This window comes from Triplophysa rosa, linkage group LG23 (assembly GCF_024868665.1).
Source record: "Triplophysa rosa linkage group LG23, Trosa_1v2, whole genome shotgun sequence".
In the NCBI taxonomy this organism is placed as follows: Eukaryota; Metazoa; Chordata; class Actinopteri; order Cypriniformes; family Nemacheilidae; genus Triplophysa; species Triplophysa rosa.
The window spans coordinates 12,298,302-12,432,776 of record NC_079912.1 but is presented as its reverse complement, the minus strand read 5'-3'; the positions used below and the strand labels follow the sequence as shown (position 1 = coordinate 12,432,776).

At 37.6% G+C, this 134,475-nt stretch overlaps 12 protein-coding genes and 1 non-coding gene across 16 annotated transcripts; 9 read left to right on the top strand and 4 right to left on the bottom strand.

The window, feature by feature from the left end:
* The first annotated feature begins 1,684 nt into the window (after nt 1-1,684).
* On the top strand, nt 1,685-7,854 carry skida1 (SKI/DACH domain containing 1). The gene has a single exon (XM_057323324.1). The coding sequence runs from the start codon at nt 3,408-3,410 to the stop codon at nt 5,781-5,783; it is 2,376 nt and encodes a 791-aa protein (XP_057179307.1). The 5' UTR covers nt 1,685-3,407; the 3' UTR covers nt 5,784-7,854.
* A 10,991-nt stretch (nt 7,855-18,845) lies between these two features.
* Nucleotides 18,846-45,366, bottom strand: pip4k2aa (phosphatidylinositol-5-phosphate 4-kinase, type II, alpha a). The gene is made up of 10 exons (XM_057322491.1): nt 44,492-45,366; nt 33,701-33,798; nt 33,447-33,543; nt 28,208-28,360; nt 27,923-28,069; nt 27,782-27,820; nt 23,719-23,832; nt 23,350-23,590; nt 23,129-23,232; nt 18,846-21,731 (listed from the first exon to the last, which is right to left on the bottom strand). Exons 1-10 carry the CDS (start codon nt 44,630-44,632, stop codon nt 21,651-21,653), a joined length of 1,215 nt encoding a protein of 404 aa, XP_057178474.1. The 5' UTR covers nt 44,633-45,366; the 3' UTR covers nt 18,846-21,650.
* Nucleotides 45,367-46,189: 823 nt separating this feature from the next.
* armc3 (armadillo repeat containing 3) lies at nt 46,190-53,875 on the top strand. The gene is made up of 17 exons (XM_057322501.1): nt 46,190-46,277; nt 46,367-46,484; nt 46,603-46,728; nt 46,819-46,887; nt 46,991-47,166; nt 47,406-47,600; nt 47,823-48,006; nt 48,514-48,666; nt 48,823-48,931; nt 49,391-49,640; nt 49,824-49,960; nt 50,925-51,093; nt 51,207-51,307; nt 52,342-52,440; nt 52,684-52,869; nt 52,960-53,122; nt 53,339-53,875. The coding sequence occupies exons 1-17, from the start codon at nt 46,230-46,232 to the stop codon at nt 53,540-53,542; spliced, it is 2,487 nt and encodes an 828-aa protein (XP_057178484.1). The 5' UTR covers nt 46,190-46,229; the 3' UTR covers nt 53,543-53,875.
* Nucleotides 53,876-53,917: 42 nt separating this feature from the next.
* msrb2 (methionine sulfoxide reductase B2) lies at nt 53,918-57,664 on the top strand. The gene is made up of 5 exons (XM_057322503.1): nt 53,918-56,047; nt 56,564-56,664; nt 56,746-56,822; nt 57,011-57,158; nt 57,311-57,664. The coding sequence occupies exons 1-5, from the start codon at nt 55,921-55,923 to the stop codon at nt 57,413-57,415; spliced, it is 558 nt and encodes a 185-aa protein (XP_057178486.1). The 5' UTR covers nt 53,918-55,920; the 3' UTR covers nt 57,416-57,664.
* A 170-nt stretch (nt 57,665-57,834) lies between these two features.
* On the top strand, nt 57,835-62,557 carry c8g (complement component 8, gamma polypeptide). The gene is made up of 7 exons (XM_057322502.1): nt 57,835-58,036; nt 58,362-58,498; nt 59,105-59,175; nt 59,455-59,562; nt 60,925-61,026; nt 61,113-61,142; nt 62,418-62,557. The coding sequence occupies exons 1-7, from the start codon at nt 57,863-57,865 to the stop codon at nt 62,426-62,428; spliced, it is 633 nt and encodes a 210-aa protein (XP_057178485.1). The 5' UTR covers nt 57,835-57,862; the 3' UTR covers nt 62,429-62,557.
* Nucleotides 62,558-63,075: 518 nt separating this feature from the next.
* Nucleotides 63,076-66,886, top strand: LOC130546946 (lipocalin-like). Of its 3 annotated transcripts, none has more exons than XM_057322506.1 (6): nt 63,076-63,291; nt 65,683-65,822; nt 65,952-66,010; nt 66,110-66,226; nt 66,317-66,418; nt 66,512-66,872. In XM_057322506.1, exons 1-6 carry the CDS (start codon nt 63,199-63,201, stop codon nt 66,526-66,528), a joined length of 528 nt encoding a protein of 175 aa, XP_057178489.1. In that variant the 5' UTR covers nt 63,076-63,198; the 3' UTR covers nt 66,529-66,872. The 3 variants fall into 3 exon arrangements, with proteins under 3 accessions (XP_057178489.1, XP_057178487.1, XP_057178488.1); XM_057322504.1 differs by lacking the exons at nt 65,683-65,822; nt 65,952-66,010; nt 66,110-66,226; nt 66,317-66,418; nt 66,512-66,872 and adding exons at nt 63,506-63,645; nt 63,762-63,841; nt 63,969-64,082; nt 64,169-64,270; nt 64,375-64,817 and having other exon boundaries at nt 63,125-63,291; XM_057322505.1 differs by lacking the exon at nt 63,076-63,291 and adding an exon at nt 65,347-65,529 and having other exon boundaries at nt 66,512-66,886.
* Nucleotides 66,887-67,365: 479 nt separating this feature from the next.
* Nucleotides 67,366-68,910, top strand: LOC130546983 (lipocalin-like). The gene is made up of 6 exons (XM_057322581.1): nt 67,366-67,587; nt 67,783-67,922; nt 68,023-68,102; nt 68,198-68,311; nt 68,402-68,503; nt 68,588-68,910. Exons 1-6 carry the CDS (start codon nt 67,381-67,383, stop codon nt 68,605-68,607), a joined length of 663 nt encoding a protein of 220 aa, XP_057178564.1. The 5' UTR covers nt 67,366-67,380; the 3' UTR covers nt 68,608-68,910.
* A 60-nt stretch (nt 68,911-68,970) lies between these two features.
* On the bottom strand, nt 68,971-75,193 carry zfx (zinc finger protein X-linked). 2 transcript variants are annotated; one of them, XM_057322579.1, is made up of 8 exons: nt 73,927-74,110; nt 73,202-73,300; nt 72,793-73,107; nt 72,403-72,570; nt 72,159-72,293; nt 71,941-72,075; nt 71,443-71,592; nt 68,971-71,361 (listed from the first exon to the last, which is right to left on the bottom strand). In XM_057322579.1, exons 2-8 carry the CDS (start codon nt 73,266-73,268, stop codon nt 70,136-70,138), a joined length of 2,196 nt encoding a protein of 731 aa, XP_057178562.1. In that variant the 5' UTR covers nt 73,269-73,300; nt 73,927-74,110; the 3' UTR covers nt 68,971-70,135. The 2 variants fall into 2 exon arrangements, with proteins under 2 accessions (XP_057178562.1, XP_057178561.1); XM_057322578.1 differs by lacking the exon at nt 73,927-74,110 and adding an exon at nt 74,148-75,193 and having other exon boundaries at nt 68,972-71,361.
* A 273-nt stretch (nt 75,194-75,466) lies between these two features.
* eif2s3 (eukaryotic translation initiation factor 2, subunit 3 gamma) lies at nt 75,467-79,019 on the bottom strand. The gene is made up of 12 exons (XM_057322580.1): nt 78,894-79,019; nt 78,390-78,453; nt 78,132-78,259; nt 77,763-77,884; nt 77,493-77,587; nt 77,232-77,390; nt 76,922-77,056; nt 76,739-76,833; nt 76,497-76,641; nt 76,233-76,402; nt 75,954-76,126; nt 75,467-75,814 (listed from the first exon to the last, which is right to left on the bottom strand). Exons 1-12 carry the CDS (start codon nt 78,960-78,962, stop codon nt 75,751-75,753), a joined length of 1,419 nt encoding a protein of 472 aa, XP_057178563.1. The 5' UTR covers nt 78,963-79,019; the 3' UTR covers nt 75,467-75,750.
* A 1,257-nt stretch (nt 79,020-80,276) lies between these two features.
* klhl15 (kelch-like family member 15) lies at nt 80,277-94,199 on the top strand. Its single transcript, XM_057322721.1, is given in 10 exon segments — nt 80,277-80,515; nt 81,478-81,559; nt 82,408-83,119; nt 83,235-84,326; nt 92,954-93,062; nt 93,065-93,164; nt 93,257-93,364; nt 93,441-93,583; nt 93,676-93,767; nt 93,992-94,199. Coding segments are annotated over 10 exon segments (2,679 nt in total). The 5' UTR covers nt 80,277-80,454; the 3' UTR covers nt 94,172-94,199.
* On the top strand, nt 87,505-87,578 carry trnat-agu (transfer RNA threonine (anticodon AGU)). The gene has a single exon. It is a non-coding gene; the product is annotated as a tRNA-Thr (tRNA).
* A 125-nt stretch (nt 94,200-94,324) lies between the features above and the next one.
* cct5 (chaperonin containing TCP1, subunit 5 (epsilon)) lies at nt 94,325-97,904 on the bottom strand. The gene is made up of 11 exons (XM_057322720.1): nt 97,671-97,904; nt 97,103-97,163; nt 96,865-97,029; nt 96,415-96,613; nt 96,134-96,326; nt 95,874-96,023; nt 95,664-95,783; nt 95,361-95,546; nt 95,109-95,246; nt 94,836-95,016; nt 94,325-94,590 (listed from the first exon to the last, which is right to left on the bottom strand). Exons 1-9 carry the CDS (start codon nt 97,773-97,775, stop codon nt 95,205-95,207), a joined length of 1,221 nt encoding a protein of 406 aa, XP_057178703.1. The 5' UTR covers nt 97,776-97,904; the 3' UTR covers nt 94,325-94,590; nt 94,836-95,016; nt 95,109-95,204.
* A 294-nt stretch (nt 97,905-98,198) lies between these two features.
* Nucleotides 98,199-117,410, top strand: mtrr (5-methyltetrahydrofolate-homocysteine methyltransferase reductase). The gene is made up of 15 exons (XM_057323234.1): nt 98,199-98,312; nt 98,531-98,684; nt 98,798-98,951; nt 99,040-99,157; nt 99,269-99,629; nt 99,825-99,935; nt 101,691-101,844; nt 101,960-102,048; nt 102,238-102,418; nt 104,189-104,231; nt 104,719-104,905; nt 105,206-105,324; nt 111,648-111,740; nt 116,006-116,191; nt 116,989-117,410. The coding sequence occupies exons 2-15, from the start codon at nt 98,541-98,543 to the stop codon at nt 117,131-117,133; spliced, it is 2,085 nt and encodes a 694-aa protein (XP_057179217.1). The 5' UTR covers nt 98,199-98,312; nt 98,531-98,540; the 3' UTR covers nt 117,134-117,410.
* Nucleotides 117,411-134,475: the final 17,065 nt, after the last annotated feature.

Below are 134,475 nucleotides of genomic sequence, written 5' to 3'. Positions count from 1 at the left end.
AAATTAAATGATAGTTTTCAATTGAATGTTAGGAAAAGTAAGATAGGCTAAATTCTCAAACATGGCAAACGTTTCTGTAGGCAGAACTTTCAACTCTTCACCCAAGACTATGCACACTGGGTCGAAGATCAATCATTATCACTCATGTCACAATTGAGGGCTGTTCAAGCTGTGAGGTTTCAGAATCAAAGGACCAGGACCTGCATGTTGTCTTTCAAATGATGTGTGCCCCTTGAATAAAAGTTATGGAGAGTTCAGCGGAGGTTGGAATAAAATGGATTATTAACAGTGCTATAACGCAGAAAATTTACGAGAAAACAACTGTGCTACATATTCCTACGTTAAAAATTAAGATAAATATTTAGTTTGATTACTTTATAGCTACACTTTGAGTAAAAATCTATATGAAAACGAGAGTAGGCCTATTTATGCACCAGGAAAAATTTGGATTTAAATTCGTACAATTGTTTTATCTAAATAAAACATATGACACATATGCTGTATTTATGTAAGACATTTACACTTTTAACATGCGAGATGAGGTTGTTTAAATATTAATAAACATGTTTATCACTTTTGGAAGCAGCCAGTGGCATACGGTTTAACACTCAAGGCTTCACACCAGACCGAGCCCTCTGAATCATCAGGACTCACTTGTAGGTAGCCTATTGTGTAGCACTGATTATTTCCCTTTAAGATGTTTATGACCTACAGCAAGTATATTACCACGCTTATAAAGAAGCTCATGCATGACAAATACAGATGCCGATTTTGGCAACAAATGGACTGTGGTGGTGATTAACACATATCATTGCTCCATATACACCTCAGCTTCTCTGCAAACCATCATTAGATAAACGTATATCATACGTTGCAACGGTTGGATGTAACATACTTGCTTTTTTATTATCAATATCAGATGCAATGGTGGGTTTAATAGATCTTAAAACGTGTGTGTGTTCTGAAAAAGTGTGAACAATGTTCCATCAGTATCGCTGTCAATTAGGATATTGTATTGTCTTAAACCATATTTAATCTCATCGTGTTATATAGGCCTAATTTTCTTATTTCATAATTTGTTTATCGTATGGCTGTTCTTAAAAATATGACGGATATCTGGAACTGCACTGTCGACGTTAAAATGCCAAAACATTGGCATTTTAACAAAACAAAGTAAACTTTGCACCGTTTGTAGGCGTCAGTTCAAATCCATGACAGGCTTAATCATCGTGAATCTTTACTATTATAAGGTAACAGGGGCAGGTCATCTGCATTTAAATGTTGTGAATTGTAACTGAATGTGTTCATCAAGAAACAATAAAACTTTAATCCACTGTACAATAGCAAAGAGATATGAACAGCAAAGGGGTAATGGTGTGTCTTAAAAGCCACCTTAAAAGCAAGGACTCGCATAGGCCTATCTGTACTTAGTATATAATTTTATAAAACTACATAATACATAATATGCAGTTCAGTTTATATTGTCTGACGCATTCTCTGTAATTAATTGTTGTGTGGACAATCTGCAATGTTGGTTATGTCCTATGACATAACTTTTCTTTATCGGAACATTCTCATTCCTTGCCATTGTAAAAAACGGCAAATGTCTATACGCAAACGGGGGGAGGGGGTAGTCTTTGCTCGTAAAGACCTGTTATTTTTTCTTTCGCGTTGGTATAGGAAGTGGGATGGAGGTTTGCATGATCTGACAAAAACGGACTATGTTCGACCGCACCAAAGCATAGGCTAATACTTTTTACGCAAACATAATGCAAAACTGAACAACTGAACAATGAAACAAAAAGCAGCTAATTTTTATTGATAGATTTTATTAAAACATACATTTTAACATTAGAGACAATTACATTATTTTCCAAATAATTATTTATGACATCACATAAAAAACTATAGGAGCATTCTTTTAGGTATTTGTTTTCTTTTAAGTCTTCCTTAAATTCTTGCCCCCGTATACAAATTATTTAAATTACCACCTCTGACGTAAGATATGTATATTGATTCCAACACATGGCATCTTGTGGCAATTTCTCAAACTATAGGGCAATCTAGTTAGTCTTTATTGCACTCACACATCGGTACCATAACGCGCGTGCACACAAACGCAAACTCGCAGACATACACACGTCACACTCGAGAAATAGCAAAAAGCATAGGCCCTACGCCGAATAAAGATAATGATGTCTTTGCTTTTAAACATAGCCTACACGGTAATATAAATTAACATAAATAAATTGATCGACATATTATATACACCAAAACACACACATGCACGATTATTTTTTATCTCAATTCAAAACAGCTTTTGGTTAATTGCAACAATCGATTTTTCCTTAGCTCTAAACTTCAATTTCACAATTTTTGCTTTCTGTCTGTGTATAAAAACTCGCCACAAAATTAGACAAATTACAAATAATAAGTAAGAATTTAGCTGAGTGCAACGCGATTCGAAAATGTAAAAATCGCATGTAAACAAAAAAGATTAATAATGTTTTATTCCATAACAACTACGATAGCGTGAAATTGTGCTGTGCTTCAGCTTGTGCAGCTAAACATATAAATCTTTAGCATTATTTGTTTAAACAACCACAACACAGAGATATAGTAGCCTAATTGCAGTTACAAATGACTAATATTAAATGTGAACTTGTCACTAGCGAATTATTTGCTCTATTTAAGAGAGGTGGGATTACAGCAGTATGGTAATTAACTGGGGGTGGGGGTGGCCATGGGTGGAATATCCATTTTTATTGCATCACCTGTCAGTAACGTCCAATCAGCGTCGACTTCGGGGGCATTAATTGATGAAGGTGTCTCCGGCCTTTCTCAGTTCCCACTGTCATTTTATTTGTGACTAAACCAGCAACGGGAATAGCAGCTGCATTTTGGGCTCTATTTCTCTCTCTCTCTCTCTCTCTCACACACACACACTCTCTCTCTTGCTCTCTCTCTCTCTCTCTTGCATGCTCTCTCTCTCTGTCGCTCACCCTTCTCTCCCTGCCCTACTCTCTTTGCTTCTATCATTCTCACTGGCAGTGCTGTTCACCTTCCTCTTTTCCTCATGGCCAAATGGGAAGGGAGCTGAGAGAGCGCAGGTATACAGGAGCTCAGACAGGCAGCAGCCAGCCTGTCGGCAACATCACACACATTCCATCGATCATGCAGTGCTCAGGTCAATGGATTGATTGTTTTAATTCAAGCAGACCATTTCATTTTTGTTTTTCTATGTAAAACTTTTTGTTCATCACGCAGTGTGGACATGTCACAGCCTATGCTGGACTGGCCAGCAGAATGCCTTGAAATAAAGCAGCAGCAGCAGCAGCACCAGCACCAGCACCAGCAGTAAAGCTACTTTAAGGACGTCCGTCGCGCTAAATGTTGGAATTAATGCAATGGAGAAAATGGGAGACTTGGAATCCGGTTTTGAGGAAATGCAGGGTGTTAAGCTTGGCTATTTGGTTATCAAAGGCAAACAAATGTTTGCCCTTTCTCAAGTCTTCACCGACCTCTTGAAAAATATCCCGCGGACTACTGTACACAAACGAATGGACCATTTAAACGTGAAGAAGCATCACTGTGATTTAGAGGAATTGCGAAAGCTGAAAGCAATAAATTCTATAGCGTTCCACGCAGCTAAATGTACTCTGATTTCAAGAGAGGACGTTGAGGCACTGTATTTTTCATGCAAAACCGAGCGCGTTTTGAAATCAAACAAAAGAAGAGAAAAGACAAAGAAAAAATCTGAAAAAGCGTGCGAGGACAAAAACCACACCGATGCCAGAAGTGACTTTTGGAGAGAGAAAGTTTGGTTCAGTTTGCATAGCGTCCCACAGACTTTCTCATTCAAAAAGAAAGCTGTTCGACAGGACTCTGTCCCTCGCACCCACTCAAATCTACCTCAAATTTACAGCAAATCCTTTGCCCGTGATTTTCAGCCGGTGACCAAGTCGGCACCTACACCCTTTAAAAACTACGAAACAGCTCAGATACACGACAACTGCGTGGCTTTTAATCAGAAACATGCGTTTATTCGACACGTTGTGAACCGACAGCCGCTGCTCTATCAGTCCGCCATTGCAGCGCAGTCAAAGCACCAAGGCAACGCAGACCTACTTTACAAAAGGAAGAGGAAGCGTGAGAGCAGCGCGAGGCAGTATTGGTCGAGGAGCAGACGCAGCCACCCGGTTCTGGTCGTCCCAAAGTGCTGTAAACCAAATGTTTCCAACGGATCTTTAAGCCAGTTTCACCATCTCGAGCATGGATTGTACGTCGACCCACGGCACACTGGACATTTTCAGGAAAGCTGCAGCAGTGATACGGAATCTAGTTCCATCTCAGAACGGATAAACAACGATTCGGATTTCGGATCCAGTTTCTCTACCACCAGCAACTCCGGAACTTCAGACGAAGAGGATGATGACTCATTCTCGGATTCTTCGGATGTTAGTACCGATGAAGAGAGCTCCTCTGAGTCTGACTCGAGCTCTGTGTCCAGTCAAGTTTCGGTGCAGAGTATTCGGTTCAGGCGTGCAAGGTTCTCAAGTCTCAACACAAAAGCACCTCTGGTCTTACAGCCTACTTTTCACTACAGGCCTGATTTTCAGAACATACCTGCCAACCAAGGAGGATCGACTATTTTGGATTGTCACCGAGTTGGCAAAACGCAGAAAGCGGACTGTAGTGCATCGTTCACGGATAGATGCAGGGATGGTGACGCCGCAAATGTCCAAAAGTTCTGCGTGGTGGGGGCCTGGTTCCCAGATGTAAACGGGGGCTGTGAACGTGTGTCACGCCTTGAATTTTCAAGTGATCCACAGACTTCCGACTCTAACAAAATTAAAGAGATTGGCCTTACACATATTGCAAATGGAAATAAGGCGTTTCCCCAACAAAGAACACCAGGATCTGCAAACAAATGTCCGCAAGCCTTGGTATCACACTGTGTTCCGGACAAAGGAATAACGGTTTGTAATTCATCTGACAGCAATCTTTTATTAGCAGCAAATTTCAAGAGGGAATCAAAAACTTCCCTCAAACTGCCCTCACCTCTAAAACACATCAAAACAGAGGCAGATGAGCCCGTCTGTAATAATGAGGGGAACACGGGTTTTAAAACGTCACCCGTTGCCATCAGTAACGTGAAAATTAAAGTTGAGGATACCTTTGACGAATATGAATATGTAAATTATTTTAAGGATAGCGATGCTGATGGAAAGGCCATCGGCTACCATTTTAGGGAAACCGATCACTGCAAAGACACGATTAAAACCACGGAAAGCTCTGTGCAAAACCCCCCTGCCTGTAACGAGGAATCAAGAAGCACTTTACACACTCATTGTTCCGAGGAAGGAGAATGCAAAATTGCAGCAAGGGTCAGGAGAAACCACAGGACAGTGCTTCTGGGTAAAAAAGCCGAAAGGACGTCATCTAAACAAAGTGCAAAAGTTGACAGGAGCCCCCGTTCTGCAGAAAAATTTGCAACGAGCGATGGGTCAGTTGAAGACTGTGTTGGCGCGAGCAAACGAAAGCGGGCGAGCAACAATATAACGTCTCAGAAAAAGCCCTTCAGTTTCATGGCGAATTTTACCTCTCCGCCGTCACTTATCATTGGCAGCGATGGAGATTTGAGTCCCGCTTACTCGCTGAACTCTTTAAAAAGTAACCAGCTGCCTCATCGTTCTCACCCGGTGTGGAGATGGCAGCTTGGTAGTGCAGTTGTTCCTCCCCATCCAAGCCACAAATTTCGGAAAGCCTCTGTTATTCACTGAACTGTTATTTTGAGCTCGATGGAAATGTTTTCAAACTGTGACCAGCACTGTATTTTTTTGTTTTGTTTTTTAAATCCTGGCCTGTTGTTATGTAGCACACCGCGTCCTTAAATTTAGTCTGTCGAGGTTGGGACTCTAGAATATACAGAGGTATTTATTACACGCTGATCTGTCAAGAAACAGATATTTTCGAAATGTTTTTATTTACATTGTGATGTTGTTGCCGCTGTTGTTTTGGGTTATACTCTCATGGAGCAAATGTTGGTTCATTTTGCAGGCAGGGTTAACAGTCTCTCATTCTGGCATAATTGTCAGATCTGTGTCAACAAAATGGTAAGTTTTGTTATTGAGACAACTGACTTTGTATATTTTAGGCCAGTCATTTCCTTTTAGGTTTCATATGCTATTCCCAAAATACTGTCTTTCTCAATTACTGTTGGCCTATGATCTACACTCGTCTTATTTATTCATTTTAAGTTTGTTCCCCACATGTTGGCGCATGGCTGTGTTCACTCACATGCAGCACACAATAACGGTAGGCTTCAAACAATAGCCCTCTAACTGACAATCAGGAGCTTTTTGATTTGCACGAAGTAATAGAGGGAAAAACACCGATCCAAGTCCTTCTATAGCACATATAGTTAGGCTACAGAACAGCTAGAGCACAAATCTACCATGCATTGCACTTTGCTAATGCCCAATAAGGTGAATTATTTCTTTTTTATTTTACGAAAAATAGCCATCACAGGTAACCCAAAAACCTTTTTAACGAGTTAATTCAGTTGGTGCTATTTCTACAATGTTTGCCTTTGAACGAAAGATTTGTTAGTCTTCTTATTTGTAAATGTTTGAGATTTAAACGCAGCGACCTACAGGCATACCGCAAACAACGGTGTTTTGCATACGTGACGACATACGTGACGACAAAAAAGAAAAAAGACGTCGGTGCTAGTAGAATACACACACACACACATTCTGGTCAGGGTATATTTAGTAAATGTTTATTTCTCTTCGATTCAAGTAGCTTTGTCTTTTTGTATGGTGTTTTGATTGTATTTTCCTCAAGGACTGTTTCCATGGAATATATTGAGTACCTAAAATCGTTACCTCAAAAATCGGGGAGATAACATTCAAGTATTAACCTGATGTTCTGCTAGAGAACCCTGTCCCTTAGAAATGCCTTGTGATGAATGTACTGTGACGTACCATATTTGTTTACTTCAGCAAAAGCAGACTGCCTTCGAAACAGGCCTTTACAAGTAAATTGTTTCTGTGATTAGATCCCCCAAGTAGGCCTAATACATTTGTACATCGTATTGCCAAGAGCCTAAAAGCAGATAGCCAACTGCTTCCGTGATCCAAAAACTCAATTGCATCCCGATTTCCTGCACAAATAAATACAAAGAATTTGAGTCAAATGAACAGGCATAGACTATGCAGACTTGGAAAAAGCGAGGCTACTGAATTAACATGATTCTCATCGAAAAAACTTCATTTAACGCATTGAGGCATGGACCAGTAATGTGTATTGTGTGAAGTGAAATTATCACTTTGTGAATGTTAAAATATGCGACATATTGTGAATATCAGACAGGTGAATGATTAAAATATAATAGTTTTGTATTTTTGTATTTAATGTCCGCTCCCTTGAGCCTACGAAACGGCTTGTTTTGTTCGTTTCTGTGTCAAAGTGCACTGCAAACTGGCAAAATAATATGTCGACTCAACCTTAGAAGGATTGATTCAAAACTAGCCAAATTAAACACAATGTAGCGACGTCCACAATGAACAGAAATGGGAAAATGGGCGGTGACTTACATGGCAATGATACACCTGGTCAAGACTGACTGTTTTTAATCCTTCTGCTTTTGTTACAATACTTGAGGTCAAATTTTGACATGGATTTTTTAAAAGCTGAAGTCACTGGTTGTTTATAAAATGCATATTTATTTTTGTGATTTTCTCGGTTTTTGTATACCATTGTTGTGTAGGATAAATGCACTCGAAATGAAAACTTGAATAATGGATTTTGAAGCACTTTTCCTTTTCTGGTCAAACTGTTCATTAAATACTGAGTGTGATGTGCGATTATCTTCATTTTTAGCTTTTATCTCCTTAATGTCTGTTGGGATTGGTATATTTGCAGTATTTTATTTAATTGTTAATTTGACAATGACTTTACAAAATAGTCTTTAAATAACATGCAAATAGGAATTTAACCCTGAGTTGATTTTATGTTGTAAATAAACAGTATAGGTGTGGGGGAGGGGTTTGGAGACGATGGTCTCGTGCCCTGCTATACAAGAGCTCGAGCACAATATAAGCAACTTCGCGCGTAGCCTACTCTAACCAGGCAACGGAAACAGGAAACTCCAGTATACTTCTATCATAGAAAGAGCCTATTTCAAATCTCGATATATCAAATATATCGTGTTCAAAAGACATGATGTAGCCTACACTGCATGTTAGGCTATAGTTTTATAATCGTTTAATTCATGCGCGCGTGTGTGTTTCTGTGTGTGTGCGTGTGTGTGTGTGTGTGTGTGTGTGTGTGTGTGTGTGTGTGTGTGTGTGTGTGTGTGTGTGTGTGTGTGTGTGTGTGAGAGAGAGAGACAGAGAGAGAGAGAAACTGAGAAGAGTCAGAATAATCCATTTTTCAATTTCAAAGTACTTCATTGGCACGATTTCTAAAAACAATAATGCAAAAGCACCCCCACACACGAATCTCTCAGAAATAGAGTTGTTTTTATATATGTTATTACGCTCTGTAATACGGTTAAAGGTAAGCTTTTCCACCGGACTCTCTCGACTGAAAAATACGAGAAGGAAGAAAAACTAAAGAAAAGAAAAGAAAAAAATGTCTCAGTATAAAGACGCGGAGTTAGCCACACCAGAAATGTATCATGACTTAATATTTCCTTAATAACTTTAGCTTCTCAGACACAAGGGGCGAAATAAACAGTTGACTTGATCAGTTATGAATAGTAAATCAAGTGCCAGGTCAGCAGTAGCGATCGGTTGTTTTACACAGAGATAATTTTAAAGATCAATGCAAATAAAGGACATTTCAAAGGATCCATCTATATAACATTTTTATAAGGTGATATTAAAATCACCACATTGAACTATCACTGACTAAATAAAAAAAATTGTAAATTGGAATAGTAAAATGGAAGTAAAAATAAATAAATAAAATTGAAATGTATATTGTCAATATGTCATAAAATAATATACATATTAGCACTCAATTGAAGAGAATGAAAAGATTTAATATCAAAGCTTTGGTATAATATTTATAAGACAAAATGCATTAGGAACACTACCAGTCTGAACACAGGCATTAAAAAAGGGTTCCAGACATATTAGAAACTAAAATGTTTGTAAATTATAGTATAGCCAACACACCGCAACACAGCGAGACTTAGGCTATTTTGCAGAGTTAAACAGACTGGCTGCTTAATTTCGAGGCCTTACTTCTTGGAAGCCTGACTTCATCGAAGGAACTCGAGGCTTAATCATTCACAGAACTCAACAGGCCACCATTAGGCTGTTCCGTTGAAAAATATATTTCAATCTCCTAACATGTTTGTGCTCAACCTGTCGTTGATCTTATAGCTCGAAGGACTAACCTGTGAAGAACATAGCCCTAAGGATGTTTATGAATATAGACATGTTTGATTCAATTCTTATTGATTATTGCAAGCCTGTCTGTCATGCGACTAGTCTGTAGACAAGTTTTTCGAATTGCCAGGCATAGTACTATCCAATGTTGAGGAATAGTATAGCGAGGCTGTTAAGCGTCTGTAAATATATTATCAAATATTTGGTAAGCCTTCACTAAAAACCTCGTATTTACTGACACATAAGATCCGCTGGCTTTATTTGTGGACACGTGGTTCAACCAACAGGATAAGTGGCCTCATGGAAGCTTCTTTTGTAATGGGATCAGGACTGTTACGAGGAAAATGCTGTTACGTGATCGACAAAAAAAAAACAAAAAAAACTCATCACAGTTTTAAACCAGCAGAAACACCATCTTGAGTGGTGGAGTTTTCTAATGCTTCTAACCACGATGAAGTTTTATGAACGTCAAAACATAAAAATGTCAATATATTGACATGTATTGTTGCTATTGAAGCATTGTGGATTTGAAAGTATAGTTTGTATAATAAATTGTAAATTAAATTTAGAACTTTCTAAAACAATTGAACGGAACAATCAGTATATATTATAAAAGTAAAGAAAATGTGTGGGCCTATATGGAATAAAGTTTTGCCATAATTAGAATCATCAGCAGTTATCTTAGTGAAGTAAATGTTGGTCAATGAGGTAACATGACACTGTCATTGTGATATTATTTTATTTCTCATTTATTTCCAATACAACCAGCACATTATGATATTGAAAATTAATCCATATGAAAGCAAACTCCGGTCATAATTAAAGAACACAAATCCAAGAGCTAGATGGGCTCTTAGATTAAAACGATACCAGTATCACTGAATACAAGTCAATTATATATAATATCTCTAAGATTAATAGAGAACCATACAACAGCTTAAAGAAGAGAAAAGGTAAAGGTTTACTCTGACCGAGGTCTTCATCAACCTCAAAAAGCATAAACTCAATGCGCATGCAGAGACCTACTCCCTACAAAATCACAATCACAATCACTTAAAAATATACTGGCTCAAAAAAAAAAGATTTTTCAGCTGCGTTAATTGATGTTTTATCAACAATTAAATGCAATGGTTATAAGATTGTCTCTGCGTCTTTACAAATTTCGAACAAATTGACCCTGCCGGTGCCGTGAATTATTAGAAATGTGAAATTACACATTTCTTTAATTTAGAGATAAAATCTATTTCATATTTTCAGTACTTTCCATTTGAAGAAAACATCTTGAAGATTTAAACAAAGGGTTGGAACAAACTCATTATAAATGATGAAATATGAAGTCGCACACAAAATACTTAGGCTATAGACAGAGAGAACAGCACAACAGGTGGAACGCTTGCAACAAAATTCCTTTCAAACGTATCGTTTTTTGTCAATCATCAGTAAGTTTTGGCAAGGTATTCGAGGTGCAAATAAAATGTCTCAAACTATCTCAAATTAAGTCTTTAGATTCGTTTTAGGTGAAATAGATCAAAATTTACCGTTTCACATTGCAAATGGGTTTATAAAGTTATTTGTAAAAAGGGCGTCACTGCAGTAAAACAAATTGGTACGTTAATTAACAAGTAAGAACAAGCCTAAATAGGATTATCTTCTGTAGCCTATTCAAATAATCCTGAACCCTTCTTCATTTCAAAAACAGTTGCTTGGTTTATTTCTTTTTTAAGATCTTTGAAACCGTGCTATTATTAGACATAAGGAATTTTAACACAAGTCATATTTATTAATTCACGCCAAATTATTTGTCACTCAGTCAGTCTGCATTCAAACCCATCAGTAACCCTAATTCTATCACAAGTTACGTTTATTACAGAAACACTTGTAAAAATAGTTCACTGATCCACAACAACGAGCTCATCTGAAAGTAACTGCAGATGAAATACGCCTTTCATATCACTCATGAAAAATGTGCTGTGGGTCAGTGATGGATTTCTGCATGGTTAGTCCGGCAAATAGTTCCTTTAGAGTTAGACCTTTCTGAGCAAGACACACAATTAACCCCGTAAGGCTTTAACAAAGAGATTTAAAGCACAGTGGCATACATTCAACGCACACTTACATAACCATTTAACACCTCCAGTATAATTTTACGTGGATTAACAAAATCTGTTCAAACAATCTCTCTGGATTATAGGCTACTATTGAATAATTTAACCAATGCAGCTAAATGCTGCAGGATTTATCCTGTTTTTGAGTTTATTTGAAAGAACTGATTTTAGGGTAAAGACAGAATTTAGTCACTTGTCCACTTAAATAAATTTGGCAATTAAACAGTCGGATTTAGGTTAGTGTTGATGCCGTACGTAATAAGAGATTTCAAGCCTGCATTGGCAGCCACAGAATCGATGCGTTTACTGCACAGCTACAGCGGAATAGCTCACAGTCCGATTTATTGATTGGTCCAGATGTATCTTGGGGGAAATAATTATTTGCAAAATGTTAAACTGTGATACTGTTGTAGGCTTGATTTAAATTTAAACCCTACATTTCGTCGTTTTAAAGCGACAGTTGATGTGCGGTATTGATTCGTTTTATTAGCATTTTTATGGAAGCTAATGTTAAACCAACCCACTAATATAATAAATCCTGACACAGATTCTTTTAAGCACGCGAGAGTAGAAAGGAACGAAAAAGATCGCAGCGCATAGGTTTGGGGGTTTCTTCTCGGTTAGGAATTTGTGACTACGTGCCATGTATAAACGTACTCTTCGATAAGATATGTCCAGCTGTTGTTTAGCTTTTCCATACGGGTTAACTAAACTAGGTTACAATTTTTGAGTAAACAGGTAAGCACAAGATCGAGTTAATATGAACTCGAAGAGGAAAAAATGAAGGTGGTAGAAATGAGTTGGTAGAAATGGGCAAATGCAGCAAATTCGCACGCATTCAAACTCGGAGTTTTTAACAGCTGCTTTGCATGTCATACGACATAACGACGTACGGCATAAAGAATAGAATTTTGTCAAATTCTCGACGCGTTTGAGTAAGAACAGAAACGTTAAGTGACAGCTCGTAGATAAAAATGTGGCGCACAAACGTACCGTCATTACACGTGCTGTTAGCGCCCCCGCTCGGACGAGAACGTTTAGAGAATTTTCTCTTAAAGGGGAGGACGGAAGGATTTAAGGTGGAATGAACAAATTACGATCAGCGATCTTGGCACAAAAAAACCCTAATTAACAAAACAATGACTGTACGTTTGTTGGAAGCAGAATATGGGTAAAAAGGTATTTTGAAAAGGAACAGGTAAATTACCGGTTACCCGAAAAGTTAATGTGATTCTTTCCACCGTTTGGAAAACAACGACTCTATTTTATATAAAGAATGAGTAATCTTCATTTGTATTTTATTATCATAATCATTATAATTTATGACTGATTGAAAAGTTGCTTAATATGTGCCATTAGGACACCCTAAATGCAAACGGTAAAACACATAGCCTAAAAGCTAAATTAGGTAGGCTATTATTTCTGGATTATGAAATATTTTTGCTCTATAGAGATGAAATAGTAAACAGTGAAGTCTGCATTTATAAACGAAAGTTTCTGTGCAAAATGATCTAATCTGTTTTTGAAAGAACAATACACTTTAAACAAATTGAAAAAGACGCAGCACCCGTGTCATCAGTGTGACTCTACAGGAGCAGTTAAATGCGGTTCTGCCATCACGTGCAGAGAAACAAGCTCTGTTGAAGGTTGTAGTCTGTTTTCGCCGAAACGTAACAGTCTTTCCAATAGCCAATAACAGAAAAACTTGTATGCAGGAGACCCCATGCGAGCACACACCAAAAGAAAAAGTTACAACCTGGTCTGCATGCTCCAGAGTGAGATTTAGCATAGCCTATTGTACCAACACAATGGAGAATTTTGTGTGTTATCTAAATATAATATTTAAATCTGAATAAAAAGGTTAACTTTACCATTTATAATTTTCCCTCATGTGGCAACTGTGTGCATAGCCTACTCAGAACTTTTCACGTCTGACGAGGAAGAAGCCACCAAAAATAATCTGACACAATCAAAGACATTATTAACGGAATGCTTTTTATTGCCTTTTTCTTTTCTCACCCTACTAGTAGCACTAATGACTTAATCGAGGTATCTCCCGGAAAGTCATAAAATGAATGCAAATAAACCCTGGAGTTGTCTGGCCCTGTAACAAGAGAACACTCGGAACATGTTCCTACAAGGCACAAACAATGACATTTAAATCTTAAAATGTTGAGTACAGTAAGCATAACTTTATTAAAAGAAAATATGATCCTCAATGGTATAAATGGTTATTCTCAGCAATTGTATCGGAGAACCATTATAAACCTAATATTATTTTCATGTAAACAGTTTAGTCATAGCGAGGTTCTTAAAAGAACCATTTCATTCTTATCTTGTTATAGACTGTAGAATACACGCAACAGAAAGCTTCTGTGGATGTTCAAGACTCTTGAACCATATACAGCCTAAGAAAACATTTTAGAAACCTTAATTTTTAATAGTGTATCTGCTCGTCAGAACGTATAAGCAAAAATGTCTGTTGTGATTCTTTTAGCAATTAACTTAAAATCCTAAATTAAAGTAAAACATATTTAAGGTTAAATCTGTTTATATGATTAAATTATTAATTTTAGATGATTTCATATTTTTTTATACATTTAACAGTATACTGGCTATTATTTTTCGTCAGTTTTATGTGTGCTAAATTAAGTGAAAAAGTTACAGTTGCACTTTGGTACAGATTTACATGCGCCCTACACTCAACCTTTAAGAAGAAAAGGTTCAAAAATGAACCTTTTGAGGTTCCTGGAGAATGCAACTTTGGGGGAACCTTAAAGGTTCATTTTTGAACCTTTTTAAAAAGGTTCCAATTGGAACCCTGTCTTAAAGGTGCATTAAAGAACCAGCAGAGTTCCTTTTGGAACCCTTTTAGTCACCATTTCAGTAGTATTATTATTACTATTGTTATTATTATATTACATATTATACTATAACATTTAATAACATGGACACAACACCATGATTCTTCATTAAATATTTATTGCGTGCATGTAAAAATTTCAGACAAAACACAAAATTACAATACATTTTATTTAACACCTGATTGTGATGTGTATGACATTAACAAAGTAAAATAATTATGAAATAAAGCAACACCACCTCACTGCATACATTTATTTAAACAAACAAAAATGCCCATTTTTATCTGTAATATGTGATCATCTACTCAACATCATATTCCAAACCCTCCTGACTCTCTTTCCTTAGCAGAGCACAAGAGAAAAATGTTTGCTTTTTGACTAGCGTTGTGTGTAAGTGAATGGTGACTCCGTAACATTCTTCCTAACATCAGCCATAAACAGAGAGAAAGTCCATAAAGTAATGTATGCAGTGAAGAGCTGTGTATATCCCAGTTGTATGATCCTTCAGTACTGCAGGGTGCCAGTTTCAGGTCTGTTTTTTTAAAAGTGCAACAATAAGTCATAAAAATACAACACAAAAAAAAAACAATTTAAAAAACATTTACAATTACCTTTTGCCCATCAGCTGCCACATTGCACTGATGTAGGCTTCACTGACACCTGAGAGAAATAAAAACAGATAAATTAATAAAATAACAATTAACTTTATCATCGTCAACTCTGTAGTTTTAGATTTAGAGCTTAATGACATCCCACACAGTAGATCACAGTAGAGGGATATGTATCATCAGTAAACATCAAGATGCCACAGCCTGAGGTAATGATAAGGATCATTCATTCATGTTCATATTGCTGTTATTGTGTATTGTTCAAAGATTTAAACAAATTTTATTTTGATGTTTTAGCATCATTGTTTCAAGAAACTATAATAAATAGATCCCCTTAAAACTGACCAGAAATATTGAATGGAGAGAGAGGCAAGAAACCTGAATATAAATAATATTATTTACCTGCGGTGCAACCAGATCATTGAGGAAAACTTGCTCAAATTCTGCAGCACAGCCAAACCATATAGTGTATGATGGCCTACTAAATAAAAAATGTTAATTTAAATATACCTTTATACTAATACAGAATAGCATACCACTTTACTCAGATCTCTACATAAGTTCACCATCGTAGACTTGATGTTTACATACCGTACAGTGGGCTTTAAAAGTGCAGAGCAGGACAAGAAGGCGCAAATGCATAACATGGGTGGACACAGCTCTGGAAACAGAACACCACAGATCAGTGAAACTCATTTGTGTTATGTTGTGTCCTCTGCAGTACTCCTTCAGGCCATAAGGCTGTCTCAATAAAATGTATTATTATGCATTTATCAATTTAGATGAGACATTACCTGTAGCATGTTCCTTGTGGTTAGGCATAAATGGAGATCAAGGATTATCCACTCATTAAAATTATGTAGGCTTTTGACTCTTTGTACAGGTTGTGGGTCAGGTAATGGCAACATGACAGTAGAGAGACACCTTTGGAAAACCACAAATTCAACAGAAAACACATGGAATGATTAAAAGCTATACAGTAATATAACAGTAAATTTGAACAAGAAATCAATAGATTGGTTTCAGTTAAATATTTAGTCTTGTCATGTAAATAATCTTAACTTTCACACTTAAAGGAATACAGTACTTCACCCAAAAATGAAACCTCTGTCATCATTTCCTCACCCTCTGATTCTTCCAAACCTGTATACATTTCTTTGTTCTGCTGGAAGATATTTGGAAGAATGTCAGATCTCATCCCCTACTGACTCCCATAGTATTTATTTTCCCTATGGCAGTAAATGGGAGATGAGATCTGACATTCTTCCAAATATCTTCCTGTGTGTTCAGCAAAACAAAGAAATGTATACATGTTTGGAACAATCTGAGGGTGAGTAAATGATGACAGAATATTCATTTTTCAAAGTATCCCTTTAAGACAATAGACTACTGCTCACTTAAAGCAGCTGACCGACACATAATGTATTAACATGTTAATATGTTGTGAAGTTTAGTTCATGTACTGGACAGAATAAATTATAATAATCACTAAATCAGCACATACATAGTTTACGTTAATAAACAGACTGTTTATTTCTGCTGAACCGTTTGTTGTGCCGCCTTGAAGATGACAGTTACTGTGGCTGTTCAATAAGAGAGCACAATGTTTTTAACGTTAAACACAAATATTAATTTCTTTTAGCATCTTTCCCTTTTCAGTGATATATGTTTATCGTTTTCTCTAAAGTGAGTGGTGAAATAATTAACACAAATGTTGCCTTTGCAGCCCTAAACATCTCTCTTAATAACTTTTTCACTTTCCTAAATAGAAAAAAGGTCACTTTGACATAGCCTAGGTGAACTAACAGAGCTTCAGTCTGTATTTTAATGTACATTAACCACGTCTAAACTTTAATCTTGCATTTCATTTGTTTTATTTTCATGTTTTCATAAAGGTCATAGTGATTTTGTTAAGTCTTACCTCAGATATGGTATCTGCGCTCGCGCAGCAAAGCTTGTAACTGTTTTGAGTTGCGCCACGGGCGCGATAGACATTTGAACGCAAAACTTCGTTCGAGACGAAGTCGAGGTGAAATTTCCCACTTCCGACTCACAGCGTTCCAGTCAAATACTTTACAGTTTCTTAACGTTTCGCATAAATTAGCTCACTGCATAAATCTCACTGCATGACTGCAAGCATTTTGGATGTGACGTCTCCCTGCGCTCGGGCTTGATTGATCTGCCCTGAGTTCATAGGTCGTATGTCCGACTATGAGCGCAGTTTCCGATGTTATTTTCAAGTAGTATATGGGAAGAAGCATTCCGAATTTGCTTGAACGTTGCACTGGCTCTTGAAATCATAAGTCTTTGTCATTTTAGATGTTTGAAATAAGTTAAAACGACTGGAGATGTTTTTCTCTGTTTTTCATGGGGAAGTGAAATGTTTATTGTTTGATATGGTGGTGTCCTCTCAAATTGTTTGTGCATTTTTTTAAATATATTAATCTATAAATATGTAAATGTAACTAAAGTAGGCTAAAATTATGATAATAAAAAATGATATTAATAAGAATTATAATAACAGCAACAACAAAACAGCAGAAAATAGTCCATATAGCCTAGTCCATCTTAGAAAAGGTTCAAAAAGGAACCTTGGTAACAGGCCAGGTTCTAATTCGAACCCTCTTGCCACAAAAGAGGTTCTAAAAAATAACTTCTAACAGTATACCAAATAACAAAGTTAAGTTCTTATAAGTAACTCTAAAGGTTCAATCTCTTCTAAGAGTGTATTTACTCGTTTTAACTTGTCACTTAAAAACCGGGGGTTTCAAAAATAGGCCGCATAGGTAACAGGATAACAGGACACACAGGACCTTGTTTTAAACTTTGAAACAGCAAAGAAATGTAAGCAGAATTTTTAGCAGTTTAGCAGTTTTAACGTATACAATCTGATATTCATGAACTATCTCATAATAAAAATGATTGACTTTATGTGACCTTTGACCTAGGGCCTTAATAATGTTAACATAGATGATAATGTAAAAACCACATTATTTGCATAAATAGTTTTAAGGATTGCAACATTTCGCCTGTTTATTAATGAATTTGTGGTGGTGTTGCGTGATCACCTGTCGCTCACTGTGACAGATTATCCATACGATTATCGCACGCTAGCAACGTTATTTTAATTACATTTATTTAATAGACCTGTTGAGGAGAACCGTTCAGCTGACGGGAAGCTAACTGATTTCGTTTAAGTTAATATTAGCCCGGATTTCTACATTTAAACATGAAACAGGCTTTAGAAGACGTATGTTGTCAATCGTCAGGGGAGTTGCAAAATATATTTAGGCTATGTTAGAATCAATAGCTAACATTTAAATCAAAGCAACCCATAGAAAGTTATAATAAAAAGGCCTGTCCACTTTGTCAAAAAGGACTGTTATTAAATACACTGCATGAATAATAATAGTCCTCGCAAACATTCAGTACGTGCTAAAAAGACATCATTACTGTAATGTAATAAATGTAATTTTAATTTCCAGGACATCTTTACGAAATTTCTGGTAGTTTTAGCCCTGATTTCACAGACAATTTTGAGCTGTCTCAACTGGAAATAACTTGCCTTATCTTAAAATATGCCAGTGCCATTGTTTTGTCTCAAGATGCACATCAGTAATATTTTTTCTAAGACATTTTAATAAAAGCTGCGTAAATAGCCTAAATTGACTTTAGTCCTGGCTTAAGCTAAGCCTTTTCTATGAAACCGGGCCTAGTGTAGTTTTTAAGAATTAAGTAAACTATATTTAGTATAACGCAAAATTACTTGATATCTCATAAAATGATCCTGCATAATAACACAGAGACTGCGTTTGCATAAAAAAGGCATTCAAAACGAGCACAAAACAGGACGAAACGTTGCACTGTGAATTGCAGACAAAGTGCTTTATTGTTTTGAGCAATGCTTATGGAATGGAGTGTATTATATCGGTTTACATCATAACACATGAGACAGTCGCTTTTGGTTATTCTCAAAGCAGATTTTAGACTCGTATCTTTGAGTGTGATGCACATTTTAACCAGAGATTACCCATCGCTGCTATTTCCTTCACTATCTAGATTAGAAAACGACATGAACAGTCACGAACTACGTTTGATTTTCTTTCATTAAGCGTGTAAACCTGCAGATAAAACTCATCCGTTCGCGGCGTCCAGAAAATAATTACATTACATTACAGTTTTGTGATGAGTTGCCCATAAATAAACACATTGAGCAATAATGCTTTTGGCAAATGAAGAACATTGTGAATGGATGCTGCATCAAGAAGGCGCGGAGTTAAGCTGTATCTCACAGTAGCACGTTTCACACTTTGTGAAATCACATATCGCTGCGTGTATCCAGAAGCTGAAGCGATGCACTGATAATACAATCAAAGTCTGCTGCTAAGAAAGCCTCTTTTGTCATGCCCATGTTGTACGTCAATATTATTACATCCAAGACCAGGGTTTGTTTTCTTTCCCAAAGAGAGCACAATAAAAACAAATCTTTTCCCGAAGCGCAATGGTTTCCCAAGTGCACAAGCAGCGCTCAGTTTATTAAGAAAATGAAACACAAACCAAAGACGCTGTAACAAGGGTGCCGGGTAATACTTCCAGATAAAATGTTTGAGAAAGCCTGAACACAATTTACAGTTAACACTATAACAAGAGCCACACCTACTCATATCAACAAATTCACAATGCACACTCTTGTCCAAAAGGCTTGCACATAGAATTAGCCGGTCAAGGAGAAACGGTGACCTCTTCATTGTCGTGGTGTTGAGAACAGAACATAACATCCCGTATCTGTTTGTGAGTAACAGAATGTTATGAAATATCCCCCCTCACATAAAACAGGAAAATAAAATAAACACTGAAAATATGTCAGGAGTTTTTCAACAACCACCCTAAGAAAATAACATTTGACTTCGGTTTGGGGAAATAGATAGATTAAAAACACAGAATTAAATAACTTGTAAAAAGGCACGACTCTTGCACAGTGTATACATCGAAAACACAAAGCAGATATGGGACAATCTTAAAAATAATAGACCTGGGGTGTCAGGGCACAGGAGAAAAAATATATATGCATGAAATATACAACTCTGGACTAATCCAGATCAAACATGAAAAATATTGCAACACGCATCTCTTTTTTCCTTTCTTTTTTTTAGACAGTACTCACAATTTAAAACGGTAACTCTTCATGAATCAGAACACTTTTACCAAATCACTTTAAAATTCTGACATTTACATGTCTGGATTAAAACTGAATGTAAAAATAATGTGCAAGTGTTCAAAAAATCTAAACCAACATAAAATGAGGAGGCCTTTTTGAACTAGATAAAAAAGTTAATCTCTAAATCACATTACCTGTTTCTAATCCAATGCCGTTTACAAACGCATTCACATCTGTTAACAGGTATTATGTTTCCCTTGTAAATACCACTGCTGAACCAACAGGATTATGTCAACATTTTGGTTCCGTTCATTGTGTGCAAAATATACAACATTTTGCTGCCAATTTGAACGTTCTGAGAATTTACAACAAAACTCACGAGATACACAAACACACAAAAAAAGATTTTTTTACAAAGCACCCCTTCCCCAAACCTCCATGGAATACTGAAACACAACACAAATGGGTGTGTCCTGGTACGATGCGAGAGGTAAACTATGTTTTGTCTGCTGAGAACAAGCATATGCGAGAACACGTGAACCTGCAAGGCTGCATTTAACAGTGCCTCATAGTGCTATCATTGCAGCTTGTAACAGACCAAGTGATCCTAATAAAAAGTGCAACAGTTTAAGGTGCTGATGGCAACTGAATCACTAATGTAACAGAATTCACTGATGACTGAAGAGAAACCACTGATCCTGCTGTTTCAGTGTCTTCATTCTCTCTCCCGTCAAGTTGCTGCAAAATTGAAAATGACAACAAAAAAAAGTCCAGAACCTTTGCCTCCATCTCAGAGTAACTACACGAATGTGCCTCAGAACACTGAAGGAACATGCAAGACAGATTCGGCTGTTTGTCCATACAAGGCAAGTGGGGCAATGGGTTCTCCTTTTGTAAATGGCTAAAAGGGCATTTCTGGCTAGTCTCTGTCCAGAGCAAGAAGTGGACTGTGCGGAGAATTTGCAAACAGGTGCTGTGGTGTCAAGTGCTTTGTGAGTCTTTGCGGAGCTTAAAAGAAGCTGTAGACCTTGGTGGACATATAGCAGAATGGGCAGCCTTAATGTGACTTGAAATGGGACTTGAAAGCCAGGTGTGTGGTAAATGGTTTCGATTGAGAAGATCTTCTGTTCCGATGTGTCCTCGATTCCCAGTGACCTCATTCTACACATCCATTAACTGAACCACAGACCATCACGCAAGCTCTCCTTCCTCTCTGTCCTCTTCCGTGTTAAAAGGCAGGAAAAATAACAAATGGAACAAACAAGAATAAGGGACATGCATTTAGAAAGCAGTAAAAAGCCCCCCCCCCCCCCCCAATTCGGCTATAACTGTTGTCCTTTTATCACTCTCATGGTCCCACAAAACAAAGAACAAGTAACTGAAAATGTAAACGAATGGTGGTTGTAGCTGCTGTAAGGGTGCCCCCCGTGGCAGAGCAGGTGAGAGAGTGTTCTACACCCCTCTGCTGGCGTCCCTCTTTATCCCACTGATCTCAACTCAGTTGCCTTGAACTAGGGCAGAATGGTAGTGATGAACTCGTAGAATCTTTTCGAGTACTGCTCCGGGTTCACGGTGGAAATCTCCGCCCCAGCCTAAGACAAAACAAAGCACATGTCGAGATATATCCAGCTGCGGAACCGCAGCAACAGATTCTGAACAGCAGTTTCTGAACAGCAGCCACAGAAAGGAGGGGCGGAGCTTGTGTTCTTAGACGAAGTCGCGCCACCTAGAGTCTTGGAGTGTGATTTGCTATTGTTACACGCGAAAACGTCATATTCTTAAATAAGGCTACTTTTCAGGTCTTACGTGTAAGTTATAATAATACATTAAGGTATAGTACAAAAATCCATTTAAAACATCAATCTTGTGTAGAATTATTGTATAATGAATGTGTTTCATTGTATTAGCTTATTGTGTTCTTGTTGATGGTGTAAGAAATAATGTTTCACAGGAAAGAGGCCCTCAACAATCTGATGAAAGGACTAGAAGCTTCCAGAGAGCCCTATACAATTAATTTTATGTTCGGGCACGACATGGATTTGCTTTTGCAGTAATGTCATGACAAAATGGGCCTAAGAGTGAATTGTTCATTTCTTCAATTGTAATTTAATAATTTGTTTTACACTATGTTTGATTGTTTCGTTTAAAATAATGCTGATGTTTATTTTTATTTTTTATTAAAATGTCTGTTTTCATGTAGAACAATGCATCCTGCAGAAAACCATAAAACAACAAAACCAATACATTCATACAAAATGCCCACAAGTTTGAAACATTATTTCTAACACCATCAACAAGAACACAATAAGCTAATACAATGAAATACATTCATTATACAATAGTTCTACACAAGATTGATGTTTTAAATGGATTTTGTACTATACCTTAATGTATTATTATAACTTACATATGTAAGACCTGAAAAGTAGCCTTATTTAAGAATATGACGTTTTCGCGTGTAACAATAGCACACTCCAAGACTCTAGGTGGCGCGACTTCGTCTAAGAACACAAGCTCCGCCCCTCCTTTCTGTGGCTGCTGTTTAGAACCGGTTGCTGCGGTTCCGCAGCTGGATATTATTGCACATGTCTCAGGTCGAACCTTTTACAGAGGCGTCAAGTCATGCATACACTTCAGAACATAAATGAAATAAAAGATAATCGGGAGCAATGCTTAAAATAGTCGTTTCGTTTGTAGGCTAAAGTTTAAAGAAGATGCTAAACTACACTCAAAATGTAACCAAAATATATTTAAAGTGATAGTTCACCCCAAAGAATTGTCCTCATTTATCATGACAGGATTTTCATTTTTGGGTGAACTATCACTTCAATGTACCAACATTGATCTGTTATACTATTTTAAAGTCTGAGACTTATAAAAATGTACTTCTTTTCATGCTTACCCTTTGAATATTAAGTTAAAAGGAAACCGAATACTAAAAATAGATGTTCAAATAAAAAAAGGTTTATTTTTAATCAAAAGAACTCACCCCATGCTTTACTGTTTTGGCTGCATGGGCTGCTTTTTTCTTGGCATCGTAATGCTGCAGGATATCAATAACTGCCATAAAATAGACCTCCTTTCTAGGGGAACCTGAGGAAAAAAAGTCCACGGGTAAAACCTCATTCCAGAGGCACATGTTCTGGTACATCTGCACAAGGTCCATTTCAAAACGACAGCACAAAATCTAACATTTCCTTCACCACTCACTCTCATGGCTTTTGATGGCGTAGACGTCAATGCTGGGGTCAAAGTCTCCCGGCGACAGGGGTTTAGCGCTGTCCAGGGTGTTACTGGGACTGTCAGGGGGAGTGCCAACAATCCCTCCGTCGCTTTCTCCTTCCTCTTCTCCCTCATTATCCTCACTCTCCACGTCCTCTTGTTCTGCCCTCTCCACATCATGGATCCCAACCAGAAGACTGTAGTCCATCAACTTCAGTAAAGCAAGAAACTTGATGGAGAAAACAGACAACAAAACGATAAAAAAATGATAAAAGTAGAATAAGAGTGAAAGCGGCAAAGTCATTGCACATGAAAATGAATAATTGTATGCTTTTTACCACAGAGATGAATACGTACCTCCACATCCTTCCGAAGCTTATCAAGGAAGGTTTTCTTACTCTCCTCATCGATGTAAATTTTCTGCCCATCGTTGATAAAATCATTATCTTTGTATGTGGGGAGTTCTTTAGCCTGCCATAACAGAGCAAAGGTGACAATGTGCTTAAAAATGAGAGTGACATGCCAAAATCACTTGCAACATTAAAAATAATTTCACATCCTGACACTCTTGTAATGTCATGAGATATTTTGTAGCACAGCAGGGGGAGCTGTAGACGCATTTAAAAGCAGTCGTGAGATGAATTCTGATGTCTGTAGTGTCTAGCCTCACTATGATAAGCAAATGTGACCCTGGACAACAAAACCAGTCTTATGGGTCAATTTTTCGAAATTGAGGTTTTTACATAATCTGAAAGCTGAATAAATAAACTTTCTATAGATATATGAGTTGTTAGAATAGGACAATATCTGGCTGAGATACAACCGTTTAAAACTCAGGAATCCGAGAGCGCAAAAAAATCAAAATATTGAGAAAATCGCCTTTGAAGTTGTTAATCAGGGGCACTGTGGCAGACCATCCACTCACAAAAATAAAGTTTTTATATATTTAAGGTAGGAAATTTACAAAATATCTTCATGGAACATGATCTTTACTTAATATCCTAATGATTTTTGGCATAAAAGAAAAATCGATAATTTTGACCCACACAATGTATTTTTGTCTTTTACTAAAAATGTTCCCGTGCTACTTAAGACTGGTTTTGTGATCCAGGGTCACAAATGACTTCAGATGATGTGCGTTTGTGTTCATAGTGCATGGGGATAATTTGGGATGACATAACTGAAATGAGCTTTTAAACACAGGTTAAGACCTGCTCAATGCATCACGACAGTGACAATAAAACCTACACAAGCCAATGCAAAAACCAGCAACAACACACCACGAATCAACATTGCAATGTTATGCATTAGCTTGGCTGTAAGCAAAGAATATCTCTTAACAATTAGGTAAGAATCATTCATACCTAGTTCAAACTATAGAAATTAATGCTAACAAAAAGATTTCCACCTGGGTGATTTAAGTCTACAAAAAGATTCTACCCCAGCAATTCTTCATTTGCAATACATTTGGGAAGCTTTACTCTAGACTCCAGGGAAAACATTAATGGACTTTAACAGCCTGTACCATTTGCTCATTTCCCAACATGCTAAAGCAAATATATAGTATCTATCATATTGTTGTGAAATCTTAGGTCACTGACGACCTCAGCTGGTGGGTCAGAAAAGTATGTTAAACCCTCATCAGATAAAACTACAAGTGAACAGACATCCATCTGAGAGCACTGATGAAACAGTTAGCATCCATTAGAGAAACATCATCACCTAATTGAGACCGTGTTTACAGAGCTCTTTTACTGACTGAGCACATTAAAGTGCTTAACTCTCTCATGAAGACCCTTTTCAGGATTCAATCAATTCCCAGTAGATACAATCACATCCCGTTCTATGTTTTCTAAGAGAATGTTCTGACTCCAAGAACGTGCAGATCATCAAACGCACTGAATCATTTTTTCAATAACAACATAACAAAAATCCATATTGTGATAAGATTGTAGAAAGCAAACAGTGAAAAGAAACATGTTCCAAAAAGCTGCAAGACTGATTCACACAGTATATGCCAACACAGCTTGGCCTGAGAAGAAACCTCTTAACCCAAGACAGGATAATCTGATGTGTTATTAGGAAGAAACGACCCAAGCCTGTTTCACAAGAGTGTTTCGCCTTAACTTTTAACATGGGAAAAAACTGTATGGCCAGTACACAAAAGTGAATCCAAGTATCTGATCCAAATAACTGTGTGAATCATAAAAACATACATTTGAGCAAAACCAGAACACAAACATGGACTTCGAAATATTTCGAAGAACGCTGCTTCAAAGTCCACATTTGCACGAATGAGTACAAGTGCAATTTAAAAGAAAAGCTGTTCTCAGAAAACAAACAAACCCTGTGAGGAAAATGGACCATTTCTACACTTCTTCATGACCTGCTCAACCAACAAGCAGCTTAATGGCTGATAAAACAGTGATTTCAAGTCTTATATCCATTTGTGAACCATAGACAGACGGTCGGTATCCCTGTTAAGCGGTAACCTTAAATTGGCATGCTTTCAACAGCCGTCTATAAAGCTGCCTTTGGCCAAAAATAGCACAGCAGCAGGTTTGGCATGAGACAATCAAGAATTTCAGATAAAAACTGTATAAAATATACTGTTTGTTGCTTATGTCCGCCAAATGCATAAATAAAAACTAGTATAAATCAGTCTAATTTATGAGAGCAATGAGAGAGCATATTTCAACTTGGTCATCAAAAAAAGGGATTCACAGAAGATCTGCACATAAAATACCATAGGAGCAGTTCAGAGCTAGTGTCACATTTCTCATTCTGTGTGCAGCTGTGAATGGGGGATTTTTTTGTCTCCTTTTATCTCCCTCCAAAACTGATTTCGGAAACAGGGAGGACTTCGCACACCCTAGGAAGTATCCAAAAAAATGTGGGGGATTACAGTGTACACTGCGACAGAATAAAAGGATTAAACTATGGATCGAGTAACTTCATGCTATCACTGACCACCAGTGAACCATCCTGACCTAAAACGACGAATAAAGAGCTAAAGATACTCTATACAAAACACTAAAGTATATTATAATTTATATTTGAGGAAAATCAGAACAGATTTAACTCTTAGCCCTCGGCTAGTAATACCATAAAAAAACAGACGTGTCAAGCAGAAAGCCATTCCTAATCCATCTAATCTAAAATGTTTCTTCATTGTGAAATACTAGTTTACCGTACGATGACAAAAACAGCTCAAGCTTGGTAAATAAAGCTGCATTTTTATTTACAGCACCAGTGTTGATACTACTGCAGTTTACAGCCTCTTGGTTTAAGCTCCACAGTTTAAAAAGGCACCATGGACTCTGCTTTACCTCGACACTCTAAGTATAGGATAGATCTACATCTGTGCTCCAATAATCACACAGACGCTCACTCACTCTCATACGTGCTCTCTTGGTTGCCACGAATTAATGCTCAAAGTGACAAATGAACTAACGTTTTTACATTTACATTTAGTCATTTAGCAGACGCTTTTATCCAAAGCGACTTACAGATGAGGGAAACAATGGAAGCAATTGGAACAACATAAGGACAACAAAAAGCACAAGTGCAATAAAAGAAAACTCATATAGCCCACCACAGTATACAGAGCTAAGTTTTTTTTTTTTTTAAAGAGTAGAAAAGAGATAGAAGTCAGAACTGATCAGTCAGGTGTTGACGGAAGAGATGTTTTTAGACGGTTCTTAAAGATGGCCACAGAATCTGCTGATCTTGTAGCAGCGGGCTGATCATTCCATAAATGTGGAACCGATCCCGAGAAGGTACGTGAGAGAGATTTTTTACCTTTTTGGGATGGCACCACAAGACTTCGTGCGTTTGCAGAGAGTAGGTTTTTATTACAAGGCAATAAAACGGATAAAACAGTGTTATCATTTCAAGTTAAATACTTAAAATAAATGATCTAAAAAGTAAAAATTATTTACCGCACTTAAAACCGAATTAAGAAAGATGTATGTTATTGCCGAATAAGCATTTTCCCCCTCATGACTGATAAAAAATAAGAAAATAATAATAGTGATGTTATAAAACTAAAAGTGATAGTTCACCAAAAAATGAAAATTCTGTCATCATTTAATCACCCTCTTGTCATTTCAAACCTGTATGACTTCCTTTCTTCCGCAGAACAAAAAATAAGATATTTTCAAGAAAGTTGGTAACCGAACAGCACTGAATAGCACTTCTAGTGTATGGACATAAAACCACTGCATGTGAATGGGGTCCAGTTTACAACATTTTTCAAAATATCTTTTGTGTTCTGCAGAAGAAAGAAAGTTGTTCAGGTTTGAAATGACAAGAGGGTGAGTAAATGATGACAGAATTTTTATTTTTGGGCGAATTAATTATTTCCTGCACCTTTCATCAAATTTTCACTCAAGAGATTGTGCTTGAGGATAAAACTGACCTTTTCTTTGTCACTTGCCTCTCTGGCAACTGTAGACCCCTTCAGGAAAGAAAAGATGAACCTTGTCAACTCGTGTCATAATCATGATCCGATACGGACAACTGTAAATTGACTTTGGCAGCCATTTCTCATAATCCTCACCTTCAGGTCATACTTCTTAAACACAGACAACCGGTGGCTGAACACGTTGCGTGTGACTATCATATAAGTCTCGTCTCCATCGACAGTGAGGCGGTACATGCCGAGAAACTGCGGTAGCAGTGTGGTGCCGTGACATTCCACGATATACTGCAGCACAAAAGATCATAGGATCAAACAGTTTTTGAAAATTTATTAGAAATCATATTACATTCGTAGGCTGCCTGCAAAGATGACCAGAGTTCTTAAAGAATACATAAATGAAACATTGTAGCGTAGTAGTCACACCTGATGGTACTTCTTGAGGATGTTGTGCATCTCAGCCACGTCCTCACTGCTGATGGTCTTGATGACGTACCTCTTGTCATATGAGGTGTGAAAGCGAGCGCCACTCCGGCCCTGAGCTTCACTCACAAGGGGCGCGCTTCGGGTCAAAGAGTTCTGCCAACACACGAGGGACAAAGACCTTATAACACACAATATAAATATCAAGAGATTTTTTACACTATTTTATACTCAAAAGCCCTATTCGGACAGTAATTGCCGTCCGAATCCAAAAGATTCCGTTGTGTAAGTCCGTTCTGACCACTTAAAAGCACGGTAGAGTGTTGCTCTTTAGGAGGTTCAGGGATTATAGTGTATGTTGCATTAAAAATACCTTAAATGGCAGCATAAAAAGTACAACACGACTCACATAACGTCATATCACACGTGCACCTGAATCGCTTCTGCGAACGGAGAGAACCAGTTCACAGATTGCAGAAAGTGCATCCTTTTGGCTTTCTTTATTTTGCAAAAGCAGGTTATCGTGGATCTACGCAAATAAATGTAAACCCTTCATAGCTTCAAATTATATCATACGTGTCTGTATGATGACCAGAGTTGAATAAGTTTCGGCTGTTAACATGATCGCGTAGATGCATCACGGGAGCACACACAACATATACGCACAAACAAGTTCACGTAAATTCTAGCTAACTTGACCGAAAGATCAGGATCGCTGCTTCACTACACAGAGAGGGAGATGATAAGAACAGAAAGAAGACAAGAAAAAAACATGAAAACATTCGATATTGGCATTTTAGAATATCAAATTTTTTCCATTATAATTATTAAATACGTTCGAATTGTCATGTGACTGAGCAGTGAGCACGTGAGAAAAGCAATTTCCGGGTTCGCGGGATTACAAACTCACACCTACACCGTGAATTTATGTTTGTCCGAATGCATGACTTTTATCACCAAGGAGCCATGCAGATTTATTTTTACAGGCGTCCTTTTGAGAAACATTTACCATCCGAATAGGGTGAGAGACTTTTTGAATCAAAATTTCCCCATGTTTTACTCACCCTCAAGGCATCCTGGCTCAATATGACTTTCTTCTTGAAGAATAATGCAGTCGAAGTTATAATACCACGTGTCATTTTACTTCCAAGTGGTAGAATGGCTCCAAAAAGTGCATCCATCGATCAGAGAACTGTTCAAAGAACTGCTTCCATTATCCCTCGACTGCACGTGAACCTGAGGCTTGTTTTTCCGGCAAATGACACAGGCTTCCAGTGATGAAGGCAGCATTTTTCGTTTTGTTCCAATAGGATGCCACCTCCTCCGCTTTCGTCACCGTCATTTGCCAGAAAAACAAGCCTCAGTTTCACGTGGAGTCGAGGGATAACGGAAGCTAGACATTAACGTTAATAGTGCTGTCAATATGGATATTTCTCTTAAACAAACACATCGATTCGCTTCAGAAGACCTTTGATAAGACCACAGAGCCGTGTCGAGCAGTTCTTTGATCGATGGATGCACTTTTTGGAGCTTCAAAATTCACTCCCATTCTACCGCTTGGAAGTAAAATGATACGTGGTATTATAACTTCGACTGCATTATTCTTCAAGAAGAAAGTCATATTCAGTCAGGATGCCTTGAGGGTGAGTAAAACATGGGGAAATTTTGATTTGCTGATGAAATATCCCTTTAACGCTTCCACGTACAGTCCGAGAGATTTTGCACTTTCATAGCGGAGAGTCATCTGAAGAACAGTCTTCCTCCTAATTTCTTTACTAGCTTTATCTAGTGTCTGTTAACGTTGCAAATATGAACTTCTTTAAGAGGAATTTGGAATACCACCAATTTTTGATATCGTGTTCACATCATTTATTATAAATGTTGTTCACCCACAAACAACTGATCACAGTTTTCTCTATAACACTCAAATGGTCTGCCCTTGCGTCTGCACTTATTTGCCCCGGTTTCATAAAAACGCTCGTTGTGGAGTGTGGACACATGATGCACTTGAAAGGACTAAACGGTTGCTGTCTGTGCTTAGTGAGCGTGAGTGACAGACACAGCTGCACAGAGCTGGCAGCTCACACCGCTCTACGTAGATTCTCAAGCTCTGATACCATCAACTAAATACATACACGCAACCATATTCACATGTTACGAGTCTCTATATCTCAGTCAATCTCTGTTCCTTAAACCTAAGCTTGAATTTCCCCTTCTATACACTCACCAAGCGGTACTCATCAAGTTTTATTCCAAAACCAAAAGCAGGATATGAGATTTCGAAAGCTAAAGATCTTCCCAGGCTGAGTCAGAATGAGCGCCCGTAGCCATTCAGCTGACCGGTTGTTCCGAAGGGAAGTGTGTACACAGATGGGCTGAAAATAGTGATGATGAGGCAGGCAGTTTTAAGGGACTCGGGTTGGACTGAGAAACCACCACACCAAAAACTAAACCTATGTCATAGTAAGTTTACACTAGAGATCTGTAATATAAAACAACTTTGTAATCATGTAGGAAGTCACATCTAGCCAAAGCCATAATGTCACCTAGCCACATTAAGCCACATTCTTGTCAAAATCTACCCACTTAGATGGGGGCAGGTTTATTTAAAACAGATTATAACATAATAATAGACCTGTGTGGAAAAAGCAGCAGTCTCCATTATGAAAATACAGCCACGGAAAAAATTAAAAGACTATTTCAAAGACCAGATGTTCTGAATTTACTATTTATAGGTATGTGTTATGTAAAATGCTCATTTTTGTTTCATTCTGTGAACTACCAAAAATATTTTTACCAAATTTAAAATAATGTTGTTTCTATTTGCATTTATTGGCAGAAAATGAAAACTGGAGAAACAGGTCAAAATAACAGAAAAGATACTCTTTATTTTTTCAGACCTGAAATACTGCGAAGAAAATTATTCACTTTTAAGCAATACAACAGTAATATTTGTATGTGTTTAGGAAAAATTCAAAATTATTTTATATTTTTTATGTCAACCTTAAGTGCAATAAGATTTGGAAAACATAGGAAGCCTAAAAACTAGGGGTGTAAATCGGACAGTTCCTCACGATACGATGCGGTATTGATTTTCTCCTCCTGCGATTTGATTTGAGAATTTTTTGGGTTCGATTCGATTAATTTAATCTATATTTTGATATTACTTGCCTAGTTTACACAAGGGGTTACATTTCTAATACCTCACAAATGCAACCAAAATTTATAAGATGAACGTTTAATTAAACTCTTTGAAAACTGCACACACTGTCCAAATGGGACATTTATAACAAAAAACTGTAGTGTTTCTGGTTTCTGCTAGGATTTTATGGAACAATGGGGCTGGATGACATCTCAGGCTAATTAACATATTCATGATGTCGTCGCGTAGTTTTGTGTTGCAACTTCAGACTAGTTTTGCTTCTACTTTCAAAACATTTTTTAATACAGCATATTGCCCAATAAAGCCGTTCTCGTGTACATATTTTCTGTTTCATATTTATATATCAACAGTGTCACGTTTTTTTTGTACTCATTTATTAACAAGTCGGCTGCCGTACGGTGAACGGAATGTGATGCTTCTCCAGAGATACTCTTATTATAGGGAGATGGAAAACTAGCATCTGGACTCCTTTCCTACATTCCGCTGGAGCCAGGGCGTTAGCATTAGCCGTTACGCTTTTTTGGCTAAATGTTGTAGGCTTTACATCTAGTGGCTTTGGCTTCTCCCTTCGCAGAGTAGCAAGTTAGATGCTGACAGAGAAAGGTGATCCCTGCTCCAGGAAAGCGAGACCTTGCGCTCGCAGGGCAGTAGTACTGCCGACAATCTACCACTGAATGAAAGCTAAGGTTTATCCCAAAAAAATGCTGTTTGTCTGTATGAGCCTCTACTGAACAAAAGTCACTAAAACTTGTGAAAGAATTGCTAACTTAGCAACACTGGCGAGACAAATTAGGAATGAATGGGAAACAGTGCGTCACCGAGAAGCTGCAGCCATGGTGGGGAGGATTTTTGGTGTGACGGCACTCCACGGCAAAATGAATACACCGAAAACGCTGAACTAACAAAAACACACTTTATGTGAGGAATGGGGACGTGGAGAGTGTCAAAATAAAGGTCGGCTACCTCATATCGATATATCACGTGTTGCATCGATTAGGGCTGTGCAATTAATCGAAAATTAATCGTAATCGTCAACTTTGGCCTTCAAAAATGACAAAAACCAAATCATTGAGGTAAAACAATTATTGTGCCGCATTCCATTTTGCATGGATCCTCTCTTTTCTTGTGGTTTAAATCCACCGTATTATATATATTTATATAACCATATAACCTTTATTTTATATATCAAATAAAGCGCACCCCTTTCCACGTGGTTCAGCTGTGCCATTTCTTTACATTTATTTTTCAGTTGAATTCACTGTTTAAAAGGCAAGTTTTTTTCATTTTTCTATGTTGTTTTAAAAGGTAACGAGTAACTGTGTGAAAATCGTGATCTCAATATTGGCCAAAATAACCGTGATTATGATTTTTGTCATAATCGAGCAGCACTAGCATCGATGCATCGTATCATTAGAAAATTAATCGATACATCGATCCATATCGATGCATTGTTACACCCCTACATCTCTAACCAAGACTCTAAATTAAGCATCATGTTCTGGGAAACTGATGTTTTTTTGGTGTATTTTTGGTGTTTTTTTGGTGTATGCGTCAGGGTTACAGTCACGTAAACGTAATGCATTTTAAACCCACACAAGAGACGTGGAGCTCCGACCAAGACTGTTAGCTGTTACTGATTACAGAGAACAACGAAAGCATAACTTCCTCATTAACTAAAATGTTGAGAAAGGCCTTTCTGTGTAATGCACATTGATTGCAACTATTCTTCCTAAAAAGGCTATTTTCTTTCATGAAAGGGAAATAAGAAATAGAATATGAGGGCAATTAAGAACATTTGTACTTGGGAGGCTGAAGGATCCAAGGAAGCTCAGCGTTACCGTGCTATTACGGGTAATAATGGTCTTCGTTACGACAGCAAATTGAGTAGTTAATGACTAAATTACCTCTTGTTAATCATGGGCTTTTCTCATCAAGACTCGAATCTGTTTGGCATTGTTTAGAAGCGAGTACACTGGTGTCTTGTGCTCTTCAATTGCAGTATTGCACTATGGCTCTGAAAACCTCCACATTTTGATTAAATGTGACACCTTGGATCATTTATTTCTTCACACAGCCTACCTGGAAGTCCTGGTCATCGATGCTGAACCGCTCTCTCAAATTACGGAAAACAAGAGGACAGTACTCCTTGAACTTAAAATGGCTTGGCATATTCTCTCTGAAAAGCAAAGCAGAGAATGGATAACAGTGAGTTTACATCTGCAGACCTCTCTGATGACACAATGTTGGATCTGTAGGATTATTGACATGGGTGAAAACAATACAGCATTGTGAAACAATGAGGGTGTGAATGGAGAAGTTTCAGAGTAACTCACTTGTTGAAAAGGTGGTTGTCCACCTTGATCTTTGAGTAAGCCTTGAAGTCATCAGGCATTAACATGATGGGGATCTGAACATGGCTCAACTCGTTTATCTAAAGAAGGAGAGACAGAGATGAGATTATGTCATAGGCAACTTGTTCAGGGTTCAAGTTTTTGATAGGAGATAAAAGAGCAGGCTGATATGTGTTAAATATACAGTCTAATACAATATAATAACATTTATTTTATATACTACTTACACTTTGATACAATTTCAAACGACAAGGAAATAATTCTATTTTTGGAACTGATATCAGGGGAAAATTGTATGCAAACTTCACAATTATTATAAGGACATACAGTAGGTGACATTTTAACAAGCACTGCACGCAAACACACAGGCACGAGGTGCTGAGATGTGCTCGGCACAGAACTGGGGATGTGAGCGATGTGTTGTGCCTCATCAGAAGGCGATATCTCTGTGACACAAAGCAATGCTTTGCTAAGCTCAGGAACTGAAACAATGTGATACATTCAACAGTCATCAGTTCCTACTTTGCAAAGTTTGCTCTTGTAAAAACAACACTTGAAGCTTTCTGTAATAAAACTGTAATTACTGACGTTTCTGCCGCACAGTGAGAAGTGGGATTTTAAAATGGCTGTGGACAACAATGTGAGTTTTAATTCCAACAATAAGGTCGGGTGACTCATAGGTTCTTTCCCTCGGTTAGGAAATAAATAAATGAAGCACACTACTGCTAACTAAACTCAAGAGAGCTGCAGAAGGCTTTAATTACTGTGATATATTTGTTTGTTTGAGGATGTGCACGGACCGGTCTAATTATACTCAATCAAATAGGCATGAAGCACCATGGGAGATCAGAGATAACATCTGAGTCTGACACTTTCAGCAGAAATAAATGATCAGCAGAACAGTCACGAAGCAGTGAACAATAAAACCAATATAAAAAGGTATAAATATGTGATCCTGGACTAGAAAACCAGTCATAAGTAGCACGATTATGATTCTTCTTTTACGGAAAAATCATTAGGATATTAAGTAAAGATCATGTTCCATGAAGATATTTTGTAAATATTTTTATATTTTCCTACCGTAAATATATAAAAACTTTATTTTTGTGAATGGATGCAGTAAAATCACAAACAAAAATGGCTGGAACCATGCCTAAACATCGCTCGCTGCTGCCCGCTCTTTGTGAATTACCCCATTGAAGTTTGGTATCTATGTAAAGCTTAGAATGTCTGCTTTCGGGTTTATCTACTCTCCACAATGTCATTACAGCAGTAACCCAATAGAGAGCATTAAAACAAACCCGTTTCTTCTTAGCAACGGCCTCTGATAGACAACTTTAAAGGTGATTTTCTCAATATTTTGATTTTTTGCACCCTCAGATTCCAGATATTTTAATGAATTGTATCTCGACCAAATATTGGCCTATCCTAACAAACATCACAACATACATCAATGGAAAGCTTATTTATTTGGCTTTCAGATTATATATAAATCTCAATTTCAAAAAATGTACCCTCGTGACTGGTTTTGTGGTCCAGGGTCACATATGTATTTTTATTTTAAATTTAGAAATTAATAAACAGCTATCCGATTATTAAGAAAAAGGAAATACAAGCAGATTGCGACATGCATGGTAAGATTTTAGGAAGGCAGTATATCTTCGGTTTGCAACATCTCTCAGTTATTCACGATTTGAAAAAATACAGATCTTAATAAGAAGTGAGATATAGCCTTTTTATCACCATCTCCATTTGAAACATAAAATTGCAGGTTCTTCTATATATCTCAAATCATTATTAGAGATTTTTATTTTTAACAAACAAAATAACAAAATACAAGTAACCGTGTAAGCAGCAGAATCAAAGTTGCATTATATGACTCCCTGCTTGTCAGTCAAAGCATTTAACCGAGTGTGCTTATAGGTGGTTGGAGAAAGGAAGTTCGGGTTGTCTTTCAAAACCTGGAGGGATATTGCATCGACCTACTGTGATGTGACCTCTCCGAGAAGGAGGAACAGTAAGGTCTCTAGAGACTTTCCTATTGGCTAGTCAAATGTCAAGCTTGTGGATTGAGAGGTGTCTCAAAACCCACTGCACTCCTAAGCAGTCCTACCTATAGGAGGCAGAATTTGTCTTGTTTTTGAGATCATGCCTCAATTTTTCTGTATTTCAATTATATTTAAAAAACTCTTTGACATTACACATCCTTGAGTCATGTTATGGAAATTGGAAAATCTTGCCTTACATAATATTTAGCCTGTCATAACTAAATCAAACAGCAGAGCAATTTCAGACCTGTGTAATTTTCATCAGTAATTAAAGAAAATGATAGGTCAGTCTATAATAAATATAGCAAATAACTATTTATGCAGGAATAATTGTATTACCTTACATGTAACTTATGTAATAGTACAATATACCTAAATCCTTCGGTTTTAAAAGTGTAAAAATTCTTCTTCTGTTTTTGACAAAAAAGGGTGGAGTTTTAACCTGTCCAAAGGCAACACCCAAGGGGCAGTCCGAGTAGGCTTTGGGTTACTGAAACTCTTTACGAGAATGCAGATTGTGAAAGGAAGTCAGGCATTTTAAAGAAGGTCACTTGAAACCCTTTAAAACGTCTTGCTCCTGACACAAGCAAGTGTAAAGAGGCAGTAATGCATGCTGTGGTTACAGCTTAGTGAGTTAGGCTCATCTTACACGCTGCGGTCAGAATTTAGGCTACACCGAGCAATAGGTATGAGAAGTTTGTTTTATTTGTAAGTCTGCCAAACAGAAAAAGGAGTATGAGAAATCCAAGTTAGACATGAATTACAACTAAAGTGGATTCCATTCAAACAACAAAAAAATGATACTGTCTTTTTAAACAATGTTTAAGGAAGGTTAACGTCACCCAAATTTGTGACAGATGTCTGTCTGACCACATAACTGCAGTGTTTCCCACAGGATTTTCTGTGACTATGGTGCAAGGTGGCGTCACGTGCGAATTAGCATATTTGTGACATCATACTTGCATTTACTCTATGAACTGTTACACACACTACGGTACTTTAATACATCTTAATGCCAAATAAAGCGGTTGTTGTTTACATATAAAGCCGTTTACATATTTTATGTTTCTGTCGTCAGACATAAAAGAATAAGTAGAGACTAATGTTCATTTTTGATTATGTTCATTTCATGTCCAGTCAGTAACTCGACAGGTACTTGAAAACTCTGTTTTGTATGACTGTGTGATGCATGCTTTGACGCTTCAGAAATAACGCAGCAAAACATTGCAAGATAGAGATATTATGAAAAGTGTAACGATGTTTGAAGCGATGGCGGAACAACATAGACTGTGGCGGGCCGCCATAGTCTCGAAGTAATGAATGGGAAACACTGAACTGCTCCATGCCTCTGCCAAGCGAGACCAAAAAGAGAGCTGCTGCAAATGACAAGCGTTCGCCCCATACCATCTCAAGAACATGACAATAAATCTCCTAAAAGCACTGATATTGCTACCCAAAAGCAGAGGTGACTGTCCATTTTAACACATTTTCTGCCCATTTTAATTTAAAATAGCATGTCAAAAGTAAAATAAAAAAACATTCTGATGTAAATACATACAACCAGCAATTCTTTTCTGCAGGGTGAGATATGCTGTTTGGCTAAAATGCAACTGACGTTTCACAGGCAACAGGTTCTTGCAGAAACATATGCGAGCAGAGTGAGGTATGAGATGTACTTTCTAGAAAACTAACCCGGCCTGCATACAAAAGTGAAGCAACCGGCAGCGCTGAAGGAAACTGCTCCCTGGAGTCTGATGGATACAGTGACCCCACGTCATCTACAGCGGGGGGCCTTCTCAATGTCTCAGTAGCTACAGAAAGCAAAGTTATACCTTTTAAGGGTTGTCTACTAGATATAGTGAGAAGAGTGAGTAAGAGGTTTGGAAACATACACCAGACACCAGTCAAAAATGTCACTAATATTTAAAATGTTGTAACAAAAATACCACCATTACCACAATTAATAATATCTTAGTTTGATATATTTGATAATATCTAGTCCTGAGTTTAGATACAGTAGTTCCCAACTGATTAAACTGAACTGATTCCCATGGACGGCATGCTATGTTATATGTTAAAAAATGCATCGAGAAATTAGGGAGGAAAAAGGGGGAAAAATATACCTAAATATATATAAAAAAATACATAATTACACAAGAGAAAATTTGTAAAGTATAGATCACAAAATACTAGGGGTGTAGCGATACACTCAGCTGACGATTCGGTACATGTCTCAACGCTGGGTTCACGATACAATACGCGTCACGAAATTCGGAACAAAATAAAAAAATGAAACTGAAATTCAAATAACACTTCATTAACTTGCACATACAACTTAATAAAGAATTTGAACATTTTAAGGCTTAACTGAACCTTCTGAACTGCAGGTTTGCCCATCATTTTAGTTTTAGTCTTGTTTTAGTCGACGAAATCTACATTATGTTTAGTCTACTAAAATCTAACTGGTTTAACTAATTTAATTGGTGTAATTAAATGTTCCATACAAAGATTTAACTGTTTTGACAATTTACTTCACATTAGAATTAAATTAAACCAGGTCATTACCTTTATTTTTCAGAAAAGTTCAGTAACTACTGGATATGCATTGTTGTAATACAGAGAATATTAGACCAAGAACGACATGTACCAGTTCATTCAGTCTCATTTTGACTCTATTGACTCGTTAATTCGGTGAAGGGCGTGTTCATTCAGTACATTCAACCAATGAAACGCTAGAACAAATTAACCTTAACAGCCTAAAAACCAGTTAGCCTCTGAAGTTGGAAACCTATATCCAATAAATTCTACTTACTGCTCAGTGAGTCATTGACTAAATTGAGCAATTTCAGAGACAAGGCGCAGCACAATATTAGAACTGTGAGAAACTAGAGTAGACAACATACTCCAATGTCCTAGTTTCCACCTACATGCTATATCCTTTGCGGATCCAAGGATACTGGCCTAACATTTTTAACAAAGCGAAGACCAGATGCACAAGACCTATGAGGTCTCCACCACAGCTGGATCTGTAACGCTTTAAACAGAAATAACTTCTAAAAGCCACTGCCTTAGACTCTAAATCCCCCCTTATGTTAAGGCCATGTTATAACATAAGCCTGAAGCAAAAGCTAAGTTTGTTCAACAACTGGTGTACGATCAGCACTTATCTCTGTGCACCCATCTCACTGAGCCAAGTTTCACACCACCACTTCCTGTTTGTCTCTATGGTAGCGAAGTCAGGTTTCCGCTACAGCACTAACAAGCTTACTCTCAATGCAGGAAGCCTAGTTGAGAGAATGCTCATCCTCCTACCAGATGTTTATAAAGCTCTTTGTTTCTATGCACTGCGCAGTCGTATCTTGCAGTCATTCAAAGAAAGTGGGGTGCTTGGCATTTCAACCTCCCAGCCATTCTTGCTGCAACAATGCCGTCATTTACTGCGTATAAGCCTATGAATCTAAAAACAGAAAGAGCAATAAACTTTGATGCAAGGACAGCTGTTTGACCAATTTCATGAAAAATTAATGACAATTTTTAGGTTTTCAAGGTGTTCCTGTCTTAATTGAACAAACTCTGTAATATACTAAATACACTTAAAACACATTTTTTTTAAAAGCCTGCAATGTGGAAACCAGGAAGGGGAGCATTTATCGAATCTAATGGCTCATTCAAATTCTGGTGGAAGGCCAAAGAAAAAGCCCTAAAGGTCACATATGAGGCTATTTATAGTTTACCCACATCACATGCATTATAATTCTCAGATGTAAGCCATTTCATAGGGAGCTCTAAAACAGGAGTTTATAAACTGCGAATGCTGACAAAGAAACTTTGATTAACAAAAGTGTTGTAAACCATCTTGCTATTTTTCTCACACACTGTGTCAGTCAGCAGATGCACAACCACAAGAATAGAATACCCAATTGTTAGGGCTGCTCGATTATGACAATAATCATAATCGCGATTATTTTGGCCAATATTGAGATCCCGATTATTTAACACGATCACTCATTAACCTTTAAAACAACATTTGGCTTGTAAACTCTGAATTTAACTGAAAAATAAATGTAAAGAAATAGCAGTGCTGAACCACTGTAAAGGAAAGGGTGCGCTGTGGATTTATACTACAAGAAAAGAGAGGATCCTTAGAAAATGGAATGTGGCACAATAATCGTTTTACCTCGATTATTTAGTTTTCCTAATTGATGAAGGCCAAAATTGAAGATTTACGATTAATTTTAGATTAATTGCACAGCTCTACCAATTGTATTAAAAATATTTTTAAACATAGCAGTACAGTGTGTGCGAGCTGTTAAAGATAAGGGACTAGCCTAAAACATGTAAGCATTTGTAAGTTTAAAGACAAAATAGAAAGAAAAACATGCGATTACATCTCAGATGTTGACCTTTAATTTCTCAAGGTTAAAATCAAACCAGATACACTGGTCATTCACCTTTGCTGCACACTGAATCAGAGTAAGCACTACGTCGATTTTTCAAATAACAGAAAGCTTGGAGTGCTTGCTTTTTCAACCCTGTGCTGGCCTTTTTTTGATAAATAAATAAAAAAAGGCTTATTTTGGATCATAAATTGTATTGTTAAATTGTTAAATACCCTGCCTCCATTACATATCTTTGTCATGTCATTATAAGTGTTTGATCACATAATTGGAGTGATTATTGCAAAAATAATAATAATATATCGATATCGGACTGTTTCTACAACCTAATATCGGCATAGGCCCTCCAAAAAACCATATCGGTCGAGCTCTACTTAAAAGCTTTTGATTGAGCTTTTAAGATTTTGATGGAGCTTTTAAGATTTTGATGATGATCAGCATTCGCCCCAGGCTGTGTAAAAATAAAATAGTGTGTCTATTTTCCCAGTGCCACAGATCGACTGCAGTATTTTTAGAAGCTCCTTATGCAATCCAGAGACAGACAGAGCAACTCTTAGTCAGGGCGGGAGAGTCTGGGAAGCATTGAAAGCTTTACAAAGAGAAAAGTGAGAGATAAAAGAGATTAAAAGAGATTATGTGTGTAAGAAACAGTAAGATAGAGGAACATCAACGAGTGATTTTCAATGGCTTTCTGGAGTGTTTGGTTTCAATAATCATCTAAATTCAATATTCGCCTTATTAAAATTAATTATTACCTTTATAAATCTCAATGCAAATACAAACTAGTCTTAAGTAGACACACAAAACAGACAGCTTGAGAATACAAAAGCCGAGATGCTCCTTGACACGACAGAGAATAAGGTTACATTATATTCCCCTTTCAATGGTTTGCTAATGAAATTCAAGCACGATCGTGGTCCTTAGTGGTCAAGAGCTGCTTTCTGTTTAGTAGTCTGAGCTCAGTGAGGGCCTGCAGCTGCATGCATGATTCATTAGCAATGTAAGCACCACAGAGATCTGCAGCAACTACTCCACCCTTAACTTTCTTGACCACATGGTCCTTGAGTTTGAACAGCAGCCTCGGATCCAAACAATCCAACATCAGGCTTTTAGGCCCATATGCATGGCTTGGCACCAAACAGCAATTCATTTAATTTGCCGGGCTTTTACAGATAAGTACAGATCTGTTTTTTGCTACTACAGGATCTCTCTCTTGATTTTTAGCCTCCCCCTCTTTCCAATTCCATTCCAGCCCTGCAAGACCAAGACCTGACCTCCGCTTTGACCTGGGGCATAAAGCACGCCAAGATGCCACAGTTTTCTGATGATGTATGTTGTATTTGGTGCAAAACAACCTAACATTATTACCTTGGAATTAATAGACAGTAAACAAACGTTATGCGGCCCAAACTTAATCAAAAACAACAGTCTTTGTAGAACAGTCTTTGTAGTTGCTTTATTACAATTAATATAACAATCTAAATATAAACATTAAAAATGTATATATATTTAATATCATATAAATTGTTATATTATATAGACCAATAAACAAATACTGACCCGAGGTTAACTATGGTAGGCCAGGCGCGTGCGTCCAATAAAACATCTATAGATATTTATTTTGATTTTTTACCTGAATTTACCAGGTTCAGGTATCGCTGCTTTCCTTCTGAAACCTCGTATCTCCCTATTTCACGATTTTAATTTTTTGTCATAAACCATTATTATTAGTCACCCTTTATGCTTGCCAGAAGGGATGCAGCGATTACTGAATTATAAGCAAAATCGCCAGTGTTAAAAAAGGTCAAATTAACACTCACGGTGTATATATAATTCACACTCTCAAAGTGTGGATTATATATACACTGGGAGAGTTAATTTGACCTTTTTTAATGCTGGCTATTTTACTGTGTACTATTAACCGCGCTTAAAAAAACACTGCGTGTTTATGTTGCAGAGAACGGAACAACTTGCACAAAATGAAAACAAAGTTACACCAGCGGTGCACCATCTTAAAGAGCCGTGCTTAGAGACACGGAGGCTATAACAACACACACTAGATTATAACTATGGCAGATAGATCAAACAGCCAATCTTACATGTACATTCACAATCAAGGCTGTAGCGGTGACAGTTGGGGTTTCCGTGCAACGTAAACAAACAAAGCGCCATGATGTAAGTTAACGGAGTTGCAGACCGGACAAGAAGCGGTGCGTCGAGGACGGCTCATAGGATGAGTACATTCTGTATGCGCATGCTCAAATTTAAAGTCTACTCATGGTGCAAGTTGAACCAATTTATTTTATTTTTATGGTGTTTTTATCAAACAATTACTGAGCTTTGTACATTATTTAGCGAATAGGCTCTATATCACGTTAATAAATCCATTATTGTTTGCTGTGAAGTAAAACGGTAGGAAACAAAATACATGTAATCCGTGCACGCTAGCTCTTAAAGGGACAGCAGCATAATAAACATATCTGTTTTAATGCTCAACAAAAAACGAAGCCAAAAAATCCCTGTGCGCTAGCTCTTAAAGGGACAGCCAGCGTAATAAACATCTCTGTTTTAATGCTCAACAACAACAACAACAAAAAAACGAAGCCAAAACACTGATTAACTTTAATAACTTTAATGTTTGATCTAGATTTCATTTATAATGTGAAGACTATGAAGTGTTATTTTTCATTTGACTCCTTTATTCAGTTTTGGAACCTGATAACCATAGTTAGACCAACCTGAAACACCTGAAAAACACTGTTTATTTCATTTGTGTGTTTGCTTTATTACATTTCTTTGTGCTATTCGTCACAATTTGATAATTTGTTTTAATTTTTTTACTTATGGATTGACTGTATTTGACTATATGAAATTTGTGTGAGTTAGACAAATAGTTTTATGGTATTATGATCTTATTTATTAAGATTACATACAGAAAACAAACTAATAACTAGACAGTATTACTTATTTATTACTTTTTTGTGGCAGGGCAAGTAAAAATTTTTCAGGGCCAGAAAAAATGTAGAAATTAATGTATGCATAATAATCGTCACAATCGTGTAACCCTGATTATTCCTCTGACTATAATCATACCAACAAAATCTATAATCGTTGCATCCCTATTTGTCACTGGGCATTACAAATATCTAGTAACCACTAAAAAGTAGTAAAAGTGCTTACGTCAACTTTGATAAAACAATATTCAATCATTTTAAAAGTACAATGTTTTTCAGTGAATTTGGACATCCATCCATGTCAACCATCCATGCAGGCAACTTTTATCCACTGTAAATCTAAAAATACAGCAGAAACATTATTGTTTATGTGACTAAGAAAAAAACTAATGCCAACATAACACAACTACCATTTGGAAAATGTCACCCATGCAGCAACTGTAGGAAACTTAAAAACTGAGACGTCCTAATAATGACATTTTAGGAAACCTTTATGTAAAACATTAAAGGAATGCTGTACTATTGGTCTGTCTGTGGCTGTACGTTTATGAGGGGATGAGTAACAGATGCCCAGAGGTTAAAAATCCCCAAAAGCTTAAATCAGATTATAAACATAAATGGGCATGTTTGACACCTAGACATCAAAATTTCCACTGACATTCATAGATGATTTTGTGTTTTTCTCATAAATTCTGACAGTTTTTACTTAAGTGTGTACACTGTCAAACACACACGTATATAATCTTAAAGATGGGCAAAGAAAAAAAATCAACAAGGATTGCCTTTAACAAAAAGACAAAAAGTTTATATGAAATAAAAACAGTGCACGCAATAACAGAGTAGTCTGCTGACCACTTGCTTCAATAGAATTGCAAGCTTATCTTGCAACCAAAACTTCCAACAGGAAATGATTACTCACCGACAAACTCACTACTGATACACATATTGTTTTGCAACCTCTTTGCATGCATAAAGTACATAAAAGGACACAGATGCCCACTAACTGTGGTTTGATACGCACTAGTTTTGAACTACACCCAATCATCCCTTTAAGCAGTCAGGACTTGAATGGTGACAACAGTCTTAAAAAGTCAATTATTTGTGCTGACATGCTGTTTTGTTTAGAGAACAAGAGAATATGCAAGTGCAAAAGCCTTGATGAAGACAAAACTGAATGTTCAAAGCAGACCAAGCCATGACTGATGATCATGAACTGCATGGACCCAACAGATGGTGGCAATTACTAGTATAACTGTATAAAGAGCAACAGTCGTTTTCCAGGCGTAACGTCACTGAAATCTCATTCCATTAATAAATTAAATATATATCATGCACTGACATAAACATAAAAAAGAAAATGTACATTTGACTCACCGAATGGTTAATTCCCCACATGAGAACACTGAGCAGAGGGTCGCTAGCACGAAACAGCTTCACTTTCTGAGCCACGAAATGTTTCTTCTTCGTTTTTGTTTTGCTCGCCAACGATGAGACAGCGTTAGCAGCCGAGGCCATTGTTTTGTTGTATAACAATAAATTAACTATCACACAGTGACAAGTGCTTTAAATAAGCTAGTGGCGTCTTAACTGTCTCTTAGTAAAATGTCATTTGGCATAACGTTCTGTTAGCTAACCCCAGCCAGCTAACTGTACCAACCCAACTATTAGCTTGCTAGACAGAAGAATATCTCACCAAAATGTGATAAAACACACAGTTATTACATATAGCATTAATGTTAAGAGCTTAATCTGTATTAGCTTTTAAATTTTCATCCGTAAACTGCAAAAGCTTTTAAGACTTCATTTGCAAGCCTTACTGGCTGGCTAACTAGCTAACAAGCTTTCCTCAAGACCTCTTTTTAACACTCCGCTTATACGAATGAAGAAAATTTTTAACGGATATCACAGAATATGAAGAATAAAATCAAAAATTTAGAACGTCAGTCTAATTGACAAAAAAATGGGGTGAAGAGACATCCACTGCATCGCTGCTCCATAGCATGCTAACTCACCACAGTCACGCTAAGCCAACAAACCCTTCAAATATGTCTCGTGCAAAATCCCACTCCCACTTTCTTTCTTTGTCGCGTGTCTGCCCCAATAAGAGTATTACTCTCCGAGAAAGATGGTATAACGAGTGTGGAAGATGTCAAAGACTAAAATTTTGTCAGCTATATTGCTTTAAGTTGGCGTATCCGGTTCAGCTCCGCACTGCCCGAATGACGGACTGACAGGTCTACACACTCGCCAGCGCGCGCACACAATGAAAAAGTGGGAGGAGGTCGACACACTGCCTCATACACACAAACAGTAACACAAACACTTTGATTTATTACTCCAAATTGTATTCGTTGAGGCAACGGGTAAAACCTGAATGAAAAGCCAGACACATACACGTGTCACACACATTTTAGTTTAAAGAAAAACAACAATGCTGATAATCTTTCGACATCAGATAGAGTAAATGCTCTATAAAAATACCTAAAAATCTGATTAGATCAAAATCTTATTCAAATAAAAAATTACGCATGGTATAGCCTATTGATTTACCGGATGCCAAAATAATTAATTATTGTCCAAAGGCCATTCTTTTTAGGAAGAAGCATGCATTGTGCGTTGTTGTTGGTGCTGTGCCTAGTAGTGTTTTTGAAGTGTTTTTAATTATATAATGAAATTTTCTTTCTTTTTTTTACAAAATATTATTTCCCACTTTTAAACCTGTGCCAGTTCTTTTAACGATGAAATGATCTGTACATAATTTAAATAAGACAGGAATCAGGATTATGTTAACGCTGTCCTAACTGTTCTTTAACGGTATATAAACAAATTCAAACAAATAAGGGAGTAAAAGTATGAGAGGGATTCTTGCCCCACCTTCAGGCGAGACGACAAATTGCACTAGTCTCCTAGCAACAGCAGCAAGCCAAACACACCGACCATATGCTTTCAGTTTAGCAGGTGTGCTTTGCGGAAATTACCGTACTTTTTATACATTTTACTTTAGTTATTAAAATAATTTATTCTTATTTATTTTAATGCATTTCTCACTTGTTCTTGTTTTAGGTATTTGTACAGTAAACCCCATTTGTGGGTTGAACTATTTGACCTCTGAATGGGTAAAAAAGTCAAAAAGGAGTCTGAGTCATTTCCTAAAGATGTGGTGAGAACAGTTTTCTCCCCTACTGTGCACTTCTTGCTTGAAAAACAAAACGTTTACCTTTTAATCAGTGTGAAGTGATATTCTTACAGTTCGACCCTTTGTCTATCGAGAGCAAGAATGCAGCAACAGCAGTCCTCATGCTCAGTTCCCCCGAAGAGGATGTGTTGGCAAAAGCTTTGGAAGCCATCCACAAATTTGCAGAAAAAGGTTACAACATCATCTAGTCTTTTTCAGGCAGTTTTGCCGAGGTAGGCGTGCACTATGTTCCCCTGCATTGCTGTTTTGTTGACCTCTGTGTGTTTTGCTGTTGTGGTTATATTTTTAGGTGATGAGAATAAGAGTTCTCTGATGGGTTTGGGGGCAGTTGAACCTCTGTCTCGCCTCATATCTCACGAGGACAAGATTGTGCAGAAGAAAGCTATCATGGCCCTGGGGGTCATGGCTTCTAACTGTAAGTACAGCAGAAAAATAAAATAAATGAATAAAAGATTGTTTGGAGGCATGGTTTTTATTTATATTTAAGGATTTTACATTGAAACAGGTGAGGTTAAAAAAGGGTTGAAGACAATGGATGTGATGCCTGCAATTATCAGCAAACTATCACCTCAAGGTACATACTGTAGGCCTATATATTTGACTATTTTCCAATTTAGTATTGAGATTTTTTTAGGCTCATATATATTTTTGTTCTATTTTTAAATGACACCTCACAGAGGACATCGTGGTGCTTGAATTCGCCACGTTGTGTTTGGCATCCTTGTCTGTCGACTGCACATTCAAAGTCCAAATATTTGAGCATAAAGGACTTGAACCTCTCATCCGGCTCTTGTGCAACCCTGATGCTGATGTGAAAAAGAATTCTGCAGAGTGCATCTTTAATCTTGTACAAGTAAGACAACAGATATTAGATGCAGCCCGAAGGTCTGTTGTATATTAAGCTAAAAGGAATTTGTAAGCGATGTAATGTATGAAACTTGCAATTCTGATGTCAGAAAAAATTGAGTTTGAAATGCTTTGTATTCTGAAAATTATATCATAGACATTTGACCGTCTTTCAAGCTTTTGAATTCCAGAAAGATGCAGTTACAATAATTGATCTGTGTTCTTTGCTGCCTTACGCACACTCAGGACTTTCAGAATCGAGCGGCCGTGTCTGGGCTAAATGGGTTCCCTCCGCTTCTGGATCTGCTGCGCTCAGAGTTCCCTGTTATCCAGCAACTTGCCCTGCGTACCATCGAGACCATCACCAGTGACCGTGAGAGCCTCGTGGCCTTCAGGAATGCACAGGGCCTTAACAAAATCCTGGAGGTCCTTGCAACCGAAGTAGGCCATTTGTTGTCATCTGAATTATTTATGAGCACTTTTTGACAACATATCTTAGTCTTTTACATTACAAGCAATAAATGATATGTATAAGATATGGACTTGATAATAGAGAATTTTTAGCAACTTCATGCAAAGCCGAAAAGATCAAACTAATTTGGCATTAAAGGCAAAAGTCAACCTGCTTGCATCATAACCTAGCAGTATATCTCCTCCCTACAGGAGTTTAATGACCTGCATGGGGTGGCTCTTAGGGTTATCTCCAACTGTTTGGAAGACAGCGAGTCCGTGCAGCTTATTCAGGGGATGGGCGGCCTAGAGCACTTGCTGCAATTTGTTATCACACCCACATTGCCTGAGGTGCAGGCTAATGCAGTCAAAGCCATAGCAAGAGTGGCACAAAACGGTATGGAAACACACACTTATCAGCTTTTTCTTTCATATTTTGATTATTATAAAAAGCGAGAAGTGCCCTAAAAAACTACCTGATCAGACACTTAAAGGGAAAGTTCTCCCAAAAATGAAAATTCTTTCATTATTTATTCACCCTTGTGTTATTTCAAACCTGTATGACTTTCTGTCCTCTGCCGAACACAAAAGAAGACATTCTGAAGAACGTTGGTAACCAAGCAACATTGGCCCCCATTGTATTCCATTGTATGGACACAAAACCACTGAGACATTTCTCAAAATATCTTCTATTGTGTTCCACACATATACAGTCCTATACAGGTTTTGAATGACAAAAGGGTAAATAAACACATTTTTATTTTTGGTGAACCATTCCTTTTATAAATACTGTAATAAAGTTCACTTAACAATGTTTTTCAATGCATTATGAGGTTACATGATATTTTCGCAGTGTATACTAATCCAGATTGTATATCAATTTAATTGTTTTTATGTCATCAAGGTGAAATCAGAAAAATCCTGCACGGACAAAATGTTGAAAAGGCCCTCACTGACCTTCTTACTCAGGAGAATGACAACATACGCATAGCAACATGTCAAGCTGTTGCAACCGTGAGCAAGAACCTGTCCAGCAGAGAAACTTTCAGAAGTCTGGGTAATCTCATTTAAATCCAAGCATCAAAAGCAGTACCTTGTTCTGAATTCTCTCTTTAATTTAATCTGACTTCATTTTTGTTTAAATGATCCGTGTTGTCCTTTTGTGTCAACTGAGATTTCCACCGAAAAGATGATGAAGGTCTGTATGTTTCAGATACGATCAAGCTCATCGTACGACTGCTGAACAGTGAGGGAAGTGAGTTAAGAACGGCGGCAGCCGAGGCCCTATCCAGTTTGACCGACAGCAACAAGCTTAATGCATAGTGAGTTCATGTTCAAAACATCTGTTCATAACAAGATTATATAGTCAACATTAATAATTTCAAGTGTGCTTGTCTTGAAAATACAGACTAATCATTACTAAGAGTAGCGTGTATCAGGTCAGGTCAACTTTATTTGTACCCGAAGGTAGATTTGATTTGCAGTGTTGTGAGTTTACATATACAGACATCACAAACAATAAACAAACATTGTATAATATAATAATAATGTCTATAATGAAAAGTGCTTTAAAGTTCCCAGCATTACTAAAAATCCCGCTTGGACTAAAAACAATAAGTAAACATCATAAAAATGTAAATAAAAAGTTTGTTTAATAAAAATAAATAAAAAAGACCAATTATTTCCTAAAACCTGTCCTTATTCAACTAATAGTAATAGCTGCTGGCACAAAGCTGTTTTTATACCGCTTTGTTCTGTAAGTTTCGTTGTCCCATGTCCAGTGCAGTGTACGACGCCGGGGGAGACAAGCTTCTGGTGCGACAGCTGCGAGACAGCTGCGCATGGGCAGCTGTGCATGCTGCAGCGGTCTTGACAAACATGGCAAAGCAGGAGGAGTTGCGCAACTGCATTCTTGCCCATGGAGCTATGCCAGCGTTGGTGGAACTGCTACACTCCACTGACAACCACACGCTCATCAGTGCAACGCAGGCTGTGGCCTCACTGGCCTGTGACGCAGAGGCCAGGCAAGAGGTAATGTCACTGAGGTCAATTTCAAAGGTCTGTGCAGTCGTCACAGCTTATCAGTTGTATGCGTATAATGCATAGGAAAAGCAGTATTTAGTTTCTGGGTAAGGGTTATGAAGGGCATTTCTGTGATACATGTGGTTTGGTTTGGTTTGGTTTGGTTTGGTTTGTCTTGTTTTGCATGTACAGCTGAGAAATGTTGGAGGTCTGTCACATTTGATCAAACTGCTCAGATCAATCAATGCCGACGTTCGGAGGAATGCCTGCTGGGCTGTTAGTGTGTGTGCAAATGATGAAATAACTGCCATAGAAATGTGCAATGCAGGGTGAGCATGTTTTTATGCTAATTCACTGTCCTTTTAGAAATTTTTATTTGTATATATAGGAGCATAAACTCTCAGAATTATTTTAATGTATGAATAATTACTCATACCTTAAATGGGTGTATCACAATACCTTTTTTATATGGTTTTAAAGGAATTTAGACTTAAGATACTGTTAACTTGGAGTAGAACCAGTAGATGTCAGTAAAGGACCAGTGTCAGATATTTCTAGAAACTTGTTTTTGAATTTACTTTTTTGGGCAAATGTCACAAAATATTTCAGCATTTATCACAAAAAAAATGTTTTACATAAAAATAAAGGCTAATTTTAAAATGAAATAAAAATAAAAAATAAAAATTCTGTCATCATTTACTCACCCTTGGGTTTTACCTAATCTGATTAAATTATTTGTTCTGAACACAGAGAAAGATATTCTGAAGAATGCAGCTCTTCACTATCGTCTACCATATTAGGAAGAATTACAGTGAAAGTCAAAAGTGCCCAGAACGGTTTGCTTTCCTACAATCTTCAAAATATTTTATTTTGTGTTCAACAGAACAAAAAATATATATAAAGCCATTTTTCCTACTATGATAGTCAATGGTGGCCAAGAACTGTGTGGTTACAAGCATTCTTCCAAATATCTTTCTCCGTGTTCATCAGAACAAACTCGAGGGTGAATAAATGCAATTTTCATTTTTGGGTGAACTGTTCCTTTAATTCCATTAACAAAGTTTTTTTATTTTTATTATTTTCGTTATAAGTAAACACATTCTTTTAATGTAATTCCCATTATTCATAATAGTAATTGTATTCTCATTACTGTAATACAGTATTTTTTATTTTAACCAAAATGTTTAAAATGTTTTTAAATTATTTGCTTCTAAAATAGCCTTCATTTCTCATGTATTCAAATGACACGTATTATCAGCCATTTGTTTTGTTTTGGTGTTAACAATCTTCCAGAGCTCTGGAGATACTCCAGGAAATCAATTTGTCATCTCACCGTAAAAGCAAGTTAAGTGAGGCAGCACTGCAGAAACTCCTGGACAACAGTCTATCGTTGAAGTATAGTCGGACAGGACACCTGCCACCCACTGATATAACCACTGATGGCTTCTATGACCCTGGACAGGTAGAAACGAAAATATTGTCAACAAACCAAATCTTTAATGCTAGAGGTTCGACAAATCAATGATTTTGTCTAAGTCTCTAACATTCATCTCTTGCTTTCTCTTCTTTCTTCAGATAAGAATGGGTCAGCAGGTTCCTACCTTAGAGGATCTATCAAAACAGGCTGTCAACCAACATCGAGCCATCATTGCGGTTAATGGAAAACCGCCAGATCAGTACGTTAAGGCCAAGGGTCATGCTTTTGCAACATCTGATCTAAACCTACTGTTTCAAATGACTCTCACATCCCACTGTACTTTACTCTTTGCAAAAAGTTTTAACCCCCTCATTTTGGAGGAACATTTATTTAAAAACACACTAAACGTCTTATTTCTTTACTTCACCAGTATTTAGATTTACATACAAATAGCACTTTTTAACTTCTGATCTCCCTTCAGAGAGAAACAAGCCCTCTGTGAAGGATAAAGACTTTCACAGTCTGTCCTCTTCCACACCATTAGGTCTAAAGCAGCACACTGTCACTTGAATATTAAATACCCCTCTGTTGCACAACAGATAGATGTGGATAAATGAATTTGCCCCAAGGGGAAATTCTTTGGCATGCATTGGCTTGGAATGTGACCTAGGGCTCCCACAGGAAAAATGGGAATTCTGCCACTGAACCCCCAATGCTCACTGAAGGCCCAAACAGCGGCGTTTGTTTTCAGACTTGAAATTACAAACAGCACACTTATTTTGCTTTATAAAAGTTTTCTGTGCTTGTTCCGATGCGCTCGACCTGATTTTGCCAAGTGGTTGATGAGGGCAACATATTTTGTTGACCTAAGGATAACATTTTTATAAATAAAACCTAAACCCACACCAAACCCTAACCATAACTTAATCCTAAAATCAGAGTGAAATGATAAGTGAAAAACAATGTTCTAGAAGCACCTAATCCTGGTTGTAAGATTAAATTTAGAATAAACTGTAAACTTATTTCTGAAATCTGATTGGTTGATTTAAATGTTGTCCCAGGGTCAACATGATGTTGTCCTAAGGACATCAACCACTTGGCAAAAACAGGAGAGCCATCTGGCTGCGCCGATCTCTGGGTTTATGGGTTTGGTTGTAACATCCAAATCAGTTGCCAAGTGAGCACAGGGGTCTTTGAAACAGCTTTTCCATAGCTTAGCTTAGCTTAAGTAAATGTTTACTTGTTAACTGCATAAAGGTTAGAATTTTTCATTCTTTGTTTCTTTTCCAACAGATTGATTCCCAAAGGACCAGATGAGCGTAAACAAGACAGTCCAACAGACACTGGCACCTCATCAGTTATGAGCAGCAAACGGAGCAGTAAAACACCCATGTGTGTGTTTGTTCTTTACATTTCTCACAAACTAATATCCAAAGCAACTTATAGTGCATTCAAGGTCTTAGGCTATACATTTGATGAATTTATTTATTTATGGGTTTCCTGGGAATCAAAACCATGACTTTGACATTACTAGTAACTTGCTCTACCAGTCAAGCTACAGGAACGCTTGTACTTTTATCTATCTAGAAAACTTTCTCTCATTTTTTTTCGTAATATCTTTAACTTTTTCTTAAGTAAAATGAAGGGAAAAGGTCAAAAAGAGGAAAAGAAGGATGAAGAGGAGATTAAACCCCAGCAGGAGGTGGTTCTGGAGGAAGGGTGGAAGCTGCCGTATGATGCTGAGTTACATAACCTTGTCAAAGAGGCAGTCAAATCTGTCTTGCCTCTGGATGATGCCAAGATGTATACTGCTTTAGCTGTGTATGTTTCGATGCTTAAAACAGACCTTCTTTTAGTATTTCCTAACAACCAAAGCAAGGCAATGTGACGGGTGATGTTATTTTCTCACAGGTTGGTTTGTGATGCGATGGGTGGCCAGGTTGAGCCAGAGAAACTGCATGACTTTCTTTGGGAACTGCACATCAGCAAACTGAAGCTCGAAATCAATTCTAACATTATTCCGATTGGAAAGATAAAAAAGGGCATCTACTTTCACAGTGCACTGCTTTTTAAGGTATGCATAGATTCTTAGAAACAGCATAAAACGTTAGTAGACTATATGTGATGGTTTAAATTAAATTATTTGACCATTTAATTTACATCACCACATTGGAGTCTGTTACTCGAAAATTCTGAATTCTTACTCAAATGAAAACTGATGCTCTTATCAATATAATTGAAACATCTGTATATGCTGTCTATAACAGATTGACTTTGCAATTCATTTTAGGTTCTTGCTGATAGAATTGGATTGAGGTGCAGTCTTTTGAGAGGACAATACAATCGTGCCTGGAATGAAATCCTGCTTATCAATGGTCCAAAAAAACCTTATGGTTACACTCGGCCTGAGAACTACATCATAGATCTCATTCACCAACCTGGCAACCTCATGAAAAGCAATTCACCAGCAGCTCTAGCATATCAAAGCATTTAACAGCACCAACTATAACTGTTAACTGTGCCTTAATTATAAAATGATTGATTATAAAATAATATAAAATTAGCAGCTGCGAATTGGGTTAATACATAATTTAATCTTTTATTATATTATTTGAAAGCGAAGTGAATGTGATTTAGTTTGTTCCAATGAATTTTCAAAACTGGTGCATGACATTGTCTCTCATTGTTGAATAAAAACAATAGAAAGCATCACAGACATTTTAACAGATTTAATGGTCATATTGGGAATTGTCCCTGTGGGTCATGTATTGGGTTCTGTTCATAGGATGTTATATGGCAGATAGCAGGGCTGGTCTGAGCATTTTAGGCCTCCACCGAATCTGTCGACGGGGGCGGGGGTGGTTTGGTTGGGGCGGGTGTATGCATACGTGTCTTTTGCATTCGCGTTGCGTGCATTCGCATTTATAATACGTGCGTCTAAGTGGCCAATGCATCCATTACGGCCCCATACGTTAGCGGCCCACCGGGAAGACGCCCGGTAAGCCAGATGGCCAGTCCGCCCCTGGCAGATAGGAACCATAGAACACCATTAAAGGAGTAGTTCACCTTCAAAATGAATATTCTGTCAACGTTCACACGCCCTCTTGTCATTTCAAACTTGTATTTTTCTTCGGCAGAACAGCACAGCACCACATTCAATTCTATTGTAACCATTGCAAGTGAATGGCGGGCTGTTAACAACATTCTTCAAAATATCTTGTGTGTTCTGCGTAAGAAAGTCATAGAGGTTTGAAACCACAAGAGGGTGAGTAAATGCAGGCCCGGATTAAGAATTCAGGGGCCCCTGGGCACAAGTGTCTTGTAGACCCCCCCCACATACATAAACATATTCATTTTTCTAAGAATAAAAGGGCAGACTTTGTCAATGATTATACTATAAGAGTAATTTGTTCAACTTTATTTGTGTAACAAGCACTTCGCGACTCACGTTCTTATGTAAGCGTGTAATGGTAAACGGCATTAACGAATATTAGTTATACTGTTACGAGTCTGTGTAAGTAAACATTTTGCAATGTATGTAAAACTCTGGATTTTCTAATAATTTAGGCTAAAAATCGGTAAATTAAGGCAGATAGACCTGATCAACATCAATATAAAATTAATTATTGGCGAAGACACACCAGATACATGTAAAAAAACTCTTACCTTTTTAAGATTTTAAAGACAACCGTGAGGGTATTCTAACTTAACCTATATCTTATATTCACAACAAAGCCGTTCTCATTTACATCTTTTCAGTTTCTATAAAAAGCGGCGATTTTGGCTATATTCTTTCACACAGCCTCTGTCATGGTAACCATGTGCATATTTACAGACGAAATGGGTTCATGTTTACACATTCAAACAGTCGATAACAGTGACAGGTTGTTGGAAATGCTGTTTTGTACTCATTTTATTCAGGAGTCACCTGTGGAATGTGCTACTTCCTGCCGCTCAATGAGACGATCCCTGCGCGGGGAAAGAGAGACCTTGCGCTCGCGGGGAACATTTTCCCACTGAAAGCTAAAGTTTATCGGAAAGTCGCTTGATTTATCGCATTGTGCTTCTGAACAAAAGCTGCTAAAGGGCTTGTAAAAGTTACTAAATCAAGAGACAGACTTGCGTACGTTAGAAACACGATTTTGTGTGCGCACTTGCGTGTGTGCGGCTAGAGAGGCACACGGCAGAATGAATATAGCGAAAACATTTTCTCCCCCTTTCTTGGGCCCCAAGCACGTATGGGCCCCTGGGCCTGTGCCCATAATGCCCATTGGATAACCCGGCCCTGAGTAAATGATGACAGAATTATCATTTTCAGGTGAACTACTCCTTTAAATCTTACTGAAATAAGGGTCAAATCACACAACATAAAAGCTTTTGTATTGGTCATATGGTAAAAAGCTGGTTCATTAAGTTATTTGTAGCCTAATGTAAACCCCTAGAAATTGTGTTGTTTTCGTCAGGCTATGTAATTCAGATATTGTTACATTTGGCGTTGACATAAGGCGTCACGTTTTCTCTTCCTTATTAAGATCAAAGTCGATGAAATATATCTTAAGAGCGAGAACACACCGATAAGACGAAAAATAAAGAAACCAACAATTGATTTGTTTTTTTAAGCCGACATTTTAAAACTTCTACCCGCTATATGCTGTTGCTCAAGTGACAATGTGCAAAGTTTGATCCAAACTACCGTGACCCATAAAGTGTGTTAGCTTAGCTGTGACCAGTTTCTGCTGCTTTCGGCTCGCAGGTGCTCGAGCTGTGAGAGAGGGAATGAACACAACAGAGCTCTGCTTCTTTTCAGTCTATTCATGAGTCGCTTATGTTAAACGATAGTTCCGAGAAAGTCACACCAGTGCATACACTGATATGTCGAGAAATATGTCACGTTTTCTACTTCGTTTCTCATCTGTGTTTTTCAATGGAGCAACTGTCAAATCAATATTACCAAAGAAGAGGATATTTGTAGGGATTCGGCCGATTTCTACATCGCCGGGTAGGGGAGGTTAATTTTCCATCTATATTTGACTTTAAATATTAACACCATCTGCTAGATATTCCTACTGTGGTAGTTTTATTAGTGTTTAGTTCGCGTTCGCGCAATTTATAAAAGCAAAGTAGCCTATATAATGAGTAGATGCTGCGGTCGTGCAGTTTACTCAAAATTACTGATTACTCAAAAGTGTTTTCCATGGTGTGGGTTTACGAGAAAGGCCCCAAAATAAACAAATTCCACGTGGTTTGTATGTGGAAACGTCCGATGAGAAATGGCTTAAATCAACCTTTGTACTGACTAGCACAGGACAACTAATGTCTGGCTGATCATAATGTATAACAAGATTTAGACAAAACGAATGTATAGGTTACTGTCACTGGGGTTTCAAAAGTAAAAAAAAGTTTAGTTATTGCTTTGTTTTACAGTCGTTTGCCTCATGCATGTGCCCTGTAAAACATCTGCTCTGAAAAAATCACTTATTCTGTAAATGTTTTATTATTATTATTTTTTGTACAGGTTTGCTCTCATTGACACGTTATGACCATGGGTCCACAGACTGGCAAAGGAAGCTGACTCCAGAACAGTATGTTGTAACGAGAGAAAAAGGCACAGAAGTGGTGTGTACAAACTTTCGAAATGTTGGCTATTTTATTATTTTCTAAAAGAACCCCATGCAAATCCTTGTGTTTATTTTGTAGCCGTTCAGTGGCATCTACCTGAATCACAATGAGGTGGGCATGTACCATTGTGTATGCTGTGACTCCCCACTTTTTAGGTAAGCTTTCAATCGATTGGTGACAGTGATAGCTGTCCTAAAAATCATTTTGAAATAGGAGAAATGTTTTGGATGTTTTTCAACTAGACCATTAATAATTTAATTTATATCAAACAAACTAAATTAAATATATTCTGTACATAATATGATTGAAAACAATTCAGCAGATTTGGTTTTGCCTCCAACAGCTCAGAGGTTAAATATGATGCTGGAGCCGGTTGGCCATCCTTCTATGAGGCTCATGGGACATGGGAAAAGGATGAAAGTCATGCCAATATTGTCCGTCGTCCTGACAACTCACTTGGTAGCACTGGAACAGAGGTTATCTGTAAACATGTGAGTATAGGAGACAATGATGTCAAACAGTTTTGTGCTGTGTGCCCATTAACTAATGTAATAGTTCCACTTATTAAATTCAAAACCTGGGTTGAAATAAACTGATCTGATCGCAAAGCATACCGTTATAACATATGATTTTGTTTGTGCAGTGTGATGCTCATCTTGGCCATGTTTTTGATGATGGTCCTGATCCAACTGGCCAGCGATTCTGCATAAACAGCGTAGCTCTTAACTTCAAGCCAAGAGAAATATAAACCAGACATTTCATCAGCAAAACCAGAAGTTACGTCCTTTGACAGTAATGTAGTTGTTCGGTGCAAATGAAGACAACGGCATTTGAATAACACATGATCCTTTGTGATATGCTATAAATTACTTTGAGATTTGAGCAAAAAATGGATGTCTGTCTCCAGTGCACTGTATTCTTGCTTTATCTAACGTGTTTTTTTGGCATACCACTGTACATTAAATTGTAAAAATGCAAACAAAAACGACTGTTTTATTTATAAATGACAGGATTTAAGTTATCAAAGTTGCACAATTTGGGGGGTTTGTTAGGAAGTTAATGATAAACCCTGAGCAAAGGTTCATCGTTCTGATCGGTGTGTGGACGCTGGACAGTTACCTTAAAGAAGTCATTTTAATAAAGCTTTAACTTATCTAGTAAACCGAAATATTCAAAGAACCGATTCAAAGCTGCGATGATGCGCTACTGGCTGCATTTGTTGTTTGTTCTGATATGGCTTAGTCTTTTGGAGCATGCGGAAACACGGAGAGCCTCGTTTAAACCAAAACCGCCACAGAAGCCAAAACAAACCGAGGCAGAAAAAGCTGTTGAGAAATTAACTCCAAGTCAGAACATCGACATAAGTCAGGTATATTTCAACATTACTTAATTTAATAACTCAAATTAATTCATTTTGTCACCACACATTTTTAAGTGCAGCTTTAGGAATTAACATTATTCATACTGACAGGTTATTTCTCTTGCACGGTATAACATGCCCAGACTTTCAACATCATTTTTCACTAGCTAATGTAATTTACTTGTTTTCTTTTGTTTATAATCGGAAATAATCTACAGGAACACTGTTCTTTGCGGCTGCAAAAGTTTGGGCCACAAAAGCAAGCATGCGCAGTAACGTTTGTTTATTCTGTTGCTTTGAAACCTTCTATGATCTGTATTTTGTTGCTGTTTAGATGAGTGGGAGGTGGTACCTGGTTTCTGTGATATCACGATGTAAGACACTTCTGGAAAAGGGCTTTAAACTGGAGAGCACTACTATAGATGTGGAAATCAATGGAAACAAGCTGTCTGTAGTCACTATAACTAAACTGTGAGTAGAACTTTAGCCACAAGGGGGAGAAATGTAGCTAGCCGCTGCATTCAAGCCTTGCCAGCTCGTCTTATTTTACATAAACCTCTGATGTTCTTCAAACTAAACATTGGCAAATGTTATTAAATTAAAATGTTAAATGTTATTACTTACCTAATTATTCTCTGCTTTTTATTTTCCTACATAATTTTCATAATTTCAGAACATACTAACTTTAACCTGCTATTGCTATTTCCAGTAAGAATGTTGTCTTTGTCATGATATAACATGTTTGTTTACTGTTAAGAAGGTATCTTTAAATCGTGATAATATCTTATGATGTTACTTAATTGCACAAATTAATTCCATTGCAAGGCCATACAGTTTGACACAACACTGAAGCAAAATTAATCCCTTCAAACAAATGCCACATAATTAAAAGATCAGGAGCTGCGAGCAAAACCTTGCATTGTCGAGATGAAACCTGTTACAATATTCGAGTATTGTAACCGGTTTTATCTTGTTTAATTTTCTGAGTTTTATTCTTGCAATATTTTGCAAGAATGTAATTTCAAGAAAAGCATGCCTCCCCATTTGTTCATACACTGTGCATTTTCTTAATGTCAGCAATTATGAGTGTTGGGAGATCAGACAGAACTACATGACCACAAAGACCCCTGGACATCTCATTCTCAAAGGTGGGTGTCTTATGCGGACAAAAGCATCAAAGACTGTCTTATCTAAATGATCTGAAGTACTTGTGAAACGGCTTAGTCTGCTTACTGACACATGTTATGAAACAGATGTCAGTGCTGTCACAACCCTTTAAAACCCAAATAATCAAGAGAATAAAATAACAAGCCGAGATAAGCAGAGTTGAAGTATAGTACATTTATACTACTGTAACCACACAGAACATTTCCTTTAATGTGCACAGATGCATAAACACTAAATACATATTTTTCCATCCACTACAGGTAAGAGATCTGCTGTTGATGTGGATATATTTGTGGTTGAAACGGACTACAGCACCTATGCTATACTGGTGTTCAAGAAAGGGAAGAAAATTACCATGAAATTATATGGTAAGCATTCTAATATATAAATAGACAGTCAGGTTAAGATCTTTGTGTCATTGCATGATGGATAATATTTTAATAACAAATGGCCCTGCTGATAAAAAACAATAAAAGCCATCACAGAAATTGTAATGGATTTAATAGTTTTCGGGAATTATATTGGTTTTAATAGAAACCTCTTAATGGTTGCGATGGTAAACCACTGATGGTGGTATTAGTAAAGAAACTAGGGATGCACCGAAACGAAAATTCTTGGCCGAAGCCGAACATGATGTGAAACACTTGGCCGAATAATACCGAACACTGAACATGGTTTTTTGCATTTCTTCTATTTATTAAGCTATTTTTTTCACTATTGCACAAACTGAATAGTCAAAATGTGCTTTTTATAATTTGTCTTGCTTTTCAATAAAATACAATACAACTTGATATAAAATTGAGCAAAACAGTAAATTCAAACAAAATATTGAGCCCTCTACATTCATGAATAGCCTATATTAATTAGGCCTATAACTGACTGCTAAAAGAATGTAATGTAAGTTACTCTGTACCCCTACAACAAAACACTTCATTAAAAAGTGTCATTCCACATTAGGCTTATAAGTTAAAAATATGAATAAACTAAAACTGTTGGATTATTATAGGCTACATAGCAAAATGATTTGAGAAAAAAAAAAACATCCAATGCAAGCAATTCTGACTGATGCTGATGACTGACATCCATTTCAGTTCACGTCTCTCCTCCAAACTCCGCCCACAAAAGATGACTGTTCTGTCAGAAGGTGCACAGAACATACTTTGACAAGTTGTTTAGCACAGGGAACTGTGTGCACGCGACGACTGTATGATGTCAAAGGATGTCGCGAGCGGCGGGGCTACTGTCAGACCGCCCGCTTCCGTCTGAAGTAGTTACCGACCGGTAAAGACTTTACTTCCGTGCGGCAAGTTCCGTGCTGTGTCTTTCTCTGACACTTTAAAATGCTCCACACACACGCACGCACGCACTGCCAAAATGTTTGCGGCAGTAATAAAGCGCACGCGTGTCTCTCTCTCTCTCTCTCTCTCTCTCTCTCTCTCTCTCTCTAACTCTCTCTCTCTCTCTCTCTCTCTCTGCGCTGGTTGCTGCTTGATCCTATCACGAGTCATGTTCGGTAAATTTATTCGGCCATTTCACACATTCGGCCGAACACCGAACTTGCGTTTTTTGCTATTTTCGGCCGAACATTCGGTGCATCCCTAAAAGTAACCATTAGAATTTGAATTGTTTTTCATCAGGAGGGCCACAGTTAATTTTGCAGACATGAAGTTTAACAAAAGACCGTAGTTTGAAAAAAAAAACATAGCTTTCAAGTTGTGTTTCTTTTAAAGGACGTTCCGGTATTGTGCCTGATAATGTAGTAGATAAATTTGAGGATCGTGCAAAGATATTCGATTTAGGATTGGACCTTCTTTCCCAGTATCCCCACTACGGTGAGAAAGAATTGCCACTTTTGCCAGAATATTTTAATGTAGCCGAACATTTTACAAACATGTTTTAACTCGAAACTCTTTTACAGGCTTTTGCGAGTCTGTAGATAAGGTGCTGGGTAAGATGTACATTTTTTATATTACATTTGCCACGTTGCTAATTTCATTAAAAATACTTTATGACTTATTATATAAAACATTTACACCGTAAAGTGCAGCTCAATTGGAAGAGCAATTCCAACACACATACTGATATTAAAAACATTCATAACTTGCACTTTGGCTAAATGTCTGCCAAAAGCACAAATGTAAAGTAACTGTTGCCTCCTGTTAGATTTTCCTGTTGGGTGGTTCGCCAATGTAGAATGCTTCTAGTACATAAATGAAGAAAGCAGGACCAAGTGCTTGCGGGGAAAAGAGTTTATTGAAGGTGGTAGTGTAGCATGGTTCTGTAACGATGTTGTCGTGCCAACCTTCTACATTCTTAGCCTGGATCATAACCCAATTAGTCTGTGTGACCAGACTTTGGTAACAAATGGCCTTCATACAATAGACAGATACCATTAGAACCTCCTACTGGAGAACTTACAATGGACAGGATAGAAGGGCCATCCTGTGTATTGATCAGTTGATTGGCTTACAGATAGTCCTATATGTTAACTACGGGTGGGGCACAGGCACAATGTAATCAGTTGATTGCTTGAGCCATTTGGTTAACCTTTTACAGTTATATGTTAATTACAGGTGGGGCACAGCCACAATATAACACAGACGTTTAGGGTAATTACACCAGGAAAGAGTCACAGGGTGACATATCAAAAAGGCATACACAAAATCCTTCACTTCCCAACCATCTTTACACAGCTCTGGGGTGTACTGCTTAGTGCGGCCTTATCACAAAAATATCATATTTTTCAGTTTTTTTTATAATTTGGTTGAATTAGGCTATATGTATATTTTATGACTATATGTGATACATACAATGTATCATGCAATACACTGCAGTGTACTGTTGAACTACAGTACTGCACTATTGAATTGGTTTTTAAACCAGTTTGTTGAAATGAATTGTTTGAATGTCGGATTCACTTAAATGAATCCAAGCTCAAAACTTCAGAACTGTTGTTGTTGAAGTGTCCGTGCTTGGTGTCGGGTAACATTTACTGATTGGCTGAAAGAAACGTTATGTTTCCAAAATGTGCAGCCTCCAGCCAGTTGTGCAACCTGTTATGTTAGCGTCACGTTTTCTGTTTGACAGAGATGCATGCTTACTTGCGTAACATTTATTAGGTTTTGTAACACAATATAAACTTTGTATTGCTGCACAGGTCATTTTTATTGTTTTATTGTCTGACTATTAAATCTAACAATTCTGGCATTGCTTTGTCTTTCAGAAATGACTTGACTGACCACTATGTTATTGCAGAAGCTCTGAATGAAAGAAATAAGGACTCATCACACATTCAAACAACAGCGAGAAAACACTTTGTCCAGCAGCATGCAAACAATTGAAATAAAAAACGTTATTATGTAATCTCAAGTTTTGTGTGTTTTCAAAATTGCGCCTTTCAGGTATAAACAATACACATGCAACCTGGTAAGGTTAATTTCACATTCAACAAAATGTTTTGTCATATTTTGTTCAATTTTGCACAAAAAAAAACATTATTATAGGTTGTGGTAAAAAACATTTTTAGAGGTTTACTTATAAAACAATGTTATTGGTAAGGTTATGTAGCCTGTGATATAACTCTTCAAACAAGATTCTGCCTGCCCAAGCCTCTTAAGGAGTAAACATGTTGCACATCCGAAATTCCTACAAACATCCAAAAGGAAATAATTCTCTCAGGAAAAAAACATCCGCTTCACATACAAAAATGAATTTATTGTAAATGAAATTAAATGGTTAATTTAGGTATAGGTATTACAGTAGATAACACATGCTGAATGAGGTATTCTGAAGACTAAAACAAATAATTAAAATGCCCATGGGCAAGTATGAAGTTGTATAACAACTGAAATTACAGATGTGGTAACGAAAAGAAGGGGCAAAAGGGGAGGGTTTGGGGTTCACACTGCAGCATAAAACGGGGCTTAGCATTCCTCTCAGCACAGCCAGCATTGCTTTACTTCAGACTGCCTACAGAGAGAGAACTCTACACTTCTGCAGCCACGATGAGTGTCGTATTGAAGATGATGTGCGTTCTGCTTTGTGCAGTGTTTGTCTCTGCTGAAGTTATGCCCATGACTGACTTTGACCTGGAGAAGGTATTAGATACATTTCAATAGATTTACAATGCTGTTTTACTTTGGTTTACAATATTACATAACATGCAATTTTACTACGGCTGGCATTTATATTTTCATAATGGGTACTGGGAAAGTTTTCATCTTATTAAAGTTAGGTTAAAATAATTTTGAACAGAACAGTGTGCTATAGTCTGTCATTAAAGCCCCGTGCTTCAACTCTTTCCCTCTTCAGGTGGGTGGAAAATGGTATCTTGTTGGCTTTGCTACAAATGCAAAATGGTTTGCCACCAGGAAGGCAAGCATGAAGATGGGTACTTCCATGCTGACGCCTACCATGGATGGAGACCTTGACCTCAACTCCGCTAGCCTGAAGTAATCTTTCACCTGTTACACATTGTGTTCTTTGCTTTGCTACAATTTTAAAACCACTTTTAATCATTCTCATAATTGTCTAAGTATGGCATTAAAACGCTTCATTTGTTTCTTAGAGATGACGGTTCCTGCTGGAGGATGAATTTTCTTGCCAAAAAAACTGAAACTCCGGGACACTTTGTCTTTTATAGTCAGCGTATGTTTCCTGCTTTATACCTGTCCCTTAAATATAATAGTCTGATATGTCTCTATTAGCGAAATATCTAACACCCTCATATAAAATAATAAAGTTATCATCATACTTTGTTTTCACAATCTATCAGGTTGGGGAAATGACAATGATATGCGTGTGGTTGAAACCAAATATGATGAATATGCCATCATTCACACCATCAAGACCAAGGGAGGTGTATCTGATGTTCTCAACAAACTCTACAGTAAGAGTTCACTTTGTCCCAACTGCACGGAAGAGATTGTTTTCATGAACATTTGATGCTAAAAAGACTTTGTTTCATGATCACAGGTCGTACTGCAACCATAGCTGAAGACCTGGTGGAGAAATTCAGAAAGTTCTCTCTGGACACTGGCATCCTGGAGGAGAATATTGTCATGCTGCCACCAAATGGTACATTTAACAGGATTAAGATTAATCCCCATATGCATTTATAACAGAATATTACATGGTTAACATAATTCTTCACTAATTTTGTGTTCATTGTTATTTTGTAGGAGAATGCTCACTTGCTTAAGCATCTCATCTCGCAAGAAAACAACATCACCTGGTCCAGTCATTTCAACTGAAAACACAGATCTGAATTGCTGGCCTTCTTTCTGGTTTTGTCTCTGACTTAGAAACAAGAGTCAGCCACTTTTTTGTGCCTTAAATGCAGTTTTGTTGTGCTTACATAGATGGTAAATTAATCTGGCAAATAATAGTTTCTCCAACTAACTCCCAAGATGTGGAAGTCTGCAAAGAACAGGGGACAGAAAAGAAGAAAAGAGTTCTAGGATGCAGAAAGATGATTTAACTTTGTCCAAATGAGACATAATAAAAAATGTGTATAATACCATGTTGTGTCACACTATCACCAATATGACACCTGCAAATGAATAATGCGTAGATTGCTGGTTTTGTTTACTGCTATCAAATAAATCTTTTACAGAAAAACAAATGTTTCTGTTCCGTTCAAATCCACATTTAATTTCCATTTCAAAATGATGAACAAAACATTTAGGACAAAAAATACTGTTTATTATTTAGAATATTTCTTATACACATCACATAAGATATTTTAGAATAATTTTATTCCAAATTACATATTTTAATTATCTTTGTAAAAAATAAAAAAGTGTAAAGGTTAAACTGAAAGTAAGTTTCATAACAAACAGACCACAGCCAAATGGTTACGATCCAGATATACTTGTGTGTATGTTTGGATGTGTTGAATTTTGATATTAAAAAATGACAATCATTGACTGTTATGAAACTCATGATGCATCATTCCGACATCGGGCTATTCCATAGCGCAGACAATGATCTAAACTCATGCTTTGAAGTAGTCTGAAGGCCTGCAGACACGAGACTAAAGGCCAAAACAAAAACATGTACAAGTTTGAAGTTATGTGACGCTTGTATTGGGCAGATGTGGGAGGGCCTGAGGGTCAGAAGGGGGGGGGGTTCACACTGAAGGATAAAATAGGAATGGGCACTTCTCTCCCAACACAGCCAGCATCGCTTTACCAAACTTCAGACGGCATACAGAGCGAGAATCATACACTTCTACAGCCATGATGAGTGTCCAATTGAAGATGATGTGCCTTCTGCTTTGTGCAGTGTTTGTCTCTGCTGAAGTTATGCCGATGACTGACTTTGACCTGGAAAAGGTAAAAATATACCAAACTATTTTACTCTATTATATACTCTATTATATACCATGCAAATTTACCACAGTTGGATTAACAGTAAAACCATTCTGAACAGAACAGTGTGCTTTGGTCTGTCATTTAAGCCCTGTGCTTGAACTCTTTCCTCTTCAGATGAGTGGAAAGTGGTATATCATTGGTATGGCTACAAATGCAGAATGGTTTGTCAGTCACAAGGCAAACATGAAGATGGGAACTGCTATGCTGGTGCCTACCGAAGATGGAGACCTTGACATTAGTTTAGCCACTCTGCAGTAAGCTTTTACCTGTTCCACCTTGTATTCTTTACTTTGTTGCAATGTTAAAGGGATCAAAACGACTTTTAATCATTTGTTCTCATAATTCACAAAGAATGGCTTTAAATTGCTTCATTTGTTTCTTAGAGATGATGGTTCCTGCTGGAGGGCGAGTCATCTTGCCAAAAAAACGGAAACTTTGGGACGTATGTTTCCTGCTTTATACCAGAGCCTGAAATTTAACTGATGTTTTTCCAAATATCTAATAATCCACAATGTATTATTATGTTTTCACAATCTATCAGGTTGGGAAAATGACAATGATATGCGTGTGGTGGTTGATGCCAGATTTGATGAATATGCCTTCATTCACACCATCAAGACCAAGGAAGGTGTATCTGAGCTACTCAACGCACTCTTCAGTAAGAGCTCATTTTGTCCCAACTGTACAGCAGAGATGTTTTTATGAACATGTGATGCTAAAATAGACTCTTAATGTTTTATGGTCACAGGTCGTAACACAACAGTTGCTGAAGACGTGGTGGAGAAGTTCAGAAAGTTCTCTCTGGACATTGGCTTCCTGGAGGAGGACATTCTCATCCTGCCACCAAATGGTACATTTATAGGATTTATCAACCCTTACTATCATGAACAGCTTTGCAGAATGTGTCACTCATTTATTTTTCATTGTTATTATTCTTTTGTAGGAGAATGCAAAACATGAAATGGTCCTGTCCTTCACCTGAAAACACTGACCTGAATTGCTGGCCTCTTTTCTGCTTGGTTTTAGTCTCTTATAAACTTCAAAAATCAATTCCTCTTTGTGCCTTAACTTGCACTTGCATAGATGATGATTCACAGTCTCTCCTAATTAAGTCTCAAGGGAGCTACTATCAAGGTTTCTGGGATGTAGACAAATGGTTTAAATTTGCCCAAATGAGACATCATAATTTTTTTTAATTATTATGCAATAATAAAGTATTATGCAATGTTGTGTCATTCCTGTCAAATGATCACTAAAATGACACACCTGTACTCTTTTCATGGTTTTGTTTACTGCTAGCAAATAAATATTTTTACAAATGAACAATGTTTGTGCAGTTCAAATTCTCTATTTACATAGAATTTCCATTCCAAAATGAAAAAAAAAAAACAGCTAGGACACAAAATACTGTTTATTTCATCTGTATTTACAAAAATTACATATACACATCACATTTGATCTTTTAACTTGTAAAATAAAAGTAACCCTTAAAGGTCTTTGACTGAGATACTGAAAATGAGTTTGACAACAAACAGACCACAGTCAAACGGCCACATTCCAGATATACATGAACAAACTTGTTTGTCTCTTTAAAAATGTGAATTTTGATATTCAAAAATGACAATCGTTGCATTTTTTATTTATTCCACAACAGAGTCTTATGGAGCTCACAATGCATAATTCAGACATACAGCTATTCTATAGCACAGACATTCACTCAAACAATTACATAGACCTAGAAAAACACATGCTCAAGTTAAAAAGTTATGTGACGCCTGTAATGAGCAGATGTGGGAGGGTCTGAGGGTTGAAATGGGAGGGGAGGGGATTCACATAACAGGGACTGGCATTCTTCTCTCAGCACAGCCAGCATTGCTTTACTTCAGACTGCCTACAGAGAGAGAACTCTACACTTCTGCAGCCACGATGAGTGTCATATTGAAGATGATGTGCGTTCTGCTTTGTGCAGTGTTTGTCTCTGCTGAAGTTATGCCCATGACTGACTTTGACCTGGATAAGGTAAAAATATACATTATAGAAAAAACAAACTATTTCACTATATACCATGCAATTTTACCACAGTTGCTGCAACAGTAATATTTTCTCAATGGGTTCTAGGAAAAGCTTATTAAAGTTAGGTAAGAATAATTTTGAACAGAACAGTGTGCTTTGGTCTGTCATTTAAGCCCTGTGCTTGAACGCTTTCCTCTTCAGATGAGTGGAAAGTGGTATATCATTGGTATGGCTACAAATGCAGAATGGTTTGTCAGTCACAAGGCAAACAAGAAGATGGGTACTGCTATGCTGGTGCCTACCGAAGACGGAGACCTTGACCTTAGTTACGCCAATCTGAAGTAAGCTTTTACCTGTTCCCCCTTGTATTCATTACTTTGTTGCAATGTTAAAAGAATCAAAACGACTTTCAGGCTTCAAATTGCTTCATTTGTTTCATAGTGATGACGGTTCCTGCTGGAGGATGAGTCATCTTGCCAACAAAACTGAAACTCCGGCACGCTTCGTCTTTACTAGTCAGCGTATGTTTCCTGCTTTATACCTGTCCCTGAAATTTTTCTGTTAGTCAAATATCTAACAACCCTAAATGTATTATCATGTTTTCACAATCTATCAGGTTGGGGAAATGACAATGATATGCGTGTGGTTGATGCCAGATTTGATGAATATGCCTTCATTCACACCATCAAGACCAAGGAAGGTGTATCTGAGCTTCTCAACGCACTCTACAGTAAGAGCTCATTTTGTCCCAACTGTACAGCAGAGATGTTTTTATGAACATGTGATGCTAAAATAGACTCTTAATGTGTTATGGTCACAGGTCGTAACACAACAGTTACTGAAGACCTGGTGGAGAAGTTCAAGAACTTTTCTCTGGACATTGGCATCCTGGAGGAGAACATTCTCATTCTGCCAGCAAATGGTACATTTACAGGATTTTTGAGTTCTTAAACTGATCAGAACAGCTTTAAATAAATTTTCACTGTTTTTAATTATTCTTTTGTAGAAGAATGCCCATCTGCTTAAGAATCTCATCAGCTAAGAAAACAACATCAACTGACATTTCACCTGGAAACACAGACCTGAAAATCTGGCCTCCATTCTGCTTGGTTTGTAGTCTCTTAGACTTAATATGAAAACAAGAATCAGTCCCTCTTTGTGCCTTAAATGTGTTTACATAAATCACAGCTTCTCCAAATAAAGTCTCAAGGGGCCTGCTATCAAGGTTTCTGGAATGTAGGTTTCTGCAAATGAGACATCTTTGAAAATAATTGTATTACGCAATGTTCTTTTGTTTACTGCTATCAAAATAAACCTTTTCACAAATGAGCTTGCATGTTTGTGTGTTCAGTTCAATTTCATGAAATCAATGACATGAAAAAAAACAGAAAAACAGTTAGGACACAAAATACGGTTTATTACTTCTGTATTTACAAATATTTCATATACACATCACATATGATCTTTTAGAATATCTTTATTCCAAATTATATATTTTCAGTATCTGTGTAAAAAATAAAATTTACCCTAAAGACCTTTCTGAATTTGAAAGCGAGTTTTACAACGAACAAACCATATGGCCACCTTTCAGATATACATGAACACACTCGCATCGTTCTTTATTAAAACTATAGATTACCAGCCATTTGGCCTAATTTGACGAAGTTCCGAAAAAGTTTTAGTTAAATACCATTTGTCATTGTTTTTTACTTGAAAATATTAGCAGGATGATTTGTCCTACATTAAATTCAATTCATTCTTTTATTAAACCGTGGCTAATATCAGTAAACTAATTTAATGTTTGAGTTTTTGTTTGGATATCCTGCACTGATGATGTATTACTGTTATTTTTTTGTCTTGCCTGAATATATTTAGTCAATTAAATGCAAGTTTGCTGAGAGCCTATCTAAGCTCAGGACCCTTGCTAATTTTTTTTAAAGCCCACTATAGAGATTTGCTATTTACATTAAAACTGTCATGTTTATGATATTTGTGTTTTCAGGAACCAGGTCATAGACTAAATTGTGAACTTTTAATTCATTTTAATCTGACATTCTGCTTATCTGTAGCTAGAAGAATCCCGTCAAAAATTTTGGACCACAGTTAACAAAACGTTCAAGGCTGTTATCAAATCTGTTTATGTAAACACATTCCAGAGTCATTTAAGTTACCCAATTACGTTTCTTTGTAAAGTAAAAATGCACCCCAGGAGTCATAATTCAATGTGCAAACACAAAATTTAACGGCCAACCTTGATGATTTAACATTATGATTTATGTGTTGGACTTCAACAAAAGCATGAATTTGACATTATAACAACCTGTGAAAACCGGACACCAAAAAATTGAATCAAAAATATGAATCAACACAAAGCGGCCTTTTTCTCTGTACCTTCACCCTGCTTATACCAACCGTGATCTGGCTGGCTTTCCAGCGATCAGCTTTGGGTCTATGGACTACAATGACTCATATCCTTGCATCCATGATGAACCTGTTCCTGTCAAGGATGGCCTCAGTGCTTTGATTGGTGTTGCTATGGCAGCCGTTATAAAGGTCACATGGCAGGCATTAGGTCCTTGTGATGTCGCATGATATGCTGATTCTTCTCTGACGGTCTCCGGAAACCTTTCGAGCAGAAATCGCAGCGATGCGGGTAGTCTTTGGTGTGTATGGAGATCACATGTCTCTTAAAGCCAGATGCGTCACCTGTGCTATAGTCGCAATACTGGCATTGGTACACCCGTCGTTCCCGGTGGCCCCTGGACATGCCAGCACCGCCTAAAATTTTCTTACCCCCGAGTCCGAATGTCTTCTTAAGTCCTTTCTTGTCAGGGAAAGCTTGCTGTTCCTTGGTGTGTACAGACAGAATATGCCGACTGAGAACAAACGGATCTGCGATTTTGAAGTTACAATGCCTGCACTGGTGCAACTTCTTGGCCTTATGGGCAGCGGAGTGCTTCTTCAGCTCGGATGGCCGGTGAAAGCCCTTTCCGCAGACCCCGCATTTATGCGGGTAGTCTTTGGTGTGAACGGAAATTATATGACGCTTTAAGTCACTGGAATTGGAGCTTTTATGGTCACAGTGGGTGCACAGGTGTGTTTTGGCCTCCTCGTGTGTCAATCCGTGCTGTAGGAGCTCATCAGGATCGGCAAACGTTTGGAAACAGCGGTCGCACTTGTACGGCATCTCCTTGCTATGCTTGGTCTTTATGTGCGTCTTTAAGTTGGAAGAGTCTGCCGATTTGTAGTCGCAGTAAAGACACGAGTATGGCTTCTCGCCAGTGTGCGTCCTCATGTGTTTCTTCAGCTCGGAGGGATGCCGGAAACCCTTCCCGCATTCCACGCAGATGTGAGGGAAATTCTTGCTGTGAACGGCCAGCAGATGTCTGTTGAGTAGCCCTTGCTCCGCTGTCTCGTATTCACAAAATTTACACTCGTGCATTTTTGTAGCAGGCGATGGGATTTGAAGCTTGGAATCTCTATGGTGGTGCTGCAGCCGGTGGGAGAAGAGCACCGCCTGCTGATGAAAATCTTTTCCACACACTTCACACTCAAACTGAGCTTTGTTACTAAGGGTGTGGATCTCCATGTGGTTGTTGAGACTTGCTTTTTTGTTGGTGGTGTAATCACAGTCAGTGCATTGGTATTTCTTTCTGTTTACCACATCCTGGTGTTGATTCTTATTGTGGCGCTTAAGGAAACCGCGCGATTTGAACTTCTTGCCGCACAGCATGCAAGGGTACACGGTGAGAGGCTGGCCATACGGTCCAATGATGATTGCTGGGGTAAAAACACATAGAAGAAAAATTAATAACAAACAAAAAAATAACAGAGTAAACTAAAAATAGTCGTAGATCGTACCTGTCTGAACGTGCCGGAGTTCAGATCGTTTTTTGCTCTTGTTCTTGTTTCTTTGACGGTTGAGTCTCTCGATCGTGTCAGATTTATCGACATGCAACAGAGCGCTAGCTGCTCCATTTCTGTTCTCGCAGCTTTCATTCTCCTCTTCACCTGATAAAATACATATTCGAGGTTATGAGACGGCATCTCCTTCCAATACATTTGTGCTGCATTACATGTGTGCATTATTATATGACTGCGTTCCTTCAAGTAAACAGGTACAGCATGTGCTAGCAACGCTATGGTTGTCGTTCAAATCCCAGATAACACACACTGTGACAAAATGTGTACCTTAAAGATCACTTTGGATAAATATCACTTTCAATTTAACTCAACTTTGAATGTTAATTCAGTTTAGGAAAAAGAGTTAGAGTCAAGTTTGTAATTTGAGCTTAAAAAAAACAATGCAAAACTAAAAAAAGTGTTTGGACCAGTGTTGCATGTATACGTCTCACTAACCATAAGCTGCTGCCCAGGCCACGGGCATGAAGTCTTTGTTGAGCGATGCATTATCAAATGTCCTCTGAGCATTTCCAGGGTCCTCACCTCCTACCACCACTTCCATGTAGACCTCATCTGTGATTTTAGCCACATCTGTTTGGAAGAAGAGCAAACGGTGTCAACAGAGGCACTCGGATATAGAACCTACATCATCAACTGACAAAAACAGGACTTACTAATGTCATCCTGGCTTTGATTGGCTTCATCCATTGACATGTACACCATCTTCTCTCTTATAGGCATTCCAGAGGAATCCACCAGCTCCACGGTCTCATCTACATCGAGCTCGGCATCTATGTCAACAGTGCCCCCTGCAAAATCCAATTTAATAATATATGAAAAAAGAACTGTGTAAATGAAGGAATAAAATACAAACTAAATAAAAATTTGGAGGTTGGAGTTTACTGGAATGTAACTTACCCAAGTCCTCCTCCCCTGGGTGAGCTTTGATGATGTACACTTTAATGACCTCTTGACCATCATCATCATCATCATCATCAACTTTTTCCACATCTTCTTGATCCTCTAAAGTGCCTTCAACTGTGACTTTAGCATCCTCATCAGAAATCACCTTTCCAGCCTCATCCACTGTAAATAAACCCAAGTCAATGCATTTTGCGGGGTACTGCATGTTATCGTGTAATGTTGTATACAAAACATGTCACAATTTAGATTAATATTATTTAGTTGTTCTGCCTATTCTTATAAAATTATTTATAAGGTGGGGCTTTTGACTTTGTCAATAGTGAGTCATATCCTTTCAAAATCATTTAAACCAAACATCTATTCTCATTGGCTAATCCCACTCACAAGAGATCATGAGGTAGTCTCCACAGGTATCAGGGTCCTCCTGTACCTGAACGTCAGTTACCACATCAACCTGCAGTCCTTCATCTTCCAGAGCCACATCATCTGGACACATCACGCAGGTTTCCACGGCAATGGTGGCAAGCCCCTCCTCTTCTTCTGAGCAAGGCACGTATTCAGCTACCACATCCTCAATAGCTTCCTGGATTACCAGCTCCTCGGCGGCGAGGCCATGGACCACGATCTTCTCACCCTCCACGTCAGACACGAGAACGGACTCCTGCAGTTCTACCACCACCTCATCTTCCTCTCCATCACCTTTCCCATGAATACACAAACTTGCACATAAATGTCTTAACATAATCATATAGAACCAGTTTGACAGGCTTCACCATGGTCATGGTTTGTTTACCTGTCCCATGGAATATGATCTTGGGCTCATGGGAATGGAGAGAGAGAGCTGTTACATCTTCATCCATTGTATCTGCCTGTCATCTGCATAATATAAGACCTACAGACACGAAATGCAAAAGAAAATAAAAACATTAGAACAAATGAAAGTCAGATTTGTATGAAATTGTGAGTGAAAAACAATATGGCCATTATCCATGATAATGATATCTCAATCTATATATTAGATCCATTTTCCAGCAACATTTCACAATACATTTAGATATTATATATAGATATCAAAATAACAAGACACCACAAGACTTCATAAGACAGCAACAAATAACTTAAAATCAGAGCATACAGGAATATAATATGAATATTTAAATCAATTGCTTAATTGCTAAAGCAACTTTTTAAACGCATACAACTAAGATAAACAGGCCCCACCAATACCACAATCTGTCAGACAGTATTATTTACATTTACAGTCCCTGCTACTCCCATCTGTTTACTGAGTGATAAAACGGGCGGTTCCTTTGTGCCTACGTCGTTACTAGCCCCGCCCATTCGTATAAAAGCTACGACACGCCTTTCCTCAAACCCATCGCCATTTTGAATGATTACGATTAATTCATTAAATCTCATAAATACATACTTAAACTCCCATATTGTGACTCTAAGTGAATTTAAGTAAAAGTTTTACAAATTTTCTAAGGTATATAAATCGTAATAGGAATTACTTACACACCCTCTGAGTCTCGTCTCCGCGGCCTAGTTTGGGCCTCGGAAGGCCGCGGCTCAGTGCTAACAAAGGCCTACGTGACATTGCAACAGCGATCATCTCATAATACGATAAATACGCCAACATTTCAGTTCGAGTTCACACACTCAAATTATCGCTTCATATGTAAACCATACAAACGTAAAGCTTCCCACTTTGGATTGGGTTAAATATAGCGGCCTACCTTTTGTATTATTTTTGTTTCGTTTCCAAGGCCGTACGCCTTTGCTTCTCCCACCCCCAGACTCGGGCAGAACGCATACGGGCTTCTTGTGTGAGTAGGGCGGGCCGCCGCAAAGCGTGGAGGGGAGGGGCCGATGCGCTCCGAGGCGCTGCAGCCTCCAGCTCCACCGGCATTTACGCCGCCTTCTGAGACGCACGTCACTGCCGCAGAGCCGCAGGAAAATGCGGAAGGAATCTCAGTCGAGTGGCCGCTGTTGCGTGGCTTTTTTTGGCAGGCCCGCGAGCTGTATTATTTCTGACTGATGGCGTTTTAAAGTTTAGATATATCATGCAGATTCAAGAATTTTCACTTTGGGTTTGTTTTGCGCTTTGGAATTTACTTGTTAGGAAGTTTTTGTGGAGTTTCATGTAATTTGTTGCGAGAGTAGCGTTAGATGCAGAGTGATTAGCGAGCTCGGGACTTTAGCCAGTTATGGATTTATACGTTACTTATGGATTTCTTAAAATAAAAACTTAGCGTGATAGCTTGTAGTCAGACTGCTTTTGGTAACGTTAAATAAATATTTTCTGAGTAGTCCATTCAAACGACTTACTGTAATTTCCATTGTTTTCTTTATAATTAGACTAAAAAAGGAAAACATTTTAATTTAGCTGGACAGTTTGCTCGGCTAGTTATTATAATGGATTATAATCTTTTAAATGTTTATCAACAATCCCCACTCAAAAACCATCAGATCTGTAACTACACGCTTATAAAATGCATTAATAGCATAATAACAATACATGGCTGTGTTTGTATTTATCTATATGTATAGATATCTGAAGTAATAGAAATCCGTGTTAGAAGTTTGGACAAGTACAGCCCAGACATGCTTTGAATATAGCACCAAAATATGACTTGAATTACAGGTAAAAATATCAACTATCAGCAGTACATGGGGGTAAGTATTTTAAAAGCCCCAATGTTATTTGACATACAGTCAAATATAACGTGTTTGAATAATATTGAGGAATAACCAGAAATACTTAAGAAATAAAACCCAAAGCAGTTTTCCAATGCCTCTGGAGAATAAATCGTGAACATGATATTAATATAAGGTTCTGAATTTTTTTCACCAGAAAAAAATAGTTTGGGGTGAAAAACATTGACACATGCTTTGCATCATTAGCTCTTATATTTGCTAACAAGATTCTTGAAAATGAGGTTTAAGAGTTAAGCCATGAAAATGAAATTAAGTACCACCACAACCTGTGTGGGTAATGTGACTACTTTGTTGGCTACTTTCAAAAAAACTTAGGACACAATCCTCACACCACATGTTTGATCCAAAATGTTTTTATTAGTCATCACTGAAAGATGTTGACAACTGCTTTTTCAAGCCAAGGAATTGTTTTCATTGCATTTCTCATATATAAATGACACCAATCCCATCACGTAGGATGGTGAACATCTTAAAATACAGGACCAGTGCGTTCCACTCCAATAGATCCTCTCTCTCCAGTCTGCGTTGACCGCGAAACACGCTGGCCTGTGCAGGGGTATGTGTGAAAATGGTTTAATAATTATGTCCGTCGGAGCGACATTGACAAGATGTGGTCGATCCTCAATCATCATCAACTGTGGGTGTGATGGTTACACCTCTTCTGATCTGCCCCCAGCCGATCAAACTAGAAATAAAAAGAACAATGATTAAAATAGTCTGCTTTCATTCATAACATCTAACAATAACGGAGCTGAAAATGCACAGCAGTGTTTCACACAGAATAAGTATAAAAGGGTCCAAAACCCAGATTTAATGATGCTCACCGCCAATGTTTCTCCACTCTGCGACTTAAGGCGATCTTCTCTCCCACCTCTGTGCAGACAGGGTTGGTGAGCACAATCTTAGCCAAATCAGCCTTTACTGCGCTCACACGTCCTCCTGTCGACAGCGAGCCAATGTTAACCATCAGCACCTCATTCTTCGACAACTTCTGAACCTGTAGTCCATGAAAGAGATCGAAGTCTGTCATCATATTGTAAAAAGTGCACGCTTTACTAAAATAGTTTGGTTTTCGGTGGATGCATTAATAATAAATGCTTCACCTTGGCTGCTTTCTTGTCGCCCTCAGTGCGCACACCGAGCAGCCTTCTTAGAAGAAAGTAGGAGATCTCAAGCTCTGTGAAGATCTCAGGAAGAGCCCCCACAGCCCCGAGGACCTGCCCCACCATACGATCCGCTCTGCACAGTGTAGGGTCAATCTTGGTGCCAACACCTGGAACAGAGAATGTACATAACGTAATTAATAATGTATTTCACTTCTACCATGGATCAAAATGACATGAGAATAGCAAGTACAGTCTGCATACCAATAAGGCCACCAGGTGCAGCGTACTGGAGGTCATTATGTTCGGCAAACAGCGAGACAATTTTGGAGAAGATGGGTTTGCACATTAGTTTCCCTTCGTGGTCTTTAGAAACAATGCCTGGTCTGACCTCAAGCTCTTGTCCAACCTTGAATCAAAATAAAGGTGAACAGCATGAAATAGAAATGAGAATAACAGTGAAGCTTGATATCTGACAACGCACGTGAATAATTTAGACAAAATACCTTCAGTACTCCTTTGAGGATACTTCCTCCAGCTACACCACCTTTCAGATCATCTACTTCACAGCCAGGCTTATTGACATCAAATGATCTGATTACTTTAAAACACAACCACACAATCACTCATCTCAACTGGCACTGGGAACAATAGATTTTAGTAGTTTTCCAATACAAACCGTCTCTTACCAATAAGGCGAGGCTCAGAGGTGAAGTCGCGGACAGGCACGGGGATCTTATTTACAATGTACTCGCAGACGACTTCGATGTTGTACTTTAGCTGGGCTGAGATTGGGATTATTGGTGCTCCCTCTGCAACTGTGCCTGTGAGAGAGTGAAACCACTTTATTAAAAATGAATTCATGGTTTACAAATTAGAGACTTGACAGTATTATCTTCATGGTGTGAGAGAAAACTGGATTTTCTGCTAAATAACTTCTGTTCCATGGATTCTTTAATACTTGATAGGGTGAATATGTTTTCAGAAGAGCACCCTTACCCTGCACAAAAGCCAGGATCTGTTCATACTGTTCTTTGGCCTGACTCTCCTTCACCAAGTCGATTTTATTCTGCAGTATAAGTATGTGCTTCAGCTTCATGATCTCAATGGCTGCCAAATGCTCTGATGTCTGTGGTTGAGGGCAAGATTCATTGCCAGCTGCAAGAGTGAATAAGGTGACCCATTTATTAGAAAATAATCATCATAGAAGTTGGAACTTGCAAGATTGCCATGGCAACTGGTAGGGAGATACATACTTACCAATTAGAAGTAGTGCGGCGTCCATGACAGCTGCTCCGTTTAACATGGTGGCCATCAAGATGTCGTGACCCGGGCAATCCACGAATGAGACATGTCTAATAAGAAATGATAATCAGAATATCTGGGGAAATCAATGCTTACTATAATTTACCAGAACAAAATAAAAGTGAAAACTGAATCGCTCAAATACCTGATTTCAAAGCACAAATATAACATAATATTTTGCATCTAATGCAGTAATTACAAAGTTCAAAAGCATTGCAAGTGTACCGGACTAATTTGAAGCTGCCTTTGGTGCCAGGAATGTCTGTGGGGAACTCATCAGGTGTGCTGCTGCCACATGACCTAAAACACTCCGGCCGTGGACAACTTAGATCATCCAATCTAAACACCTAGAAATGAAAATTCAACGTGTGTGATTTTATCAGTCAAGTATTGTGGTCTAATGTATTACTCCGATATATCTTTCCAGTAGTCTTGTAACAGATTCTCTTACAGAGAAAAAAGTTTTTCCCCGCAAAAAAAGAGGAAGCTGCAATTCACTGTCGCAAGCTTAAATTGAATCAAATAACAGCCATTTCTAGCTTTTGACTCAGAGTGTAGCTTGCAATAATTACATTAAAGCAACTATGTCCTTACCTTTGCGTTAGCGTAACCCAACTTGATTGTAATGTTTCTCTCCAGCTCATTTTTAAATCTGACAGTGTGAACTCCAGAGATCGCTTTTACCACTGTTGATTTTCCATGGGCTACATGACCAATAGTTCCTAAATACATAAAGAGAAAATAATAGTTTAGCAAACCTTACATAAAAGATAATAAATTATTTAGCAGATTATGTCAGTGTTTGTATGTAACAATTTAATCTAGCAGAAAATGAAATAAAAAAAACCACACCTATGTTTATCGTGGCTTGCCTACTGATGATCTCTGGGGAGAGAGGGGTCAGTTTGGTCACATCCTATAAAGCAAAACAGACTTCTTAACGTTTCCCAGAAACAAAAACACTGTCTACTATAGAACACACTACTAAAGACCTAAATAAAGAATCACTATGACACAGAAAAAAAACTACGAGTCTCTTTTGCATCCACCTTCCATTCATACCACCATGCATGTAAGGGGTACCAATTCATGACAGTGTACATAGCTGGAACTATATTATGCGCAATGACATTGTTGGTGTGGCAAACAGTTGTGATTTTATAACATTTAGACATATTTTCTACACGGGGTCCTTCTCCATACCCGAATTAATCATGTGGTAAGCTTTCGCCGGTACAGCTAACAAGCATGTCTGCTATCATAAGGTGCGCAAAACGAGTCAACTTGAACCGGCGATAAAACAAGAGCATAGACAACGTATTATAAGATACAAATAAACAAAACAAGACGACTTACTAAAGTACTGAGATCTTGTTTGGAAAGATGTGGCTGCCCCAACGTTGTTCCAGACTCGTCGCCCGCCATCTTGAATGAAAAGGAATGGAAGTATGACCAAGCAAGTGCCTGACCATTTTTACAAATACATTTATGGCGTTAAATCATAAATCGTTCAGTTTAGAGATTTGTTATGCACGCAAAGGCACTGAGTTTTTCTATTAAAAGTCATGTATGTAAATAAAATAAGTCAAACATTTATAAACGTATTTATCCAAAACGTTCTGTAGGCATGGGGATGATGCAATCGGTTTCTATGCATCGCGAACATATTCAAAAAGGAAAAAAAACTTAATGTATTCTAGACTGTGCTTATCATTTAAGCACATAGCATACCTACATAACAATAACACAATTATTTGCTAATTATATGGTAAAAATCCACAAATTTAAACGCACGTTGGCCCAATGAGGATGAAAGCTGGGTCCGTCTTCTGCTTATGACGTCGTGCATTTAGTAGTTTTTTGTTTTCACAGTCATACAGCAAAATCAATGGTCATGTAATTGACAGGAAGTCGGATTGTTTTAAAAATAAAATTATATATTGTGGTACATATTTTTACCACTATGCTAATGTTTTTTCAAAGGAAAGAAATTTAAGCATATTTAGGAAAACAACCATCACCCTCTTAAAGGTATTCATCCAAAAATATTTAATTCTGTCATTATTTATTCGATATCATGTTGTTCAATACCTGTATTTGACATGTTCTTCTGTTGAACACAAATGACGATTTGGCAATGGAAGTCAATGGGGGCCAGTGTTGTTTGGTTTGAAGTGATTTTCAAAACACCCAACCGATCTTAACTATGGTAAAAAAAACATTTTAAAACTTTCAATGTCATCAGTCTAAACAATAGTATCATTTTATATTAAATGTTTACATTAATACCAGTTATTAGTAATTAGAAAATTATAATTAAATAATGTGAACACAAATAACATTAAAAACACATAACCCTATAAAAAGTATTACGTAAATAGGTTAGTTAAAAAAAGTTAAATCTCTTCATGTCCCCCTTGGGCACTACTTAGGATCCCACGGTTTCATGTACAATTTATACAGAAAGCATAACTGAAATCATAATAAATGTCAAAAATATTATGTACATTTAATCGAATACAAAACTATTTTGTTTAAGCTTCCCATGAAAATGTTGTCAAAATGTATTTTCTTGGCACTCTGACTTTTTGCAGCCTGTTTTGTAATCATATATAGGAATTATTAAAATAATATTAAAATACATAAGTGTGAACTTCTGGGATGTGTAAAAATAAATAATGTATAAAAAAACTATTACATTTCCGTTCGACTGAAAATTGTTCGGGAAATGACGTCAGTGCAGACATTAATATGGCGTCTACGATTGCAGTAGAGGCTATGGATAAACAACATTTAGCTATTCCGTTTAAATAACACCGGTTTATTGCCACTGAAAGACGCTTGTGGGCAGCGTGTCGCCGTCTATAATGACATTTTATATTTAATTTACCTGATCCTTGTCTGACACTAGCACTCCATGTCCGAAGGACCTCGGGCTCCCTGGTCGAAGCGGGGTTGCGTGGAGTCGCATCGCCGAGGTAAAACACTGCTTTAATCATTTTTTTTCACATAAAACGTTGTTGCGCTTAATATACCACTAATTTTAGTGTATTTTAGCTCAAAACACAACATATTATTTTATTCTTTATGGGTTGACATGCAGTGAGACGAGTCAGTGATAATTATTGGCTGTCTTAAATCGTAGTGAGCTGCCTACCCAGACAGCATCTTTATGCTTAATATGCGATCTTTTAACGTTCGCAAACGCAAGCTGTTAAGTTTAGACAGGTAGCTACCGTTTCATGTCTAGTCGCTTGGAGACAAATTATTTCAGAAACAAACATTCAAATAATGACAACTGGACAAATGGTCTTATCTGTCATTCGGTAGCCCACCCCTGTTGAAAAAAACCATGCTGGTTTGGTATGTTTTGATGCTGGTTTAAGATGGTCATGTGCTGGTCCTTAGCTGGTTTAAGATGCATCAAAACATACTTAACCCAGCATATGCTGTTTTTTCAACAGGGATGGATTTCTTTGAAGTGTGAATTGTTGCATGTTTAATGAATAGCTAAACGAGGTCATCTGAAGCTCAAAGGATTGAAAGAAAACAAGGTTGAGTTCAATGTAAAGTGGTATCATCAAAGTGTATTGTCGTCAAAGAGAAGACTGACAATCTATCAAAATGGTACATTAATATTTTACAGAAATGTATATAAAACTCAAAGGTCACTGGAAGGGCTAATTGAAAGTAAACTATTTTGACACCCAGTTTTTAATTATAGTTTAACATATTTCTAAGTACGGTTCAACAGTAAAACGAAAACAAATTGGACAGACAATTCAAATGGAAAAATAATCTAAGTATAAAATCTTAAAAGTATCTGCTTTTGTTGCCTCTATTCTTTCAAACAACAAATCAGATGTTAGTCTTTTCTAATGTAACATTTGATGCATTATATTGAATTATTTACCAACATGTGGATGTCACCTGTTTGTAGAGCAGGGAAAGTACAAGCAGAGGAAATGTGAACGTCCCTTCAGTGCAGTGAAGCCGACGGTTGGCCAGGAGGCCTCTAAAAGGTAACATAATTTAAGCAATAGTCATCATCACACTTATTTTTTCCACAAAGTCACACAACCTGCTAAGGGTTGTACTTCATCTAATGGTTAATATAAACATTATTGTTAAACTATAAAATACTCCTCTGCTGTGTACATAAATATAGTTTTTCCTTCTTTAACTAACTCCATTTATGTCAATAAACTTCAACACATCAGTAACACAATGGCACGTTTATTCGTTGAAGCATCTGTACCATGTCAGTCTATTGGTCATTTTCACATTATTTTAATGATCAGGGCTTGTTCAATTTGTCATTTAGGTGAATATCTTCCGAATTTAATTTCCTACGGACACAAGAGGTACTGTCCTCTGATTGGCTCGGACACCCCCCTGTGACATGCCCGTGGCCAATCAGAGGTGAGTGTGCTGTGTGTGTGCTCTAGAAGGGGTAGTGTGTGGGGGAGAGTTTGCCTTTCAGTAGCAGAATGGTGTGAAAGTTCTTGAAGTCTTTCCAGAGGCTTAATTAAAGACTGGCATGTTTTTCACAATCTAATATTCCCTAAACTGCAAATAGTTGAGACATTTTGGTTGTTGAAAATTGCTGTTCTGGACATTAATTAAAAGATTTGTGTCATATTCTTCTCCATCTTGTTGATTGATAAGAATCGGTTTCCTTGTTAGGAGCTCTGTGACATGAGACAAATCGATCTTATTTCCCACAAATGCCTGAGAAGATGGTAAATGCCCATATCTCTCCATCACAGTAGTGGAGCTGTCTTCCCAACCTTGCAGAAATGACCGGCTAAATTGGAATTTATTGACTCTTCTTGACCTGTTATTAATGAGAGCGTCTGTGTTTCAGCAGGTGCCTAATGGCGGGGGATGTGGAGGTGTACCTTTCCCAAGTGCACGATGGCAGCGTGTCCTCAGGCTTCCGAGCCTTATACGAGGAGCGGCTGTTGCTCGATGTCACGCTGCTCATCGACGAACACCACTTCCAGGCCCACAAGGCCCTGTTAGCAACACAAAGCGACTACTTCCGAGTCATGTTTACGGCTGACATGCGGGAACGTGACCAGGATAAGATTCACATGAAGGGGTTGACGGCAGCTGGGTTTGGTCATGTCCTTCGTTTCATGTACTACGGTTCTTTGGAGTTGAGCATGGTGACGGTGCAGGAGATTCTGCAGGCTGCCATGTACGTGCAACTCACGGAGGCCGTAGAGTTCTGCTGCTCCTTCCTGCTGGCCAAGATCTGTTTGGAGAATTGCGCTGAGGTCATGCGCTTGCTGGAAGACTTCAGCGTTGGTGTAGAAGGGGTGCAGGAGCAGCTTGATGCTTTTCTGCTGGAGAACTTTGTGCCTCTGATGGCACGACCTGACTTCCTTTCTTACCTGAGTTTGGAGAAATTGATGGCGTACCTGGATAGCGACCAGCTGAGTCGGTTTCCGGAAATTGAGCTGTACGAGGCCGTGCAGGCCTGGTTGAGACATGACCGGCGACGTTGGAGGTATACGGATGCTGTGGTGCAGAACCTGCGCTTTTGCCTCATGACTCCCGCTAACATCTTTGAGAAGGTAACAGTGCTTACTGAATACAAAAGAAGCAACTGATTTTGTTTGTTTTTTGCAACTTTTGTTTATTGTTGTTAGCAATATGCTAACGTTTCTTATTTCTTTCTTCTTCATGTAGGTTAAGACATCAGAGTTCTACCGTTATTCCCGCCAACTGAGACTGGAAGTTGACCAGGCGCTCAGCTACATCCATCAGGTGAACGAACAGCCATTGGCTGATTCCAAATCCAACCGCATCAGATCAGTGCGACACCAGACGGCTGTATTCCGTGGAATGATTGGCCACAGTATGGTCAACAGTAAGATCCTCCTCCTGCATCGCCCTAAGGTGTGGTGGGAACTGGAAGGCCCACAAGTCCCGCTCCGCCCTGACTGCTTGGCCATCGTCAACAATTTTGCTTTCCTGTTGGGTGGCGAAGAGTTGGGTCCGGATGGAGAGTTCCATGCTTCCTCCAAAGTTTACCGTTACGATCCAAGACAGAACTCTTGGCTGCGTATGGCAGACATGTCCGTGCCGAGATCGGAATTTGCTGTCGGCGTCATCGGAAAGTATATTTATGCCGTCGCGGGCCGTACTCGAGACGAGACGTTCTATTCGACGGAGCGTTATGACATTGTTGAGGACAAGTGGGAGTTTGTTGACCCATACCCTGTAAACAAATATGGGCACGAAGGTACAGTGCTTAACAGAAAGCTGTATATCACCGGTGGCATCACCTCCTCTTCCACCTCAAAACAAGTATGCGTCTTCGATCCAGGTCGGGAAGGAACGTCCGAACACCGCACACGTCGCACGCCCATCCTCACCAGCTGCTGGGAGAACAAGTCAAAGATGAACTATGCACGTTGCTTTCATAAGATGATCTCCCACAATGGGAAGCTGTATGTGTTTGGTGGGGTGTGCGTGATATTGCGCGCTTCATTCGAGTCCCAGGGCTGTCCTTCGACGGAGGTATACGACCCTGAGACAGACGAGTGGACTATTCTCGCCTCTATGCCCATCGGGCGTAGCGGGCACGGAGTGGCAGTGTTGGACAAACAGATCATGGTGCTCGGAGGACTTTGTTACAACGGTCATTACAGCGACTCTATCCTCACTTTTGACCCCGAGGAGAATAAGTGGAAAGAGGATGAGTATCCCAGAATGCCTTGCAAACTGGACGGGCTACAAGTGTGTAGTTTGCACTTCCCAGAATATGTTCTGGAACACGTGAGACGCTGCAGCTGAGGCTATTTTTGTCATTTCTGGACTGTTTAGGAGAAAACGTTTACAGGTGTGATAAGTAATACTAATACTGTTGAAGCTTTTAAACTGTAGGCCAGTGCTTATTTAAGAAAAAAATATTTTTAGGATTTCATTGTAGAAAGGAAAGTTTGTTACTGGGTCATATTCAAACCTTGTTTTGGTCACGTCTGACTGCACTGTAAGCATTATCCTGTAGAGCACATAATATATTCCTCATGTTTCACTACATTGTCTTCTGTGATGCTTCACTCTATTCCTTCATTCTAGTGTTTTAGGGGAAATCATGTTTATGCATACAGTACATATGTATTCCACGACAGAAATCTAAATAGCCCGCTGCATCTAGAAGCAATTAGATAAAAACAAATGAAGTAGAGGTTGTACAACTCATGAAAAAATATTTAAAGTTCCTCCTTATAGTTATAGTTCCTCCAAAAATGAAAATTCTGTCATCATTTACTCACGCTCATATAATTTCATACCTATATAAATTACTTTGTTCAGATGAACACAAAGATATTTGGACGAATGTTAGTCATTTTCAGTTCTGTGATATCAATGACTACCATAGTAGGAAGAATTAAATGGTAGTCAAAGGTGCCCGAGAACTATTTCTTCAAAATATCTCATTATGTGTTCAACAGAACAAAAAAATACAATACATTTTTTCCTACTATGGTAATCGATGCTACCAAATATCTTTCTCTGAGTTCATTGGACCAACGAAATGTATACAGGTTTGAAACAACCTGAGGGTGAGAAAATTATGACAGATTTTTCATTTTTAGATGAACTATCCCTTTAAGCCTCCCTGCCTTTTTCTTTCACGTTTACTAATCTAAGAATGCATTTGTGCTGATACTAGTGATGTTGTAGTGGTGATGATAATGACTACGATTGTAACAAACATAATTCTTATGATGTTGACAAGCATTGCACTCAAATAAGGGCATATGTTACTGTTCTACAATAACACTGGTCCTCCACAGTTGACTGCAGAGACAGAAAAAGGAGGACAGAGATTAGGGGACATGTGGTTCTCCCACATTTATTGGTTGTGCTTATGCTTATTTTATATTTATTTATTAAAATGGCAGAGCCTTGCCTTGATCCATTCAGTATAATATAATGAGCTGCTTTTGTGTTTGTGTGTGTGTGTGTGTGTGTGTGTGTGTGCGTGCGTGCGTGCGTGCGTGTGTCTTGCTCTCATTTTGTTTCACAAGCAAAAGGGCTAAAGCACATATGCATTGTCTGTTTAATGTCTAATTAAACAATAACAGCAGTTCTGTGAGGCTTTTTCCTCTTCGTATTAATATCAGTTGTGATTAAGATGGATTAAGCTTTGATGTTTGTCATTATTTAATTTTCTGTTGTGCTAAAAGGGATAGGTTAGCCACAAATAAAAAATCAGTCTCACCCTCAAGTTGTTACAAACTTGTATAAAATATGTAAAAAATGGTGAGATATTTGAAAGAATGTTTTTAACAAAACAGTTCTGAGGCACTATTGACTACCATAGAAAAAAGCTACTATGGTAGTCAATGGTGACCCAGAACTGTTTGATTTCCAACATTTTTTAAAATATCTTCTTTTGTGTTCAGTAGAACAACAAATGTTATACAGGTTTGGAAAAACTTGAGAGTAAGTAAACGATGACTGAATTTTCATTTTTGGGTGAACTATTTTGTGTCTTCCTCAAACACTAACTTTATGACCTTATGTATCCGTCTTGTAAGTCACCCTTTTGTGTCCAGAATCCATGCTAATGTCATGTACATATTGATGCCAAACTGGTCAGCGGGGGTCAAGTTGTAATAATGAAGATGCACAAAATGTGTCTGCAGTAGATTTTAATCTTGTCTTGTTATCCTTTAGCAGAATAACAGACAATTATTCCACTATAATAATTAATCATAGCCCTGTAACTTGTTATTGAGAGGGGAATAATCAGATTGCTAACATGTTTATCATTATCTGATGGTTCACTGGTATTTGGAGACTTTGTAACTAATTTCCAAAAATAAATGTTCATACTGTCCAGCTCTTAGTTTTCCTAATTGAATACAAGAAGCATTTTGTTGTAACATGTTGTGCTCCTGTGTTTGGATTCAATGTTATTTGAGCCACGTTCATCTTTGGATATCAACATCTTTTCCTGTGGGTTTATGCCTTTAAGAGGATCCAGGGCCAGGACCTGCACTGCCATTCCAAGCCTGCTCTTCAGCTTGTGTGTCACCATATCTGACAGAATAGCAACACAGCAAAATTGTGTTCATTCTTGTAGGTATTGCTGGTCCTTAAAGGAACATGTTTTGGTTTATTCTTTTATGATAGAAGCACTATTGCAATGACCAAATCAGATAAATATCACATTTTAGATATAAGAAAAACTGCTTCAATGTTCCACGCTTAACAATATTTAACAGCTGTTTTTAAATCAGTTTTTTAAATAGAGTTAAACATTGGGTCATGCTGTATGTCAACAGAATAAAAATCTTTACGCCTCTGTCTGTCATACATTCCCTTAAAACACCAAATCTGTACAGTGTAGGGGAGGCTGCTGATTGAAAGTTTGTCACCTTTCATCTGATCACGTGTCTTTGTTGCGTCACCTTTTTCTAGTTTGTTATAATTAACTTCATGGTGATACAAGGAAGGTTTAAAGATTTCTGAATCTTTTCGATGGTTAATTCCTTGGCATTCACTTGAACAACAAGTGAACCATATGTCTCTAATGGACTTTATATAGCCTAAGCTCTCATTTATACATTAGGAAGATGAACACTTCAGCTGGTTAAATATAGTTTTTAATCATTGTGAGGTCATCTAAATAATGTTCTGCTTAGAGATCATTATAAATGAGTGGAAGAAAAAATAAATCGATTTTTATTCTCTTAAATGACATTTGTTTACTTATTTTAGAGATGTTGGCAGTTGTACGTTAAGATGTCTAACGTTGGAGTCGTAATCGAAACTCAGTTTGTGAGGGGAAAGTTATGCTATCGCCTTCGGCAACAAGAGACGTTCTTATAATGATTTTGATGGTGATGGTGAAACACTATTTAATAAAAAAAGCAGTGTATTTTAGGCTGTAGTATCAATTGATTGATCAAAACCTTTTAGTTATGCCCTAACAAGACGTGGCGCCGTGGCTTAGTTGGTTAAAGCGCCTGTCTAGTAAACAGGAGATCCTGGGTTTGAATCCCAGCGGAGCCTATGAGAAATTGGTACTTTCACATTTTCGGGCTTCAAATTCCGTACTTTACAAAAGTAAGTACAGTTAGTATTGTAATATAGTGTTAAACATTGTTCTTTATAGTGTTTACCATGTATAGTTTACATTATTAATATTATACCTTATCTAATATTATTAATATTCTGCCTTATGCTGTCTTTAGTCACTCATTATAACGACCGTATGTGATTTGAGCCGAGCACACGAGGCTGAATACAGCTTCTTATTCGCAGCTTCTTTGACGCTATCCGCTCCACCATAGACATATATATATATATATATATATATACAGTATATAACTAGACGCCGCATTGTCCGCTGTATCGTACGTCAACACCGCCACCATATTGGTGAGGGCAAAAGCCGACTACGAAGACAAGTGAATGATGGAGCTGCAGTTATCTGGATAAAAACACAACATCGTTTTCATTTCTCAACTAATTTCAATACTTTTCTGTGTACGTGGAGTACAGAAACGTTTTGGCTCCAGTTAAAGATGGTTAGACTTGAAAATGTATTTATTGTCATACGGAACTGTTAAAACATCAAAACAATTCGTCTTTACTATATGACTATATACTGATATTTCATACTTACAATACACGGCAGTGTTATTTGTTTTACTACATCACATACATCATGTTTTACTGCTGTAACGGGTTTACCGGATAAATAAAATAACATATTTTATCTTTTTATCGTCTAAAATTACTACAGAAAAAGCCATTTCCACAGTGAAAAACATTCATTTTTATATAACACGTACATTAAACTATATTACCTTGGGTGTTTTGTTCCATGATTCAAATAAATCTCAGAAACAATCTCTAGGCTACATGTCTGTTTTATTCTCGACTACTATAACGTGGTTATTTATTCTGTTGCTTGTCTTGTCTACAACATATCACTGAACATGGTGCCATTTAGTGGATTCTCCCGAATAACAGGCACAAATAATGGATTTCACATTTCCTTATGACAACCATTAATTTTAAAGTAGCTATAATCGAGACAAGAAGCAACTAGAGACATGGTAAAGTTGTATTCTATACGTATATCGTAAACCATTGAAATATGTTAAGAAATGTAAACGTGATTATATGTGGATGTGGATATGGATATGTGACAAGACATATGAATGAGACATTGAAATATTAGACCATTGGCAGAGCTTTATCTCAGCTGGATTTGACGGTGCGTTGAAAGTTTCACTGCAGAGTTATACCAATTTGTATTACCTATCACCATGCAAAATACATACCATTTTACTATAACATATTTTAAAGTTATGGACCCATGAGCTTTGCATATATCCCAATACAGTTCAATGGACCATTGCACTCTTGGGCCATTTTGAGTTGCTATATTTCAGACGTCTTTCTAGGTGCGTTAAAAATGTCAAATGTGGGTCATACCATGCTTATTATCACGCAAAAATGCAGACCTTTTTGCTGTATCATTTTAAAGTTATGGACCCATGAATTTGGCATATATCACAATACAGTTCAATGGGCCATTGCACTTATGGGCCATTTTGAAGTTCTATATCTCAAATACCTTTAAGGGTGCGTCACATTGGGGTTATACCCAGTGTCCTTGACTACCACCATGCATAAGAGCAAACATTTTTACTGTAGCATTTTAAAGTTATGGACCCATGAAGTTGGTATATGTCACAATACACTTCAATGGGTCATTGTACATATGGCCCATTTTGAGTTGCTATGTCTCAAATACTTTTAAGGGTGCATTGAAAGTTTCACATTGGGGTTATAATCAGTGTCCTTGACTATCACCAATCAAAAATGCAGACCTTTTTACGGTATCATTTTAAAGTTATGTACCCATGAATTTGGCATATATCTCAATACAGTTCTATGGGTCATTGCACTTATGGCCCATTTTGAGGTGATTCATCTCAGTTGTCTTTGAGGGTGCGTAAAAATGTCAAAAGTGGGTTATACCCAGTGTCCTTGGCTACCACCATGAAAACAAACAGACATTTTTACTGTATCATTTTAAAGTTATGGACCCATAAAGTTGGCATATCTCACAATACATTTCAATGGGTCATTGCACTTATTGCACGTTACAGGCGTGCAATGAATCTCGCGATAGCCAAAGCTGTGAAGGATACATTCGTTCTATCCTTAAAAACCTGCGGAAATAAGGTTGCATTTTGTGGCTGCTTTTGAAGCAACCTTTGAATCGGGACAGCCTTACCAGTATTCAGTTGCGCTGCTGTTACGCAATTGGTCTTAAAATGCAGCCTTCAAAGGATGCAGCCCCCGAATTGGGACACAGCCATAGATGTCCATTGGAAGAATGGAATGCGGAAGTAACTTGTGTCATGGACGGCTCTATAGTTCCAAACATTGCATTGAAGCCCATCCATTTCACTGTTTCCCAAACACATTCGCAGGTAAGTTGATAAAATACATCTCTGTAAACCTGGTGTTTTATTATAAAGATGTTTTTGAAACAAAATATTGTTTTCCTAAATAAAAATGGCTTTTCTGTGTGTCTGTGTGTGTGGTTGAATGATTTTCTATAAAAACTGCTCTTATCTCACAGGCAGATCCTTTAAGGTATCCTGGAGAGGCGAGAAATCCAGATCTCAGCAGCTGACAACTGGAGTTCCCCAGGGATCAGTTCTTGCTCCTCTCCTCTTTTCTATATATACCGACTCCCTGGGTCAAATTATTAAGGCACATGGGTTCTCATACCATTTTTATGCATATGATATGCAGCTTTATTTTTCTTTTCAGCCAGATGACCCCACCATCTCTGCCCGTGTCTCTGCCTGCCTTCTGGACATCACTTCTTGGATGAAAGAGCATCACCTACAACTTAACCTCTGCAAGACAGAACTCCTGGTAATACCGACCCACTCATCAATTGAACACCACCTTACCGTTCAGCTCGGATACTCAACTATAACACCCACCAAGTCTGCGAGGAACCTGGGGGTGATGTTTGACGACTAGCTGAAATTCACCTCTCACATCGCAGCAACCACTCGAACTTGCAGATATGTGCTCTACAATATCAGGAAAACCAGGCCGTTCCTGTCAGAGCATGCTTCTCAGCTGCTAGTTCAAGCTCTGGTCATATCAAGACTGGACTACTGCAATTCTCTACTGGCTGGCTTTCCAACCAAATGCAGTCAAGCCCTTGCAAATGATCCAGAATGCAGCTGCGCGTCTAGTTTTCAATCAGCCTAAAAGAACCCATGTAACACCCCTCCTGATTTCACTTCACTGCCTGCCAGTTGCCACCCGCATCAAGTTTAAATCGCTGACACTGGCCTTCGGAACGATAACGCCAAATTCTCCCCTTTACCTTAACTCACTACTCCAGGTCTACATCCCCTCCCGTCATCTTCGTTCTGAAAATGAGCGACGCCTGGTTGTTCCATCACAGCGAGGCACCAAATCGCTTGCAAAAACCCTTTTATTGCCACATACAAAATTTGACATATCCTTGAATCTTTAATGCCTGTGGTTACCTGAATCATCAACGACTGTTTCCATGTTTTGCGAGTCCCTTGTTTAAGTAAATTGTTTAGGTAATTGCAACTTTTTATCTCAGAGTTCTTTTATCTCACAGTTCTGACTTTTTCTCACGATTGCGAGTTTATAACTCACAAATCTGATTTATTTTCTTAGAACTGTGAGCGATATACACTCACAATCGCATCTGTCAGTCCAATGAGAGAAAAAACACTGACTTTTTTCTCAGAATTGCGAGCTTGAGAAAAAAAAATCTGAATTGTTATAAAGTTATAAAGTCAGAATTGCATGAAATAAACTTACTATACAAATGTCAAAATTGCGAGATCTCGCAATTGTGAGTTTTTCATGCAATTCTGATTTCATAACTTGCAACTGCGAGTTTAAATCTCGCAATTCTGAAAAAACAAAAAATATTTTTTTTATTTAGTGATGGAAACAAGTTTCCATGAAACACAATGCATTCAGAGAAGGGGGTGAAAATGTTTAAACAGGATGTGTAAAGATTTTTTATTTTGTTTATAGAAAATGTTGTTTCCCAGAAGACAAAATAAGTACATTTTGCCTCCAATTCAAAAAGTTTACACACCCCACTCTTAGTGCATTGTGCTTGCCTTTTTGAGCACCAGCATTTTTCCTTTTCTTTTTTCTAAGATTGTGTGCTTTTTTGCTTTAAGATATATTGTGGAAAACTAATGTTGTTTAAAATAAAATGCAGAGGAAAACCAACTCCTCTGTTTGGTGATCCCTTTGTATACATACCTTATCAGTATTCTAAAGTATTCCAAAGTATTTAGATTAAGTTACAGAATTTGTGTAATCTAACGGAATACGTTACAAATTACTTTTTAAAGCATGTATTTTGTAATCTGTAGTGAAATACATTTTAAAAGTAACCTTCCCAGCCCTGGTAATCAGTCTATATATTGTGTTGGTATTTAGTGAAATTTGTTGCGAATACAGCTGCTTCCACTGTCTCTCCCGCTTAAACCCATTCAAACAGACTGACAGTTTGGAACTTGAACCACGTGACCACGCGGCGGCGAGATCAAAGTGTGTCGCAACTCTGTTTTTCAACGGCTCTGGTTAACTGTTATGGAAGTGACGGCTGTTCAGTTGGAAAAAACTTATATGGTTATAAACACTGAATTGTTGTTAACGCAGAACTGTCTCCGTGTATCTTTGCTAGCTCAAGAGCTACAACTTTATATGTTAACCTGGAATCTTAACTTAAAAAAAAAAAGAGAACTGGGGTTAGATTCTGAAAGCTTTTGCAGGGCATTGAGTTTCAAAGAGTTAACCCCAGGTCTTTGTATGAATCCACATTATGGATTTACGCATAGATCGCACGTTAAAACATCTGTACTCAACTTTAATTTCTTATAATTTAGTCTGAAATTATTTGCCAACTCATCATGACAAAATCAACAAAATGCAGTGCTCATGCTGCACGAATTTTTCAGCGGTGGGCGTTGCTAAAAGGGGCAAACTCTTTTCTGCCGACTGCGTTTTGGCTGAAGTGAACACATAAGAAGAGAACACATAAGAAGTCCCGTTTCAGATTAGCTTTTGCTTACAGCGAAATATATCATCAACGAGAGGGTGAGTGAATTTAAAAATACAGATCTCATAAGTATAACATTTAAAATGCGTTGTTATAGTTATTTGGCATAGGTGCTACTTTGGCGCATGTTCGTCTATGAGCGCGTCATTTTCGTCACTGTCACTGTTTGAATGGCGTTACACAAATGAATCACATGATCGTCGTTCACCCATGTCTTTAGATAGACAAGCAGAATGAATCAGTCAAGTCATTATACGTAACATATCTCCTTTTTTAATAGATGGCAAATGAAGCAAGGCCCTGTCCATGTGATTTAGGGGATACAATTGAATATGGGGGTCTTGGAGAGGAAGTTCAAGTTGAGCACATTAAAGCCTATGTTGTCAAGCCTGAACGTCACACAAGGCCATCATTGTAATTCAAGACATTTATGGATGGCAGCTTCCGAATACGAGATATATGGCTGACATGCTTTCTGCAAATGGATACATGTAAATATTTGCTTTGTTTCAAATGTATTTATATTAAATTTGTTGACCTATATGAATTTTAAAGTGGCTAGCTGATTATTTTGCTATTGCAGTGCTATATGTCCAGATTTCTTTGTTGGGAAAGAGCCATGGAGTCCATCTCAAGACTGGTCAACATTTCAGCAATGGCTAGAGGACAAAAAACCCACAGACATAAAAAAGTAAAGTTCTATCAACTTGCCTTTGTCCATATGTTGCAGAAAAAAAGTAACAACAAACATCTTGTAATTTGGTTAGGGAGGTGGATGTTGTATTGAAGTATCTGAAGGAGCAGTGTGGTGCAAAGGATATAGGTGTTGTGGGTTTCTGCTGGGGTGGAGTTGCAACCCACTATATTGCTCTTCAATATCAGGAAATCAAAGCTGGAGTGTCTTTCTATGGTAATGTATTTCTTCCTCCTTAAAAGTCAAACAAGGGAAAAAAATGTGTGGCAAAATGTCTGTACTCCAAACTATATATTCTTTCAACCCAGGTATTGTTAGAGAGAGAGAAGACAGGTTTGATTTAAAAAGTCCAACCTTCTTTATCTTTGCGGAAAATGATGCCGTCATTCCTCTTGATCAGGTAAAAACCCATTTTTTATTAAACCGCCTGTGATTCATTGTATTTTATTAGATTTCTTGTTCTGACTGTAGTTTTCAACTTCACTATTCCTTACTGAATAGTGAATACAGAGCCTATATAACATACATGATCATTGTAATAATATATATATATTGAAGGAAGATATGTGAAGATAGGGTCTTACCCACGAGTTAGTCTGTTTATTATTTTTTCTTTGAACAAAGGTGACTGTGCTAGAGAAAAGGCTGAAGGAAAAGTGCACTGTTGACTTCCAAGTGAAAATCTTCCCTAATCAGACACATGGGTTTGTCCATCGCAAGAGAGAAGACATTAACCCAGATGACAAACCTTACATCGAAGAAGCCAGGACAGATATGATCAACTGGTTGAATAAGTACATGTAACCTTCAGAGGATTAAAAAGACGGACCATTCAAACTATCTGACATGCAAAAAATTCATAAAATTGTAATGAAACTGATGCAGTTCTTAATGTGTTGTTGGGTGCAAGCATTTTAAACTCAAAGTATAGAAAGTGACAACCATCAGAGACTCAAATCTGAAAACAAAATTTTAATGATCACTTCAGTACTACATTGACAGAGAGCTGTATCAAATGATAAATAACTGTACGAAGGTTGTGACACATTCCTTTAGAAGTGCTGGAGATCATTCACTTCAACAGCTACACAATGCTCAGTCCTCAGGTTCGCCAGGGCCCCTGATGTCATCGATCTTGAGGATCATCTTGACCACTTGAGTTGCCAAAGAAATCTGCTGTTTCTTTCCAATGAGGGTCTCAATTACATGTTGTTGCTTCATGTCTGCAAAGATTTAACCAAATTTAATTTAATGCGTTTTGTGTAATAGCTCATTACTCCATACTACAAAGCAAGTGTATGAACACTAAATAAAATATCCCAAAAATATTGACTGCCTATCCTTGCATAACTACTATCGTTAAACTCTACTACATGCTGTTTATACATTCCCCATTATGTTTAAGTACTGTTTTGTTTTGTATATCGTATCGTATAACACTACTGATATATATTGAAGTAGTCCATACCGTTTGTTGCCAACTGTAGGCAGTCAATTCCAAGTGCCGGGTTGATTTCCTTAACTTGTCGGGCTCTGACCTCTGTCATTGTTTGAATGGGGTTCAAACCACTGTTCTCTGCTAAAGCCATAGGAATGACCTCCAAAGCATCAGCAAAAGCTCTCATGGCATACTGTTCCAAAGAGGGGCACTGCAAAAAAATTAAGGGAATGAATTATAAATATAGGTTTGATTAAGTGAAACATTTCAGAGTATCTTAAAATAAACTCAGAAGTGTGGTACCTTATCAGCAGCCTGGTTGACAGCAAGAGCACAGGAAATCTCTGAAGCCCCGCCTCCATAAACAATGCGGTTATCACGCACAAGATTACGGATGACTCACAGAGCATCATGAAGAGCTCTCTTAGCCTCCTCAATAATCTGCAATGAGAGGAATAGGAAAATAAGTCAAGAAACGAGGAAATCGTTAATGACAATTTTAATATAAAAAAAGACCATCCATATCATGTCATAATTCTGAATGAATTTCCTTACCATTTTGTTCCCACCACGGATGAAGATGGTCACAGCTCTAGAGTTCTTGCACTCTTCGATGACCAGCATTCTGTCTTTAGTTGTCCCAAAACAGATTTCCTTGACCAGCCCAGCAGTTCCTAACTTTTCTGGTGTCAACTCGGAGAATCTGGGTACAATACGTCCTCCGGTAGCGATGGCAATGAGCTGGAAATGTTTCAACAAAACCCATTTTAGTATGTTCATGTCATCAGAACTGACAATCAACTAAGATAATGTTGAGAGTCTCGCAGTGAAAATTATAGCTTTGTAGTTGTTCCACACCTCAATCTCAGGTCCACCGACCCAGCGGACAGCAGGAAGCTCATTCTGCAGGAGTAAGTGATTGGCCTCATCATCAAAACCCCACTGGCAAATAGCAAGATTGGCGCCATTCTCCTTGATCTGTAGTTATGTTATAAAGACAAAAAAAATATATAAAAAATGATTGTTGTAGGGTACATGTTGTAAAACTAGCTAAAATATATAACAAACCTGTCGAATCATCTCCTCAAATTTCCCCTTCTCATACTTCTGCAGTGCTTTGTAGTCCTCCACTGAAGTCACATCAAGCTTATGCTTGGTTTTGGGCTTGGGTGGCTCAAATGGGCAAGTAAGGATGGCAATCTTTGTATCTTTCAGTACCTGGGTGAATGCAAACAAAACAAAGCCCTTACTTATGTGATCATAATAATCCCATTATGCATATGCAATATAAATATCTCTTTAAATTTGTATTAACGGTTAAAACATACCTTGGGCATCTGAGGGTGACTAAACTCTTTGTCCACAATGACACCTTTGATGAGTTGAGTGTCTTCTAGTTTACCACCAACTTTTCCTTCCACTTTGATAAGTTCAAAGTCAACATCCTTTCTCTCCATATCAGCCACTGTTAAGATGGCATTGACAGCAATCTCTGCCATCTGTCTATGACACCGGTTGATCCTGTGAATTAAAGTACAGATTGATTTAATAATAATGCCCACAATGTTGTCAATAATTAATTTTATGAGAATATAACTTTTACACTCACACTTTGGATCCTAGCGTGGTCATGGCTGTCTGAATAAGGGGCTCTGTATTGTTGGGATCCACTGGGAAGCTATCACTATCTTTGTTGAGCTGTTCAATGGCAATCTTTGCAGCCTGGTCATAACCGTCAGCGATCCTGATGGGGTGAATTCCTCTATCTATCAGTTGCTCAGCCTGCTCCAGAAGAGCTCCGGCCAAAACTACAGGGACATAAATACTCATTAGGGCAAAATCTATATTGAGTATTTATTTAAACAGTTGGCACAGAACACAGTGAAATAAAAGGCTCATTTGCTGACTTTATGGTAAAATGTGTTGAATGAGAAAATTACATTCTATTGGTACCTGAAAGCTCTTTTAAATACAAATATTTAATATATAAATGCACACATGCACATTTTAAAATGAAATCGGAGAAAGATTCTGATCAGGTTAAGGTAAATGCACCTACCAACAACACCAGTGGTTCCATCTCCAATTTCATCATCTTGAGACTTGGAGAGCTCAACCATGAGTTTGGCAATCTGGTGATCCACATCCATCATGCTGAGAATCGTTGCACCATCGTTGGTCACAGTCACCTCACCGTCCTTATCAACCATCATTTTGTCCAGTCCTGAAACATTACTAATTTGTATCAAATACATGTAGTGACAGAATGGTCAGAAAGTTATGCATCGACAACTTACCATTTGGCCCCAGTGATGTTTTCAGGGTGTTTGCGACTGCCTTCGCTGCCATGATGTGTGACTGAAATTTATATGAATTATTAAGTTATTGAAACAGAGTATGAACATTCAGATGTTAATCTGTTTGACATAGTATTCCCTCTGCTCTATGGAGAACTGTCACACAATAAATTGCGTCACTAACAACAAATGCTTCTTCTTGACAGGATTATAACTACTGAAAAACCGTACTTCATACACTTTTAGCAAAATAAAAGAGGGTTTAATAATAGCTGTATCATCTAATATCAAATCTTTCTTCAGATTTTCTTATTATGTGATTTAGCATCATGACTCAAACGCCTCCAGCGGAAGCACATGGACCATCCGCTAGCCGACATGAGGCACATCAGCGATTCAATATATATAACACCAGAACCCATTCATTTCACATTAGACCACAAAGTCAGATTGTGAGAAACGCGCATTTAAACCATCAAAAGATTCAAAGTTCAGTTGTAGGATATAAGTGTTATTTAATACACCGTTAAAATACGCAAAGAGCCCGTTAGCACATTGGCTTTTGTACCTTCAGAGCTTCCACGCCAGTCAGGCGAGATTTCTTGTCCTGGTCCTTTATGATAATAAAAGGCCTTCCATATTCATCGAAGGCGAGAGTCCCCAGTGCCGACATTGTGGACCTCTATCTCAATGAAATGCACAGCTAGAAAAAATGTCTTTAAATGCCAGAAATAAACCCTAAAGCTGTGCACCTCGCCGCGCGGATCAGCCGGCTAGGTTCTGGAAGAATCTCGGGGTGGGATGGACCAAACCAAATGGAATATGTTAAAACAACCAGGATAACTTTTTTCTCAGTAAAATGAATTACTCATATAAACATCTAAAACGGTAAAACGTGACTTAGAATAGATGATGTTTGTCAACGCACCACTTTTACACTTTTAAAACGAGTCAACATTAATGGTTCAGTCCACTATCGCGATAACACAACTGCACCGCGACCACGGCCACAGATTTATATGTCATATACATTAACTAGCACGCGTGTATTTATGTGGGTTGTTTGTTTAACGATCGTTTATTCAAGCACGACCATGTGCAAGGCTACCTAACGTAGTATCCGGTAGTACATGCTTCTGCAATCATCATGTTAATGTGCAATTCAGTATGTTTGCAGGCGAAAGAAGCGACTGTCATTCACCAAATCAAGGTAACTATTTAGTATTCAAAACGCTCGTATTTGAAACAGTTGCTTGTATTGGTACTCCTATTTTGAGAGCTAACAGATTTAATTTTGTTTATTAAATCTGTTTTATAATTAAGAAAAACATCAGTTTAAGACTTTGATCTTTACAATCAAAACACACCATTTTCACCGTGTTAACTCTCTCTAACCTGTTGTCGTTTGGACATTTAACTTTGTGTCAGAATTCAAAATATGCCGTGTGAAGTGACTGCTCGGTTCTTAATACTGTACGGATCTCAGCGCGGCCAGGCACAGTCCATAGCTGAAGAGATTTGTGAACAAGCGAATGAACACGGATTTACAGCTGACCTATGCTGTCTAAGCAATGTGGAAAAGGTATGTTACGTGTCATTTTTGCATGTCAAACCAACTCCGTGACAGTGCATGTCAGATTGGGCTGATGCAATCAATGGCTTTGATTTATTGTGTTGACTCCTCCATGCCCACAGTACAACGTGGACAGCGAAAGTCGCCCAGTTGTTTTTGTGGTTTCCACAACGGGCGATGGTGACCCTCCAGACACAGCTCAGAAGTTTGTGAGAAAGATCAAGAATAAATCTCTGTCACAGGACAGCTTCTCCCATCTGTGTTATGCACTGTTAGGTAAGGTGGTCTTGCTTACTGTTACGCAAGCCAAAAGGATAAGTTAAAGAGTAAGTCAGAGCAATTTTCCATGGTTTTATTTATGCAGCTTTAGGAGACACAAACTATGCAAATTTCTGCAACTGTGGAAAGACCATTGACAGACGTTTGCAGCAACTTGGTGCAAAACATTTCTATGCCACTGGGCATGCGGATGACGGCACTGGGTGAGCACATTTCTATGATGTATTATGTTGATCTCTCAAGGAAACTAAATAATGGGGATGCTGGGCCGTCTGTTTCTGATTTATTGTCTTGTCAAACTCTTCTCTCTGCAGACTTGAAGTAGTAGTGGATCCTTGGATTGAGGGACTTTGGGAGGCTGTGAAAAAAGTGTTTGCCAATATGTCCACTGCAGATCAACAAGTTACTGCCCCTAGTGGCAGTTTATCAAAAAATGCATCCAGCCAAGAAAATAACAGATCAGATCTAGCGGTCGATCTTCATCTTTTAAAACTGAGTGAAAGAGACTCACAGAAAGAAAATAAGTATGAAAGCGTTCAAACTGAGACTGCATCCACACCTTTGGTTGCATCTCTGAAATATTCAGTACCACCTTTGTCAGAGTCGGCTCTTAATGTTCCTGTACTTCCCCCTTCGTATCTGGAGGTCCTTTTGGAGACGGCATCAACCGAAGAGGTACGGTCTTCATCCAGGACAATCAACAGTTTGTAAAATAAACAGATCTATTTTTTCACAAAACATGAGCAGAAGTTATATTTAAATGCATTCTTATAGAACATGAATTGTCACTCTAAAGGTCCAAAAGGTGTCCAAAATGTTTAGGGATCAAATCTGACCATAGTTCTGACAATGGACACTCTTTTCTATCAGACAGCCCCTGCTGATAAAGAAGGGTATCATGAAGTGCCTGTTTCAAAAGCAGTTCAATTAACTCAAGATGATTCTGTAAAAACTGCCATCTTACTGGAGCTTGATATCTTGGTAAGTCCATGTTTATTCAGTAAAATATTAAATCTCAGGGATGCTGTAATTTAATTCACAAGCTGTGATTTTGGATCAGCTAAACAGAAATGTACTGGGTCTTTCTCACGAAACCATTGAAACATCACAGCAGTAATGTTTTTAAATAAAACATACAATTCAGTTACCCAAGAAATGTTTACAATACATGTAATTGTGTTCTCCAACTTCCACAAAGAATAATTTTAACATAGGAGTAAATTGTGTTTATATTTGTTTGCATTTTCTGTTGAAAATCTCATTAACTTTATGTGTCCAGCTATGTCTGAGTGCATGATTTGTTGTTATGTAAACAGTTAAATTAAAATATAAAAAAATAAAATGTTTCACTAGATGTTCTCAAATGACAAAAAAGAAAACACAAAACATTCCTTGTACATATCCTGTATTTATCTCTCTTACCGTTCCTTACATAAAGTCTTGCTTTGCAACCTCTGTACATATTCTATTACCATAGCCTGCTGTTTTATATATATATATATATATATATACACACATATATATACATATATATATATATACTGTATATATTAGGGCTGTCAGACGATTAATCACATCCAGAATTAGGGCTGTCACGATTATGAAATTTGGCTGACGATTAATTGTCTAGTAAATCATTGTGATTATGATGATTAATTGTCTGTTTTAGAGCTTTGACATTTAATTCTCATACATTTTTGATTCAGCTTTGAAAGACCATATTGTTCTAAATATAAAAATATGTTTTTTTTCTTGGAAATACATTGGAAAATATTGGTTTATCATATATTTAAGGTTTAAGCTTTTACCTGTCAATTTTACCTTGTGGTGCACAGAGAGACGCATGCACGGAGAGACAAGTTTTACTTTCAAAACTGCGCACCTCGCGCTGCACGGAGAGACAAGTTTAACTTTAAAACTGCGCATCTTGTGCTGCACGGAGAGACGCGCGCGACTTTAAAACCGCGCACCTCGCGCTGCACGGAGAGATGCGCGCGACTTTAAAACTGCGCACCTCGCGCTGCACGGAGATACGCGCGCACGGAGAGACAAGTTTGACTTTAAAACCGCACACCTCGCGCTGCACGGAGAGATGCGCGAGACTTTAAAACTGCGCACCTCTCGCTGCACGGAGAGACGCGCGCACGGATAGACAAGTTTGACTTTAAAACTGCGCATCTTGTGCTGCACGAGAGACGCATGCACGGAGAGACACGTTAAAACTGCGCAGTTCATGCTGCACGGAGGGACATTTAAAAGTGAAGAAGACGCGCTTGATTTATAACTGCGCAGCTCGCAAGTGAGTGACGTCACAGACCAACTAATCGATAATGAAATTCGTTGACAACTATTTTCATTATCGATAATTATCGATTTTATCGATTAGTTGTTGTAGCCCTAATATACAGTATATGTTACATATATATACTTTAGATATACTTTATTCATGTCTAATTATACATGATAAATAAAAGGTGGACTAGGCAATGGGCATCATGGCTTTTTTTTAGCAAAGCATGCAATGGTATTGCTGTTTTTAGCCTGTTCTGGTAATGAGATTTAAAGGTTTTATTTTGAGAAAAAATGTATTTTTTATTGCCTTGCAAGGGTTTTAAAAAATCACATTTGAAATTAGGATTTCGTGAGAATCACCCGTCTTTATATTACTGCACGATAGAAAAAATCTGTGTTGTGTTTTTATTCTGTGTAAGTAGCAATGAATTTTTGTCTCTTTAGGGACAGAACATGGTTTACCAGCCTGGGGACTCCTTTGAAGTTCTTTGCCCAAATAGAGCGAACGAGGTTGAAGAGTTGCTTCTGAGACTCGGTCTACAAATGCAAAAGAATTATGCTGTTCAGCTTCACCTGCTTAAAAACACCAGTAAGAAAGGTATGTAGTTAAATCGTTTTGTTTTTCTTCACACCCAGTTCAGGGAATTGTATTTAGAGAGCAAAAGATTCAGACTGAACAACTAGAAGGCAAATCAGCTGCTTTTATTTTACAGCAGTGAAGGTTCCACCTCACATCCCTCAGAAAGCCTCCTTGCAGTTTATTCTTACCTGGTGTGTGGAGATAAGGAGCGTTCTAAAAAAGGTAATTCTGTTTTTATTTTACCTTATTTAACTTGATAGTTGCTGTGCTTACAAAGTTAGAGCTAAAGCACGTGTGCTTGTAGACAACACTGTTTTTAATGTACTAGTTAAAAGTACTTAATGGGCTTTCTTGGGACTGCAGTCTGAAATCTCTGAACAGACCCTGTAAGCTGTTGTCTCGTGTTTGCAGGCATTCGTCCGGGCGTTGGCAGACGTCACTCAGAACGGTTCAGAGAAACGGAGGCTTCTAGAGCTGTGTAGCAAAGGCGGCTCGGCAGACTACAACCGCTTTGTCAGGGATGCCAATGTATGCGCGCTAGATGTCCTCCGAGCCTTTCCTTCATGCCAACCTCCCCTCAACCTTCTTTTTGGTCAGTAAAGTCATTCAAATTTACTGAGATTTGATTTTTTTCAGAACATTCAGCATGTTCTGTTTGTATGGAGGACCATAATACAGTTTTAAATTGATCTTTGCTTATGCTCAGTTTTGCATACGTTTTTAGCAAGTCATTTGAGATGTGAAATTGCATGTGAATTAATTACTGTGGCTGCAGGAAATGATGTCATAATAAGGCTGATGAGCCGAATTCCTGTATTAATTACTGGTTACTTGCAGAAAATGTAGTTCCAGCATCTACCAGCAGGGGGGACTATGTTAACCAACTAAACTTTGTTTGCGCATAAAATTTGTCCAAAGTTTGGAAGTGTTTTGTTCTGCTATCACTAGGTGGCAGTAAAACAACATCAGATCAGAGGTTCAGCTTAGCTTTTTTCATTTCAATGACAAAATAATACTGCCCATGGGTATAGAATCGTAGAATCTATATCTAATTAGACTCTTACAATACAATACACACAATTCGGATATATTGACACATTTCCAGGGAAAATACACCTTTTTTACATTCTTTAAATTGTATTTATTTGTGTCGGTATTCTAGACACAGTCTAGTTTCTCAGAGGAATATGTTTTCAGGACATTTGTCCTACAGTAAGCCTCAGCTGTGAAATGTTAGTGTCCCTCATGTTTTTTCCTAAGGTGAAAAAAATGCTGTCTCTCTTATTTTGAGGAACAGCTGGTATAGCTGGAATTATTAATGCATACTATGCTTCAGATATTGAGAACTGCAAGGTAATCATAATCCAATGACCCTCAGTGATTTATGATGCCCCTCAATGATTGGTACATTGGACGCGTATAGTAAAGTTTTAATACATGCAAATATTACTGCTACTTTGGCAAATTAAGGATTAACATGACGATCTTCCACGGCACAAATCGACAGAGATATGCTGCCTCAGCGGAGTTTGACAGCACATTCATTTTATTCATAAAAGTCACTCTGCGCTGGTGTGTTCTGACAGTAAGGTCATTGCAATCAGTCATAGAATTACATCCTTTGGCTTTCTAAGAATGTATTTCCAGATATAAAAGGCTTTTTTCCATCAAAACGCTAATGCCGTTTTAATGCATTTGTTTGCACTGAAGAGTGGATTTAATTGCAGCAGCTGCTCATTATGTTGAATGTTTGATTGTAATTAATTGATACCATTGCGGACCTTCAGAATCCACATATGGTGTACTTGAAATGGATTCATCATTGCAGAGATGGCGTGGCATGTCAATCGTTGAATGATAAAGGGGAATTTATTTTGTGCATTCATGGAGATATCACATATATTGTGATATTTGGATCACGATATATCATGTCATAATGTATTGGTACACCCCTACTTATGAGGTTATTGGGTTGGTTGCTTGGAAGTATACGTAATTTACTGTTACTTTAGTAAGTTCAGTATGTGCAATGTATAAAAAGGAACTGTAAAACGAAGTGTTCCCCATGTTGAATGGGTTGTCTTTGTATGGAGAGAGCCGTGTTACTCAAAACATGAACAATCCAATTTTATCATTGCTTTTACACTCATATGTTATATTGTTCCCTAACATCACGGTTGCCCTTCAGACACAGTTGAATGGAGCGTTGTGTTTGGACAGGAAGCTATTCTGAAAATCGGCCTTTGCTCGCTCTGTAGTTTTAGGTAGAAGGACACCCAAAAAGAGACACAGAAGACACGGTTGTATAGACTCGGGGTCGCCATGGCATTTTATCTCTGATCTCTCCTCTTCTTCATTGCAGAACATCTACCAAAGCTTCAGCCCAGAGCCTATTCGGCTGCCAGGTAAGAGACCTTGTTTGAAACACCTGCGCTTTCTATTTGGAGATCAAAATTAAAGCGGAGACATATCCAGGTTTTAGGTCATTATTTCTGTCTCCATCCTCCTTTGATGTTGCGAGGCCCATTACATGCAGAGATGAATTTGGTGTGTTATTCACTGTAGCTTGACGTGACTCCATTTGTTGTGATCAAAGTCAAGCATTGGACACGGAGGACGTGCCTTTTTTAAACCTCTTCCATTTGTTTTCTCCCCGTCTCCTTTGGCTAGTAAGTGATCTAGCGTCTAGATTAATGCCTGATGCTGAGTGTGTTGATGCTCGCAGAATCTCAGAATATATAGATACATTAGGGTTCTGAAATATTAAAGTCCGGCCAGCCCTGAGGGGCTAGATACAGGCAGGCTATTACTCGAAAGATAATGAGGTCCACAAGCATGCTCATGTTCAGGATTGTTGGCACTTAAGTTTCTTATTTTTGTCTTATTTCTTAGCTCTAGCCTTCAGCACCCCGGGAAGGTTCATTTCGTGTTCAATGTGGTGGAGTTCCCAGAGTGTCCGGAGCATCCTGCAAGGACGGGGTTGTGCACAGGCTGGCTGGCTGATCGTGTCTCTTCAATCTTGCAGCCCCCTGGGATGGTACCAGCTTCAGAGTGTCTTGACACATCAGCCCTACCGAAGGTTAGCACTGTGGGCTTTACGCACTAGCAGGCCTGTTCACCTCAGAATTAGCTTTTCACGCTCCCTGGAGGCTTGGGTTGAATTAGGTTGTTTGATTGAGGTAAAGCTTTGCAGAAATAAGCTCTGGAGCATCAGAATAGAACAGCCTTAAAACTTTTGAGTTAGATGGTATCTGCAAAAAACGTATAGAATCGGGTTTGCTATATTTGCAGAGATGTCATACGATGGCCATTACAGACTACAGTAATACACTAATCCCATCACCGCTTGGAATTGATTGGCTCTAAATGTCATGTGCAGGTACACGTGAGATATCGTCCCAGCAGCACCTTCCATTTGCCTGCTGATCCCTCTGTTCCCATAGTGATGGTGGGTCCTGGGACAGGAGTGGCCCCCTTTATTGGATTTCTGCAGCAGAGGTATATTCAGAAGTTAGATTACTGTGCTTCTTCGATTTGACATTTTAATGGCCCCGATACTGTGTTATATTTGTTCTAATATTTTGATCACTTTATGGTGTATATGGGGGAGCTCACATGACATTTTAAACAGTAACAGGAGTGATCTGCAGCATGACATTAAATAAAAGAGTTTTAGATTAAGGCATATTTTTATAACATGTATAGGCCTGGTTTCACAGACACTACTTGGCTTAAGCCAGGACTATGCCTTAGTTGAATTATGATATTTATGTCGCTTTTATAAATATGCCTTAGAAGAATACATTACTGGTCTGCATCTTGAGACAAAACAATGGCACTGATATATTTAATGATATTTCAGGGCAAGTTGTATTCAGTTGAGACAGGACAAACATTCATTTTAGTCTGGGACTATCCTTAAGCCTTGTCTGTGAAACCAGGCCATAGCATATTCATTCTTGGGGAGTTAATGTAGTTTTCTATTAACTACATGGAATGTTTGCACTTAAAAAATTGATTAAGTCCACTGCAGAACCATTTTTAATACATTGGGAAATAAAAGTGTAGAGTCAATTAAAAATGCTGACAGGTTACAGCATCTAAAATATTTACATATATTGTTTAAATATACAAGTATATAGATATATACTGTACACTACTGTAACAAGTTTTGAAACACTTTGAAGCATTTGAAATATTTCTCATTATCTTTAAAATCTTTTAATCTAAAACTGTTTAAAACTACCTTTGTAGACAAAAATATAATCATGCCAACATTATAATTTCTTTCGTTAGAAATCTAAAATTTTATTAAATTTTTTCTTTTTAAATTAATTACTTGAACCTAATAATAGAGAAAAAACAACTAATAAGAGCCCATAAATGTAAATTCCTTTAATACTGTTTAGAAATTTCAGACCTTACAAAGCTGGCTGATAAAACACCAACACAGTACACAGTAAGATTCCCCCCCAAAAAATGTGCCAAAAAAGACAATTAGGTTTATTTTTATAACGCCTTTTACAGTTTGAATTGTATCAAAGCAGCTGTACAATTAAAAACAAAAACATATTGAAATGTTTAAAAGAAAAACATGTGTTAAATACATGTAGAATAAATATATAACCTTAAAGGTAAATAGACTATAACAGTTTTAATTTCTTTTGAATGCTTTTAGTCACAACATAATTCCTCACAGCTGTCAGTACAAGTCGTGATTTGCCCGACTGCATCATACTCCAAAGAACAATAAGTCTCAAATATGTTTTATGACTGTTTTTGAAAAAAGGAAGAAAGTTTTATCGATTCTCATATGTAAAAGTAGCACCAAAACACCTCCAGAGCAATCAGGATACATCTCAAAAGGAAAAAGTGTAAATGCGCTATTGACCTGCTTCCTCCCACATTATCTGTAAAGCCTAATAGTGTCTCAGAAGACCCTGGTGTTAAAATGAAGAAGGGCATAAATTTGGTGGCTGGCTATAAAGGTGTTTTGTAGATGCCTGTCATCTCAAAGTGTGTGATTTATTCTCTGTGCCAGAGGCCTATGAAGAGTGACACACCAGGACTATGTATGAATGAAGCCGTCTGGCCTGATGCAGGGTTGGTCGACAATGTGATGCTTGGTGTGTGTGTGTGTGTGTGTGTGTGTGTACACAAATAGTTTGTAAGTGACACAAGGGGCCACAGGGGCTAGGGGTCCTCGCTGAACGTGGTTGATGAATGTCTCGGGTGCGGTGAGAGTGTTGAACCCGTGGGTTGAGATGTTAATGATAAATGACAAAAGTTGTCCTCACCGCACCACATCACCTTTTAGAGCGTCAAGGTCGTGGCAGTTGTGCAGCGTGCAGCCGTGAATGTTTTGTTTGGCTTTGAGCTGTTGATCAATAGCAGATTTGTTAGATTTGTTTGTTTCTTCAAATGTGTTTGTGCATTAGTTATATTGGGGAAGTACATTACCTCCGGCTTGAGTCTCATGTTCAATATGCGTCGAAATGTAATCACACTCTCACAGCAGTGTAGAAAAAACTAACAGGAACACAAAGTTTATTTCCATCACAGTTATGACACAAATCATAATTGAACACCTCTTAAAGGCGGATTTTTACTTCTGCGTCAGACCTTCTCCGTAGGCAGTGCGCAGTATTTTGTTTATAGTTGTGCGTCGTTGTCCGCGTCGACAGCCAATGGCCACTAGGCGTCAGTGTCAGACAAAACAGTCACTTTTGCAGCTTGAGTTGCTAAATACAGAAAAACACGTAATTTATTTAGATAATTCATTCGGAAATGCGTATGAGGTGAGGCGGTTCAATTAGACCAATCACAGCGCTTGCGGTCCGTGTCGCATTGATGCGCTGTTACATTTTTGGAGAGGTGCGCGTCAGGCTACGGCGTACGGTGCACGTCACTGCTTAGGCTACGGCGTAGGTCTGACGCAGAAGTCAAAATCGCACTTAACTCTTAACATACTGATATCTAACAGTGATGTTGCATATTTACAATCTCTGGTATCTTGTAGGAAAATAAACATCCAAATAGTGCAGGAAGAAATAATGTTAATGTGTGCTGTCGCATTGTCTTGCCAAATTGGAAGAACATTGTTTCTCTGAGCACAACTTGAGAATCTTCTAAAAACAGCCACTGATGCCAGCCTTCAATTAAAGATAACCATCACCGTTCTGTCAGCAGGACATTGTTTGTGTCACAAAGCTCAGCGTTTCCTCTATAGGAGCAAACACCATAGGATGCTTCGATTTCCTCATCTGTAAATCAATGGCAGGAGGCAGACAGCCGGAAATGCATTGTGTTGTGGGGAATGTGAGAGACTGGGGAAGAATCTAACAAAAGCCTGTTTGCAGGCTGCCAATGAGGATTAGGCACAAACGACTTGACACTTTATGACCACTCAAAACTCACGCAATAAGACAAATATAAAATTCTAAGCAATATATTATTGTTAATAATGCTTATACTTGGTTACTTATTGCTTAAACGAAGCCTTTTGGACAATACCTCAAAGCATACAGCATTTTGAGGGAAGGTGTGTAAAATATCATTTTTTTCGATTGTGTCTCTTGTGCATTGTCAATGCGACTTCAGTACGTTTTTGAGGTCACCATGATCCTTACCATATTCTCTGAAGAAAGCGAACAGAACGTGTATTTTATACGTGTATATACTTTTATTATACATCTGAAAAGGTGCCAACTGTAGCGTCAACTCTTATTCTGCCCAATGCATGCGGTAATTCTTGCATTCTCTGTTAAAGCACGGTTGATTTGTATTCAGGATGGGAGCTGGTCTGCATGGTGTTACAAAATGGAATCCAGGTTTTTCATATTGGTACTGGTCCCCCTGGGGCAGCATAAAGCCCCACTAAAGCTAGTTTATTGAAGCCCATTTCCAGATTGGATATTGAACTCCCAGATGCTAATGGCCCTGCTGTGGACACTCTGTTTGTTCAAATGCCAAACCCAGTTGAGCCTAGCTTTGAGCAGGTGGGTGCGACCAAAAGAATAATCCGAAAAAGAACTTCCTGCAGGGAGGGACGGTGAGGAAAATAGATTTGACAGACTGCGTCTGGTTATGCTTATTGTTTAAAATTATTATCAGGTTAATAATGCAAAATAATGAAAACATTTCCCATGCATGTTACCGGTTGTGTAATGCAGAGAAAGTATTTTAGAAAAAAAAATATTTGTAAATATATACAGTGTGTTCACACCAAGAACGAATTGAACTATTTGCGTGAGTTAAATACATACAAAGCCAATGCAAAAAGGTGCGAATTCGCACCGGGCGACACAAATCACGCAAATTGGTCGGTGCAATTGTCGCAAATGCCCGATATTCGCCACAAGCGCGCATCTTCTGCGCAAGTAGAAAAATTTCAACTCGAGCGGTAAATTCTCACGAAGAGCTCATTGAGACGTCTGGTTTGACATGTATGCGCACGTAAAGACACTCCCCGTCACGCCAGCGTTTTTGCATCAAGTGCGCAATTAAAACAAAGTAATCCCGCAAGTAATTAAGAGCGAAGAATGTGATGCTTCACGTTTGGTGTGAACCCATCATATGAAAGGAGAAAACCTACAGAAATATGAATGGGAGAATAGTAACACCAAATATGGCAACTGAAAAAATGGAAGGCCCGCCTTCCAGTTGAAAGAGCCAATCACCTTTTATCGTTTTTTTACTGTCGAACATTCATGTGCATTAACTGGACCTGTCTAAAAAAATGAAGTTTAACATGGGTGATTTGAGCAAAATAAGGAACATTACTACTCAAGTCAAAAGTTTCTGTATTTGTGTGCCTGATGCCAAAATGGAAAATAGCTTCCTGTGCACGTCACCAAAGTGGCCGTTGACTTCGATTCCTTTGCATCTAATTTATAGGCACTGGTTTGTTTACTGATGTCATGTAAGTCATAAAACATTTATATACCTGGAGCATGAAAAGATGCATGATTTATTTCGTTAACATAAAGTGTAAACAAACCATTAGTATTCTGTTGCCTGGCTGTTGCTTAACATGCCACCAAATTTAACACGGAGCAAACAAATAACAACGGCGTCTGACAACACGACTCAAGTAATTTGCTTTGCTTGCCAGTTGCATGTGATGAGTCGCCGAAGCAAAGACACAAAATGAAAGACAACAGATTGTAGATGTTTGAAAAGAAACCTCAATTTGTTTTCCTGTGGTCATCTCATCCACAGCGTAGCCACGCTGCATTAGCATTCTAATTGCAAAGAAAGTGTACGTTCAGCAGATGGGAAGAGCTTAGTGGCTAAACTCTGCTCACTGCAGCGAGTGATATCAGCATGGTGGAGGACATCATACCTTTAAGGTCCATAGAGAACTCCTGTTAAATGCTCTGCAAGATTTCCACTTCTTTGGGGTAACTGAGATGAGTAAAGCGGTAGATGCAGTGAGCGGATTTACTTGGCAACGTCTCTTCTATTATGTCGATGTAGAGATGCGGTTGAGTAGGCAGTCTTCTGTCTAAAGAATGTTTGTATTGTGTTTGGGTAGATGTCTTTTTTGCTATCTCTATGGAGAAGTCAGTCAACCCCATAGCAGGTGCAGTGTGTAGATAGTGCCCACTGCCTGTATGTCACCTTACTGTTGGGAATTCTGGGAAGGCTGCCACATCTTGCTCTTGAAGAACCTATCGAGATGGATCTCAAGGTCTTCCGCTGTGGCATTACAGTGGGTAAAGAGTATAATGCAATGTGTAATGATAAGTTATAGCATTATCTAAATAAATTGGGATATTTTGTGGGCCAAAGTTATAAATATGTGAATGTTTCATTTTGTTACATAAACCCTTTTCTACTTTTGTTAAATTGCAGACTATAAATCGATAGGGGCCTGGTTTCACAGACAGGGTTTAGCTTGAGTCAGGATTAGGCCTTGAAATCTATTTTTCAAGCAGCTTTTATAAAAAAATACTTTAACATGATCTTAAGATATGTCAGTGCAAGTTTCTTTCAGCTAAGACATGCATTTTAGTCTTGTCTGTGAAACCTTAATATTTTCAATATTAGGACAAAAAGTGCTTTGAGACTTTCTGCTTATCCCACAGTGAATGTGATGAACTAGACCTGTGGTTATTCTACTAAGGACTTCATTCATCCAATGAAAATCACCTTGACACCAGTTATGTATTGAAAAATGGCTTAGAAAAGTGAGTTAATACTAAGAAAAGCTCTAGCATTATCTGTTAGCAAATTCTACTTGGTTTGGTATCTCAGCTTTGTGATGACATTCATATATTGTGTTTGACTACAGAAGTGCCCAGAAGTGTCCTTATACTTTCTGGGTCCAATACATATCAAATAGTTTTAATATAATGTAATACTTTTTAGAATTATTTATTTTTAATTCTACTTGATGATTCTTTCATCTCACTTTCATGATTCTTGATGGTTAATTCTACTATCATTCTACTTTATCATATTCTTCTAAAACCTTGTATCTCCATATTTTGAATTGTGATTTTTACTTTCTGCCATAAATCTTTATTATTAGTCACCCTTTATGTTTGTAACTGGGTTTTGCTTTCCAATGAAAAGGATTAAAAGTGCTTGTCAACTTTGACAACACAGTATTTAATCATTTAAAAAGTACAGTGTTTTTTTTCATTTCTTGAAAAACTGTGAATTTGGAAATGCAAGGTTTTGGAAGGACAGCGACGATATCAAAGTTATTTGAAAAGCTTTAAGATATTTTTTCAAGTGCTTTAATGTGCATATTATAGTGCTTTATTTTAAACTGAGATTATATTTAATGCTGCAATATTGTTTTAATCTTGCAGAGATAAGGAGCGTCAGGTCAATCAGGAAGTCACTTTTGGAGAGACATGGCTCTTTTTTGGCTGTCGCTATAGAGACAAAGACTTTCTCTTCAGGTATGAGTATTAGCCACACACAACCACATAGATACACAATATTCCACCATGACTAGTATATGTCTGTAACTATATTATTCATGGTCTACATACCCCGAGAGCATTTAAAAAAATAGGAGTGGTTTAGTCTGCTAGCTTTAGTGGTTCACGTTAAAAAAATGTTAGACACCGCACTGAGAAAAAGTAAGTGAAACCAAAATAGTAACACTTTACACTTAGTTTGTATTTGTTAACATTAGTAAATGCATCTAACATAAATTAAGCAATATAGTTTTTCAGCATTTTTAATACTTAATAATGTTGATTAATGTCAACACAATTATTCATGTTAGTTAATTGTGCATTAACTTATGTTAACAGATACGAGTTTAGATTTAAAAAATGTACAAGTAAATGCTGACATTATCACAAACTAAGATGAATAAATGCTGTAGAAGTATTGTTCATTGTTAGTTCATGTTTGTTAATGCACTAAAGGCACTGTATGTATTTTTTTGGAGGATCTATTGACAGAAATGCAATATAATATTCATAACTGTGTCGTCAGAGGTGTAAAAAGACCTTACATAATGAAGTGTTATGTTTTTATTACCTTAGAATGAGCTATTTAGCCCTAAACGGACAAATTTCTCTACAAAGCACATTTCATAAATATGTAATCTCCTTCGGGAAAGAAGCGAAAAGGTGACAACATCTTAGTCCTGTGTCAGCCACTGTAGTACTTCAAAAGGGAGGGGGAGGAGTGGAGTGAGCCTTTGCTTGCAATTCACTACCTCACTGCTAGATGCCGCTAAATTTCATCCACTGGCCCTTTAACTCATGTTAACAAATACAACCTTATTGTAAAGTGTTACCACCATGCTGATAAACTAAGAATGAAGTTGAAATTTATTTAACTTGAAACAGCATATTAAATGAGCCACTTACGCACAAACGCTGAAAAGGAAGTGATAGACGCAATGGACAAAGATAACCCTCTCTGCATGTTGAAACATTTTAAAATCATCACAGTGGATTGTTGGATTCTTTGCATCTTGACTTCTCCTGGTTGCTATCAGCCGGAGGCTCCTGTTGCTCTGTCCTGGAGAGTAATGATTGGAAAGCAATAAAATTAAAGTGCTCCCTCTGAGAGTATGATATGAGGCATTACATAAGATGATTGTGGTCTGGCTGTCCCATAGGGACGCAGTCATAACTCACACACAAGGTCCTGAGTAATGACATTGGTGCCTGGATCCGTGAGTATTAAGTGTGTGTAAATGTGTGCGTGTTGTGACTAGGGGCGACACACAACATTGAATCTTATTTTTATTAGCTCTTGTGTCAGTAGAGGCAAGCGCTGGGATACAAAGTCAAGGTCCTGACATGCTGTTTAAATCTGTCTTTGCCTTTAGTGGTCACAAACAATAAAGGATTCCCTCAGGCTCCAAAATGAACTTTTCTGCCACATGCCTATGTCAAGGGAATGGGGAAAATTTTCCTTCCGTAAATACTTTTCCTGGTCGTAAATACTTTTCCTTCCGTAAATACTTTTCCTTCCGTAAATACTTTTCCTGGTCGTAAATACTTTTCCTTCCGTAAATACTTTTCCTGGTCGTAAATACTTTTCCTTCCGTAAATACTTTTCCTGGTCGTAAAACTGTGTTCTGATTAAATTTTTAAAACTATGCATTTGTAAGACAACTTTTTATTTAGTATTTTTTTGTGGTGTTCAAAAAATACACATATTTTTACCACATACATTTTTGGTCATCCTAGAAAACGTCTAATGTAATAGTTTTTATTTTTTTTGTCTTCGTGGACACTTTGTCTACTTTATTTGAATTTCAGACTGTTTCAGACTTGCATTTAGATTTTAACCATGCATTATAGAAGAAATTTCCTTTAAAGCTGCTGTTCATTGGTAGGTGACTCGCCAATTTTTCACATTTGTTCACATTAAGGTTTCATTTATCATTTGTCTGTGTTTTATCAAATGTGTTTTGTATTGTTCTCTACAACACTCTCATTGTCTGCAAACTTCAACAAGCCTGACACATGGAAAGAGCTGATAACATCTGAGCTGATAAAGCTGCTGAACCCGGCCGTCTCGCAAAACTTAACACTCACCAAATTGCAAACAGAGTAGCTGTTAGGCTAGACTGCTAAAGAAAACAAAGACTGCAATCATTTCTAACCAAGCACAACACGTACGAGTGTTAAACGGGTGACATCACCCTTAATCAGGACTGTTGAAATATACAACACTCATCCTAGTGGGGCCACCAATGAGACTGTGACCCCTTGTGTTTTTATGGAGTTAGATTGCTTTTGGGTGGGATAGGGGATGCGGGCGTTGCTCAGATCTTGCAGAAAGGACAAATGAACAGTCAAGTTTGTTTTCTTTGTAAATATTCAATATCTGTGACCATGAGAGGCTTGCACAGGTCAAGGCGTGATTCGCAGAAACTCCATGCAAAGAAAAACTTGTTGGTTTAAAATCGTGAGCCTGGTCCTTGAATAGACCTGTTGATGATGATGACAACATATTTAATCTAAATTTAGACAGATTTTTATCTTTATGCAATAATGATCTTTTACATTGTAGTCCATTTACTTTAATATTTGGCATGTTTGTGTGCTGCTGCGCGTCCCTCATGTGTGTTATAAGCAGAATGTGCACGCGCTGGGCACCCGACCTTAAGTGTATTACTAACGCGCTCTTTAAATAACCAAAAACATACTGCGCCATTGACTTAAGACTTTAGACCAGGTTTGAGTCAGTTCCTCAAAATAGCAACGCACCAACAATGCACCTGAACACATCTCTTTTTAGACCAGCACGCCCATGCATTTGATATTTAAATAACATAGGACATTAAAATGAGAACTGCGTCGGGCTGAAACTAGCAAAAACCTTTGCGCCGCTCCTTTCTCCGGGTGTACGACAGTGCCCAAAGAGTCAAATTCTGACCAGTCACGTATTATGGCTGCACGATGAATACATTTATAATTACTGTAATAACTAAATGTTTTTAAAACTTTAAAATGTTATGTATAGTTAAAGTTTTAGGTCAATGCAGATGAAAAAGACACTGGAACGTAAATGTTAGTGCTTGTGCATGCAGAGATGATCAATGAATAGAAAGAATGTGAAACATCTTGGTTTTAATTTAATTTTTAATTTTACTACGGTTGAGATTAATTGTACAAATTTCCATTACTTAGCATGTTATAACATACCACATCTTGTATATTAAGGTAATCACTGCAGTCCTTCTGAAACCTTGTATCTCCATCTTTTGTGTTTTTGCTTTTTTTTGCCATAAATCATCATTATTAGTCATCCTTTATGTTTGTCACAGTATTTAATCATTTAAAAAGTACATTGTTTATTCATTTCCTGAAATACAATGAATTTGGACATCCAAGGTTTCAGAAAGGACAGCGACGTAATGTTAAGACAATCATCACTAAAACTAACTAAATAAATCACGATGGCAGCTATAGGTTTCGCATTGAAAAGCTCATTAACTTTAAAGAGTATAGTCTAGTTTGACTTCCGTTTCAAAGCTTTTTACAAAATACCCTTTTTTGGTTTGGGTAATTGGAAACTCTGTTTACACGGTGATGAATTATTCTGAGGAGGTGGCAATAGTCGGGTTTCCGCAGTCCATGTAAACATATTTGTGTGCAAACATTAAACTGTTTAAATGTCACTCTATCCACTTCCTGTCCTGTGGGGCTTCATGAAAATTTATAGCAGATGCCTGAAAAAGTGTGAGTTTGAGTTAGGTTTTTTGCTCAAGGCATCATGAAAAAGACAACGTGGCTAGTTTTGGCAAGCGAGCATTCTCTCGAACAGCCTGATAAGTGGAACCATCGATTGCAAAAAGACACTCGAATCTTGAGCTTGACCCTGTTCATTTGCTTCCCACTTTTCTCTTCCAATTTCTCATTTTTGTTAAAGTAGCACACAAACATTTGTTGGGAGATTGAATAAGCTTAAACCACGTTACAGGAGCAATTTACAACGTCAGCCTTGAGGTTTTATCACCTTTTTTGCCAGATGGATGAGAGAGATAAAAATTTGGAGTTTCAAATAGAACGTGATAATGAGCTCCATTGTTGTTACGTTACCACGCCAGAACCTGACAGAATCTAATTTGCCATTTGTCGAGGTTATGTTTCATCCTTAAGTTTAGTGTAATCGTCACAAAAACAATCTCAGACTGATGAAATAAAGGTGAAATACTGTAATAAGTGCTTTACCTCTTTATTTCCAGAGAGGAGTTGGAGAGATTTGTGCATAATGGAACTCTGAGCCATCTGATCGTGTGCTTCTCCAGAGATGAGCCTGACGGAGGGAAAACGGTTAATAGGGCAAGATATGTCCAGCATAACATGATTCTTCATGCTAAAAGTGTTTCCGACATCCTCCATAAAGACAAAGGCTGTCTTTATGTTTGTGGGTGGGTAAAAGCAACTCATATATGAGACCCTTATCATTTTTATTATAAGATGTGTCATGTTTTATAGACCCCTGTTAACATTGATTAACTATTAATATTTGTCTTGATCTATTGGTATTAAAGGGATAGTTCACCCAAAAATGTAAAATTCTGTCATCATTTACTCACTTTCTTCTACAGAAAACAAAAGAAGATACTTTAAAGAAAGTTGGTTGGTAACTGAACAGCACCGGCACCCATTCACTTCTATTATATGGACACAAAACCAATGCAAGGGAATGGGTGCCGGTTAACAACATTCTTCAAAATATCTTCTTTTGTGTTCTGTGGAAGAATGAAAGTCATACAGGTTTGAAACGATAGGAGGATGAGTAAATGATGACAGAATTTTCATTTTTGGGTGAACTACAGTATCACTTTAATTTGAGTTGTGTGTGATTTATCAGTGCATGTAATTCTAAGGAAAACAGTTTGTTTTGATAGTCTAGCATTGCAACGTTGTTACTTCTTCTGCTTCTGTTTTTTATTTTCTTTGACAAAACCAAATATTGCACAGGTGGAGGGAAATTGTTTGAACAAACAAAATCACATGCCCATTTTCACTATCCAACTAAATATTTAAAACCTAAACATTTTCTTGCTAAATATTAAGTTTTGCACAGATTAATGCTTACCAAATGCATTAGTTTAATATTTAAAAGCATTTACATAAATAGTAACATAAAAGCTGCACTTTACTGTTTTATCATTGTAATGCAACATCCTGTTCAGTAGTAACATCCTGATTGAATCTACAGGGATGCGAAGAACATGGCGAAGGATGTGAATGACACATTACTCGAAATTATCGGAAATGAGCTTCAACTCGATAAGCTGGAGACTATGAAGATGCTTGCAGGACTCCGCGAGGAGAAGAGATATCTACAGGACATCTGGAGCTGAGCGAGTGAACCTTAGCATCTTATTCACAGACACAGATGAGCAAAGGACTTCTCTGCCCTTCCAGTTCAAACACGCACCACAGGCGTCACTGAGTGATACCAGAACTCATTAACTAACTGCTTTTAGACTGCCTTAACACTTCACAAGGGTATTCCCTTTCCTTTCTGCTTTGCACATATTATACAGCATTATCTGACTGTACAGTTAAACGAGATTAGATATGTTTGGTCCAAATGTTTTTAACTGTGCCTTTTATTAAAGACGAGACGCATCACTGTTTCGTTCTTTGAGGACCATTTCTGTAGAGTTTAGATATAGCTTGCAGGATAAAAAAACAGTAAAACATGCATAATTCATTATACTCGGAAGGCAAGAGATGGTTTTACAGGCTGGAGCACCGCCTGCTAGACACGAGAAACCAAAACATGACAGACTGGATGAGAAAAGTGTCAGAAGCTGCCAAACTCAGAATCATCATCAGCATTTCTGTTTTTCAATTTCGACAGTTCTTAATAAGTGCAGATGGATCAGAGATGATACTCTTGGCCCTCTGTCTCTCCTCCCTAAAAACGTCTTTTAAGTTTTAAATTCGTCTTGTCAGTCGACAGTGTTGGTGAGTCGAGTATTGGACCACAATATTTTGTCAGACCTGTCAAGCCAAGAAAGCATTTGATTTTAATTGGCTTAAATACTAAATGCCACCATATCTGTACTTAAGAGGTAAAAAAAAAAATGCAAATGAAAAAGATTAGTATGCCTTTTTTGGTATTTTGAAAAGTAGTATGCCATATGAAATGAAAATATTAGAAATATTATGAAATCTTTTATTAATTTTGCATCCTCATCCTATTTGACGCTCTATTTCTTTGTAACAAAATATACATTTTTGAACAATCATTATGCAGCTTGCATACATATGTTCACATCCACATTAAGACTCAAAATGATTCTACAAGTTTTTACTTTTTCACAGAACAAAAAAACTGCAAACAGGTTTTGTAATGACATAAGACTAAGTCATGACTTTTACTTGAAAAACTTTCTTTCGTTGACAGTTTTGTTATATCTTTTCCAAATCATTTAACTTCCAAACCTAATCAGTTAAATGACATTTCACTTTTTCTGTATTCCCTAGCCTGATGGCATTATTCATAATCTTTCTGACCTTTCTTTACATGCATCCCAGACCCCATTTGTCTCGAGTGTTATTGCATAAAGAACAGACTCGAGAGTTTTCTGTCGGTCACGGATGTCTGGAAAGCACTGATTGTGAACGAGGACTCTTAAAGACGATGATTCATGACAACTCGCGTCTTAAGGGGCAGCGGGCTAATGAGACAGTTTGATCATGAATAAATAATTATAGAAGCAGTCAGGTTGTGGAGTTTATGAACACAAACTTTTCACAACAGTTGTGAACATCTGTGTTGTCACAGAGCTTCCAAGCCTTCAGCGTGAGTTATGGTGGCACTGCGACTTGGCACGGCCAGGATTTGATTCGTTTTTAAGTGTGGCGTTTAAAATTTAAAGCATGCACTTGAGATTTTATGTGTGCTGTAAAATGGTCTTTGATTAGAGGCGGTGAATGATGGTCTTAGAAAAACAAAGACAAATAAGATTAATTGGGAATAAAAATCTACTCTGGATACATTGTCCTGTAGGATACACAGTGCTTCCTTAAAGTTTTAGACACTTAGTCACAACAAACTTTATTTTCTTATTATTTTTAACCAGCTGGTGCCATTTTTTGTGGATTTATAGTCTTTGCCCTTAGATATATAGACATATTAAGTAAGGTAAGTTTTGCAGGCAGAAAACGTTTAAAGCGACACTAGAATTTTTGCTCATGGGTTCCCCCATATGGTTGAGAAGCGCAATTGTCTGTTACCAGTGTTGTAAATAATGTTGCTGTATAAGCTTCCCTGTGGGCAGCGCAACACATGTGAATTTGTTTGACTAAGTTGGTGGATGGCGAATGCAGAAACGTTGTTTGGAAACCATGTCGCATTCTTCCGCAGGCAGGGGATGGACCGACCCGAACACAGAACTTACAGAGTGTGGTTTTAGCCGCCATGAGGCCGCTTAGGTAGCAGTGGCAGTCGAATTCGTCCATTTAAGAGTTGTTCTACTGAAATAATTGTAGAGACATTATTTTAAAGTCGAAAAACTACAAAGTGTTGCTTTAATTATTTAATTTTTACTTCATATTGATCACTGCCAGTTAACAAACTTCTTTAAAACAGTTGCTGTTTTTATCCATGTAAAGTAATCGACATTCAAACGATTCAAAGGGATACTCCACCCAAAAATGAAAATTCTGTCATGAATTAACTTTTTCGGTTGAACACAAAGAAAGATATTTGGAAGAATGCTAGCAACTGAGATTTCTGGGGCACCACTGACTACCATAGACATTTTTTTACTATGGTAGTCAATTGTGCCCTAGAAATCTCACCGTTGAGGTCACTGTATGAAGTAGTTCTATAATTTGTAACATAAAAATCAGTGTTTCAATGAATCCCTCCTAAACTTTCTCACCCTAACCTATTTTTAAAAGGTAACTATATCCAGTTTTTGTGGGTATTTGCTTCCTGTAATTGAGTCAAATCCTATTTTATTATGAATTTGTTGGCCCTGTTAAAAAAGCAGATGAACCAGAAAGAAAACAAATATTGTTTATCCCATGGTTCTCTTTCTGTTTACATTATTTGCCTCTCAGGTTGTGGTGGTGATTCTCAGGACATTGCTGCAACGGCTCTTAAATGAAACCCATAATGAATGCACTGCATGAATAATGGGCTTACTTCTAAATGAGATGCTCCTAATTAAAAAGGTTCAAGGTGCCTTTATGACTGGGTTGCGAGTGAAATGGCAATCTGAATAAATCAGCAAGGCCACGAATGTGAGGAGCGCTAGATATGATAGATCCCTTGTTAAGAATGGCTTAAATGAAGCGTACTAGGGCTAATGATTATCATTAGAGTATCCTTCGCCTGCCTCAGACTTCCAGTGTTTGTCCATGATAGTTGACCCATCCTGAGAATTTATTTGTTGGGTTTATATTGTACTGCCGTTGTGCGGTGAAGGCTATGACATCATCAATTCTGGCATGTGCTGAAAAGGAGTTTTATGATCTCATAGACCTCTACTAAACTTATAATAACTGTATTTATAAATGTTATGTTGATCGAAAACACATTATTAAAGGTGTCATATGACACGGCTAAAACGAGTAAAACGATTTAAGTTTCAAAAACGCTGTATTTTCCACACACCATGCATGTTTGTATCTTCTCTTTGCTTCCTCTTTGCCTTTGTAAAAAAACGTGCAGATTTTTTACAAAGCTCATCGCTCTGAAAAGCGAGGTGTGCTATGATTGGTCAGTTGCATAGTGATTTGTCGAATACTGCAAGCGTGTGACGGAAATGTGACGCCTCTTACCATATTTGGAACATCAGGTTCCAAAGCAATTGTACTGACAGGTACGCCCACCTTACTTGCGTATACATTTGGGCGGTCTTAGTCAATTCATACCACGAACTGATGTAGATTTGTGGGGGTGTGGTTACACGAGGCGTTTCAGGCAGGTCTGGGTGAGCATTCGCTTTTAGATAGAACGCATCTTTTGTTCTGACACTTTCATTTTTGCAATTTTACGTGTCTAATACATGCACGGGCAATTTATAACACACCAAAGACACAGAAAAACACGTATTCGCGCCATTTGACCCCTTTAAAGTTTAGATAAAGGTTCACTGGTTCAAATCCTCCAAGAATAACCTTAAACTGAAAAAGGATTGCAGCTCACTTTTTAGTTTCCATGTTTGGTCGACCAATCATTGTTAGCCTATGATTTCCGATCAGTCGGTTGATTCTTTTTGGTGCGCCATGTTTTGCTGCAGGACTTAGAATGACATCAAACTATGACATCATACCATAAGAAACAAACAGCCATTACTTTAGCAGTGTGACATAGTTGAGCAGATTGGATGAACATCAATGCATTTTATAACCCAAAAAACATCAAAGGCGAACGGTCTGAAAGCATACATGCAGTTTGTGTTTTTAGTGGATGGAATGTACACAACCAAATCAGGTTTTGCAATGAAAAATAGGGCGATAGGGGAGTCAATTAGTTCTCATAATTACTAAAAGGCCTTCGGTACAAAGCTAATTGATTTTCCATCTAATGAGCGCTGTGGTAATGATCCTGAAATACGCTTCAATAAAGCAACCAAGAGGCCAAAATGCATTTTTTTGTGGGGGTGGGGGAGGTTTGGTGGTGGGTAGTTGGGTTAATGTTCACTGTTCTCATAATTTGTTTAATATCACACTTTCAGCTGAGTAGCTGTCAGATATATTCAATGATTTTATGCCACAAACTGTTCTAAATTGTCACAGCAAGTGCTGAGGCGAGTATTTGGAAATGCAGATGTTTACAGGTTTTATAAAAGTCATAGCTCTTGTGGCGCATGAAGCTGGGTAATAAAATCTCACCAAAAATGTGATTATATCGACATTACTATTATGAGCTAAATCTGTGATTCTGTGATGGAAGATTGCAAGTGATGTTCGGAGACTCGTTTATGCAGCGCCTGTAGTTGAATCTGGTAAAGACCCCACTGTGACATATAAACATTTATTGGAAGACTTAGTTCATAACACACATAATCTCCACAGCACAACTATCTGCTCTTTGCTTCTCAGCCCAGGTGGAGTTCATAGAACACACTGAATGCTATCACAGGTGCTATCACAGCACGATCTTTGTCAGTGTGACACAGATTTACTGACGTGTTGAGTAGTTTAATTGCTGCCTTCTACAACTTTGTTGCCACAAGTTTAAATGGACTAAATCTGCTTTATATAAAAACTATATATCAAAAAGTCTATGGTATGTCCTTATTTAGCGAAGTGTGTGCGTAATCTTGACTAAATCCATTCGGTTGAAACCAATTGTCCTTGCTTCTTTACTTTTTTTATAACCTTAAAACGTACTTTGCAGTTTCAAGGTAGGACATGTCATGTAAACAAATGGACTCGAGAGACATTTTTTGTCTTCCCAAAGCTGTAACCTGATTTTCCTATGATATATATGCATTGAGTTAGACTAAAACAGAACACTTAGTATTGATGTTTACCACTATATGTAGGGCAACAAACATACAAATTAAATATGGATTTGTTGGATATATTGATGGACAAAATGTTAAAGCTGATTAGTGCAAAGTGAGATTTATATTGTGTTTCTTTAGTCGGACTCCCTCAATTGTCTCTTGGTCTTATTTCTTGAAGGGATATCACATCATTTACTCGCCCTCATGTCATTTTAAACTTGTATGACTTTCATCTCTAGAACACAGAAGAAGAAATTTTGAAGAATGTTGGTAACCAAACAACACTTGCCCCCATTGACCTCCATTGTATGGACACAAAATCCCCGAAACATTTCTCAAAATATCTTCTTTTGTGTTCCACAGATAAAGAGACATATACAGGCTTTAAATGACATGGTTAAATAAATGCTGACAGAAATTGGGTGAACTATCCCTTTAATAATAAGACGAAAGTTAAAATGTAATAGCTAATCCAATCAAAAATTATTCACATTAATTAACTAGCCCTTACTACGGTACCCACTTTTTTAGAGTTGTCAAAAGCATCATTTATATCGCAAACAACTACAACTACCATTCTTTTCCCCATTTGCTTTCTTAACATAATTAGCAGTTTAATATACTTGTCTCTCTTCCTGCTAGCAGTCTGAGCTGTGTTTATTCTTATCTGTTCTCACATAAGCTTATAAGCCATGTTTGCCTTTGTACAATACAAATTGTTTGTTTTTTATTAATAAACTTTGAGGATTTGAGAAACAGAGAGAGAAAAAGTTAGCTTGTATTCAAAGTGTGGCATCTTCCCATACAAAACTTCATATCTACAGGTGCTGACATGAGATTTCGGTCACACTTCAGTATAGGGGGCAATTCTCGCTATTAACAAACCATTAACTACAACTTTTTCCCCAATAAACTCTTAATTTGTTACTTATTAATAGTTAGTAAGGTAGTTGTTAGGTTTAGGTATTGGGTAGGATTATGGATGTAGAGTATGGTCATGCAGAATATGTGCTTTATTAGTACTAATAAAAAGCCAATATGCCAATAATAGGCATGCTAATAGCAACTAGTTAATAGTCATAATTGCCCCCTATACTATTTCTGCTATACCGAGATTTCTGTTACTAAATAAAAATATATGGGAATATATTGAAAAATAAGGTATAATAATAACATAATAATATTAACCTAATATTATCATATATTATATTTATATAATGATATAATACAGTTTCCATATATTGCATATAAGTGCAACTAAGCCATTCATTATGTATTATTCAATAGGCCTATATGTACTATATATTGTACTATGAACAATGTTTTATTCTTTATATTTTTAAATATCAAATAAATGATTTAATATTTTGACAGTTAAAGGTTCATAAACCGCTTACAATTATTGATTCAACAACCAGCTCATATAGCCTACAAACTGTTTAGTCTTGTTAACTATGTAACCTTTATGCATTATTATAAGAAAAATGAAAAATAATGCAATAGCACAAACACATTTTTCATCATTCTAAATAAATGTTTGTAATTGCCTAGTTTAAATCAGTCTGTAGTTAGTTAGATCACAGCATCTATCTTAGTTTTTTTAGGGAGGAAAATATATTTGATATACTTAAATATGTTATCAAAATTCTTAAATATTTTCAGCAGTTTAATTTTTATAAGTGGAATGTGAGTTCACCATAGTCTAGAAAGTAAGCACTGAAATCTTGAGGGTTCTGTAATAAAATTAATTTCTATAATATTTACTTGTGTTTAAATTATTATTGATAACTCAAATTATATTACATTTTAAATTATCAAAATTTGCCCCACAGATACACAGTCATGAAGCGCACATATCAAATATTTGATTCCAAAACAATTAATGTTTATTCTTATACCAAACTGTAAACAATTTTGTGTGCTGTTATGGGCCCTCAAAATGGTAAACACGCCCCTGCACGAAATGGCCCCTCTATAATTTTAAATGTAGAAAGCAATATTCTACAACACAAAGAGAGAGTCAATGTAATTCAGTTCAATTCTAGTTCTAGTTTCGTGTAGGCTCAGAAAATGAACATGAATGTTATAAATCCAGTCTTTCGACAACTTTGGTCGTAGTGCGAATGTGCAGCTAGTCATGCGATTTGTGTTGAATTGAAACAGACTCTAATCCACTGGCCCTGCTGCACATGCATGTAAAGAACACATTATTCTTGTCTCGCGCAGTGGCACTCCATCAGCGGGACTGTGATTTATGACAGAGAGCTTTCCATTTGCCTTTAATCCTTCCATTTATTTGCAGGATTGCGCACAGCCGCCGGTTTTCATTTTATCTGACACATATTCTGACCAATCCACACGAGCCTGGGACCAAACATTTCCCTCGCGCATCATCTGCAGAGACCGGGCCTGAATTATATCGCCGTTCCTCACTGTGCATTTAATGTCTCTCATGATGTGAATGTGAGAGGATTAAAAGCAGAGATAAACATCCGTTCCCGTGGAGACTGGACAAGGATTGAGGCTGAGTATTCTATTTAGAGAAGTGTTTAATTAGTTGTTGACGCTGGGTATGATGCTCAGAGGCTACAGGTTGCAAACAGAGTGGGATATTCTGAGTGTTTGAATGATGGACGTTACGTTATTTGTATATATCAGCGGTTGGCACAAGTGCCTGACAAAAATAATTACACGCTATTGGCTGTTTGCACAGAGTTAGAGCTGATTTTGTCTCTAGGCGATCTTGTACTGTAATAAAGAGACGGGGGCGCGACGTAAATTGCGAAATGCATTAGGAATTCATACAATTGTTTTTAAAGACCTCCTATTGGCTTTCTATGAGGTTTCTAGCAACACTGAGCATGTCTAAATATTATTTTGGGTTACCAGTAGAAGAACCTTATTTAGCCTACTTGGCTAAATTGAAATAGCCTAGACGAAGTTACACAACAAATTGTTTATTTTAATATAATTACTCTACGATAAAATATGAATATAAATTGATTAAAATAAAAATTGTTATATAGCCACTAGCAAGACCGATAAACAAACACAAACCGGACCCTGCATCCGATGAACTGGTGACATCATCACGCAACAGTGTTTTTTGGCAAGTTCAACAATCATAGGTAGTTTAGATGGTTAGAGTAAGTTTAGGGTTAGGGTAAAGGTCTCGTAAGACGTGAAACACCAAGAATTTAGTCAAAACCAACAAGCCACGCCCACGGATCTGACTCGAAACACCAAGGGCCTCATGTATCAACGCCGCATACACACAAAAACTTTACGTACGCCAGCTTTCACGCTCACGGTCGGATGTACTAACAGTGAAATTAACGTGAGAATGTGCGTTCCTCCACGCCAACTTCATGTCTGGCGTGAGTTTTTCTGTGCGTACGCACATTTACAGCTTTGTCCGTACGTGTGGAATCAACGCAAGTCTTCGTACATGAGGCCCCAAGGATTTAGTGAGGGCCATATCAGTTGTTGGTTTGTGTGTTGAGATTAGTAGCCCCGCCCACTGTGAAATCTAATTGGTCCAAGATTAAATCTCATACATGTACAAAAAACATTTAATATCTTCTGATTGACACTTTATAGCTTGTTGCAGGAAACTTGTTGCATCATAGTTAGGAGAATAAAGTGAGGTCACCTTGACAAAGATTGTTTAATAGACATGAATAAAAAGTGTCAATGCAGTGATTTCGATCTCATAAACTCATCCATCTAAAATTTATTTTGGGTGCATGATGGAAGGTACATTTCTTCAACGTAAACTTAGCTCCTTAGCCCAGCTTCTCATATTCCAAAATGAAGAAGAGAGTAATGAGAATATGAAACTCTTTGCTCTCTCCATTTCTAATGCAATCATCGAATCTGGCTATAAAGCCTTTGGTGAAGAAGTGTAGAAAATAGCCTCTGGTTCAAACCCACTCAAAGCGCCCATGTGATTATTAGAGCCATAAGTCCTTGTCCTGTCTGGGCAGGTGATGATAACGCCATAATTGCTGACGTTTGCTTTCCTATTTTGTAATAATATCAGTTTCCCCATCATTCATTGGTCACCATTCGGTCCAAATAAGATGGATTGACCAATCATTCCCTCATGCAAGGACTCTGTCATCTCAGTGGATGAGGTCAAATTAAATCATCGAAGGACACTGAAATGGAAATAGCCGACCCTGGATATGAGAAGGATGTCTTAATCGTGCATAAATGGTGCTTGACTCTTCAGTTCAGAAGCATCACCTATCATAATTTGTATGCTTTCTTGTATCACTGTAGCATAGGATGTTGTGTATGGATGCCACATATAAAAACCGTGTTGCTACTTGTATGAAGAGATAGATGCACATATTAATGTAAACACAGTACACTTGCAAACAGGTCAAACAAAAAAAGGCTTTAAAAAATGGTGCTATACAGTACTAAAAGTGGTTCTTCGCTCGTAATCATATGGGAACCACTTTAAGTGCTATATAGAACCATATCTTGGTTCTTTAGTGGTTCTTTGGGATGACTGAGGTGCTATATAGAACCGCTGAAGATCCATACATGGCTTACCAGGTTCTTTATACAGATGCGGTGCTCTATGCTTCCTTCAGCGGTTTAATATAGCACCTCAGTCACCCCCCCTAAAAAACACAGAAGAACCACTGAAGCACCAAGATTTGGTTCTATATGGTTCTATAATGGTGCTGTATAGCACCATTTTTTGTATCCAAATATCAGATCTGTGCATTAGGCCTTACACTGTGTACACACACATTGACATTTCAGTGGCATTGGTAGCAACTACTGAAATTGTTCTATTGGAACAGTCCTAGTTATGTGGGCATATTGAAATATACAAATGTTACATTCGTCACAGTCTCTAAAATCTTCACCCAAGTAAATTCACTTTCCCTCAGCGGACAACCTGACCTACATAATCAGAGATAAAATTTACGTCTCACTGACTCGCTCTTTCTGCAGGTTAATATAATCATTGCGAAATAAAAAAATGTAGCCCTCTATAATGGCCTCCAACTCCACACATTGGACTGAAAATATCCTCGATTTAATATTGAGGTTTCTCTACACTGGTACTTCTGAAAAACACATCCACAGTGTTCTTATGTGTGCTGTTACGTTTAATTCAGTACATTTTCAAGGACCAGGGGATTTTTTTACTATTTGGACATACAGAGAATACTCCAGATGGTCACTGAAATTGTACTATATATAGAGAGAGTCAATGGTGAATAGTTGTGGAGTGAAAAGGATTAGATAGACCACATATCAGGTCCTAATTAAAATGAAGGCTATACTTTACACAGCATTGCAAGTCTAAAGGTTATAGTATAGAAATAATGTTCAATTGTGCATAGAGTGGTTGTATTTTATTATTGTTGTTTACATTGTTTAAATTTAAAGTAGAACGCTAACAAGAGATTAACAAAGTAACCAGAGGTTAAGCACTTATTTCTCCACCTTTGGATTAGTGCAGTGGAACATTTTGTCCCTTAAATATGAACTTCGAGATGCATTCATTTATTGGAAAATATTTCTGTTTTGTTAGCTTTGAAGCAGACAGTGATTGCTTCAATGAGGGGTTTAGTTACCTCAAATTAGGTCTATGAGAGACCATATGTGCAGGTTGGCAGCTTTTTCTTTAGAAATCTACACCATAACACATTACACAAGCTATTACAGTAAATGTTTGCACACATTAAAGATCACATTCTAGATGTTTTTGAAGAGGTATTTGCAGTTTAAATATAATGACATGAAGTCAAAATATTCTATTTTTGACTTGATAAAAAACTTTTACAGTCAATTAAATGCAACGTTTTGTTTAACTCATATGAAATTTATTCATTATTTTTTAACTTCCGCCAGTATTTTTCAAGGTGAAAGGTGACATTAAATTATAATACACTTCCTACCATTCACACGTCAGATTTTTTTTGATGGGAAATTATTCACACATTTCAAATGCAAGCCTGAAGGAATCCGAGAGGTTCAACTTCTGTCCATTTCCATGCTCTTTTCTTTTTTCCCTTTTCATGTTCCTGTAAGTCATTAAGCAGGCAGGCGGGCAGAAACTGGGCCATGATGAACTCTGTCTCGAGCACCTCATTATGCAGACAGATGTTTGAGAAGAACTCCTCTCTTAGCACTGATAAAAGCTAGATTTATTTTATCACAGGGAGTGTGTAGTGGGTAAGATGTGACCTGTTGGGCCGACACATCACTGCGGAAAATATCTCATGCTCTTCAGGCTATGTCTAAGATTTGATATCCTGGTGGTGTAGCTTTTGTTTAGCATGCATAAGGACCCAGGTTCAAATCCCAACCTATATCTACAATCTTTTTGTATTTTCTTTTGTTTTTAATAAACCAAACAACAGAACTTGACAGCAAGTGGTCACCTTCCTTTTTCGTGTGCAGCGTTGACGTTTTGATAGTTGTTCTATATGGAAAAAGTCATGACGGCCTTTTCTGATGCACACAAAACACTGTGGTAGATTGAACATTGACGCTTCTTTCCTTTTTTTGTAAAATATTTCAAACTTACATAGAGGTCGAGGTCACTTTGATGAAGAAATCTGTGCTGTTACTTGCATCAGTCATTCCCTGTCAGTCATCTAGACGGGTTACATTTCTCCAGAGTCTTGTCGGCACAAAACAAGAAAGAAAAACTTCACATTACGGAATATTTAACAAGACATTTCAGAGTATAATTACCGTGAAGACACTCAACTGAAACATTTAAATAGCTTTAGCTCCACAATACAGAACCTCTCAAAGGATTCAAATAGACAAATTACGGTTAAACTCGGCAGTAATTTGAAACATATGGTCTTTATCAATTTTATACAATCTTATATGAAATAATGGGCTTTCATATTTGATTGATAATCAGGGATTGCTTTTCTGCTTCCTGACTTTAATTGATAAGAGAACTGAATTACAACAAAGCAAAGCTTCAGCAATTAAAGCAGTTCATACTGTTATCAGGTTAGATTTAAAGTTTGCACACGCTTTGGTATACGTCAATTTTGTTAACAATGAAACTCAGTATGACTTTCAGTATGAAGTGAACCTGCATAATGCATAATAATCTCCCTTCATTTTTCTGCCTGTTTTATTTCTGCTCGCTGCATAATGAAGGAATTTGATGAAAACAAAACAAACATCTTTAATTAAGGTCTGAGAGAATGTTGTCCTTGTTGTATGCACTGCAAAGGGGGAGAGACAGAGCGTGAGCCAAAGAGAATGAACGCAGTCTTTGTTGTGTCCCTGATAAAACTTTTACAATGAAATGGTTAGAAAACCAATTATGAAAAGACTTGAAGTTCACTGTAAGACGTCTATTCTGTTAGCCCAACAAAATCCATTTTTCTCAAACTTATTCTTTTATTCCATTCTAAATAATGAAAATTTACAATTTTACCATTAAAGGCGGGGTAACCGATTTCCGAATTACGCTTTAGACAGCTGAGTCGGGCCGAGTACCATAACAACCTTGTAGCCAATCAGCAGTAAGGTGCACAGTGCACAGGACGGACATTAGTCGAGCCGAGCGCTGACGAAAGTGACAGACTGGGGTAGGGGTGTGTTTGTTTTGGTGATTTGAACATCAACAACGGCTAAGAGTAATCGGACACCCTTTAATTGCCATATTGCTGGAAATTGGTTCTTCACCATTATGCTTTCCTGGATTTAATTAATATTTACACAAAAGCATCTAGTGACAATGTTGTGAAGATGAGAAACATAACCATGCACACTATGCATCCCTTACTAACAATTTAGTTGTTTAATGTTAAGTAAACAATTTCACCATAAATACTAAATTTGAATCAATTATTGTTATGATGCAGTGTACACTGTAACATAATCCGTAAAAATAGGGCACAAAATTCAGGCCGGGAAATCCCACTCATCCAGGCCACAAACCACAAATCTATTTTTTAATCCTATTTTTTATTAAATGTAGAATGCTTTGTAATCATCACACAATGCACCATCAATGCTTAATTAAACTGACAGTGCATTGCTTATATAAATTCAGTAAATACATGTAAATAAATACAGTTTGTTTTGAGAAAGTTTCAAGAAAACAAATATTAAAATGTATCATGTGGCCAAACCACAAAAGCACGTTTAAATGATTTATACTACAAGTCTATCTTAAATTGAAGATTCATTCTATCCTTAGGTTTTATATTAAAACAACAAATACACATTATATGCTTAAATTGTATGTGTGAAGAGAAACAATTGCATCGTGCTGTCAATAATCTCTCCTGCACTGCTTTATGACTGTTTTCCCTTTAAATCCCATTGACGTTAGAAACGTGAATGTCACCTTGTTGACGGTATCTAAATTCACAAATATCGAATGTCCAACGTCAAGCCAACTTTATATCAGTCTTTTATGGCGTGCTTTGACGGACAAATGTCAAGAGCGCTTTATTGTAGCACGAAAGTACGTCAATATTGATGTGTGAGCACGAACCTCTCTGCAAGTACGCAGAATTATTTTGCTCACGCACAAAACTGGACGCACCCCCAAGATGCTCTCAGCTCACACGCGAAGATGCTTTCCTCGTACATGGATTTTTTTTGCTGTTGCACAAAATTGCCGTCCAGTATAGAGCGAGAGTAAAAGAAATTCGCGTGCGAGCGGAGAGGTTCGCGCTCGGACATCCATGACTTACTTTCGCGTTACAATAACGTGCTCTCCACATTTGTCTGTAAAAAAAGCCATAGCTGGCTGGCAGCAGGCCAAATCAGTCAACAGGCCACCGGGTATCGTTCTGGTTCTCCCGATGGCCAGTCCGGGGCCGCACAATATACTGTATTAATGTTAATTAATTTTCCATATAATTTTTTTTCAGTTGCTTTACCTGTATTTTAAAATTTGTACTTGCATTGCGTACAATCAACGGATAAAGTACTGCACTGTAAAAAAATCAGAAAAAACAGGGAACTACGGTATATACTTTTACTAAGGAATTTTCCGTATTATGTTTTACAGTTGTTTTACCTGTATTTAAAATGGTGCATTGCATTGTTTTATGTTATGTTTTACCACTAACCTGAATGTCTGTAAACTGTAAAAAAATCCAAATTCCGTGTGAAGTTTTTACAGTTGTTTACCTGTATTTAAAATTTTGTATTTAAAATTATTTTAAATTTTGCACTGCATTGCGTTGTGTTGTGTTTAAACAGTAACGGAAATGTCCGTAAAATAAACGAATAAAGTACTGGTAGAAAATTACCAGTATTTTGACAGAATTTTTTCTTTTCTTTTTCTTTTCTTTTTTACAGTTTTGCTGTGAAATTACTTTGTAAATAACGCTGACTGGCTGTTTGTGTAATGCATTATAAGAATACTTCCTTCTGTTCTCAGCCTCTGGTATATAATATATTCACGTTTTTTTTTTGTGTTGCATGTATTAGTGGTTTTGTTTTGAATAAAGGCTCCTTTGTTCAGAATTAGCCTCTCCTGTATTTTCTAAGATGCTCTGTTAATGTAGTCTACATGACAGGCACCGAGCGGCCTCCCAGTAAATTTATGTCCTCTTGATTTAAAATCCGATGCCATTTAGAGGTGAGAACATTAACCTCACCTCACCTGTTCATGTCTCTGACCCTCCATATGACAGACAAAAGACAAATTACTATAAAAAGAAAGGAGACTGAAACGCCATGGACACCAGCAGCCACTAAAGCCATTACAGATTACAGGTACTTTAATTACTCACCGTGACCTCCCGTCCATGGGCTATGGGCCACCTTGACCACCTTGACTCCAGGCCATAGGGCAAAAAATCCCACGGTGACAGTTGAAACTTCTGATTCAAATCAGTACACAATAACCAAAAGAAACATGAAAACAGGTACCTTATGTACTGGAAGGCATACTGTATTTGAACAATATTTTCTTTCATTTTAAGTCTTATTTTAAACTCCAAGCACAACAATTAAGCATTAATGGAATATTTTTATGCATCTTTTGTCTTTACTGTACATTGTCTGATTTTAATATATTGCCAAAATTAGGATGGGTGGTATTTAAGTCTTATAATATTGTATCAGAGATCATTTGGATTACCACACATATTGTTTAAAACCTACTATATTTTTGACTTTTGTTTGTAATTGTGCATTTACAACAGGAAACTTGCTACAGTATGCGAGAAGTTCCAATATGTCTGTAATGTACCAAGCAAGTAAAAAAATGTCTGGAAAGTCATAAGGTTCTTATTGATACAAGCCTTGACAACCATCTCTATCTTTCTATAACACAATTCCATCTTATCGACCCCCTTAATCGTTACTGATTTATGTAAGAGAAATGTTACTTAATCATTTTAATGATAAAACCTGTTCTCTGGAGTCTTGCAAGCTCTAGTAGCTCATCACTAATTGGATGAATGATTGTCATCTACACCCTAAGTGGACAACTGGTTTAATAAATTACCTGCTATACTAAAGCAAAGTAGTTTTGGTTTAATGGTAATCTCCATTACGCTGTTGATGTCTCCATTATGAAATAAAGATTAAAATACCAAAGAAGATTAGCCAAGTTATCATCGCTGCTGCTTTGGTAACCAAGGGGTTGAAATTGTTGCTGTCAACCGGCAATCAGATAGTCTTATAAATTTCTGAGTGGCAGATGGACGATCGAACTGTATAGTGTGAGCACATAAATCGTGGCTTTACATCACATGCGGTTTAATCTCACGGGAATTTGTAACTAATTTACGAGATGGCTAATTTGTATGAATTTCGTATGCTGTGAATAGTACAAAAACGTACAAAACGACACAATACTGGAGCCCCTAACCCTGCCCCTAAACCAAACGTCACTGGTGCAAAAGCAAATCATTCTAAAACGTGTGAACAAGATTTTACGAATTCATACAAATTAGCCTTCTTGTAAAATAGTTATGAATTCCTGTAAGATTGTGTTGGATTTCCGTACAGTGAGAATTGGTATTTAAAGCGTTGCTGAAATCACACAGTGACGACTCACTGCACTTTACCAGAAATTTGGTAATTAAATAACTTTTTAAAAAGACTTCACTCTGATTTATAACTTCACATATTGCATTATAACCTCAGAGCTGCTGGTAGATCTGTCTTGGAAAGTTTATATCTTATCTCTGAAAATCAGTTTAACTAAAGAAAATGAATGTTTTTTTGCCTTCACAACCCCAGAGTTGCAATCCATTTTATTGAACAATTTATTCAGCTGTTTTCAGCTTATGTGACTGTCTTTCTTATTAAATATTTTTTTTAAGGTGGAAGAACTAAAAAAGCCACTCTGCCAGAAGATACCATGAGATGACACTCAAATATAGAACTGAATAATGGAGTTTTTGACAACGTGTCCACTGGGTCACACCTTGGCCTAATTGGAATAAGTGATTATAGTTTGTTAATTGAAAATGGCGAGCAGCTAATTAGGATGATGATTTATGAACGTGACCTATGGGTCGCCCTGTTAATGAACATTAGCTACATATTTCAATAAATCACATATTTCACAAAATTCAATAAGAGAACAGTGGGGAAATATGATGTATATCTTGATTTTGTTTGTAATATATAGATGGATGCAACCTCTCTTTATTTTCTCTTATCTTATGAAAATAAAACCCTCATGGGAAAAAATATGGATTTTCTCCAAAAATCCTGGATGTACATTTAAGGGCAAATGAAGTTCCTCACCTGTTATTTAAACTTGTTTAGCAGCATGTGCAACTCAGTTTGCAAGAAAAACAAAAGGATCTTTCAAGGTCCCATTATCAAAGTCCTTGACTCAATCAAGTTTACAAAGAAGCGTGAGCCATAATTACCATCTACATGCAGATTCTAAATTGAATCATGTTTGTTTTCAAGCTCTTAATAAGATTCTAATTAAAAATGTCTCTATAGCATAATCACAGCAGTGGGTCAGTCCGCTGGGGTTCAACTTAACTATTTTTAGATTTATTTAATTGTAGGCCTCTCAAGCAGTTATAACTTTATAAGCAATTATAAAGTTATACAGTAACTTGTATTACATGCAATTTTGATATTCTATCGTTGAAGTTCTAAAACATTACCATATTTAGCTTATAATAGCATGCAACTGCTCGTATGTGTAAAGTTGAGATGCCATGTTGACATAATGGGAACAGCTCAAGGTGAAGCTTTGACTGATTTGACTCAAAATTAATAGA

Excerpts from the sequence above, each read along its gene's own strand:
- mtrr (XM_057323234.1), top strand. The coding sequence starts at position 98,541 with ATGCCGTGTGAAGTGACTGCTCGGTTCTTAATACTGTACGGATCTCAG. Across the intron at positions 99,630-99,824 it reads AGACGGCATCAACCGAAGAG|ACAGCCCCTGCTGATAAAGA; the intron begins GTACGGTCTTCA and ends CTTTTCTATCAG. Across the intron at positions 104,232-104,718 it reads AGAGCCTATTCGGCTGCCAG|CTCTAGCCTTCAGCACCCCG; the intron begins GTAAGAGACCTT and ends CTTATTTCTTAG.
- armc3 (XM_057322501.1), top strand. The coding sequence starts at position 46,230 with ATGGGTAAAAAAGTCAAAAAGGAGTCTGAGTCATTTCCTAAAGATGTG. Across the intron at positions 48,932-49,390 it reads AGCAACAAGCTTAATGCATA|TGCAGTGTACGACGCCGGGG; the intron begins GTGAGTTCATGT and ends TCCCATGTCCAG. Across the intron at positions 52,870-52,959 it reads ATGTATACTGCTTTAGCTGT|GTTGGTTTGTGATGCGATGG; the intron begins GTATGTTTCGAT and ends ATTTTCTCACAG.
- msrb2 (XM_057322503.1), top strand. The coding sequence starts at position 55,921 with ATGTCGAGAAATATGTCACGTTTTCTACTTCGTTTCTCATCTGTGTTT. Across the intron at positions 56,665-56,745 it reads GAGAAAAAGGCACAGAAGTG|CCGTTCAGTGGCATCTACCT; the intron begins GTGTGTACAAAC and ends TTTATTTTGTAG. Across the intron at positions 56,823-57,010 it reads TGTGACTCCCCACTTTTTAG|CTCAGAGGTTAAATATGATG; the intron begins GTAAGCTTTCAA and ends TGCCTCCAACAG.
- zfx (XM_057322578.1), bottom strand. The coding sequence starts at position 73,268 with ATGGATGAAGATGTAACAGCTCTCTCTCTCCATTCCCATGAGCCCAAG. Across the intron at positions 72,571-72,792 it reads AGACTACCTCATGATCTCTT|TGGATGAGGCTGGAAAGGTG; the intron begins GTGAGTGGGATT and ends GTTTATTTACAG. Across the intron at positions 71,593-71,940 it reads GGCCTGGGCAGCAGCTTATG|GTGAAGAGGAGAATGAAAGC; the intron begins GTTAGTGAGACG and ends GTATTTTATCAG.
- eif2s3 (XM_057322580.1), bottom strand. The coding sequence starts at position 78,962 with ATGGCGGGCGACGAGTCTGGAACAACGTTGGGGCAGCCACATCTTTCC. Across the intron at positions 78,454-78,893 it reads AACAAGATCTCAGTACTTTA|GATGTGACCAAACTGACCCC; the intron begins GTAAGTCGTCTT and ends TTTGCTTTATAG. Across the intron at positions 76,834-76,921 it reads CTCTGAGCCTCGCCTTATTG|TAATCAGATCATTTGATGTC; the intron begins GTAAGAGACGGT and ends TGTGTTTTAAAG.
- LOC130546983 (XM_057322581.1), top strand. The coding sequence starts at position 67,381 with ATGGGAGGGGAGGGGATTCACATAACAGGGACTGGCATTCTTCTCTCA. Across the intron at positions 68,312-68,401 it reads GCTTCTCAACGCACTCTACA|GTCGTAACACAACAGTTACT; the intron begins GTAAGAGCTCAT and ends TTATGGTCACAG. Across the intron at positions 68,504-68,587 it reads TCTCATTCTGCCAGCAAATG|AAGAATGCCCATCTGCTTAA; the intron begins GTACATTTACAG and ends ATTCTTTTGTAG.
- cct5 (XM_057322720.1), bottom strand. The coding sequence starts at position 97,775 with ATGTCGGCACTGGGGACTCTCGCCTTCGATGAATATGGAAGGCCTTTT. Across the intron at positions 97,030-97,102 it reads AACATCACTGGGGCCAAATG|GACTGGACAAAATGATGGTT; the intron begins GTAAGTTGTCGA and ends GTAATGTTTCAG. Across the intron at positions 96,024-96,133 it reads GTCACCCTCAGATGCCCAAG|GTACTGAAAGATACAAAGAT; the intron begins GTATGTTTTAAC and ends GCATTCACCCAG.
- skida1 (XM_057323324.1), top strand. The coding sequence starts at position 3,408 with ATGGAGAAAATGGGAGACTTGGAATCCGGTTTTGAGGAAATGCAGGGT.
- LOC130546946 (XM_057322504.1), top strand. The coding sequence starts at position 63,199 with ATGAGTGTCGTATTGAAGATGATGTGCGTTCTGCTTTGTGCAGTGTTT. Across the intron at positions 63,292-63,505 it reads CTGACTTTGACCTGGAGAAG|GTGGGTGGAAAATGGTATCT; the intron begins GTATTAGATACA and ends TTCCCTCTTCAG. Across the intron at positions 64,271-64,374 it reads TGTCATGCTGCCACCAAATG|GAGAATGCTCACTTGCTTAA; the intron begins GTACATTTAACA and ends GTTATTTTGTAG.
- c8g (XM_057322502.1), top strand. The coding sequence starts at position 57,863 with ATGATGCGCTACTGGCTGCATTTGTTGTTTGTTCTGATATGGCTTAGT. Across the intron at positions 58,037-58,361 it reads AGAACATCGACATAAGTCAG|ATGAGTGGGAGGTGGTACCT; the intron begins GTATATTTCAAC and ends GTTGCTGTTTAG. Across the intron at positions 59,176-59,454 it reads TGGACATCTCATTCTCAAAG|GTAAGAGATCTGCTGTTGAT; the intron begins GTGGGTGTCTTA and ends CATCCACTACAG.
- pip4k2aa (XM_057322491.1), bottom strand. The coding sequence starts at position 44,632 with ATGGCCTCGGCTGCTAACGCTGTCTCATCGTTGGCGAGCAAAACAAAA. Across the intron at positions 23,833-27,781 it reads AGGCAAGTGACAAAGAAAAG|GCTAAAGAACTCCCCACATA; the intron begins GTCAGTTTTATC and ends CTGTTATGGCAG. Across the intron at positions 23,591-23,718 it reads AGCTTCGGAAGGATGTGGAG|TTTCTTGCTTTACTGAAGTT; the intron begins GTACGTATTCAT and ends TTCTCCATCAAG.